We start from the raw sequence: 122,917 nt of genomic DNA, 5'->3' as shown, positions 1-122,917 counted from the left end.
TCATTATTGTGATGTCCTTTTTGAAATCTGTGAATCGTGGTGCTCTGTTTATTTACATTTTATATAGTGCTCCAACTATTTTGAAACTGGGGTTTTATAAATGCATCTGAGGTATATTATATTGCAGTTGGTCATTATTAATATACCAATGTACAGCGATAGACATTATGCGAGAGGAATTCATTTAACTGGCCTTTCATTAACTGAAATGAAATGTAATCATTTCTTTTACAGGGGTTAAATATGAGCCTGGTCTTGATCCACTTTCCCTGACAGGCTCTTGAAGTCTGACTAGGACTTGAAGCAGCCTTAGTCATCATTCTTCTCCCAATCCAGTAATCAACATACAAGGATGACAGTTAGCAGTGATATCCACCTCTGGGGACTCTGTGGCTCTGCTGTGAGCAAGGCTACATCAGCACTTATGAATGACAGGCTGAACCATGTGTTTGCAGAATTGGTCATCAGAGCTGCTGAGACACATTGACCATTCAGGCAGCTGCTTGTGCAGCATGTCTCATCTGGAATCGTTTTAAGTAAATGTCAATAGCTTCAGATCAAAATAACTTTTGCAGAAACTGGCTGACTGGTAGATTTCTTGTGTGTGCGCATACAACAGTGAGTCCTCATTTCTTAGGAAGTCTGCACTGCGGAACTTGCATGTATGTGTGCCTCAACTAATTTCACAAACAGCAGGAGAACAATATCCTGCTGTCCTTTATTTACATGGAAAATGACACCTCAGCTGTAAACATCAGAATAAACCTTCATCCAACATGCAAACACATTTCACAGAGTAGCACATGGCTCTGAGCACATGCTGTCAAATATGCCAAAAAAGCCTCATATACATATCTCCATTATGGGTTAACTATAGTAATGCAAAACCTGGAAAGAGCATGGATGGACAGATGGAGGGAGGGGTGGGATGCAGAAATCTGGGCATATGAATAGATTTCTGTGACTGATAGATGTCATTATGACATACCCCTACATAGCACAGCTCTGCAGGACTTAGTCATAATCTACTGAGTGAATCCCCACTAAGTTTTTTTTTTTTAATTGGGGGGGGGGTGCATTTTTTTTTCCTAAAGAATCACCGCTTTCTGCCAGAGTAACAAATGTGGGGAAACAGCTTGAGATTTAAATTACAAGAAAATGGGATTTACCATTCCACTTGCATTCACACAACACCTTAATATGGAGTCCCATTAGCACTAAATGAGGATGAGTTATTCACTCTGAGAACAGTTACACCCCTCTGTCCTCAGGGTGACAAAAATGATCTCATTTGAGAAGGCTCATCTGGTTATGTAGCACAATAATGACTCTGGATGAGCTACCTTTAGAGACTCCACTTCAAGATACCATTATTGCTTGTTCATTACTGTAGAGGCTTATAGCGATGACAGATGATATATAGCCTCAGTGCTAGAGAATGTGCTGTAGGTGTCTGTCCTGTTAAAAAGTAAGGAGCACCTGCCAAGACCAGAGGCTCTTTAGAGTCAATATGGGAGACACACTACTCCCTGCAGCCAGAACATGCACTGAAAAGTATGTTCTCTCTTTAGACAGAATATGAGACAAAATCAGGTCTGAGAGACAAGAAATATGCATTTTGCCAGCCTTTTCAGACAAAATTAGCACTGTGAAATGGGAGAAAGCGTGTGAATAGGGGCTGGATGGTAAGCCACCTGAGCTGATAATCGTCTATTATTCAGCAGGTGCAGATGTGAATATTCACACCAGAGGACATTTTTCCATTTGTGCACATGCATCCCCATAGCTAATGGAGTCTGCAGAAGAGGCAGCACATTTTGTCAAAAACTGAGGATATGTCACACATTTGAGTTGCCATCTGGAAATTGGCTGCAAAACCGCTCTGCCCAAACCTCCAGGTGACACAAAGGATCTACTCAGCAATGCAAATTAGCAGGGAGAAAATTGGAGGGAATGTCCAACGAGTGTGCTCGGAGGCTGAATACAAAGCCAAGAACATTTCATTTCAATGTTTCAAATGCTCATTTCTTCACAAGATTCGACACACTGAAGCTGCCCCTGGCTGCTCGTGCAAATTGTCAGCATGGAAGTCAAGCTGGTTTTAACATATTCAAAACATCCTTTGAAGACATATTGGTGTTTTAAAAGTACAAAACACACATTTGTAACTGCTCTGCACCTTCTCAGAACACATTTCACCTTCTTATCAACTCAGAGAAACACTTCCACTGAGGATCTCATAATCTTCTAATCTCCCTCCCCAGGCCACATGCCAGGTACATGTAGTTAGATCTATATTGAAGCAGCTAGATTCATCTTGAGATAAACTGGGACAACATGATGAATAGATAATAAAGGCACCTGGGGGACGGAACTATCCGGGTTAACTCCTCCGTGTGAAGATACCATTTGTAATGATGGCTGGAATAGAAGTGAGCAAAGCTAACTGGGCTCCAAAGTGACCAAATCAGTTGTGACTTTGCTGATGCAGCAGATGGGAAGTAGAAACCAATTGTGGCTGTGACAACAACAAGCGGAGTGATGAAGTACCACAGACCAGCCTATCTGGGTCTCACCTGCTTACTGCTATAGGCTACTGAGCCTTAAACAAAATGGTTGAACAATCAGCTCAACTCTACGATGATCACTGAGATAAACTATCATTGATTTAGGACAGCAGTTTGAGTCACAGACCGATTTGGAGATGATAAAATCTTTCCTTATAGAAGCATTTCAAAAAGAGGTCAATCAGACAAGTAAATAGGATGTCCTTTTTCTTAAAAAAATAAAAATAATAACAGTAATTATAAAGAAATCTTAAATCTATTGAAGATTTAAAAATGCACCATTGTTTGTTTATAACCTATATGAAAATACTTTGGCAGGAATTTCAGAAGATTAAACTTAATATCCTTATAAAATGCATCACACAAACTGATAAAATGACACAGCACACACTGTTGAAACAGACACTTATAAAAGGAGGGTGGTGGTGGTGGTGGAGGTAGTCCCCTTGCTATAGAGATTGCTAGTTTAAGCATAAGGCTATGATGCGATTTATCGCATTGTTACACGCAAAATGCCTCTTTCCTTCAAAAGAAGGGCTACTGCTATATAAAGAAAATGCAGTAAATTGTGGTTTACAAACACTTCATCAGGGGTCTCCAACCTGCGACTCTGGAGATGCAAGTGTGTCTCTGGACCTTCCACAATGCTTCTAAATACGTGGCTAAAATCATTTTTTGAGTCTATCTTTCTTGTCATTAGGTTGGAAACCATGGACTTTTTTTTACTTTACATAATTTTCCACAAATATCTACATCCTTTAAAAAAAAGTCTGTCTATCCTCATTTTATAAAGGTTTTTTTTTTTAAACCTAAAAATTTTCTTCAAAAATAACAAATATCCTATAGTGGCTCTTTATTAAAATATATATATTAAGTTGCCTTTTTGAAAAGTTTCGTAACATTTGCAGCTCTAAACGTATTTTATTTAGCTGGCTGAGGGAAAAATGGCTCTTTGGATTGAAAAGGCTGCAGACCCCTGCACTAAACACAAACAGATTTAGCAGCAGTTTTTTCTTTAAATAGCAACAGTTAAAATAAAATATTTCTTCATATATATTTATAAAATCAAATATTTATGACAAAGAAGGACGAAATGTTCAGGATTTACTAACTAAAAGGTAAAAAGTCAGCAGGATGAATTTAAAGCTGTGAAGCTGCTTCCTTCTAAACACAGAAGGAACAATATGTGATGAATATCAGCATCAGGTGAACAGACAGAAAGCAGGATTAGAATCTCACAGCTTCTAGATGGTGAGGAGAGAGAAATATTCACAATATGCACAATAACTTCCATCCATGCACCTTCAGTGTTTCATTATCCAGATTTCTGGCCTATAATTTCTCTAAACTTTCATTTTCAGCCTCCGCTACCAGGAGTTAAGGGGTTAACATCTCGTTCCGGGTGTAACGTCAGGTCTGTAGATGTAACTATAAACATGTGTGATATCCACAGAAAGTCCAGAATCTCAGCTAACAGCTCAGCAAAACCATTTCTATCACCACCCAACACAGTTAAGACAGCAAACAATTTAAAGACCAGGAACACAAAGTCCAAAAAATATGTAAACATAGATGATGTTTACCCATGAACACGAACAAACGACTCCTCTGTTGAAAGCTCACATCTCATAGATTCCACAGCTGGAGGTTTCATCGCTATGACCAAGATTCACCGAACCAGAGGGAGAAGACCTGATTTAGGCTTTACGTTTGTAAAAGTCAGAAAGCATGTCTTACCTTTGTTGTCTTGCATAAATTAAAGCCGCATTTATTTAAAATAAATAAATAAATTTAAAAAAAGTTTCTCATTGTCTTTTGGAAGCAGTTTCCCGTCCAAAACTCACGGGTTTTGACAAAGAGAAACGTCCCTTCATTTTAATAAACCCGCTCTCTCCTGACTACATCAGACGAACCGCTGCAGCAGGGAAGGGAGACAGGGACGCCATGTTTCTGTGGTCAAAAAAAAAAAAAAACATCGCGAGATTTAAAAAATTAGCTGCGTTAATTAATCGTTGCTTTAAAGCGAGATTAACGCTTTAGCGTGCCCACCCCTAATATATATATATATATATATATAAGGTATATATATATATAAGGTATATATAAGGTAATTTCTTTTGCAGTTATACTGTAAAGTAAGGTATTAGTCCGGTGGTGATGAAGATTATAGAGATGTGACGTTCATGAAAAAATCGATTCTTTTGAATGACTCTTTTAAATGAACGATGGGAACCGATTCACAGCTGTGAGCCGTTCGTTTGTGAGCCATTCTTTTTATATACAAATTTTGACACTGCCTTCATCAAATCAAATCAAACTTTATTTATAAAGCACTTTTCATGCCATAGGCAACTCAAATTTCTTTACATGATTAGGAAATTAAGAATAAAAACACTCAATGAAATCTTTCACACAGTCACACACACACACGTATACACACACACGCCAAGCCCAATCCCCTCCACCCCCCCTTCCAGCTAAAAATGACTGAATGAATAAATAAATGAATAAATAAGTAAATAAGAAGTAGTACAGTTGAGTAAAATGAAAATAAAATAAATAACATTTGTGACATCATAGAAGTCTGATGTCCAACACGCTACATTCATGTGAAGCAGCGTTTTGAAAACGATTTAACAGCAGGTTTAGCAACTGGTTGGGTACTGTTAGCCAGCAAAGCAGTTGTAGCTCAGGCTGGCGGTAGGGTTGCCAACCGTCCTGTGAAATACGGATGTGTTCCTTATTTGACAATTAAACATCTCCTCCCGACATTTTATTGGTTCAATAGGGACGGTCCGTCCTCCAATGTGAAAACGCTTCCATCCTTAGCTGGACAGCGTCAGTGGAGATGTTTACAGGACACACACAGGAAACACAAACAGATCTGCTTTAGTTACTGGTGCTACCGCCGCGTGATTGTACAGTATCTCTTTCACTGAGTTAAGTTAATTGTGCAGTAACTAAGTTGTGTGCATATGGTATTTTGTTATATAGTTTCCTCCTGTATGTTAAATAGGGATGCATGTTATTACAGCTTTATGGAGCTTAACTAACAGCACTTTATATGCAATAATGTTGCACAATAGTGTCCTGGAGTGTTTTGAATAAGTTAACATACAATATATTATGACGTAGGGTGTCACATCTACCCAAAAACTTTGTTCATGGCATGAAGGGGTAGCGCCCCCAAAACTTATTCTGCTTAGGGCCCACTGAAGTCTAGAGCCGGCTCTGGCTGCAGGTAAGATACTGATGTGAACTACACACAGCCCAATGCTAAAATAAGAAAATAATAAAACAGAATATCCACTTAACTATTTATGATCATGAAGTTATAGTGCAAGAGTCTGTGGATAGTGCAGAAATTTAATTGTCTTAACTGGCCACACCCGTGAAAGGTGTAGTTCAAAGGAGGTGGGTGCTTTGACCTTTGGTGAGTCTAACATTGATCATTTTTAGGTTAAAGGGTTTGTTTGTTTGTTTGTTTTGTTTTGTTTTTTGTTTTTTTGTTTTGTTTTGTTTTGTTTTGTTTTGTTTTGTTTTGTTTTGTTTTGGTTTGTTTTGTTTTGTTTTTTGACAAACCTTTAGTTGGAAATTTGGTTTGTCAAGTGTAACATGCTAAGCAGGTATCACTGTGTGTTGTGCCCATCACTCAAAATTTAGAAAGTAGCCATTGTTTCTATAACATTTTAAATATCTAAAAATGGTTCCTAAACATTTTGAAGGTGCATTTCCTTAACAAGCTGAAACAAAAAATGAAAAAACTGTTTATACGTGTTCTTTGTCACAAGCATTTCACCTTTGTCTTTCCAATCTGCCTTTCAATTTTGCATCAGGTCATCAGCCTAGCAGATGATGATCATTCATCAGAAGGCATTTATACGCCTGTTTTGCAAAATAGGAAAATCTAATTAAATTTACCTTTTTTTTAATTAATCTGAAATTAATCCATTTTTCCACAACATTTTTACTAAATAAATTTATTAGAATTTTGCACTTGAATACCAGGAATATGAAAATGGATTTATTGATAAAATATATGAGGCTGCAAAACCCAAGTAATGTGAAGCAGAGTTAGAAAAGACAGTGAGCTAATGTACTCGGCTCAAAGCTGAGCCAAGAGTTGAGTAGAGGACTAGTAAAGCTTGTATAGACTGGTCTACTGCACATCAATTATTCTACATTTGGATATCTTAGAAGAAGAAAATCAGATCATGTCAATCATATAATCACCTACCTACTTCCACATGTTAGTGGCTGTTCAGACCCAGTGCAAATGTGGGGGATCAGGTCATTGTGGACTACACAAAACAAATGTTAAGACAGACTGAGGCTGCACACAGAATGTTCTGACTAACAACATTGATGTGTTTTCATGGATTAACCCTTTAACAGCCAGCTCTGCCGTTTGGTAAAGCACATTTTTCAGTGACTTTAATGAATTTTATAACAATTAAACCTGCCTGAGTCATCTCTAACTCTTGGTTTGGGTATGTAATGCCAAAAAGTGTATTGATATCCCATTACTATTTCAAATCTTTACCATTTCACTTTTTCTTAGTGTAAATTTAACGGGTTAAAAATAAAAGCTGCTTCAGTAGTCATGTACGTTATCTAACGAGATAGAAAAGCTAAAAGGTGCAATTGTACAACTTTTTTTTTTTTTTTTTTTTTTGAGAATATTAAATTAAGGTATTTCCATTTACTGTTGTCTGCGTTGCCTTGGTATTGACCCTGAACCATTGCATTTTTTTTTGTTTGTTTTTGTTTTTGTTTTCTTAGATAGTTTAGAAGAATAACCAAACTAAATGAATGAGAAAATTATTGAATGAACAAATATATCCATGACACCAGAAGTCAAGGTTTAATATGAGGCAAAAAAAAAAGCTTGATAGTGTTTTTGTGACATATGTGAAGGCCTAATCTTCAATATGTTGAATAGTTTAAAGTGCTGTGCATTTGTACATGACAGCTGACTATCACAGATTAAACTGTCATAAGTACGAGGCATGGAAAATTGCCCTCTCAAAAAGTAGTAGTGAATGACCAAATCATAGCTTATGAATGCAAAATAAAATGTTTGCAGCATAATGTGTGTAGTTATACACCTTTGTCAAGCAAAGTGTGTATATACATGGTTTAAAACAGTAGTATCCAGTGTAAGAAATAACTGCTGCCTTTTTAGAGTGGAGTTTAGTTATGAATTCATCTCACTTTTTATTAATTTACCCAGCTGCAGCATCAACAATTGTGCCATACATTTTATTAAAAGAACTAATAAGCAGCGCAGTAGAAAGACAGCACAGTAGATGAGTAGAAGCACCTTTGTCAGTTTGAATCGATTGCCTCATTGATGCAAATTGCTATGCCTGTTTGATTAAGGGTTAGGAAGAGTTTAAAGTGTTATCAAGTTGTGCTTTTGACCACAAGTGACAGAGCTCTTAGAAGTTTTATGGCTGATGATTTCTCTGTTCATGCCACCAGGACTTGAAACAATAGAATCTGACAGTCTCTGTTTGAAAAATTAAGATGCCTGACAGGCTACTGATGCCAGCAAGCCATAAATGTTTCATGTGGTGCTGATATGGTAATCACAGGATGCCTACAATGACACCTTGTGAGAGTTGGATAACGATGGCTGTCTTTCAGGCCTGTGTGACTCTGGACACCGTCCAACAGCTGAGGCACAGCCTGAAGAGTGAATCTGTCTGTTAAAAATGCTGCATGGCATCTAATGTGGAGACATGTCTCCATTAAATAAATGAAATACAGTTGCACATATACTCCCGGCGTCATGCAGCTATAGGCATGCTGTCGTGCTGCCACATAAAAACATCCTTCTGACTTAAATATACATTCTGTTTCATGAGGTTTGCAAGAGGGTCCAGGTGCCCAGTGGTGGCACCGGCCCAGCTGGAGGATGTGGCTGACTGGTGCTCAGGCTGGCATACTAACAGAGCCAGGGGTGCTTTCACATTGAGTTGAAAGAGGCTGGCGCTGGTTCCACACACCCAGAGTTCAGAGACACGAACTCCAGCTGCATGTCCACTCACTCGCATAGCTGAAGAAATCGTAAGCTGAAAATCCAAAGTTAACTTTTTTTTTTTTCTTTTTTTTCCATCCACACTCTCAGCAGGGTGTTTTTCGTGACTGGACTGCCGATTTCCTGACATTACACACTGCACCACCACCTTGAGCACATCTCCTTGTCACTGCACACGAGATTCTGCGAGGTTAAATGGCAGCATGAGAAAAGAAATTTTCATACCAGAAGGGATGAAGCAGCAAAAGGCCAACATGTCTAAAAGGGCTTAATGCGTTATTTGTCCAAGGCTTGCGTAAGCCTTTTATTAAAGTGAAACAATCTTGTCAGACACCTGTTGTTCTTGTGGGGGGTATTTATTGTTGGCCTATGTCAGCAGACTGTAATCCCTGGCTGGAACAAGGCTGTATTGCCAGTGTGACCTATTCTTGGTCATCATAATTTCCTGAGAGAGACTGTGAGTGTGTGTTTGAGCCAGCGCGGCAGCGAAAGTGACACTGCTCATGTGTATCAGAGTGTATTTGCGTGTGAGCGCACAATGATTGTGGGCACTTTTTTTTTTTCTTTTTTTTTTCCTGGCACCCAGTGTCATGCAGAACAAATCTCCTATTGCTGACACCAGTGATTTCTTGTCTCTACTGCTGAGAAGTGTGTGTGGAGGCAAAACAGTTGGGTCTTACTGACAGAGAGTTGGACATTTTTGTGATTAAGTAGTAATGGTCCAGGAGGTGACAGGGAAACAGGGGATTTTCATGGTCATAGAGCAGGAAAAGCTGCACAGCTTTGAAGCTCATTTTCTATTTTTAGGGGAGAATATAATCATTTCAAGAGTTTTTTGGCATCAAAACTTATGAAAGCAGCATTTAAGAACTCTGTAGACTAAATAACTAAGCAATGATTGACGTATGCGAGTATCATTAGTGTTTAAAAAGCAAAGGGGACTCTCATCATCTCACCACCTTCACCAGACTGCCTTGAATTCCCTTGTCTGCATGTAGGTTTAACCCACTAATTGTGGCTTAAATTCTTTTGGCATTGTTACATGCCTGTGGTTTAGTTTAAAATCTTAGTTATTTTAAGACCTGGGTATTTTAACATCTGTAATGTAATACATTATTAGATGGGATAATTGGGGATGTGTGCAGTCTGATTTGTGTGTGTGATGCTGGTATGGCTTGGTTAAACAACTGAGTTTCATGAGAGGAAAAATAAAAATATGAGATGAAAATAAACATTAATTAAAAAGTGATGTTTCCATGGGAATGTGAGGCGGTTACATGAGCACTTACAGATCTCTGAGGTGCCTGTTAGAGCTATAAATGGTGTTATAGGGACATCTACTGGCCAAATCTGAAGCATGTGACGGGTGAGTTACATTAATCTGAAATAGGCAGTTTATCTAAATGAGACAGTACTATTACAACAATTTTATTTCTGCATGAAAATATGCAGTGTGAGCTCATTGTGTTCTTGCTAAGTCTGCAGGTCTATCGTGATTTTAGTATAACTACTTTAAAAAGTTAGCTCTTATGAGATGAAATTCAGATTTTTACGAGTTGATATGCAGCTGAAGTTAGTTAATAAGTCAATTTTATTTCTATTACACATTTCATAATCAAAGGTGCACATAAACTACTCTACCTTAACATACAGCAGTGATGCAGGTAATGGGCCAACAAAGAGAAACAGAGCTAAATAAGTTATAAGCTACAAAAATGATAGATGACACAAGTAGGTTTTTAGTGGGCTTTTAAAATGTGGCACTGATCTGAAATGGAGTTTGGTCCAAGGTATGATGAAAGTGTGCCAGTCTCCATCTGCTGGGGGATCATAAACTTCCCGATGGGCCAGACGTTGAGGGAAATCACATTCAGCCCCAGGAAAATCAGCACTGAAATCCTGACACAGAGTTCATCAAAGCTGAAGTTGGCCTCTGATTTAAAGCCTCTCATACCTTCCCCACCCCACCCCTCACCTTCACTCCCATTCCCACCTCCCAGAGCATATTTATTCATTTAAAATGGGTCCAAAACTGAGGAGTAGTGAAACTTGATAAGATCATTTATAAACTTTTACTCACTCTCGATGGCCCACATCTCTAAAAAAACAAAACAAAAAAAAAAACAGTCTGATTAGGCATTTTCAGGAAATAAGTCATTTAATTAACAGTAATAAGCAGCTGATATCCAGGAATAAGTTGTTATGTTATTCCAGGGGCAGCTCTAGTTTTTGATGTGGGTAGCCAGGCAGGGACACAGACTAGAAAAATTATTAACTGATTTTTGCTATTAAAATGGTTATTGAATTAAAAGGAAATCAATATTTGTACAGACAAATGGGACTGTGATATTTTTATATAATTTGTTTTTTTAGAATGATCCTGGATTGTATGACTTTCATCACTGCTGCACAAACACTTGTATTTTACAGATGATGAGAAAAACTTTTATCAGTGTTTCTTCAGCATTATTTTGCCCTTTAACTTTGCACAATCGTCACATCTGGTGGTTTCATTACTTTTACATCTTCATAAATGTAAAAGGTTTGGACAGACAAATAGGACCCATGTTGGCAGTTGACAAGATGATGCTGTATAAATGCTGCATTATGGTCAAGAACATGGTTGTGTTCATGTAGAATAACATACAGAAGAACACATAAAAGTACATTTCATGACAAATTCACTTGACCATCTAAGTTTTACCTTGGTAAAAGTTTACACCAAATATTTGTTAGAATTTGACCTTCTATTCCTGGAGTGACACTTTGGAAACCCTGTCAGATTTTCCCTGTTCTTGCCCTTAAAGGCTTTTTTTTTATTTCTGTTTGGAAACATTTAGATTTTACATCAGCACCAACTCTCTCCACTCGAGGGCGCTAAAGAGCACGTGTTGTAGCGTTGGGAGGATCCAGCTTTCTAAAATCTAACAGTTTCTTATTTCCTTACTGACTGACTCTTTTTTTTTTCTTTTTTTTTTTTTTAGACGTGGTTACGTTTGAAATTCATGGTTTTGTTAGGAATACTTGTATACACTGATAATCAATTACATAACACCAGAGGCCAGAGAGAAGTGAACATCTGTGTCATTCATTACTTTAATTTCTACTGGCAGTTAGGAGCATTACAATGACATACTACCGTCTACAGAGCAAGAACCCCTTTCCTAATGTCACCATAACCACAGGATTCCCTCAGTGTTCCATATTTTGACAGGTCTGAGCTGTCAGAACAACACAAGAAGATAGCAGAGGCTTCAATATAATGTCTGATCAGTGTGTGATTGTAAAAAATCCACCTGTACGCTATCTATACATTGTATACATGCATATACTTTACATATGTAGTGTTACATTGCACTTTTGTCTACCATAGTTTTATTTGGCTTTGTTCTTTGTCTACATTTTTACTTTTCTGCCTGTGTGAAAACAAATGAGACCAGTGAAATTCAAGTCATTTGCTGCTCTTTGCACATTGAACCAGAGCTGGTTTGGCACACGATTCTCCTTTGCCATGAACTTGTAAAATTAAAGTTACATGAAACTTAAACTTCTCAGTTAAAATGAGATATACTACACTAAACAATGGAAAGTTTAAGCCATGACAGTAGACACGCCGGCTTATTTAAAATGAATAAGTATAGGTGTAAGCAAACTTCTGAATGGTTCTGTATGAATTTAGTTCAACAGCTGATCATTGTGAATGTTATTTTATTAAATATATTCAATCTTCTATTTTAGACATGAACTAAAGTTTCATGTTGCTTGTTAAGGCAGAACTGTTTTATTAGCTCTCACTATTTTCTAATGCATTTGTCTTTTATTTTCTATTGCTTTGTACAACGATTAGCATGACTACATTATTAATTTGTAAACATATTTACATTTAAATTGTTTTTGTAGCTACTACGTTTACTAATAACATTGTTCTGAGTCATTACGAGGTCACTACAGAACTACTACAGCTGATTAAAAAATAATGGCGTCTTCATCAGTCAGTCTCTATCACTGCTCCATAACCCTGAAGACATGAATGACATTGCACCCGACCACCCAGCTCGTCATGGAGCCTATTGCAGCCAATCACAATTCAGAATTAAGATGCCACCATTTGATGAACAGCTGGATTAGCCAATCAGAGCATGGCAAAGACCATTTAGACCCACCTCTATTCTGATTGTAACCAATCAGAACGGAGCAGTAATTACTAATTCATTACATTTCAAAGGGGAGTGACGCAGTTATTGTACATCTATAGATACTCCATGCTTTTTTTTCATATGACCTGAAATCACATTTTTTTTTCATCAAACTTTAGCTATAAAATTCCTCAAACACATTAACGGAGAGGAATTCTAATCGTTATCTGGAGGCTGTATGACGGATCTCTACGTCTCTTGAATTTGGATGCCATTCTGGTTGGAGGTTGCGGTAGACCCCGAGGACTGGATGCGATAACCAGGACGAAACATGCCGCAGCCAAAATCACGAAAAATCGCCATCCTCGGGTACAGATCCGTAGGTGAGTTAATAGAAAACGAAGCAAATTGGGGTGTCTCCTCCGTGTCCTCGAATGGGACGGTGAGATTTAAGCGGCCTCTCCAGTGAGTTTTAAGTCCATTATGCGAGCGGTTTACGCCTCCTATAATAGACTTAAATTGTAGGGAGTAGGATCTGTCACGCAACATTTCTGAACGAAAGGAATGAGCGCTACTAGGTGAGATTTGGCCTTGTGGGTTTCGTAGGCCGCGAATAAGCTTTAAGACATTTATTTACCCACTTATTGCTCGTATGGATAGTTTTCCATCAGTGACCCTGACCCTGGAGCCATGTTAGTGCCATGCTCTGTATAGGCCTGACTGTCCAGTGTTCTGACTCATCACTGCGTGGTTTAATGTATCGCATCTGAAATCAAAGAAGTACAATGTGTACGCACTGAAAGGATGTTGAGGATGGCAAGATGGCACTCACAGATAGCGCGATTAAAGAGCAGCGTGCCTGTAGTAAGGACAAACCGCTCATTGAGAGGATGGTTGCAGTTGTATATCTTCCGTGATGGCAGCATTATTATTATTATTATTATTTTTTTTTTTTTTTTTTTGGCACATTTTTCTTTTAGCATGCCTTGTTTTTATCCGGGATTGTTTTTCAGATTTTTTTTTAAATATTTGTATCTCTGCCTTCTTATAACCCTGTCAATCATTACTATTTCTAATTATTATTTGTATTTTACAGGAAAGTCTTCCTTGACAATTCAGTTTGTGGAAGGCCAGTTTGTGGATTCCTATGATCCAACAATAGAAAACAGTAAGTGGGGATTTCATAAACTGTTACACCTTTTCTTTGCAGTACAAGCTGTGTATGCTGGAAACTTTCGCAGAGGTGGTAACCCTCGCCAACCCCCATGTGTTTGAATCCTATGTTATTTCGAGCTTATCATCGCATGTGATTGTTTTTGCTGCAGTTTTCTGTTATCAGTGGTATCTTCATCATCTGTTAATAATGTGCAACATGGTATTTGGCTGTCAGGTTTTATGACTAGTAGTAGTTATCTCAAGTCAGATTTCATATGAAAATTACACATTGTCAGCTGTACATCTTCAATATTTTATATTCTTGTAAAGGACCCGTATGATTATTAATAGTGATTATTCTTAGAGCCTCAACAAAAGAAAACAGAATTTCTTTAATTGGCTCTAGGAGATGTCATCTCTTATAAGTTTCTTCATTTTGAATGAAGTTTGAAATATCTTTAAGAACCAAGAAGAGAAATTCACTCGTCTTCTTTTTCAACACTTTCCATGTGGTTGAGATTCTACACAGACTTATTACGATAAAGTGAATAAATAGACACGTTAATAAATAGTTTAAACCATTTTTAGGCATGAAACATCCTTTTAATGACTGTTTCCTGCAAAAGAAAGGACATAGTTTATATGAAAATGCTGGTTTTCGAAAGACTGGATAATCTACCTGGAGCACTCCAAGAGAAAACAAAATATTTTAGCCATGCCTTTTCTTCATTGTGGCTTAGGTGATTAAATAAAAAAATACATACAATATAAATATGAAGCCCTGAAACCTAAATGACAATCTACACAGAAACTAGAAAAAACAAAACAAGATTAAACTCTATGATGTAACTAAAACCATGACAACTAATAAGAGTTTTTTTTTTCCAGTATTCAGACAAGTGTTATACTGTCTTACAAGAGTGAAAAAATATTTGTCATGCTTTTCCTGATTTGTTACTGAGGTTATTATCTTGTCTGATCAAAGCCTGAACAGAAGAGAAAACCACAGAACATGGTTTTAAAAATTAACAGAAACACTCCAGCATGAGTTCTTGTAGGAAGTGGCACCTATTTTTCCTTTAATAGCAGATGTATTTTATCCACATTCATATTTTATAAACAAGTTTTTCTATCTGAGCAAAACAACCACTTAAAAAAAGGACATAAAAAAAAATTAGATTTCATAGTTTTATAGATTTGAAAAAAGTTATTTTCTATAGCATCACAACACATCCACAAGCCCAAGGAGTGAAGAGATCTCCAGCTCTGAGGCTTAGTTTGATGTTAACACATGAATGAATGTTAACATATATTCATTTTCAATCAAGCTACAATAATGAGTAACAAAATAATCACAAGGACTGATGTAAAAAAAACTCTAAACAACCTCAAAAGAACCCCAAATAAAGAGTAAAGTTTACTTAAAATGACAGAAAGCAAACAGCAAGTTAAAATGATCATTTATGCACATATCAGTGGAAAAAAGTCAGAACACATCCATGTAATAGAAGCAGTCACTTTAGTCTCTGTCCTTCTGGCTGTCTTGCTTCTAGAAGAACCAGGTCTACCAGCCTGTCATAAATCCTCAGCTGACTCCTTGTTTTTATTCCAGGGTTAAATCTGAACTATAACATACTATAAATCCAAAAAACTCCATATTCTTAGTAGAAGTTGACTGATAGTAAATCACAAGATTCTGTTGTTACCCAGCAGGGTGCAATGTTCCCTCTAAAAACAGTGTGTTGAAGCACTCCACCAGCTGATTTCACCAGTTTCCACACTTTCAAACAGAAAAGACAACAGAAAGAAAAAAAACTTGTTTTGAGAAACTTCTCTGGTACACGGCTGGACATCTTACGCTAACAGAGGGGAACTTGCTCGAAGGCACTTTTGACAGCACGTTTTTGCAGGACTTGCAGGAGAACATGCAGTAATTCATCAACCTCCTGAGCACAAATGATCCCAGACACTCCAGAGGCTGGAGTCTAAACTTTACCTGCAGGCTGTTTCTCTTTCCCCTGACATGTTCGCTCACATTTACCACCCTGTGGTTCTTGGCCGTGTGGTCTGTATCTATAAATAATCCCTGGATGTTTAACATAGTTGTGTCAGCATTATCAGCGAGATGCTGCAGGCTGTGGGCCTCCTGCGTCCAGCGAGAGATAACGAGACTCCTCTACAGACAGATATTGACAGTCCTGCGCTGAATGAACTCGATGGTACCAAACTGGATCTATAATTGAGTTATGTTTTGAAATGTCGACAGGACAGAGAGTACAGAAGATGTAGTTGGTAATTGTTATATGTACTTTTCCCCTTTGCATTGAAAGCTCTGCTCTCTAATTTCTGTTTAATTCCTGATCTTTCTTTTCTACTAATTGCAGCATTTACTAAAATGATCACAATAAATGGACAAGAGTACCACCTTCAGCTTGTAGACACAGCAGGACAGGTATGACTCTGTACACTCAGGCTGTGATTGGTTTACTGATTTTCATGTAAATATGTCTTGTAATATTAATGTCTTCTTTTCCAGGATGAGTACTCCATTTTCCCTCAGACTTACTCCATAGATATCAACGGTTACATTCTGGTCTATTCAGTTACATCTAATAAAAGGTACTTGTTCATCTCTGCTGCTTAAAATATATAAGCCCAATATCTCTGCAGTACTGCATGATGAGTTGGACTGCATGCACTTCCTGAATGCTGAAAAGGACATTTTTCTTGTCTCTTCCAGCTTTGAAGTTGTACAGGTTATCCATGAAAAACTGTTGGACATGGTGGGGAAAGTTCAGTGAGTGAAACTTCTCTTTCTGCTGTCCAAGCAAGTCCAAGACATTTTTAAAAATATAAATCAATGACATTTCCTTTCAATGCAGAGTTCCAATTATGCTTGTCGGAAACAAGAATGACCTACATATGGAGCGGTATGTCCTAGTACTCACTAAAATTGGTTTTCATTGGGTTCACGATAGACAGGAGCTGTGCATATATGTCAGAATACTCTATAGTTATGTAATCACTTCTATTCTGCAAACACAAAGCTGAAACACAGATGAGAGTAGATGTCAGCATCAGATGTAATATGCACCATATGAATGAAATGATTCGCCCCAGGCTGATGGAGTTACACAGTTTTTCCTTGAACTTTTGTAGCAAATTCACCATTCACAACACCAAGTCAATGGAATTAATTACCTGTACAGATTTCTTAGTTACTATGGTCACACTCTTTTTTTTCACACCTCAGAGTAATCAGTTGTGAAGAGGGAAAAGCATTAGCTGAATCCTGGAACGCAGCCTTCATGGAGTCCTCAGCTAAAGAGAACCAGGTAATATTTGCATTTTATCATCCTCACAGTTTGATGAAACTGTTTATTTATTTATTTTTAATGCACAGACAACATTGCTCTGTTAGTGATAATAAGGAGAGGTTGTTTAAGTTCTGGAGCTAATGTTGCTAATGTATACAGTGGGAAAAGCAGGTGCAGGACTGCACTGTGACAGGAAAAATACATACACTGCATAAACTGAAGGTTTAGAGAGGAAACAAATAGACTGTAATCATTATATTGGTCTTTTCTGAATTCATATTTTGTTTGGTGTAAAAGAAAAAAAAAATATTCAGTACATCTCTCAGCCTGAACTCCAATCTCTCTGACCCTCTTAAGGAAAAGAAGATACTAGCATTGGATGGATATGTGGGTGGATAGTTATTGAAATGGTTTTTGTTAATCAAATAGAGATTTTGTGAATGGCTAAACAAGAGTTGCCATTGAGGTGCACTATGAGAAGTGTAGAATCCAGAATTTTATGTGGCTTGACACACAAGTTGTGACTAAAGTTAAGTATATTGACCACTTCCAGCTGTCTCTCTGCAAAGTAGTTTTCATTAGTTCATGTGGAATCAGCTTTTTTCAATCTCTGCAAGGCACACCCTTCGGATGTTGCCAGTCAATCACAGGCTGAAACACAGGAGAGACCAACAACCATTCATGCACACACTCACAGCTATGGTCAGTTTAGATTAACCAGTGAAGCTAACATACATGCCTTCAGACTGTGGGAGGAGAAAACCCACAGAGAAACTAGGAGACGAAACTATTGCAAACTCCACACTCATACTGGGAGTATTGTATGCTCCAAACAATAGCTTTCCAAACGCTGCCTTAGCCAGCTTATAACAACTCTTTATGTAACATGCTAAAGTTTGATATATTAAGACTGTGCAGGGATTTTAGCTCAACACAACTTCATGACTGCAGAAGTAATTTAGTCTCCATCTGTTGATGTAGACTAACTATTGATTACTAGTATGTCACATGCTAAGGTTTCGGGATAGTAAAATGACCAGTGCAGGAAATGAGAATGCTGCTATCTCTCTCAGAACTTCACCAATTTCAACATTAATCTGTTTTCACTGAGGTGATTTGACCAAGAGAGGTGCCTAAACGCAGCATGTTGATAGAATAATGTTTAAAAACTGAATAATTCAGCCAGTGATTTTAAATTTAAACATTAATTGTTACGTAGCTGGAGCTTCATAAATCAGGCTATACGGATGTCTTCAAACAACTCGGCTGACATCTAGTTAAACTCAAAACAGTTTTTCCTTCTTCGGTTAGGCACTTAATGTTATGTCAAAATAAAGCACTTCAAAATAAAGCACTGTATTGCCCTTAGAAAGTAAACATATCACATGCATGTCAGAATTATAACAGCAACTAATCATGAAATACAGGCAAATTCATACTCAGCAAACTAAACATATTAAACATCACTATTCACTGAGCATTCTACAACATTAATAGTGTTTTGAAGACATTAAATCAGGTTGCATTGATTCATTAATCAGTGTAAAGTGATTTATTACTTAGCTCATGAGAAGCTGCATTAAATCCCTGAACGCATCAGGACACATATCCTCCAGCTTCTCCTATGAGAAGTGCTACACCAGAGCATGTTCCCATTCAAATAACATTAAGTAGCTGCACTAAACCAATCAATACTACACACATCAAACTGGGTTGTTCTGACTCAGGTGATGCATCAATCCTCCATGTTAGTGCCTTCTTCCCAGTTTTCTTTGGCACAAGTAGCAAGCTGTGCTGTTGAAACAAACTGCTGCAGATGCAGCAGATTTCTTGATAAGAAGCCCTGGTGCATTTGTTGTATCACTGTTGTCGTACATCAGCTGTTTCAGAGCAGTGACTGCACTCGTGACTGACTTGCAGTGAATTTAGCAATCACCACACTCGTCCACTTCAGCAAGCTGTGAGGCACTTTGTGCTGCTGCAGCTACATTAACCACAACAGCAGGTGTGCTTGAAGACGCCTACACAGTCTGTGTTCTGAAGCCCTACTGCTCTGCACTTGTCTGTATTGTGTTTCCTACTTTCAAGTGGACGAAAAGCCAGCAATGCACAACGGTTCAAAAGTTTATCCTCCTTATCACAGCACGTGCTATTCACAGCTCTCTGCGTGTTCATTTTCATCTTGGAAATACTGTCCTGAACAGAACACAGCAGCACTTCGAAAAACACAAGAGCCCCAGAAACACTACTTATTTTAAGAAAATCCATAATCCAACAACAACACAGTGTTTCACAAAACTCAGCCAGTAACTGATGCGCTCTGGTTGTTTTGCATTGACTTTGTTTTGATGTTTTGATTGTTTTATTTACATTTTATTTAGGTAGGCCAGATTAACTAAATTCAGCAGTTGTTTCATTGGCTAAAAAACTTTTGTTTTCATTCAAAGACAGTGTGATGAAGGGCTTAAAAAATAAAAAATTTCAGTTATTTTTGTGGCACATATTTCCTTCATTTATTCACAGGGATCAGCTACTGGAAATTGGCCAAAATATGACTTTTTACTGTCAGTATCAGTCCAGACAAGCTTCCCTTTCAAAGAGAAACAAAATATGTGAGAAAATAACGACATGGAAAAACAGAAAAACTTAAACATCAACAACAAAATAAGAAGCATCAAAACTAATTCACAAAATGCAAAAGACATATAACACTTTTTTTTAAATGAAATGAAAGGTGTGACTTTGTTTTTCTACACGTTTCTAATCTTTTGGCAGTTTTTGTAAAATGTCACTTCATGTTTTTGAGTTTCCTGTTTATGTTTTTCTTTTGTTGTTTCTCTGCTCTGAGATTTTTCAGTTATACTGATATTTTTTGCTTTAGTGTTGTGTTTGCATGCTATACTACTCACCCAAACTTCCATTTTCAGCATTACTAGTATTAATCTACACACAGATATATTCAGCGAGTCAGTTAATAAGCTTTGAGAAAAGCTGGATGCAACAGTGCTAAGCTTATAAACAACATCTCTATTGTGGCGATAGTCCTGGGAGAATCCAGTGGAGGGTGAAAGTTCAAAGTAGTGTGAGTGAAGCTTGTGACATTGTCCTTTGTGTGTGTGTGTGTGTGTGTGTGTGTGTGTTTGTTTGTTGTGTCTCTTTCAGACGGCAGTAGAGGTTTTCCGAAGGATGATCCTGGAGGCAGAAAAGATGGATGGCGGCGTACAGCCGGGAAAAACATCCTGCTCCATGATGTAGAGCCGCCCAATCAACACACAGGACACTGCACTGGGATATCCCGTTACTTGAAGGCTAGCTGCCAGTTCTCCTCCACCTCAGCTGACTCCACCCTCCCTCTCCCCACTCCTACCCCATCCCCGCAGGGTCCTAAATATCCAATACTGTATATTTATGGCTGTGATGGACTGGTGACCTGTCCAGGGTGTAACCTGCCGCTCACCTGCTAAAAGCTGGGTTAGGCTCCAGCTGCCCCGCGACCCTTCATTGGGCGAAGCGGTATAGATAATGGATGGATGGTATATTTATGGCTCTGACTCCACTGTTATTTATCAGTATTTCCTATTTCCTTCTGTCATCCTTGTTTTTCTTTGCGTGTTTGATGGGAATTAAAAAAAAAAGGATGAGTGGTGGTAAAAATGTCTTAAATTTCCCACAATTCACCCCTTCATCCCTGTGCTTAGCACTGATGCAAAACAGAAAAACAGCATATGCGGATGTATCAGAAAAAATGTTTCCTTAGAAGTGGACAACATGTATCTAGGAGCAGAGATACATAAGTAGTGGCTTGATGCATCTTAGCTTCTCATTTTGTAGTTTCCATATGAGCTACAGGCTGTTTAAATACACAAGATAAGAGAGTTGTCATGTTTGCCATGCATACGTTCTTTCTGCAAACACATTTCTTCTGATACATCATGCTGTTTGGGCCCTCCAGTATACAGATCTTTTTCTACTTCATCACCCCGCAAATCCTCTCTGTCCATCAGTTTGTTTCATAGCGGTTACTGTCAGCCAAAACAAAATCTGCATCCATTTTCTAATGTTGAAAATGTTGTACAAATGTTTTTGATTGTAATCATTAAAGCAAAAAGTGGTTATGTAAGCTGGTTTGTGGATTATTCTGACCATATGTTTGTTTACTTTTCTGTAAAAATGTCAAGTGTTTTCCAGATTAGTGACAAAGAGCAAAATTTGTTCTGATCCTCTGTGCTTCTAAACACATGGAGAAAGAGTAGGTAATAATTTAAGTTTGTTTCATCTTTTTGCTGCATGATAAATACTGTTATCTTTATTCAAGGAATGGAAATTATATGCATCATTTGAGAGATAATCAGATGTGTTGCAAATGAAAAGTTCAACAAATTGGAGGCGTGCAACTTGTACAACTGGAGAATAAACACTACAGATTTTAAGACTTGGGAATAACAATGAGTAGACACACATGGTCTTTTATAAACTCTTTTATTCACGAAGAAATAATAGCTCCTTGTGCTCAACATCTGCCTGCAGCAGCAGCATTCTGCTGCAGGAGTCATTGGGGGTTAAGTGCCTTGCTCAGCCTCCACTGTAGAACAAATTTTCTTTGACTGGGAATCTTACAGGGTGTTGCACATGTCTTCGGTGCAGCACTTTATGTCAATGTAGGCGTTCATCTTCAGCATTTGGCAGTCTGACAGAGCCATGCATTTCTGATAATGGCCATCTAAGAGAGTCAAATGAAAAAATGTTTTTTATGCAAGAAGAACCTAGGATGTTGACTTGCTGTGTATTACATGCTCTTTAGAAAATCAGTTAAATTATCTGTTTTTCTTCCTGCACAACTAGATGCAAGTTCCCACTTCAATTACACTGTCATCCCTCCCTGTTTGTGTGTCATGTGGTAGGATACATGTGGTAATGTACAAACTGTTTAATAATTTAGTATTTCTGCAAACTCACATGGTTGTCTGAGGAAACTGGCTGCAGCACAGGCATCCTTCTCCGGATTACAAGTCTCTACACTGAGCTCACACTTGCCTCCGGCCTTTCTTGGGACACAGCGATGGCAGTTTAGAGCCTCACCTAAAAACAGAAAAGATAACATATTTCAGACTGTTATTCTGAATAAATGCGCCGACTGTTCTTTGTCAAAATCTATTGTTAATGTCTTCTGATCATGGAATTAGTCTATTTCTTTGTTCCTTTTTTGTCTCAGATTTTATTCAAACAATCTGCTGTGACATTAAAAAGAAATACATTTAAGCTTCTGGCTAGTTTGCCAAGACTGTGCTTTAAAAGGCTAAAAGAGAAGGTAGATCTCCCCGTTGCACAGCAGCAGAGGTTGTGTTTATATAGTGGAGAATCAGTGACAGACTCACCAGCTGTAAACAGCATGGCGACGGTTAATGCCAAGATCAACAGCTTCATTGTTTCGTTCAGCACTGCACCCTACAGCAGATAACGCACAGATTTGATAACATACACAATGCTTTCCATTTCCAGATTTTATGGCTGGGAATCCATAAAATTAAACTTGATGTGAGTCTGTAAATTCTCAGTATAGGTGATTATCTCTTAATTTTAAAGCATTACGCGGTGTTTACATTTAAATAAAAAATAAATTATTCCTGATTTTATATTGACACTATGAATCTGATTTAAAAAAGAGCCAACGGGGTTAAATACACACAAAAAGATAACTGTATGTACCCAAAAGCAGTGTTTCATATGCACATACCTCACTGATATGTCCACTTCGGTGTCTGCCAAATACTCATGTGTGTTCACTTTCTGTCTTTTTATACTCCCTTATACTTTGTTTTGTCATGGTAACGTCCTCTTAAGTGCCAAGCAGGCGTACCATATCCCTGCTGAGTCTATTTGCTTATTACCTTACTGGCCTTGGGTACACTGTGTTCAGGGGTTATGCTTTCTCAATGAATTATGCAACAACAGTTCACCCTTTGTCCGATGTAAGAATTTTCCAGAAAATAAAATATGCACTGATATCAAACTCAAATAAAGCTTTACATTAGTGTGTTAGGAGGACAAATGCACATTAGTCAAATTGACTGGTTGTTTGCTTTGGGTGGATTATGTCTGACACATAAAAGGTGGCACACCTTTAGCTCTTAAATCAGCATTATCACCGGATATGGGCTGACTGAAACAAACATAAAAGCTGACTTGATATGAGCATGCATGTAATATACTGTATGAGGCAAAATAAGTTTTTAAAGTTCTAACAAGCTTGAAAGTCAATATTTGGTAAACACCTTTATTCCCAAACACAGCTTGAACCCTCAGACAGGCTTTCTTGATATTTCTTTAAGAGGTCTTCAGGAATAGTTCTCTAGTCTTCTTGGAGGACTTTCCAAAGTTCTTATTTGCTGCCTTTTGTTTCATTCTCTTACTTGATTATTCCATACTGCTTCAATAATGTTGAGGTTTGGGGTCTGGGGAGGAGTCATCATTCCATAAGACTTGTTGCCACTGATTTTCAGTTCAGTTCTTGTGTCATTTGGCATACTTTAGCTTTTTTTTTCTCAGTTTTATTCCTTACGAATAACTTCTTGACAGCCACCTTTCCATAGATTTCTGATGAGGCTTCAGTAAATAGCAGATGGAACCGAGGGTCCAGATGTATCTTCAGGTCATGTGTCAGGTCTTTGCTGGATTCTTTTCTTTTTTTCTATTGCTACATCATTTTTATATGCTCTTCATTTGCTGCAGAAAATTCTTTAGGCTTGCTATTTCATCATTTTGTCCACCACTACAGCTGAAATAAGTTTTCAGCTAATGACTCTAAGGGAATCCAATTATTAGTGCAAAAGATAAAATTTTATGTCAGTCAAATTGTATTATGTCAGTTGTATGGTGTATTTTTTGTAGCTGCAGATAACACCACTGGTCTTTTTTTATGCATGAATGATTCACAGGTCAGTGATAAGTGACCTAGTAAAGAAGAGTTAAAAAAGAGACAATTCTCTAAAAATGTTCAGTTCAGGCACTGAACCGAAATTGAGCGAAAAAGCAGCCAATGTCTAAATAAAAACTTTAAAGGCTCTCAGAAAGCCTGGAGAACTATAGTTCAAGACCACTTAATAATATAACCAGACAGTCTGTCTCCTCGGAAGTAACATACAAAGAAATAAGGGGCAACTCAAGACTTTTGCACTACAGTAAGTCTAGTGAAAGAAAGTGCTGTACCATCTAAGTGTGATATATAGGCCATTTCAAATTTTTGTGACTTATCTCTGCTTTTGCAAATAAATAGAGGAGGGTCATACAGCATGCTAACCTAAAAAAAAAAAGAAAAACGGATTTGCTTTGCAACCTGCTCTACCTGCCTCACCCAGGGATCATCTGTAGATTAGTGGCAAGAACAACAACAATTGATTCCTAAAGAGAAACAGGAGGACTGTCAGCTTTCATGTAAGACTGCCCTCTTCACCCTGCTGCCGTTAAACCTCTCTTAGATAAGTAGTCTGACACTGACTTGGACCATACGTCCCTGTTGCTTTCTGCCAGAGAAAAGTTTATTATTTGGGTCATTACTGCCCTTTAACCTCTGTTAAAACTTTCCCTCTCTGTGTTTGTTTTCCCCCTCATCTGGACACAGCCCAAATATTACTCTGCAACCTCTAACAAAACCCAATCAAAGCTAAATCTCTTCCACCCTGTTGTTTCGTCTCCTTTGGAGGCAAACTCCAATATCAGCACTGGCACATGTAAGGGAAACTGTCCATGAAGCAAAATGTCTAAACCCCCCATTGTTGGGCTTTTGTTGCCTCCACCTCGCGATACCACCAGTCTCTCGTTCGGCCATATATATCTGGGAGTCCAAATTTTTCCACTCTTAGACTGTGTGAGTATTTTGGAAGAGTTAAGAGTGGAAAATGTCTCAGTACTCAGGAAAGGTGAGTACCACAACAAGAATGCAGTCACAGTAAACCTTTCCCAGACCTATACAGGCTAATCACGAACAGAAGTTGATCACACACACATCACAAGGAATAATTTGAAGAGTTTTTGATATCCATTATAAATATTTCTGACTATCTGTTAGACAGAAAAGGAAACATGTTTGTAGCATTTTCACTGTGTCTTCACCGTTGTTATGAAAACAGATTGTGTTCTATGAGGGAAAATGTTTTACGGGGAGGAAGCTGGAGATCTGCAGCGACTGCGATAACTTCCAGGATCGTGGCTTCATGAACAGGGTCAACTCTGTGCGTGTGGAGAGCGGTGCCTTCATCTGCTTTGACCACCCAGACTTCAAGGGCCAGCAGTATATTCTGGAGCATGGCGAGTACCCTGAATTCCAGCGCTGGAATGCCCATAATGATCACATGGGCTCCTGCAGACCAATCAGAATGGTAAGAGTGAGAGTATGAGAGAGACCCCAGGGGCAGACAAATGTTTGGTTGGTAGAAGAAAAAAAAGGAAGACTGGCATATGTTTGGCCTCATTTGTTCACATCTGTTTTTCTGAGAAATCAAACTCTGATTAATTAGTAATATGTGGCATGATGTAGAAATCATGTTGCTACAAAGCTGCACTTTTTAATCTAACACTTTTTCATATTACAAGCTGACACCATCAGCTGAAGGGAAGCTTCAGTACTGCTGGATTTCAGAAATAGACTATGACTTATAGATAACATCCTCCGCATTTAACGCTTGCATTTCTATAGGTGTGCACACAATGCAGCCTCGGTCACATAAAGGAGACAGCCTTGGTCGTTGAAGAGAGGTGAAGCTGATCGTTGCTGCTATGACTCATGCCATTTTCCTCCCCAGCACGGAGAGCACTACAGGATGGAGATGTTCGAGGGAGACAACTTTACCGGCCAGTGTGTGGAGCTGTGTGACGACTGTCCATTTCTGCAAGCACGAGGCTTGACCAAGAATTGTATCAACTCCATCAAGGTTTATGGAGACGGAGCGTATGTATCTTTGTGGCCATAAATTATATTTCACTGGTGCACATAACACTTTTAAAACAAGTCTTAAATATAACTCATTGCACTTAAAGAAGCAGATTTTCTCTCTTGCTTCATATTTACATAACCAGCTCAGAAGGCAAAGACTGCTGCAAAAACTGCTCATGTTTCCATAGAATACAGCTGAATCTAAAATCATTCAGCTACAACAAAAAATGGACTTAGCACTCTGGTTTAATTCGCAGATAGTTTTTGTTTAATGTGGAAACAAACTAAAAGTTCAAAACTACAACAAAAGCCAAAATACTTAATGAAATATTAATATTGCACAATTAAAGGATGTAAATAAAATCAGTGCAGTCCAGCCCTCTTCTTATCCTCTGAGAAGTTAATAATACAAAGAATTAAATCAACATTACATTCTCTGTGATATTTGCAGCTCTGGAGCATTGCTATTATTTAAAAGGATATTATGAAGAGAGGGATCTAGGACTTCATATAACATAGAAGTAAAGTTAAACTTTCTGATTTTATGGCCATCATCTTAAACACATCTCTCTTCAGGGAGTCACTGAGCTACACAAGTGAACACTTTAATTCTTTAAAGCCCGAGCCAAGAAAAAATTGGGTAAAAATTCTAATTATTTTAATCTGAATGCTTAATTTGTCCCTTTAAAAAAAAAAGAAATTAAAAAAAGAATCATTAACAATATTATCTTAACATGTGATGTGTTAAAATGATTGTAGTACAAAAGATTTCCACCAGGGGGCAGAAGACATGGCTCAGATTATGAACAGCAGAGTTTTTACCAAAAGTGATGCAAAATGTCTCAGAAACTGTATGTGTCAAATATGAAACATACAGCATTACATGATTAAAGAGTTATCGCGGGGACTGTCTGAAAGTGGTTTCTGCAACAGAAAACTGTTGGCAGTGAAGTTTGTGGAAATCCCAGATGGGGATTTGGTTTTCACTGAAAAACTTACACTACAGTCATTGCTATTACAGATAACATGAATGCATTCACTATAAAAACATAAATAGTAAAAATACACAACATGAATAAATTTAAAGTCAAACTAAACCTTTTGAAGGTGAGGTAAGGTGGTTTCTTTACAGAAACCACCTTAAAAAGCTGAATTTCATGTGGAATTTTCTATGCTTTTAGGCGCACAAACAAAATGAGAAACTCTCAGAGGTGCATAGGCTGTCTGCAGCTTTCAGGCACTGACCATGAACTGCTCTGCCTTTGGCTTTAAGCTAAGCAGAATGCTTTTTATGTGAACCCTTTTGCATCTCTGTCATCTCTCCACTGCTGTCAGAACCTGCTTAAAGGATTAAAACGCCCAAATAACGTTTCAATATTTCTTTTTCTTTAAGAGAGTTCAGACACACTAAAAACTTGGTAAATAAAAATGAATGAAGTCAAATTTTTATATTTTGGGAAATTAAATTTGACTTCCTGTCACTACCTTACATTAGATTTTGCCTATTTTACCACATGCATTTGATTTTATTTCCTCTCTAAACAGCTGGGTGCTGTACGAGGAGCCAAACTACCGTGGCCGCATGTACATCGTGGAGAGGGGAAGCTATTGCACCCACATGGAGTGGCAGGCAGAGAACCCCAACATCCAGTCCGTTCGCAGGGTGGCAAATTATTTTTAAAGCTACCTCACCATTGGTGGCAAAATAATCAACCACTGAGGATAAACATGCCACGCTGTCAAGTAATCTCTCACTGACTCTGTGGAGCTGTATAATAATAAAATATGAAGAAAATGTTTGAAGCTGCTTGCTGTTTTATTTTTGTACTGAATTATTCAAAGGCTGAAATAAAGTAGTGATCTTACAGTATTACCAATATTATTTTCTTTTTTTCCCTCCTTCTTAACCATTATATTTTGTTGTAGAAATGCCTACAGGGCTATTATTCAGGTAATTGCTTTCTATTAGACGCTATAAGTGGAAAACCTTTAAGTGCAGCACTTTTCCTCACACTAATGGATCCATTACCAGGTTATACGAGATATTTTGTACACCACTGAAGTTGATTAATAGATATATGTGGACGTAATTTATTTAAAAACTTTAATTGTTCTAAAGGTTTGAAGAAAATACAGCCCCAATAATCAGCAAAAGAAAATGCCCCAGTTAAGAGCTAAGCTGGTGAATGTTTGGCAATTGGCACAGAACAACAGAAACTGTGTTGTCCCCACATGCAGTGTATAAATCAAGAGTGAAAGATAGATATTGCACAGGTCAACAGTGTAGGTGCACCTGCCCCGGGGAGCTCTGCTACCACCTAGTGTCATTTATCTATTTTACTGTGTTTCTCACCTCAGGGGTCTCAAAGGGGACTTTCAGCATCACTGACAAAAATACACAAACATACAAAATGCCTCATACATGCTTTACAAGCTAGATACTCATTATAAAAGCCCTATAAATTCTACTAAATAACTATACTATTTTCACTCATTTGCATATTTAATCTAATGTTATGAGCAAAATCTAGCAGCCAACATGCTGCTAAATAAGACAACAAAAAGAAGAAGCAAAGAATAACTGAACACTTAGGTCAATACATAGGTACAGAATGCAGGACTGCTGCTGAAAACATAAATGAGAGGACAGTGACTATCGTATGTCTGAAAACTGACCTTACCTCACCTGAAATAATCTCCATACACACGGTCACAAAACAATTATGTTAAAGATGCTTGTGGTGTGAATGTCAGAACATTTTCTACAAGCACATAGTTTGATAGGTGCTTTCAGACTGCAGGAACTTTGACATAGTTCTAATAACCACAGGAAGAACTACCCTAGGAACTACAACTCATCTTAAGTCATGGAATAGCTTATGGGGTTCGTTTTTTGGTCCTGGTAAATCAATGAGAAGGATTTTCTTCTTCTTTCTTGTTGGTCAGCTGTCATTTCGGGGGACAACGCCACCTAATGAGCAGCTGTTGTAAATGTGTGACATGGTGTAGGCGGTTTGGTTAAGTGCATTGTGAAAGCAAAACAAACTAAGGTGCTAAAATGTTCTGAATTCATGGACCCCCTTGAAAACGAGATGGTGCATCTGAAGGAGCTATCCACTAAACAAATTTTAAATTTCAAATGTGAATTGCTCATCCAAACGAACCGAGTCCCCCGGGCTGTCCTGGTGTGAATCCCCTCTAAATTACAAGAAACAGCACCAACACAACCACGAGCAGCCCACTAGACATGCACAAAAGATTTGGTTCTGAGAGCCGATTCTTTGTAGTTAATCAGGAGAGCCAGCTCACATCGAGCTAGAGCTCCGGCTCACAGTTTTTTACTTAGCTCTCACAGTCCTGAGCCCACAGCTTAGATTGCGCCACATTTTTCTGATACTGCCCCCAAGTGGCAGCTAAACATTAACAGACAGGGATGTGCATCTGCAGGAGCTTTAAGACACAATAGGCCTACACATCAGTATGTCTGGACCTAATATACCAGAAATCACATGAGCTGTTTAAATTCTCCAGATACTAAGAAAACAAGCTTTAGTGATTCTTTTATTTGTATATATATATATATATATATATATATATATATATATATATATATATATATATATATATATATATATATATATATATGCATGACACATACTCACCAACATTCAGACATAATAGATTTTCACCATTGTTGAAACCAAATCTATGGCCTGGCTGTATGATTACATGAAACTGCTCTTTTACTTATTAATTATTATTAATAATGAATACATATGCCTAATGAAACATTACTTATTCAGCAAAGATTAACTTGAAACAATATTGTCAGACGCAACAGATAAAGTGTCACAATCGTGGAGTACCTTTTGAGATGTACTTTTTACTCTAAATATATATGATTTTATCTAATTTTATAATTTTCATTTTCTGACTAGTAAACTTTAATAATGTTTTGCATCACTTGTATACTTTTTTTCTACACTGGGCATTTCCTCCAGGAATAAGTTTTTCAACTGGTCTTTATCATGCAGTAATACACAAAACTCAAGCATTATAAGTTATTGCTTGTACAATGCAGTACAAGTGGCATCTAAGTGATATTTGCTTCCTTTACTGGGATTTTGCAACACAGTTGCACCAAGTTTTGTGTTTTATATGTGCCACTACATGAAATTCCCCATTCTCTCATTCTTGTAGAAATGTCACACCCTGGTTGTGGCTGTTAGACCTCTAATGAGCACTCAAGTGCTTTCTCCTCCAACTGTCATGACAACTGAACATCTATCTTTACAAGGTTTCGGTCTTGGCCTCTATTGAGTTACAGGGTCAGTACATGATAGCTTAATGAGGAAATGCTTTGTCTTGAGTTACACTCAATGGCACTAGTTTAAAGACGACTACCTATAGCTAACTCTGTTCCTAGGACATTTGTTGCTTGAATTGGTTGAGTGTCGCCAACATGCCATTAGTCTGTATCAAAGAGGAAAAGGGGAGAGGGACCTGTGAAGCAAAGCTTAATGGTATTTTAACTGTCATCCTTGTCTCTTTGTGAAGATGGGATTTATTATTTTGTTCAAAAGACCTCAACTTTGAAAATCTATTGTGAATGCTATGAAGTAAGCTCCATATCTATACTTATTGTAACAATTCTGACACGCATACTTAAATTATCTGCACTAATGGAGGTGAGCATTCTTTTCTTAATGAGAAAATGATAAGAAGGTCTACCCAAGTCAGAGCAAAAGAACTTTAATCTTTACTCTTTTGAGAGAAATACTTCAAAAAGTGATTTACTGTTGGCTGGGAGACTTGATTAGTGGGTCTGCAATACACTGTGGCACATTCTTGTGTTATATGACAGATTAGTTAGGCATTAATGCAATATACAGACTTAAAACTGGGCACTTCCTGTTTTGTGAGAAGAATATTGTCCCCAGCTACACTGTTTACCATTATCTGATTCTATTTAAGTTGTCGGACATATTAAACATTATGTAGAAGGGAAATGTGGAACTGGAGTAAATGCATTTTAATAAAATTTATTGTATCATGTTACTCTAAAAGTAGGGCATCTATTTAAAGCTCTACCACTTATGCATAAAAGATTATTCAGACAGAAAAAGAAAACAAAACTGAATTTTTCATTTTCAGAACTCTTGGGAATACAAAAGATATTTGTCAAACTGACAGACAAAAAGCTGTAAACCTAAAACATTTATATTTTGAATATAGCATTCCTGTGCTTGTAGTCTACAGGCTGTTTCTCTGAATCAGTGTAATCTCTAATCTCTATATATTATTTCTTTTTAATGAGGGCAGGTTTATTGGATTCTCGTCCACTGTAACGGATATATTAAATATTAATTATTAAACGATATTATTGAAACCCATGGCTATGTGCTAAGAACCGGAAAGTGGAGTGAAATCCCACGCCTGACTATAGAAAGTACAAGTACGTCGTTTGGAAGAAGCGATACAACTACCGGTGTGGGCAAACGTCAATCTCTTCCTAGCACTTTTAACTTCTTTCGCCATGTGTGTAAAATTGCGAAAATGATCGACGGGACCTTACAAAAAAATAATTTCAGGCGTGTGTTTGCGGTGTCGCGTTAAGGTCACTCTCTGGCTGCCTGAATTCCCCTCTTTGTGTTTACACATCCGGGTTTCCCTGTTTGCAGCCCATTCCCCATTTAGAAGCCATTTTGGACACAGATCAGTAACATGCATGTAAACCCCGACCGACCTCCCGACGCAGCGGTGCTACTATTCAACCGAATAACCTCAAAAAAGAGCGCCGAGCTTTCGACTTGGATGTTTTAACGCCTTTTGGACCCACTTCCGATGCGAAATGTCGCATCTTTTAACGGACTAACAGTCCCGGTAGTCAATTAATCGCTCCTGTCTTTTCGCGCAACATTGTTGCAGCGTCGCGGCTATTGACACGCGTTGTGGTGGTGGAGGTGGTGGTTAGGCTGCTGGAGGGACCGGAGGCCTGTGGTCGTTTTGATCCTGGACTGATGTTTTGGCCAACCTGAGTTTTAATGTTCGTGTGGGAACGAGGGGGGAATCTCTGTCCTGTATTTAAAACGGAACATGTCTTTTTCATGGCTGACTTGTTCACTTCTTCTGGGAACTTTATGCGCAGGTAAGCGTGCTTGTGTTCCAATTTGCAACTGTTTTATCGACGCATTTTTATTTATTTATTTTTAATTGTGTAATGTGGGATTGGAAATTCCGACCCGAGCACAAGCTCACGTTTGCTAGTATAGCTTAGTTTAAACTTTGCTGGCAGTGGATACTGTCGTTCAGCCGGGATTTAAATCTCTCAACCATAATCTCCTCTTTTTCCCTCCCTGTTACGCCACTACAGTCAAATACTTCTCTCGATAATTATTTGAGAACTGCTTAATAAAAGCGTTTAAATTAAATTAGTCTTACAGTATTTTTAACTAATGCAATTTTTTAAGTGTATCCAAATTTAAAACTGTTGCGTCCCCTCGCTTTCCTCTTCAACAGTGGCAGGAATAGAAGGCAGCAGCTGCACCAACATCCTGAAACCTTATAGTCTACATCCCAGGTCTGCACTCATGTTTGTGGTAAAGAAGAACCGTAGGGGGAAAAATGCACTTCCTTTGTGAGGATTTTCCTAAATCGATGTCGTTTGATTCGAAGAGACAGCAGCTGAAGCAAAGTCTTTATTTTGAATTGAGGTTACTGTTACAAACAGCTCAGTTTCCAAAGCAGGGCACCACGTGAAATTGAGCGTGGTGGTTGTTTTGTCTTTTGTTTGGCGAGTTTTTTTGTTTATTTGCATCTCCAAATGGGCAATATAACGTTGCCCAAACGTTAAAACACTTCTCCTGATTGGCCATGATTTTTCAATCTGAACAAATATATTTCTCAACTAAATCCACTTTAGTTTTCCCTTTTTAAATTGTGGTAAATCTTTCATTGGGGCACAGCTGTCTCTTGTACGTCAAATAGCGCAGCAGCTAATGCCTTTATGGTTTATAGATTAGGGCATGGAAAGTACAGTAAGCTGCTTCTCCAGAATTCGTGTTGTTGTGGTGTAAAGGCTCAGTAAGTGACAGGGGGAGGGGGTTGGAGAATGATCTTGTAGTAAAAGTCCTCCGGGATCATGTGACCACGAATATCAGAAATGTCATCTCGGCTCAGTGGAGCATTGAGCATTACTGCTGTGAGAGTGTGTGTCGGTGTGCGATCAGTCTCTCTCTGGTCCGTCCTTTTATAATGAGCATGATGTTTGGTTATTTCATGCTTCCCTATATGATATCATGAAGTCTATTGTATGCTGCTGGACAGCTAAACGTGTGAATGTGTGAGTGTACGTGTAAACTGAGTGTGTATGTGTAATTGGGTTGGTGGGGGTAACGCTGGGGGGATGGGCAAGCTCCTATAGGCAGGGATTTAAAGAGACAGGCACTATTTTTCTCCTAACAAAGATAGAGCATAAATGTCGAAGATGTATTTTGAATCATGTGTCCAACATGTTATCTACCTCTTCTGTCTTCTGTGTCTAGTGTGTATCCAACATTAAAAACCAATGAGAACAATGACAAACCTTTAATAGAAATATTTTGAAGCTATTGTTACAGGTCTTCTTAGTTGAAGGAAGTAAAAAAAAAAGAAACAAAGAGAGAGACGCCTTTAAAGAAGACAGTCTTATCTAGCTTTACAGATGTCTCAAGAAGGAATACTTATCTGTAGAAGTAGTGTGCCAATATGTGTATGCTGTGTTTCTATACCACAGCAGGCTGATCATTGTTTTCTAGCTAATTAAATTCTGTAATTTCTCCAACCATTTAGCTTTTTTTCTCTCTGAAAAGATCTTTTAGTCAATGGGATTATGCCAAGCCAGTATTCAGCAACAATTTCTTAGCCCAGGGGAACTCCCTTTTCACTACAGAGAGCTCCCAAAGCTGGCTATGTGCCAGATTGATGATAGTCTCTGCTCCGAAATGTTTCGTCGTGGCACAAAGTGGATCCTACGCCATATGTCTGTGCTTCCACTGTTGGGTTTAAATTCATTATGGTGTGAGCTGACTGAGGCCTTATGTCCATACCAGGGTACAGTCTTGGCGAAGCGGAGACCCGGGAGTGTGTGTACTATAATGATAACTGGCGTACGGAGAGGACCAACCAGAGTGGCTTTGAGCGCTGTGAGGGGGATAAGGACAAGCGCCTGCACTGTTATGCCTCCTGGCTTAACTCCTCAGGAACCATCAAGCTGGTGAAGAAAGGCTGCTGGCTGGACGACTTCAACTGCTATGACAGGTCAGGTCACAGTGCACTTAAATGTATATTTTAGGTATCCAGCTTGCACAGAGCGAACTGGCGGTGAGGGCAGTGGATATATCGGCATCACACCACTCATGTCGTCTAATTTTCCCTCTCTTCCTGCACTTTCAAGAGCACAAATTTAAGATTCGACGATGAAAGAATGATCTCTCTGCATTTGCTGGTTCTTTTATTTCTACATCACAGAAGAATCAATGTGGTTACCTTTTAATCTAATGGTTAGAAAATATTTTCGAGATGCATCTTGAATGTTTAAAGAGAAATTTTCATAGTATTTATGACATTTTGCAGCATTGCATAACCAAAACAAGCAAGTATGTCCTTAAGCTGATACATAACACACACATGAAGGATATATTAGCCATTTTCATGTTGTGTTTTTATAAGATATCATTGATTTTTATTTCTAACATGAATCTTGGCACATTAGCTAATTTGGTAAACCTTCCTTTCACAATTCATCTGAGACTGTTCATGGACACGCTTGTTCATGAGACGTCAAAAGCCTGTTCATACATTTAGGTATGCACATTTTGATTACTTGTGTTGTCTGGTTAGTGATGTAAAACCCTAAAATTATTTAATTCACTGCAACATAAATAAGAAAGTAGCAGAAAAACATGCAGTATACAAGGACGGTAATGTTTAGCAAGTCATTTCCAAATCTGGAAAGTGGTTTTGCTTCTAGTTAGTCTCCCTGCAAATGGCTCGCATTGACAGCGTAGAGTGCAGTTAAGTCCACAGCCTGATGATGGAAGGTAAATGCTGGCACGGAGCCACTCAGGGTGAGTTTAGGAGAGTTGTTTCTTTATTTTCCAAACTACCCCGTATGTGTAACTATATGGTCATGTGGTACAATTAAACATTGTAGTTCCAGAGACAATGTTTAGAGTAGTAAAGTGAAAAGTAGTTGGTGGCAATAATTGGACCAGTCATCTTCAGCGCATGACGGCATTAAACATAAACCAGATTATGCTGAAGTGGTGTGTTTAAAAACAGTTTTGACATCATTTAAATGGAGACTTTTTAATATTATTGAAGAAATATGATTGAATCTTGAAAACTGAATTAGGTGTTTTTCAATAGGACTGATCACGAATGACGTCAAAATGCTATTTTTAGAACAGCGTACTGCGCAGGCGCCGCCGCCATATTGGATTCGGACAAACAACCTGTGGAGCGTGTATACTGTGTTTGTAGGAGCAAAGTTGCATTCCGAATATTTCTTTAACAAAACCATTATGGTAACAACTAAACACTGCTGCTTCGGTGTCTGCCGAAGTTACTCGCGATATAGTGACCGTGAACATATGAAGGGAGTTTTTTTCATTCCATTTTCAAAGCAGCCTGTATTTTCACAAATGGTTTTTGTTGCTGCCTGCTTAGTCAACTTTCAGGAACCACTTGTAACATAACAGGAAAGATGTTGAACGTGAGGTAGCAGTTAAGTTCTTGAATTAATTCATACATGAGCTGTTGAATTAACTACTCTGTCATGAAGTAATTAATTGTAATAGAAATGAAGTTCAAATAAAAACATTTCAGATGCATTTGTTTTTTTTATTGTGACTGATAATGTTCACTGTGATCCTTCAGCATCAATAGTTCAAACTCAGAATCGGAAGGTGTCTAGGAAGTCTCATTTCTACATACTCTGGGCACAGGTAATTACAGTGGAAGTTTCTCAGAACAGGAACCATAGCGTCAAAGAAATCTTTGTCAAACAATATTTTTTTAACTATCATTCCTTTTGGGCTCCAAATAACAAAGTAGGACCACTCTCTCTGTAAAACGCCCATTTGCATCTGCACCTGGTAATACGCATGTTTTTTACTCATGGTTACCTCATCCCCATCTACCTTCAAACAGAAACCTGCCAGCTGTTTCTTGCTCAGTGCTGTGTAGAAGTCTTTTGGATGTGCTTCTTTCAGTGATATGGGGCATTTTATTTCCAACACCCCGTGACTGTCCAAGTCTCTGTCATGCAACAGGCCATCTGGTGAGGCAGCAAGGTAGGGATACTCAGAGTTTACCCACAGTCCAGTCTCTCTAACTGTCATGTTCGGGAATTTCTCCACAAAGCTTTGCCTTGCCTTAGCCTCATTTACATGGCCATACTCCAGACTAACAGCTTTCACAGGTGGTTCCCATAGCTTTCTTTTCACCAGGTTTGCTCTAACACAGTCACTTGAAGCTGTTACTACTGATTTAGCTATAGATGCAGTTACCCTAAGTCTGCGCTCAGCAAACCAAGTCTCATCCCCCTGTACAGAACATAGTTCTGTGATACCACTCACACTGGGCATCAGATTTTGGCAAATTATGCCCACCTTTTGTTGTAACAAGCCTGTTTCATCAATGGAGAGGGTGTAGTTGTCAAAATGCATGGGGATGATGGTCTCCCACATACTACCCTGAGGAGAACTTGCAGTTTGTAGATCTCTCACAAAATTGTTCATCTCCACATGTGTTAGCGATGTCCTCCGCAAAGAAGTAGGCCTAGGGTCAAAGTTTATTACAGCAGACATCTTCCGCTTTCTGTTTGGATACTGAGCATCTGTGATGGACTTTGGGTTTTTGCCCACCTTCCTGCCAACATTCCAGGTGCATGGTTTGCTTGTACAGGATTCATCACTTCTGGAGTTCTTACAGTCATCTATTGCAAAGAGAACTGCAGCCACATGACTACAGCGCCCAAGTGAGGAAGCCTTACACTCACAGGAAGCATTTTGCACAAACCCAGTGTTCGAGGAGAGAACTATCACAACATTGTATGTGATCTTTCGCATGCTTCCAAGAACTTTTGCTTTAACATGATACTGGTTACCTTGATATAAATCCTGCATCATGGTCACATTTTGACTCTCAAACAACTGTCTTCCTCTTCTCAATGGTTTTGTTGTTTGACAGTGTAATCCTTCATCTTCCACATCACTATTTTCTTGCACTGATTCTATGATGTGGTGATAAATATGTCCAGAACTGAAGCAAACCGGTATGCCGCTTTGAGGAAAATCTTTCCAGTTTCCATCCTTTGGTTGAAGATCCTCATTTGCTGGACTTGACCCTCGCTGTGATGCAGCTTTGATGTTATACCATGCACCACCGTCTACAGCTGGATCAATTTTAAATTCTTGATCCACAGCATGCTGGCATCTGTACAAACACAATGCATGGAGTAATGTATTTATCTAATAATCAAACAGAACAATATCTCTGAAAATAAATATATCTTGCCTTTGTATTTATAATTCATAAAGGAGCTATACCTGATATTATTTTAATATGTCTAAGAAGAATGGTTTTTACATAGTATATTATGTGGTATATGGGGTAAGTCCATAAAACCAAATGAGTCATTGATTGCTAAGGATGTAAGGAAACAATCGAAAATTGATTTAAAACCAATTCAAACTGGTTTAAATGGAAATCGATGTAGAAAAAAGGAAAATTGATTTGCATGTAATGCATCAATGAAGATGACGTTCAAAACAAATCATCTTTTGTTCACAAAAAGATTTGTTTTCCATTCCTATCCATTTCCATAATAATTATTTGTTCAGTGTTAAGTTTTGTTAGTACAACAAGCAATAGAAGGCCACAGTTTTAAACAAGGGAGAAAGGGGCAAATATAAGAAAAATGTGAATGAAATGTGAAACACACTAGTTACACTGCATACAACACTAATAACTGAGCGAGAGCTAGCTTAAAAACAGCTTACCTTTCAACTAATAAAGCTTTCTTTCCGCTCACTTTGAGGCCTCTACATGTCAACCAACGTTTAAGTTCAACAACACTGTGTTTACTGATTGAACTGTACTGAAATGAAGCTCCCGGGACGTCTTTTTCTTCCAAAACTACACGTACTCTAGGTGTCGCCATCGTAAACTAACTCTTTGTTTGTCCGAACTCGCGCTGTTGCCGGAGCTCATGAATATTGATGAGTAAATGTGACGTCATTTGAGATCAGTGCTATTGAACTGAAATGAAAATATGATGAAATAGTTAAAGCAAATAAAGAGCTGAGTTATTTTGATGTGTTAGCTAACGTAAGAGTAATACGATGAAATCCCTTTTGGTCTGAAAGACTCCACTTCTTTCACCTCTGCACTTTTCTGGTAATCCTCTGTTTTGTATTCGTGTGTAATTCTGTGACTTAATGATGTCTGTAAAAGAAGAGTTTGTTGACTGGAACATTGACACCACTACCTGTAACCAAAGCCAAGTGACACATCAGTTAAATAGTCTAGACAATAAATTGGACTCGTATTACTTTGTCCTCAGAGAGTTCAAGCACAGCGAATGTAGGACAACAAATACCCATCGACTTTTCCAAGTTAAACATCTAGATCATAAAAAGAAAATAAAGGTTTATGTATGTTTTGTTTGTTCCGAAAGCCCAGTTTCTATCTTGCCTTTGCATTTTGGTTATCAGAAAATGATGCAAGTGTGTCATTTGTTGTTTTAGGCAAGAGTGTGTCTCCATGGAGGAAAACCCTCAGGTGTTCTTCTGCTGCTGCGAGGGTAACTACTGCAACGAGCGGTTCACCCATCTTCCTGATATGATTGGCAGCGGCGACCGAGGTGAGTAAAAGATGCACTCGGCATAAAGTACAAGTAGGACGTTGATGTTATTTTTTTCCTCTAAATTTGGCCATTTTTGAGCTTTTAATTATCTCCAAAAGATTCCCAGATGTTTGGTGATAAATTTAGTTAGTGTACTTCTCACACTGCTGATCTATTACACTTTTAGGTTGTTCTGTAAACTTATCTTAGACTTATAGTATTTTTTTTTTGCTTATTTTAAATGTAGTGTGAAGTTATTCCACATAATAGATGGATACTTGACTTTTTTGAGCCGTGGTAGCTGTGACTTTTCTAAACATCACATGATCACATCCAGGTGTCACTGCTGGTAACTCTAGAGCAGAGATCTGTGACACACTTGGATTAAATGTCATTGTCTAAGGATAACAAGTGATAATTAATGTTGATACATAATGAATTATATTGATTACTATTTTAAAAGTTTAGAAAAACAAACATTTAAAGTATTTGGATAAGCCCTGCTGATAAGTGATAGTCGATCTGTCGTGTCTAAGTATAGGATAAAGTCATGATCATGGTCCTTTCCATTTAGCTTTTTCTTTGCTTTATTAATTTCTTATTACCTTATTATATATAAGAGCCACAGTCGTTTTTTTTAAGTTGATTCTCTTGGATTTCCTCATATCAGATGAGAAATTGTTTGCTCATTTAAAGATGCAGTATTCAATTTGGTAGATTTTGCAATTAGCTGTTTGCTTTATGTAAAAGTACACTGAGGTTACTGGACTTGTGTGTGATGTTGCATCACTGAGTATCTCTACATGCATAGTTCAGCACTGATTATCAGCAGAGCAGGAAGCGACAGAAGTCAGATGTCTTTTAGACTTGCTGCGTTCCTTCTGTCTTACTGCATCCACTCGCATGTCATTCAAGGATCAAGTTTGGATGAGCTCAATAAAAATGTCCTCTATTAAAACCAGGTCCTGCAGTGTGTTGGGGGTGCATGTAATGCTGCTTCTAACTTGCAGGCCATGAAGTCGACACACTGATTTTTTCTGTTCGTCTTTGACAGTGAAAATCCGGCCTCCACCCCGAGTGCCATCCTTGCTCAATGTGCTGGTGTACTCCCTGCTGCCGCTCTGTGTGCTGTCCCTGGCCCTCGTTCTGGCCTTGTGGATGTACCGCCACCGCAAGCCTCCCTATGGCCATGTAGACCTGAGCGAGGTGAAGCGAGTCATTCTCAACTCTGACTTTAATCTAAAGTGATATATTGAGGCAATCCTCATTGTGGTCTGACTTGCTGTAGGACTTGTCACTTTTGCACTTTTTAGCAGTTGTAATAAAAGGGGTACGTTTGATGGATTTAGCAGAGAACTGAGAATTTTTTCTCATGTTTATTCAGGATCCTGGACCAGTTCCCCCATCCCCTTTGGTGGGTCTGAAACCCCTGCAGCTTCTGGAAATCAAAGCAAGGGGGAGATTTGGTTGCGTTTGGAAGGCTCAGTTAATGAGCGAATACGTTGCTGTAAAGATTTTCCCCGTTCAGGTATGTATATACTCAAAGGATGCCACAGTTTTCTATCTTGTTGTTTGCTGTTTTGTTCACCAAACAGGCACATTTCCATGAGATAGAAACCTTTCACTCTGAGAAAAACCCGGAATGTTGCTAATCAACTCTTCCTGTTGTTCTGAAGATTTGCCAGATTCCTGCTGTGACATGTAAAGAAACAACCCCATTCTCTGTTATGAATCACCAAGGCTTGAACAGAAAATCTTTTGGTTTGTGTTTACAGGATAAGCAGTCATGGCAAAATGAGCGGGAGATATTCATAACCCCAGGGATGAGACATGAAAACATCTTGCGTTACATCGCTGCAGAGAAGCACGGCACCAACCTGGAGACAGAGCTGTGGCTAATCACAGAGTTTCACGAGAGGGTGAGAGCCCATCTACACATGTTCAGCATGTACACAGATTCCTGCATAATTTTACAAAGCAAGAACTGCTGGACATTTTCCAGTATTCGGCCGAGCCCTTAAAACAAGTATCGCAGCTTTATTTAAAGAGAGGATTTTATTTCATGCAGTGAAAGCAGTAGAAATGTGATTTTAGGTTTAATCTTGTATATGAAAAATTAAAATTTTTAAACATACAGTTTAATACTCAGAGGATTTTATGTGTTGTCAGTACCACAGATGTGGCTTTAAGTTACTTTTATGACTTTTTGGTAGGACATATTATTCCCACCAGTGACACAAGATATTTAGTCACACTTGTGGTCCCCTTGCCATTACGTAGAAAAATAGATGTGTATGATTTTTTTTGCATTTCTATAAATGTATAAGTTTAGGCAACTAGTTAATTTTCCCGAGGATATTATTTGGTTGGCAATAAGGGGCGTAATCTATCACTGTCTCTTGGTGGATTCAGCAACTGCTCCTTACGTGACGTTATGGTCACAGTGGGCTGACTTTATGGATGCTGAATAATAGCAAAGCTTCTTAGTGATGGATTAAAGATTCTTGCAGAGTTGTTAATCCTTGCTCCTTAACCTTTCATGCGTTTGTGCGTGAGCAGGGCTCATTGACGGACCACCTGAAGGGTAACACTGTGACCTGGTCAGAGCTGTGTCACATAGCAGAGACCATGTCCCGCGGCTTGGCTTACCTCCACGAGGACATTCCCAGCTACAAGGGAGAGGGACCTAAGCCTACTATTGCACACAGGTAGGAAATCATATTAAGCGATACCTGTTCCTATGATACCCTACAGGAATTTTCATTTTTGTGCTTCAATATGTATGTAATGTAAAATTTTTGACATTATTAAGAAAAGCTGGAAGAATGTGAAAGTTATGACGTACGTATATCTACAAAGAAAATTTGAAAACATCCATTATAGCTTGTTTCAATCAACAACCATGCCCAGTTTTAAAGAGGTTTGGAGTTAATGGGTTGCACTTAAATGCATCATGGATTTGTGTATTGCCATAGCAAGTGCTTCCCTTGTTTATCTCCTTTAGCAAAGTATACACTGGAGCACCTTTTTATGAAAGAAAGGAGATCGCTTTGTCCCAAAATTCATTGCAGTTGCATCTTTCAAAGGGATGCTCAGTTAGATTTACTAGGTCATATTTGCTGTGATTTGTGTACAAAACATGAGGACAGAAGGGTGAGTGAGCAGCAGTATCTGTCACTTTTGTACCATTTTCTTTGTTTTTACAATGTCCCAACATGAAATTAAAGCAATGTCTTGTATTATATCTAAATATATTAACATGACACATGGAAGATATAAGTACTGTGTAACAATGTGATAAGATTGTGTGAGGCAAAGTATCTAAAGCACTTTGAAACATATCCCCTGTAATTGTGTTTGTATGTGTTTGGGAGCTGGGAGGAGCTGCAATGACTTTGACTGTTTCACCCAAATTCATCCCTGGGTATCAAAATGTGGCACAGACTAATTTAATGCAAACCTTTTTTGACTTTTGGTCACGGATTAACCTCCTCTGCTGTTTGAATTTGTAGCTTAACCCTGACAGTTTGTTGACTAATTTGTGCAACTGCTGTGGCTGAACACCTGCACACAAAAATGCATTTTAATAAGTATTTGTGGAATTACTTCCCCAGGGACTTCAAGAGTAAGAATGTGATGCTGCGAGATGATTTGACTGCAGTCATCGGAGACTTTGGACTTGCTGTACGGTTTGAACCTGGAAAGCCTCCTGGGGATACACATGGACAGGTATGAGGGAATTTTCATGTATGTGTTGGCTCCGATAGAAGATTTTGTAGCTTCAACCTACTTTTTCTTAAGCATTTTAAGCTTTGTACAGTTGTGCAAATCTTTACACACTGTGTTTTAAGTGGAAGGAGTGTAACGGGATAACGTCTTACAGTAAATGTAATCAATGGGTAATAAGAAAGATATAAACTGTAGTTCAGTTAGACAGTAATATACACAAGTTTGAGCACATCTGTTCTAAAAACCAATCTTGACATTTGTCAGTGTTCAAGTAACAAGTGAGTTTGATAAAAGCTTAAATCACACAAGACATTTTAAACTCATAACAATACAGGTGCATTTGTAATGTGATTTGTGATGGTTTTCCCAATTGAAGTCTTCTACGTAGTTGGCTAAACCTAATAATACATTGTCCGTGTAGGTTGGTACGAGGCGTTACATGGCTCCAGAGGTGCTGGAGGGAGCCATTAATTTTCAGCGAGACTCCTTCCTGAGGATAGACATGTACGCCATGGGCTTGGTGCTGTGGGAGCTGGTGTCCCGCTGCTCAGAGACAGACGGTAAGTCAAACAATGCAGGAATGCTGCTTTGCCCACAGGTGAAAGGTCACTTCTCTTCGAGCAGGCCTAATAAACAAAGGATTAGATTTCTCTTTAGTTTTGACTGCAGTGTTGTCCGATCAGAGGCAAAGTTCTAATGAGGATTTGGTTACTTTTTATATCTAATACTGTTATTAGTTTTACCATCCTTTTTAATAAAAAATACTCCTTATAAGATTTTTTTTTTCTTTATGCTTTATACTGTCCACACTGTTGGCTTACCTCAGGTACAGTTGGTGAGTACATGCTGCCATTTGAGGATGAAATAGGTCAGCATCCCTCCCTGGAGGATCTGCAGGATGTGGTCGTGCACAAGAAGATGCGTCCAGTCATTAAGGACTGCTGGCTCAAACATCCTGTGAGTAATTGTGAAAGAATAGCTGCTACAACTGTAAAAGCAAAACCAGGATGTCTTGCATCCTTTTTTTTTTTTTTTTATTAAAGATTATTTGAGCACACAGTTCCACGAATCTGTTCTGTTTAAATTTGACAGTAATATTCAAAATTTCAAGATGCCAATTATGATAAATAATAAATCTACAAATGTGCTTCTATAACTTCTTGTCTATGACTGCAGGGCCTGAGCCAGATGTGCGAGACCATCGAGGAATGCTGGGACCATGATGCAGAAGCACGGCTGTCAGCCGGCTGTGTGGAGGAGCGCATCAGTCAGATCGCCAGGACGATAGGCGGCACTACCTCAGACAGCCCCGTCTCCATCGTGACGTCTCTCATCAATGAGGACCTACCTCCCAAAGAGTCCAGCACCTGAATGGGTGACGCAATCCCTCACCTGAGCTCCTGACTTTTCCTTGTTCAAATCCAAACTCAGCGGATCTCCGTGAATATTTAACAACATAAAGATCCTAGCAACTTAAACACAGCTGCTATTTTATCCCAATACTGGTATTTTTATTATGTTTGTTTTTTTTTTTTCCAACGTTCAGTGTTTTTCTGTGTCTGAAGTCAGATCTTACTAATACATCCATCTGCTGTAGTTGAAGTAGTAAAAAGCTATGCGATGGGCACATCTGATAACACCTATGTGTCAAATCTTAAATGGTGTCATTACCTCATGTATTCCTTTTTGTGTTTAGTCTCTTTTTATTACCTCATGAGTTGTCGTCTTTGTATTTCCTATTGTGGTCATGATCGTCTGCGGCCAAATGAAATGAACCGTTGCTCCAAACCTCAGACGACGTGCTGCACACCTCGGAGGAACCGTTTTGAGACTGTTAGACAAAATATATTCATCTTCCTCAGGGGTTGAAGCTTCTTGTTTTTTAAACTCGGAGGGTGCTCCCTTATTTTAAACCTGTGAATTCCTCAGAATGGAAAGGAGAAAAAAAAAAAAAACATAAAAAGAAGAAAAAAAATCTGGAGCACAGCTGTTTTATTGTAAGGGAGGGAGCTAAATGAGAGCTGAGCAGTTGTATTGGACGTTTTTGACTTTTTTGAAGATTTTGGACAAATGTCTTGTCCTCAGAACTACCTCTCAGGTATCCAGCAGGCTTCTTTGGAACATTTCTTTAAGTTGAAAGCCAAGCTATCCAGCTAGCTATCATGGACATATTCCTGGATTTTTCTTTTTTTCTTTCGTTTTAATAGATGAAATTCAGAGTTACTCCTTTGCCAGTGCCAGGGGCATTGACGGATGCTGTTTGGAGTTGCAATGTTACACATTCTTAATTTTAACTCTGTGTGTGTGTGTTTGTGTGAAAGTGTAAGAATCTAAAGTGATGCGAGGCAAATAGTGTTTTTAAAGTAAGAACCATTGACAGGTAATTGGAAGTTTATCTTTGCAAGGGCCATACTTGAGCAAGCAACATGTCTGTTTTTTTTTTTTCTTTTCTTTCTCCATGGTCAGTAGACTCATTTGGACACCAGTTACCAGATACCTCAGTCACTGTAGGTCATGCAAGGAGAACTCAAATGGTTGCCTTTGTCTCAAATGCAATGCCATAGCTGTACCATAACATGAATACCATACATTGAATGTCCGTTATGCTGCTGTGACTATTCCAGGATACTCAAGGATTTGTAGATGTACATGTATTCTTTGTTAATATAACACTAACATGTGATAACTATCCATATTATGTGAGGCTAATATTCTGTTTTTTTTGTTTGTTTTTTGTGTTTTTCCTTCATTTTTGACTGGGTAGGCCCTCAGCTGCTTACTCCTCCTGACTGACCTCAGATATTCTGAAAAGTACCTCAGGCTTTTTTCTACATGTATATCAAGTTGTGTTATGCATTTTATTGTGTTTTAGTAGTGGAGATATTTTATTGCAGGTTGGGCCTCTTTGTGGAGATTTTTATTTCTTGGATAACCTGACCAGTTTTCACAGTGTTGATGCTCTACAAACCTTAAAGTAGTTAGTCAGATTCTTGTAAATATACGTGTACACACAGATGTTGAACGCTGATCTTTTTAAATACAAAATCAGGGCATTGCTCTTGCAGTTACAGAAAGGGATTTCTCAGCTCAAAATCCACATATATAAGTTATTTTGTCAACTAGCCCTGAGATTCTCTCTTTTTTTTTTTTTTTTTTTTTTTTAACTTTGAGAACAGTGTTACTGATATTGGTGTATAATGGTATTGGCTCTTTTGGGTTAGAAGCTGTGAGGGTGGCGCTGACATCAGAAAACTTTGTTCTTTATATATAAACACCAATGACAAAAAAAAAAACAAAAAAAAAAACAACAAAATCCATTTGTTATGTTTGGTGCGGGCAGCTTCTGTGATTGGCCACTTGTTTAATCAGTATTGCCTCAATATTAACCTGCTGATGTGATGTTCTGACACGTTTAAGTGATAGTTTAGCCACATTGGACAACACCCAGGCTCATCTGTTGTACTTGATTAGTGGTGTGGAAAAGATAGTGCTTTTTAACAGTGATCTGTAGCTCTTGCTGATGTGCAGTTTTGGTAAAGGACATCTGGAAAAATAACGGGATCACGTCAGTGTTTGGAAACCATCGTTGTGTTTGTATCAACTTGACTGACTGATGCATTGTCAAGGATTCACATGAACAATGGCATGTCCAACGGTCCAGCAATATTTACGATACAGCAATAGTCATTTGAATATTATAGCTTATGTAATTATACTTGGCTGTGACTAAGGAGTTATCTTCTGCAGATCAGCACAGTACATCTCATCACACCTGGATCGGCCTCCTGATGAAAAAAATTAAAGGGTTGAACTTTCTTTGTTCAACCCCCCCCCTCCCCTTCTTTCCTTCCCAAACGTGGCCCAGGTGCTTTCACGAATCGTGCCAGAGAAACAACGGTCACGTGGGAAAATCTGCTGTGATCGGTTGTTCCCTCCAAACACTGTCTTACACCCAGCTCTTCTGAACCGAAAAACCTTGTTACCTCATGCAGTACCTCGTTCAGTAACACTAACATGGAGTCAGTCTCATCTTCAACAAAATAGGGGAAAAAAAAAGAAGAAAAAAAATGATCAATTGTGTATATATTTACTTGATAAATGTAAACAGTTTCTTCCTTTCATGTGTGGATCCTGTGAAAGCAAAATCCTTTTTTTATTTACAGTCAGTATATTATTTCTCATAGTGTGAGTGGATGTTTGAATTGAGTGACTTTCCCTGTTTATGTGAACTGTGTGTGGTTGTTGGTTGGTTTCACTAAATCAGTACGAATGATAACTTTATATGTGCATTGAAATGCTTAGAAATATAAACTAGATGAGAATACATTCATCTTTTTGTATATAAAAAATAAAGACAAATCCTGATTAACCATGTAAAATTAATTCTTTGCATTTTATGCGCTTGTATAGATTTACAAAACTCAAATTACATCATGATAAAAATAGGGAAAAAAAGTCCACATCTATTATTTAAAAATGTTTTGTTCTGTATGTGTACACTAGATGGCAGTAGGGTCGCCGGTTGTTTCTTTTCCCATCAGTTTATTTTGGACATTAATCCCCCTGTTGATGGGTGGGCACCACTAACATCTTTTTCTTTTCTCAGGAGCAAAAGTTCTCTCTCTCTCTCTCTCTCTCTCTCTCTCTCTCTCTCTCTCTCTCTCTCTCTCTCTCTCTCTCTCTCTATATATATATATATATATATATTTGTGTGTGTGTATGTATATATGTGTGTGTGTGTGTTTATTAGAAAAAGTCTCACAATATACCTGGCGCATTCAGAGTTTATCCGTCCAGTTCGACTTCAGTCGATGTTATGCTGGCCTTATAAATACTTAAGGTGAGATAGTAAATTAGAATTACAGATGTTATTATAAGTGCTCCCTGAATGTATTCATTTTGCTATTAATCGGATTTATTGTAAAATTAGGTAGATTAACGCAACACCTTCTGAGCTGTTCGTCTTTTCTTTGTAAACCTTATAAACGTCCGTCAGTACCTGAAGGCGTCGTGGTTTTTTCTTTTTTCTAGGAGTTGTTATCCAATGAAAACGTTGCTGATCTGTCACGTGATAAAGAGAGTACTAAATTACGATTGACTTGAGAGTTGCCGAGAGTCAGCTCCTTGTCGATGTACAGTGAATCTATAAGACCAACTTCTTGCCTTTGATTGGAGTTATTCTGTTTTTAAAAATTTTAAACCCAGCGGAAATTTTCTTTAGATTCCACCGCCTCTGTTAAGAAAAATTTTATTTCGATACTCTGGCCATTATGTCAAACTACCGAACTGGTAAGTTTAAAAAGCGCATTTTGACTGTGCTCGCAAAGCGGCTAATGACACGGGTCGACTTTTTTCATCCAACAGGAGACATCACTTTTCATTGCAAACTGCCCGAAAAATGAAAAACTGATGTGGCGGAGTTTTTGTTAATGTTAATGGAGTTTGATAATATTGTTAAAAGAACTTTCTTTGTATCGTTTATTTTAACGTTTAATGGGTTGGTTCCTATAAAAATGAATGACGTACATACAGTTAATGTTATTTTTTAAATGTAATGTTAGCAATATTAGCTAATAGCAAAAGGTCTGAACGTTAGATATTACCAAGTAAATACAAACTAAAAGCTATTAAGGCAAGTTGGGCATCATATAAAGACATTACACAAAACTTATTTTATAATTACGAATAGAACATCAAAGTTTAATGATATACCTATTAAAAAACATGTAATATGTTATAGTTATATAGTTATAGTTAATACATTAATATAATAGACACAGCTTTTTCTTTGATTTCTTTAAAACAGGTCTTTCAATTGTGGACAGTACATTAGAGTTCTGAAAGTAAATAACTGACTTAAATACAAACATAAAAAAACAACAACAAAAAAAAAAAGCCCACAATGTTAATAGGCATCCTTTTCACATATTATCCTTTGTTTTTCAGCCTTCCAGGGACCAGGGCAGCGTGGTGAGTTCAGGAGCTAGCTGGCCAACTGTACCACCTGTAAAAGGTGGCAGCTGCTCCAACTGCTGGGATGCTACGGAAGAGCAGCAGTAACAGTAGCGCCGGCGGGGCAAAGCACACCCAGGTACCACCAAGGCATCCCTCTAAACCCCGCTCAGAATTTCTATCAGCAGGATCCAACAACACCTGGGCTATGGGCCGCAGCACCAAGAACCCCAACCCTCTGAGCAGCATGGGGCTTTCATCTCGCTTGATGGGGGCTCCAGGAGTGGACCCAGACTATGTAATGCAGCTGGTGAATGATGTTCGGTGGTTTGCTGATGTGTTACTTAAACTCAAGGATGCTTTTCAGCATGAAGGTGAGTTCAGGTGAAACTGGAATGCAGAGTTTTTGTGCTGGGGCGTTGTTGGTCAGGGAACAGTAAAATTCCAGATAAAGAAAGAAAATATAGCCTTGGCTACTCCTGTTACATGCTGTTCCATTAATATTGAATGTTTATTACATCTAAAGTTTATTTGTGATGAAAGTGCTGTATTTAAGAGTTATCTGTCTGCTTCTCCTTCAGATTTAATTTATGAGATCAATAGTCTTGTTAACCACAGAAAATGATGGGAAAATGTGTTGCATTCAGTTAGTGGTGTTTTTATTTTGTTATAAGTTCTTTAATTAAAGTTAGACAACAGCTGCATTATCTTTCACTCTAAGAGGCGCCATCTGTTGAGAACATACAATATTTTTGTTTCTTCTGTGATAGCATTCTTTCTGTGGTGAACCCTTCTGGTAAATTAAATCTAACTTTTTAAACTGAAACTCTAAAACTAGTTGTCTACCGATGATGCTGTTATTTGCTAAACTTCTTTGCCAGAAAGTTGTCTTTGTTTGGCTAAATACCAAAACTTTAACCTTTCTGCAGCAATTTCTTTAACTCATCTACACAAAAGCCAGTTAGTTGTGTTGCTGCTTTGCTTTGTTTTCTGTATCAAAAACTGCAAACATGGTTTAAAATGACTTAGAAGGCACTTTTAAAAAATCCTTTTAGACTACTACAACTAAAAACTAAAGATTGCTAACAAGACAGTGAGCCACAATCGTGTGTGGAGTGTCAATATGTTGTGTGATCACTGCGAGCAAACTGGAACGTTTGCAGAGCTGTTGGTGTCTCAACATTAACTACACTCACCCACACACTACTACATTCACACAAATCCATGAGAGGAACAAACTGGATCAGAGACAGGTAACTTTCTGTTTTTTCCTGACAGAAAGGGTTTAGCTTTTGCTTGCAGACTTGGATAAACATGCCACCTACACAAGTGCACATTAGAACACAGAAGTATAAATACTGACTGTGGGTTGTTGTGACTATAGCTGCAAGACTAATTATTTTTATCGTCAGTAAATGACCTCATTAAAAATTGGTGAGAACAAGCTCCTTAATGCATACGTCATGAAATTGCATATTTTGTATATATGTTGAATAAGAAAAATAAAGGATGTGTGTTTTTATTTTTCAGCTATGTGCTATGGCAGAAGGCTCTGTCTTGTGACCTAATTTATCTTTTTAATGTGTAGAGTAAAAGTGGAGAACCAAAAATACCTCTCTTCCATCGTTTGCTACTAAAAGACAAAGACAGACTAACCCTACAAAGACATGCACACAGGCTTCTACTGTATATCTGGCGAAGGGAGTGAGTTGTTTAGCCATTCCTCTGGCTGGAGGAGTGAGGCCTCCATGAGAAAGAGCCTTAGCTAATTTCGTTTTGAGCGTTTCTCTGAGCCATCTCAGAAACATTTTGGGTATTTGCCTTCTTGTTAACAACAAATTCTATTCAGCAGGTGGGATGAAGTCATACCATCTGACCCCATAATGTCATTTGTATTTGTGGGTTGTTTTTATGGTTCTTTCCTCTGAGACGCTGACATTGGCAAGCTTCTACAACAGTATGGTTGCCTGTCTACTTGAATGCACAGTTTTTTATTGTACAAAACGTGGTAGAAGATGGTCATAGAAAACAAACCTGCTGGTCAGAAGTTGTAACTTCAAATATAATATATGATTTTAGATTCAGATCATCCTTAAAAACAACACATTTTTAAGCTACACTCAGAAAACCTGCTCTCTGAACTCAAATTCAGTGCACTAATCTGTTATATAAAGTCATCCTTAACTTTACTAACATACTTTGTATTGTTAGTAAAGTATGGACTCTCATAGCTGCTAATTAAGCATTTCTTCAAGTTCTCTTCATCTCTTAAAAAAAGACATGTTATCCCTTTTGAAAAGCTTTATTCTAGAGTCAGGTGTCTGGATTCATGTGATCTTCCTGCTCAAAAGTTGTGACACATGACATTATAAACCCTTAATGTTTATGTTTTTGAGGCTTTGCTTCATTCATAGTAAACATGTTTTTAGTCTGAAGTGTTTAATGACGGGGATTTACTAATCTTAACTTGTCTTAGGATGTCAACATATTGTTCATCTTCTTGTGTGTGTGTGCATGTGTTTTCATACCAAACTGATTGGAAGACATGTGGTTTTTCTCTGAGGGGTCAAGAAGGTTTCACAGTCTGGAATAAGTAACAGTTAAAAGTCTGTTTTAAATTGATTTAAAGCAAGTCACAACCATTTTGGTTTAATCACCTTAGATGAACAAGAAAAGTGATGAACGGGACGCAGCTTTAAATGTCTGTTGTTAGTTTTTAGTGGAAACTATTTGATATTTAACATATCATTTCCTATTAATTTATTGAAAGCATTGTGTCTTAATACAGATGAGAAATTCTCCTTTTTGCACACTAATATGGGATTTTTCATGAATTTGGAAAGACTTTATAACAATAATTATCAACCATGTCAGAATTAAAGTGGAATTTTCCAAAAATGCTTTTTTAATCAAATCCAGATAGTTGTATTCATAAAATTCACAAAAATAAACAAATTTAATTTTAGTAATTTTACTGATTGAACTAAGAGATCAGGCAGGACTATAACACTCTCTGTTTCTGTCTATAGCGCCTTTGTTGTGTGATTAGCAGCACTTCCTATGTGTCTTGCTTGAAGAGACAAACAGCCTCTCAGCAGCAGCCCCCCTGTCTGTGGTTGAAAGCTGCGAGAACAAGGCAGCGAGGGAGGTTACTGAAGCACATGTCAGCTCCTCTGTTATTATTTTCATACTTGGAAAGGTCTGTCATTGGAGTACTGTGTGAAACTGATGCAATGTTTTGAGATCTTGAAGGGTATTTTTTGTGTGGCAGCAAGAGAGAGGTTTGAGTCAGTGTACCTCTCACAGCCCTTCTACATCCAGAGTTTAGCTTGGAAGATGCTTGTTTTGCCTCTCAGAGGTCCCACTTGTTTATGCTGAAAGTAACTGAAGACCACAGCATGTTTTGATTTATGGAAACCCACAGAGGAGTAACAGTCAGCAACTGTAAGCTTGACTTAACTACATCCACATTATTTACACCCACAGCTGCACACCAATAGATTAACCTCGATCTGATTGTGGTGTAGGTGTACACTTTCTCTTATGACTAGGCCATCAGTCACAGAACTCACAAGCACTGTCGGAGAATTTAATCACAGAAAAGATTGCATGACTGTATTAGTTTTGACTCAGTAGGTGACTGTTAAACTTGGACTCCTGCTGTCCCAAAATGATCTACGTCCACTCGGAACCACACAGATCAGATTAATGAACCTTACTCTCTTGTCTCTCCATCACAATCAAAATGATGAAGATGGTAATGAGATTGTTGAACCATGATATTTGAGTTAAATTGCCCAAACAAGAGAAATAATGAAGCATTAACTGTTTGCCAGCATTTAGTTCAGCACAATTAATTGCTCTCTTGTAAATAAAGTGGAGACAATAGAGAACCACGGCGTGACTCGAGTGTACACAAATTGTATTGTATACAAAATGAGGGGCAAACACAAACTTGTTTGTTGGAACAAACCACTTGGATGTCTGATTGTTCAATCGAAATATATTTCAGTTGTTTTAAGCCTCAGAGAAATGATAGACTTTTGATTCCCTTGATGCCAATGTTTCAAGCATTTAAAGGTAACTGTACAAAAATGGTAATTTCACAGTCCTGCAGGCTAATATTAAGAGAAGATATTCAGTATAATTGTCTTCATTAAGAAGTTTTTTTTATTTAAATCTATATAAATTTGCAAAAGGCGGCTTTGTTAATGATTTTAATCGGCATGAAAAAGGAGTCCTCTGCACAGAGCTGAACTGCTGTCCCCCTCCCATCCCCCCACTCTCCTGCATACTCTGCATTCCTCTAGAACAAATGTTCACTTGTAGCTATAGTGCCTTCAATAGACTAATGGTAGGTATGAGGCAAAATGACTGTAAAAACTCATAAAAAAAATAGATCTGCTTTATATATGTTTGCAATACAGGTTTAGGGTTTATCTGTTTGTCATTTAAAAATTTAGGTTTTTAAAAAATTGTGAAAAAGTTCCTGTTTTTTAAGAACTATAGACCTTGAAATGGCAAATGGGTCTGCGTATAGTTCTGTGTATGCAGGACAAAACTGTTACTCAGAAGAAGTTTAAGAAAATGAAACTTACCACACAAGCTCATATACTAAGAAGTGGGTCTCATGATTGTCTCACATCTTAGTTTTGCTTTTATTTTTGCCATCTTTAAGAACAAAGAGACTGAAGATTTCTCCTCAAAAGTGTAATTTTCTCCCCCTGAAATGTGTAGAAATGTTCAAACTAGTGGAGTGGTTTGCCTTGAACCTAAAAATTTTAGGAATGTGTTTTGAGAAATGTGCGGTTCTGGTCAGTCTATAGGCCAAAAAAGCTAAACAAGCCAAGTTTGAAATTGTAAAAGGGCTTTTTCATAAGAACAGATATGAAATTCTTTTTCCTTAAAGGCTTCTTTGCTTGAGAGAGTCCACTTTAGTCACTTTATTCTTTTAGCCTCTAGTGTGTCACACCACCACTGACACAGTTCCACTTGCGGGTAGATCAAAGATCTCACAGCTTAGTTGCAAGTCATGGGGTTATAGGCTTATAGTATTTACTCAGTATATGGTCTTCATTGTAGTTTGTTTGGTCACATATAAAGTTATTCACATAATTTAGAGTTGTGCCAGAGAAAGGGTATTGAATGTTGTTTGATGAGGAAGAACATGTCTAGCTGGCTCACAGGTCCTTGTTCCCCTGTCAAAGTGTGGCTTTTTTCTTGTGTTGGTGTCATCACAACACTGATAAGATCTGCAGCTGAGCTGCATTGTTCCGTGTTTCACAGTACCAGGCTGTAACTGTGTTGACCTATGAAGGCAAATGATGAAAATATGAAAGTATTTAGTTAGATCGTACAAGGACTTACTCCTGGCTGTAACAGTGTTGTTTATTTAGTGGCCTGTTTTTCTTCCTGCTCAAACATTTACAGTGCAGTAACTTTACTAACTGAAAGGAATGCATTAAAAAAAGTCAATGCAATTAAAAAACAAACAAAAAAAACCTTATTAATCCCAGATGGAAATTGCAGTTTTCTTAAAAAATCAAGCAGACTTAATTACATTTATGTTCTATTATTGTATAACAGGATTTTGTTAGTTTTTAAACTTCTTACGGAAATTAAATCTCTTACAAATGTCTCCCTCTGCCACATATGTGCCCCCGTACCATTTTAGAGGCCACTTGCAGGTGGTACCTTTGATTATTTGAAAAGCCGAAATCTAGCGTATAATGTTTTAATGGCCAACTGCTCTTAGAGAAAGAAAGAAAGAATGAAAGAAGAGATTTGTTGGGCAGTAACTTTCCCCTGTGATGTTGAAGGATGTTTTTGTGCAAGCTTGTGGTTGGGGTGTGTTTCCTGGGGTGGGATTTATGGTTATGTGTTCTGGATGTTTGTGCAGGACATTGGTCAGGGTGATGGGTGTGTTAGAGCTCCCACTCACAGAGGATGTTATTGCTGCTTATTAGGGGTGTGAAATATCATACCATTTATGATAATACCAATATATGTATATATACAGGAGTCAGAGTGGTAGGGATGGGAGGGGCAATGTTGGAGCAGACAAAACTGCCTGTTTAGCGGTAAATGTTTTGCTACAGCAGAGTCCCGTGTCTGCTTCACCACCGCTGGGTAAAGTGAAGGGAGTTAATCCTGAAGCTAGCTGCAGCTTCACCCAGGAGTAATCACCTCTCCTCTGCATTCTGACCTCAGTGTGGAGGCAGAAGGTTTACCATCTGTTTCTGTTGTTTTCACCGTAGTGGAGGCTACAGACCAAAGCAGCATGGTTACCAAACCTTCAGAAATATTGCTTCAGGAGCAAAAAGACCAGACAGAAAGACTAGGAAAATAATGTAGCTTATTAGTCGCCCCAAAGATGCAGCCAACCAGGTTTGATTCCGTCCATGGTGTTTCCAGATCTTGTGTCTTTATTTGCAATAAACAATTGCCTCATGGATAAGAAGGTTTTTTGTTCCAGCATGCTGCATGGTGAGCACGCATTTCACACTTTACACACTCCAAAACTGGCAGAATACCTTTGTGTCACCTCCCACCTGAGGTCAGAACCAGCCCTCCAATGCACTCTCTTTGTCCACTCCTCAGACCACATGACCTTCTTCCATTGCTCCAGAGTCTGATCTTTTTCCTCTCTAGCAAAGTAGAGCCTTTTTCTCTGATTAACCTCACTGATTAGTGGTTTTCTTATGGCTACACAGCTGTTCAATCTGTGGAGTCCATTTCGAATTATGCATGCTCTTACTTTCACTATTAAACTGCCCCTGAGTTCTACTGTTGTTTTTCTTTGATTTGATTTACCAAATGTTTAAGTGATCTCTGATCACCATCATTTAGAATTTTTTTCCGACCACATTTCTTCCTGAAAGACGATGGTTTCCCACTCTCCTTCTAGTTTTTAAAAATGTGTTGGACAGTTCTTAACCCAGTTTTAGTAGTTTCTGCAATCTCCTTAGATGTTTTTTCTTTTTTCCCACATGTTTTTTTTAAGAATAGAGATGCTACTCATTGCATCAGTTGGGGTTAAATAATTTGCTGCCAGCTGAAAGATAATCGCCTATGCAGTAATTATCCAATAGGAGGCTTGTACTGATTTGCTTAGTTAAATCCAGGTGGGGACTTTTTCTTTTGCTCGGCCAGGCATGTGTGTGGCTTTATTTTGCTGTTCACCTTATGACAAGTCAGACAAGCGTTGGAAGGATAATACGAGGCTGTGACTTATTGTGTGGGCAAAGACATAAATATTGTCTGTGATATTTGTATCAACATACTTTAAGAAAATATGGTGATATATTTTTTGGCAATATTGCTTATCCCTACTGCTGATTTGGTAGAACTATTGTACTTAACAGTTGTGAGATTCATTCATTAAATTTCTTGAGGTGAAGTCATCTTCCTGCATGCATGTCTGGGCACAAACAACTTTCTTTATGGCTTGTAATATGACATCATTCTTTAGAGTTAGAACTATGTATTGATTAATCAATATGAGCCATTTCTCCGGCCATAAAAAAGTCAAGCATTGTTTGGTTCCTCCATCTGAAATTTGGAACACTTGTGTTCTTTTTTCTTGTTTTTGTGACTAGTATTTAAACTAAGAATTGTGACATATAAGCCAGGGGTGTGAGATGGTTTGTTACAAAGAGTTATCTGGAATGTCTTCTGTAGAAATCCTTTAAAAAATGTTCTGCAGGTAACTTAATTGATCTTTAGCCAGCCAAGTTAATGACACGCTAGAAGCAGATAGTAGTCAATTGTAATCTCTGTCATCACAACTAAAACTCTTTTTTTTGTAGGATTTGTTCTTTTTGATTGAATTTTCCAAAAATACGTTATGTAACGACCATAAGTGACTGTCCAGCTGCTTCTTCAAGTAACCAACATTCTTTGCATAGATCTTAGTATACCTGACACTGTAACTGGCATAGACTGTCTTAGTCTTAGCATTTCTTCCTAATATGCCAGTCTAAAATCCCCCCAAACATGTAGTGAAGTGTCAAGCACTTAGCCAGACTGTGAAGCCCAGACCTCACAGAGAGTAGCTCACTAATTGTCTGAGAGCATCTAGCTGTTAAAGAGACTGTTGTTTACTGTCTTTGGGATGACTGACTCCCTCTGTTGCCAAACAAGGTATGGGATAGATGGAGAGGCACCCAGCAGTACAGCATTTGTTTGGACAGAGAGGGAAGTTAGTGTTGGGAGATGGAATCCTGACCAAACAATTCCACCTGTTGCATATCAGGTTTCCAGGCAGCCCAGTAATACAAGCAGAATCTGTTAGGTTGATGTTTTCTGGCCTTGTGGATGACGATCAGGTGTGAAGAAGTTTATGGAAAAATGTCTTGGATCCATGAAAAGTTTAGCCTTTGAGTTTATATATAAAAAGGCCAGTAAGTGTTAGTTTGGGTTATTTGGGGTGATAATTTGAGTTACAAGAGAGCAAGCTGCTGAACTGGAATGTAGCAAACGGATACATGTCAAAAAAAATAAATACAAAAATCCTGGAATAAGCTGCTTCTGGGGGTGTAAATGCGTCATCCTCCCTCCCTCTTGATTAGAAGATGAGGAGGTAGGATGCTGAAGTGCAAATGTGGCCTCCTTGGTCTTTCAGTAAAGCCCTGCAGCAGTTTCCCAAGCAGCTCTGTGTCACTAAACCTACCGAGGCTTGTTCCATGTTGAGCAGATTGCGTGTCCAGACAGGCCAGTTGATTGCCTGTTATCAGTGGTGGGAGCAGAGGCGGTAACCCCTGTCAGGCCACCTGAAGATTGGGATTAGATTGGTCTTTCTCTACTCTAAACTCACAATGAGCTTTGTTAGACACAATGGGACCCCTACAAGCGCAGCAATTTAAGAGGCAACATTAATTTAAAAGCCAAATGTTTGAGATGATGCATTGCAGTAAAGTTCTGTCACCAAGTAAACTATTGACTATGTAGCAATGAAGTGCTGTGACATGGGTGTTTGGAAGATTTGAAGCAGAGGAAAATTATTATTTTAGATAAATGGTTTGCAAAGTTTGCAGTCTTTCATTTCCCATTCACACTGTTAAATTAGTGTTGCTGAATTTTTAAGCTTTAACATTACAGCATTTCTTTGAAATTGTCCTTTCATTTATTGACCTACTGAGCTGCAGAAAAGGAAAGATTGAACTCAGGCAGCTCAAGCTGTGAGATGACACATTCTAATCATTGATTTTTCATTAATGTTAATCATGAAAAATGAAAACATCATCAAGCCCAGAAAAAATGTGACACTGTGAAAGCCTAGAGAACTTTTAAATTCCAATGTAAGTTAACAAAACATTTAGACATAAACACGTAACTTGATTTTACTTTTGACTCAGCTATCAGGAGTTCGGTCATAAAAAAGGCTGCAGGCATGACTGTCCTGACTTTCTGTTCCATATGATGGATTTGCTGCAGCACCTTAAATTCTTTCGTAGTACTGAAGCAATTAATTGATTCATTTATCCTTAAAAAAAACTGTTAGCAACTTTTTTTCTTTATTAGGTAAATCTTTAAGTTACTGTTTAAGAAAGGGTGCCCTAGATGCATCTAAGTATTTGTTTTGTTTTTCTTTGTCTTTCCTCATTTTGCATTAAAAAAATTCTCTAAATAGATGTTTCAGTCTCATGGAAAATGAGAGAAGCAGACCAAGCATAAAGCATGGCTGTGACACACAAGCTCGTCCTACTGCTGTAAACAAAGAGCAGGCAAATTCGAACTGCACTGGCGCTGGCAGGGGTCTTCCCTTTAACAATACCTCAGTGCTGTTATCACTGCCATAACAATGGCCTGGCTCCACACTCACCAGCAAATTTCCACTCTGCTTTTTGATGACGTTGTGGCAGAAGCACTCCAAACTATTTAAAATTTACCAGCTTTTTCCCACCTGTCTGATGCTGCTGTATGTACAGACACATTTACACACAGTAAACAACAATAGTTGGCATTAGTCTTATCTGTCACAAAAAAATGAGAATCTTTTTAATTCTATGTAGGATTTTTCAGGGGAAATCTTTAAAAAACATTTAATCGATGCTTAAGGGTAAATAATTAAGAGGGATTTAAAATGGCCTGGCACAGGCAATTCATTTAATTTTTATACTAATTCATTTATATTTTTCTTTATATTCTGTCAGCTAAATCTGGAAGCCATCTCAGGTCTGCTGCAACGTTTTGCTCTAATTAGTGTGGACATGTTCTCTGCTGAAGGCCGCTAACAGTATGTTTATAATTAATTGAAATTGCTGGCTGTTATTTGTTTGTGCCACTTTAGCACAGTGGTTAACTCCTCACAGTGCTGGGCTAGTAAGAACTAGAAGGGGGTGACAGTAAACAAAGGAGGAAAAAAATGCCTGGCTCAGGTCATTTGTCTTTGTTACCACAACATCTTAGCCTTATTATTTCCTTGCAAACTGTGCCTTTTTTTGCTTCTTTAAAGAATAGATTGGTCTAATTAAATTCTTTTCAAGCGAAAAGGAAGCGGGTAATCCAAACCAACTTTACTGCTGTGATTCTGTAGCGGCACTTTCATGCTCCCCTTGTGTCATGCTAAATGCTAATTCTCAGGTGTGCATCTAATTAGGACAGACTGTTATATGCTAACACCCAACCCACACACATCTTTGTTGGGAAAATCTTCAAAAGCAAGTGAGCTTGGCATGAAACCCTGTTGACAAAATTTGAGAGAGAGGATTTAAAAAGGAGAAGGAGGGGACCTAATGAAGATCCATTATCAGTGTCGATAGAGTCAGACTTCAAAGCACATGTTGCAGTGTGAGGGAACTCTCACCTGGGGCCAAGTGAGCAGGTGAGCCAACCCACTGCAAATCACACATTTTCTTTAAATCTGGATGTGAAAACTGAGGGCTGTTGCCCATGTGACTGTTTTTAGGATGATTATTAATGGATATTATTCAAAATAAACCTTTCATCTGATTATTGGCGTCTCTATTTTTGTCAGGTTTTTCATTCATAAAGAAGTTCCACAAATGGACATTGTGCACGTCTTTGTTGCAGATTTAGATTCTTTTATGTGTTACACCAGGCTGTTTAATTAGCGCTTACATATGAATAAGAAAGGATAAAAAAGGATAACTCACTCACACACACAAGATCTCCTTTTAACTCCCTCTGAAACTCCTTTTAATAGCCCAATAAACTCAGTCTCTTGCCTCACCCTACTGCTTGGTGGGTTAACTTTGATGGAAAACAGATGACTTGTCTGTCTCTAGCCAGTGCCCCAGCTTATTCCAAAACAGTGAGCTGACATGAACTCACCTATTGTTTGGTGCCAGCTTGCAGAGCCTCTGCTGATAAGCCTGAATAGGAGCAGGAGACAAACTCTTCCTCTCTTGTTGCTGCTTTCTTGTTGGCAGATGTTCATGGCTTCAGTATTACTAGTATTGCTGCTTTACATTCTGTTTTAAATTTTTCCAGGTGTTTTTCAAACATGCTTATTCTGCTTTTGAAAGTTCTTTTGGAGTTATAATTAAGTTATAATCAAAACAAAACAATAGAAAGCAGCTCTAGCCACGCTATGTTGCTTTGTCTGGTGGTTCTACAGGGAAGAGATGCCTTTCATAGCAGAGTGCCTGACAGAATGTGATATGGTTAAAAATACAGAGCAAAGAGTAATCTGAATGCATTTGAACATTCTTTTGCTCCTCTGTCATCTTGTGTAACCTCACTGGTGACGTCTTCCGAGATCCTCTAATTTTTGTGCAGCTCACACTGTCTGTCATTTGTTACAGGAAACATGAATACATGATCATTGCCATTAGTCATGTCAGTCATTTTTTTCTTATTCTTTTTTACTATGAGAGCCTTTTGAATTCATCCTTTTTTTGTTGTTTTTGTTTTGTTTTGTTTTTTAGACAAGGGACAATTTTCTGACTCTCTAGTTTGACTCTGCTTCACTTGTGACCACAAAAGCATGCTATAAATCCATCATTCATCTCTTTTATTAGTCTGTGAATCTTATTACTTTGGCTGACACTGTTTCACTCATTATGATACACACCTTTTCCGTTGCTCATGTTGTCACTGTCTGGAGGAAGCAGAACAGTTGCATAACGTTGGTTTCGTACAACTGAGTTTGTCACTGTTTCTCAACCACAGCCTTCTCTTTCTGCTATTTCTCGATTGGACACACTAGAACACATAATTTATCATTTACCCTAGGAGTTGTGTATTGGAGAAAAGACAGTAAAGCTTCATAGTTTCTAAATGATTGTGAAATTGTATGTGACAGTGACAAAAGGAATGCACTGGTCCTATTGTGACTAATAGATGAAAATGTGTGATTGTGTTAGTTGGGTTTAGAGTTTTATTAAGCTTTGATTCTTATATGACTCCGCCTGGCTAATGTGCCTCTTTTTTTATGTTTAGAAAACCAAGCTGGTCTTCAGGAGGTGGTGCAAGAGCGTTTAGCTGAGTTACTCCGGGTCCTCAAGGCTGTTATTGGCAAACATCAGACCCTCAACTCAGTAGACATTCTTGGATCTGCTGGCACTGTCATTGCCAAAGTCAAAGGTGAGTAGTCAGTCTAGTATACACAGGTGCACACAAACAGGTGAAAACACACACAGACACCCTGATTATTCTCAAATGTCTTAACATTTTACAGTTGCATTGGCGTTTAAGGGTACACGTCAGTTTTTCAGTCCGGTGTGAGAATTACCCTGAAGGCTTTTCATTACTCAAGAGTTGTTTTAGAAATATGCATCTGAAGCATCACGGTGGGATACGTTTATTCCTAAAGCAACACACGCACTATCACGTCTCCTGAATGAACACAAAGAGAATCTCAACTCACAAGCTCATCTGTTAGTAATGTGATCCACAGCAAGGGGAATTCTTCACATGACTTGCACAGGACAACAATAGAGACTACATGCCTGTGATTTGTTTTCCATATCTAATCATCTTTAAAGACTTTTTCAGTCAGGTACATTCATTTTCCTTCATTCATTTCCTTCGTGTTGTAAGGTGTCTGTTGATCTGATCACCTGCACTGTCTCTGGGCTGTGACTTACTCCCTGAGAAAGCATGTCTGCACATTGTAACCTGTTAAGTGGTGTGCTGACAATGTTTAGAATGCAAAAAGAAAACAAAAATGATCTAGATTAGTCAAAAGAACTATTGTCATGGTCGAGACTGGTGAGTCACAGAATAGATGGAAGAATTTGGTGACATTATTACTTGTCAGAACAGAATGTTGCCAGAGTATTACTTAAGTATACTAAAACTGGACAAAGGTATGCATGCACCATTCTGACACTGTCAGAAGGGTTGCATAACAATACATGGCTGTCCTGTGTGATTTGTCTCATGAGGAAAGCTGTCAGTTGGTGTAGCAATAAATGCAGTTGATTCTTCGCAGCTTATTTAAGGGTTTGCTTGTCCACAAGAGGGTGCTTTTCATCAACTGAATCCCTGGACGGATTGTCTCTAATGGCCAGTAGATAACACAGTTCTGACTCAGACTGAGCTTGAGGAGGACTGGAAATGAGAGGCTGTCTGAGAGATGAAACAGTGAGACATCAGAGATGAAGACTCACACGTTTGGATGATAACAGACTTGTGCGTCTCGCTGTGTTCAGTGTGTCGTCGCCTCACTCGTGTTCCTCTTTGAAGCTTGGTCATGACACCTGGGGCGTTGGTACAGCTGCCAAAATTACTGGAAAAAATGCTCCTCCCTCTCCAAACACATGGTAGTTTAACCAGTTTCAAATGAGATATTATCCTACCAAACTATTGTTTTGTCATTTTTTTTTCTTTAGACACTATTAAAATTGGTATAACATTGAAAATGTCAGGAACCATTTAAATTCCACTTTGCTGTGCACAGGTTTTCATTCTAGAAGAAGCCAGCTGTTTTTGTCTCTACTCTGTTTGTGTGTCATCTGGCCTAAAAATGAGAGTTGCTGTTCTCCTCCCCCTTCTGCTAAACTGCAGGGCATTGCAATAAAACTGCTAACTTCCTCAACTTATTGACATTATTTCCTTGCTTTGTATCCTCCTTTGCTTAGAGAGTGTGCTTACAGCTGACATACTACAGCCTTGTAGATGTAACCTGTTGTAGATTTATTCAAATCAATTAATTCAGTTCAAATTTGTTAATTTGTTGTATTTGTTGCATTTATGTTCAGTTTAGTTTTTTTTCTTCCTAGATTTGCCTAACATGTTCACCTTATTTTGCCTCTCTGTACTTTATTCTATAACAAGAGCTGCTGTAACAAGTGAATTTCTCCACTGTGAGATAATAAAGTCTAATCTAATCTAATCTAATCTAATCTAACAAATTGGGTTAAAACAAACAAACAAAAAAACCCCCCAAAAAAAAAAGATGGAATTTTTTCCATCAGAGGTCAAGTTAGATCCAGACAGAATGATCCACACTTTCATTTTTCACAAGCTAATCATCCCACTTACAGCTCAACTGTGAGAAAACAGTGGATCCTGTACTTGAATGATGCAGTTTCCATATTTCAGGCATGACAAGGGGGCAGAGCTCTGGAATCATTGTTAGAGACCCACAGGATGTCCTGAGGAAGAAGTCAGTGCAGAGTTGTATGCTAGCATTTAAAGCTAGGGAGGTGCACTGCAGGGAGGCTCGCACCGTGCCTCCTCTTTTTGGTGTCCTCAAGAGTCTCCCTGGAATGTGCTGCCTCTCTAACCCAGGATGCCATGACCTATCTGTGCTTATTCATCGGCTGGGGATTTATAATTATCCATCTGCCACTGACTTGGACTGATTGTTTTTTCTCATCAAGAGGAAATGAAAGCACAAAAGCTAAACAGCGCTGTGGGAACTTGGATTGTTTAGGTCGCAGCTTTTCATTCACACAGCTGGGGTTTTTGGGTGCCATTTGTGAGTTAATGCCAGGTGGTGAACAGAAGGTAAGTGTGTTCGTGGTTGTCTTGAGTTTTTCATGTTACAGAATTCAAACTGTGTGAGTGTTTCCTGTTGCGGGGACGACAGGAAGCAGTGTGCTCAGTCGGATTTCGCTGACTGCGTCTTTGGTTCCTCCAGTTTCTTTCTGCAAATGTCTTCTTACAAAGAAAGCTCCTTGCACATGGTCATGAAGATTGTCATGTTTGGATGGCTTCCTAAAATCACTGGTTGACATTTGGTCAGTGGATTTCAAAGCAAATTTGCCTCTTCTGTGCATGATCAGTATGGATAATGGGCCAGAGGATTGTATCATTTTTAAAGGAGGGAAAGTCTGCGATTATTTCTGGATATTCATTGAATACTCCTCCTTGAAGACCTTTGAAGCCTTTCCAGGAGGAGTGTAAAAGTGGGTAAAAGAAGTAAAGACAAGTACAAGTCATTGCCTTTGACTGCTTCTGCTTCTGTTCTGTTTTGTTAAGACATCATCGTATAACCACATAAAGTGTTGAATGAGTGAGTACATGCAAAGGTTGATTTGTAATTTCATTACTTTTGGCTGAAGTTTGGCTGTATGTTATCACTGTCCACAGGCATTAACTTCAAGGAAGTGAACCCAGAAAACGAACAAGCTGTATTCAGCGAGATACACACATCCATTGACACTTTAGCATTCACATTTGGCAATGTGTGAGTAAAAATGCTTGTTTACCTTTTCAACACTTCTATTTTTTTTCTCTTTTTTGAGCTACAACCAAAAAGTCTTGAGCTGATTTTAGACTTGAAGACAGGAAGTTATTGGTCTGGTCAAACCTGTCATTACCTCTGTCCCATATCAGCATTTTAAATAGTAGTTAAAAGTCAGTATGTTTTAAAATAGAGAACACTTTTGATCATGTCAAGCTATTTCTGTCTGCTTCAATGGAACCTGTCACATGTTGACATTTAAATCTTTACCCCCAGAGTTTCTGACTTCCTTATGGGAGATGTGGACAGCAGCTCAGGGTTGGGGGTCCCCCAGACCAGGAGAAGCAGGGTAAAACACCATCTTTCTTTTCCCTGCTTTTAAACCACGTTATTCGAGGCCTTGTTTTGCAATATGGCAGTCATCTAAAGGGTGCACTAATTGCAGCCATTTAACCATGCCTCCATTAAAAACAGCTTCAAAAGACTTGCTTTCCGTACTTAATTGGGGTGTTGAAAACCTAGCTGCTTCTGATGTGTGACTTTGATTATGTGTTTTCCCTTCTTTTTCATCTTAAATGTCTTTTTCACAGTCTTTTGACAACCTCTCTGTGGATCCTAAGCAATATGTTCCAGAGAAAAGTGATCTTGTGGGTAAGTGTACCTCACATTCAGTCATTTATCTCTGAGCTATATGTGTGTAAAATAACTTGATAGCTATTAAAAGCTTTTTTATATATATATAAAGGATTTAATGGTTGCTTTGCAGCCCAGGGCAGCCCGAAATGTCAGTCTGAGTTAGCTGAGTGATTTAGGATTTGGACTCTTGAATGCCTGAGGTAGACGCGCCTTAAACCATTTCTTCAACCCCTGTTATTTCTGCAGTTTTGTTTTTTTTTTTTTTGCTAGCTGCTCGTTTTCCCCTGTCTGTCCACATGTCTAACATTCCTTGCCTGGTGAAGAGTAGTTCAGTGTGGGATGGAGCACACATGGGGTTTATGTTGAATCACATGGTGGGTGACAAGGAGAGGTTACACAGTGTAAAGGAATATAATGCTGTTTTTTTTACTATTTTAAAAGACGCCTGGCAGTTTTATATCCTCCCACACCGGCTACTTCACTGACCTCATTCTGTTTTTCGACTTTACCTCCCACGCGTGTGCTGTGATAGTGGAAGTGAGATTCATGAATCCAACTTCAGAACTTTGTGGTCATACTATATGCGTGTCTCCTCTGCTGATTTCATAGGCCCAGAGGTGCCACTGTCACGAGAGGAAGAGGTCGACTTGACCCTGCAGAAGAATGACAGCGGGGTGGAATCTGCTCTGCTCTATGCGAAGGCCTGGTCCAAGTACATCAAAGACCTTCTTTCCTGGATGGAAAAGCGACTGGCCATGGGTAAGACAGTTAAACTTCTTGTTATATAATATATATATATATATATACACAGAAGATTCAGTTTAGCCGGACTGGAAAAAAAGACTTAAGTACTTTAGTTTATATGTATCTGAAGGGGCATTTAATTGGAAAAAGCCATTTTCTTCAGATATGTTCCAGTATGGTCAAGAATGTCTTCATGTCACAGAAAATTATCTGGTCATACCTTAGTGTGAGTTCTGCTTGTTAGTCTTCTGCTATTAGACAAAATCATGTGCTTTGAAACAACTGTAGCTAATTAACCTTAAATAATTTCAAATTCTGTTTCAGATATTGAGTATGCTAAAGGCTATGCTAAAATGGCTGAGTCTGCAAAGACGCTGGCCAGTCAACAGGTAACCAAAAACTTCACTCGTGTGTCATGTAGAATTGTTATTCCATCCACATAATTCCAAAGTTAATATAAAAAACATCTGTGAACACCATTTTCCTCATATTTGTTCAAGGTCTACATGCCATTCAGTGATATCTACATTTCCACATTCAAGAAGGACATTGATTATAACCAGCTGATTATTCAGACTACAATGACTCTTCAAACCAATAAATTCATACAGGTAAGTGTGAAAAGAGGTACACTCCAGCTATCATGAGCTACTCAGCTTTGTTCCTTTATTATGCTCAAAACATAACCTTAAGACACCTTTTGTTTAATTCACTTAAAAATATTTTTATATTTTTAACAAAATTATTGTTTTCTCAATAAGAAAGATCTTTGTGAAAGCAGGTATTAATTATTATTCTTCATCCCAGTTTGCCCTTTTGAGAATCAGATGAGCCTGTATTTGTTCTATGAAAGGCTCTAGTAGGGATGTCATGATTATTTAGTATTTAATGCTAGAATTAATTAATCGTAACGCTCCCTCAGTATCGTCACTTTAAATAAAATATTACATATGAACCATAACAGCAGATCAGTGCAACTTCCTCATGGAACGAAAACAAAGTTACTCCACATCCGTGTGTTTCCGCTTGTGTTGCTTTGTTTTGGTTCCGTGAGGGTGAGTGGGACACTATGGTAGAGGAAGAGTTTTTCCCTCCAAACAAACGGATTAAGACATCCGTGCCGTTTTTTCTTTTTTTTTTTTTTTTTTTTTTTTTGTCATTGTGGAGAATGGCTCACCGGCCAAAAGCTGGACAAAAAAAGTTGCAGAGAAAGGAGGAAATGCATCCAAAAAGTTTCACCAACTGTAGGATACCAGTAGATTTTTATGCTACAGTAAAGGTAAATGCACAGTAGTTTTGTTAAATAACGCTAATGTTTATCGAACGTAAAATTAAAATTAAATGTTATCGTGTTGTTTGCTATTTTTAAATTAAGTACAACTTGGGTTGGTCTTACAGCGCAATGTGACTCGTTCAATGAACGTTACATTAAACAGATGAGGAGAAAAAAACAAGTTCAACAAAACAAAAAAACAAACTTAATACATATTTTGTGACCGTTTGTTTTGCTGCTTAAACATAATTGAGGTCCATGGCTTTTAGACGTCGGCGTGAAATAGTCAAATTATGTAGAAGAAACAGCATTTAATTCCAAATATACGGTCTTATTTATCGTCACTATTGTGGTTTTAATTATATCCCAAACAAATAGCAGCTATTCTGCTAAAAGACAGCTGGAAGTCAAAGCTAGCTGGTTTTCCTGGGTTTCTAAACTCTCTACTCAGGTTGAAAAGCCTTTTCATCTGTTTTCTTCCAGAGAAATCCAGAGTTAATATGTAGGGTTTATTCATTCTTTACACAGCAGTTGTTCTATTATTTTGTTATGTTGGCATGAAAATATAGAAATAAATAAATCTTAAAGACCTGGAAGGAGTGTACATGTGATTTTACACATAGTTTTGGGAATTTATGCATAATAATAGTGATCATTTTAAAATCATGATCATTTCTTTGACAATAATTGTACCAAGAAAATCTGTAATCGTGACATCCCTAGCCTCTAGACACAAATATTTTCTGTATGAGTACCAGCTGATACAGACACTACCCGATTGTTCTCAACTCTCTTTTATGTAAAGCTTTTTAGATTAAACTTTGTGTAAAAAAAAAAGAGAAAAGAAACTAAAAGAAGGTTGTTTTGAAAAACCTCAGTGTAATTGTTGACTCTGTTCTCAGCCTCTTCTGGCTCGCAAGAATGAACTGGACAAGTTGAGAAAAGAAATCAAGGAACAGTGGCAGAGAGAACAAAAGAAAATGGTTTGTAAAGAGTCTTTGTATATCTTTATAACATAATTATCATTTATTCTGTTAGTAATGATGCCAGTTTTTCCTTTTTTGCATTTTTAACCAGTCAGTGTTGCACAACCACCAGGCAACTATCAGATACATAACAAATGAAGCATATTGTAGTGAGCAACAATACAATCACTCCAAACAATCTTACACAAGCACAGACAAGATTCACTTGCATGATCAGTTATATGTTGTGTAAGAATCAGGGTTTTTTTTTTATTCTAATAAATTATACCAGAATTTTCTGCTTGGCATAATTTTTTCAGAGCCTTGTTAGTATTGATATACTAATGTCACAATTTCACATTGTTATAGTCTGACAAACTTAACTGTAACTCTTCTCATGCAAGGTTGATCATTTAAGAAGGCATATTTGATTGTACCCATGGCAACAGTTGCACACATTGTCACATTTAATTGTGTGTGTTATATGGCCAATCTGTGTGGTTTTGGCAGCAAGAGGCAGATGCAACTTTGAGGAAGGCAAGAGCGCTGAAGGCCCAGAGGAGGGAGGAGTACCAGAAAGCCCACTCATCCACAAACCGCTCCCAGGAGGAGCAGTCTAATGCTGGAAACAAGCAGCTGGATAAGAAGAGGAAGATTGAGGAGGAGGCTCTGCAGAAGGTGGGCAAGAAAAACAAAGCAAAAAGGAGACAACAAAGGTATTACTATGAACAACTTCTACACGCTTACACTGTTCTCTGTGCATTATGTTGGGCAGGCTGAGGAGGCTCAGGACCAGTACCAGAGCTGCATGGCTGACGCAGGCGTCAGAAGAATGGATCTGGCCAATGCAAAGAGCACCATCCTCACACAGATACGGGAGATGATCTTCCAGTGTGACCTCACACTCAAAGCTGTGAGAGGCAGTATTTCATTTTTAACAGTCAACAACTTGTTTTTATAACTTAGTGCATACATAGTCAGAGACAAGATTAAAACAACCTGCCTAATATCGTACTCACCCTGCACAGTATGGGATGGCTTAGCACAGCTTGACATAAATAGTAGACCTTTAATTTTTCCCCTGCAGGTAGAATCGCCTCGACAAAGGTGGGATATTTTATTGATTGTTATAGTGGTTGTCTTTTGTCTGCATCCAAACTGAGAAGTTTGTACTTCCTGGACTGATCTTGGTGTGAATATGTGAGCTGCCATTGTTGTTGAAAGACATGTCCTTAGAGCAAAGAAATTGCTGCTGTTTTGTTTTTATTTTACAAATGTTCTTAATTAGGTCCTGGCTCCTATTCTGTGACAATTTCTGTGGCTATTCTTTATATAATCTGTAGTCTACAGAGTTTTTAACCTCACTGTTCAATATTGGTTCAACTCACTTGGAATCTCAACCGAAGTGATTTTGTTTTGGTCCCCCCTCGTGCTGCCAAAACAGTTCTGACCTATTAGAACGTGCACAACTCTTGTGGTGCCAGACAACAGGCAGCAGGCCTTGGTGTACTCTGGTTTGCAGGTTGTGAGCCTCTGGTGAGAAACCACAGGCACTTTATCAGACTGGGGGAGTTTTTGAGTCTGGGTTAGCTTTTTTATTGTGTTGCTAGAGCATTGTGGGTCCATGACAGTAGCTGCGTTTCAATTACATTATTCCGCTAAATAAAAGTGATTTCTAACATTTCGATAAAGTGCAATTGCGATTTGCAGGTGTTTCCTCTGAATGGTGTTTAGCGCATTAGCCGTTATTCTCGTAAAATCTCGTCCCGCTAGACTCCACTTTGAGGAGAATAGATATTTCTAAATCTTTGTGAAACTCTGCATTTCGCCGCTGTTTGCTATCAAGGATGATGATTACATTTTTTTCCTTAATTATTTGTAAAAAGATTTCCGTCTCCTCCTGCATCTACTCATATTGCGCCATCTTTATTTGAAATGAACTGGTCACGTGACCCGCTACGTCACATCTGGTCAAGGGTAATTGTGAGAAAATGTTTTCATTACATTCTTGTGATATACTTCTATATCAACACGTCTGAAAAACCACCTCATGAGAGCGTAAAAACTTTTTAGCCACATTTGAGAGTTTTTTCGTAATGTAGGTGTTTCCATTACAGGTTTTTTACTGCGATATCTAGCTTTTGCGCAATTTTAGGGGTAATGGAAACACACCTAGTGAGGGTGTGCTTGTCCTGCAACAATTTTGTATCAAAATAAGCTACACATGAATGGCTGGACTCATGGTTTCCCAGCAAAATGTTGCCTTGTAACAAGACGATCAGCACAAGCTCAAGAGATACATTTGTTAGCACATCAGTAGCTCCACACACACACAGTTATAACAGAAGATTATTGTCCACTGCTTTTAGTTTAATTTAAAGAGCTTTTCACTTAGCTGGTGGGTCATTTGCTGACTTGCTCACTCATTCTGGTTTTTTTCTTAGGTGACGGTGAACTGGTTTCAGATGCAGCAGTCACAAAGTGCGTCGCTCCCTGCCCACTACCAAGCTCTGACTGAGAGTGCCAAGTTGTATGAACCAGGACAATGCTATGCTGAATTTGTCCGGAACCTGCCCAAAAATCTGCCAAAGGAGCGTCTTCACTCTGACTCCATCTCTGACAGTTCCAGGTAACAAGGACACCATAGAGTTCTCAGATTTTAAAAACATGAGCTGAATTTATGTTCAGCTCAGAGAGGCACTCATCAATGACTTTACATTTTGTGAAACAGGAAGGTTGCAGATTCAAAATTATTACGTAAAATTTTGTTGCACAGGCTTCAATTTGATGAGACCGTGTGTGTCTGTGTGCCAGTCTGGACTGAATATAGCTGCTACTTATTATTGTGTTCGTGCAGCAGTTTAGTAATTTTGAGGTTATTTTGGTTTTAGAAATATTTTGAAATGTCTTTAAGTCTTTCCTATCCATTTTTAGGTTTCTTAGGTCTTCTTTGAGCAAAGGTAACAATGAGTCAGTAAGAGGAAAGAGTCAGAGGAGAGACAGAGCGCATGTTGAATTTCTTGCCCTTCCTCAGGAAATATCTGTGGCGCAGGCTGAATGCAGCTGGGGAGATTACAAGCGTGAGAGTTTGGCTCTGGTTTGGAGCTGCCCGCTCATATTCAACTTAGGTTGTCAACGCTATGAACCAGTTTCCACACATATTTACTGTTTTACTACATGAAAAGAAGCAATATTAACCTGTATTTGATAATACTGGATAGTATGGTAATGTTATTAGAGTTATTGTAGTAATTTTAGAAGCAGTAAGAATTAGACAATAATGTAAAAAGATGGATTTTTTTTTTTTTACTTTTAATGTATTTGTTTTAGTGGTTTGCTGACGGGACTTATTTCGGTTTCTAATCAAACTCTGTTCTTTCAGTTCTGGTTAATGGCACACAAAAAATGTAGTAAGCTAATGGAAAGAATACTTTTCATGAGATAATAATAATAATAATACAGTTTATTTATAGCTGTAGATTTGTGAAAACCCTGAAAGATTTCTACTAGACAGAGAGCATTTTTTTGCCTCCTCTATATTTATGATGCATAGCCTTAAATGCTTTAATTGTTTTTATCAGGTTTGTGTTCAGTAAAAGGTCAGTGGGCAGCACTCACTCCTCCCATGGCAACCTGTCTCAGACATCCATTGCCTCTGGTGACGTGTTAAGTGGAGATGAAATGGATAACCCTCTAGTCCGACCTGCAAAGATCAGTGAGCGAAGGTCCAACAGCAGCACAGACATACCAGGTATTTCTTCCAACACACATGTGAGTTTCAGCTTATATTATTTCAGTAAGAATCTAAGATTGTTGATGAAGTTTCTAAAGCTCATGGCGATATGTGAATTTGACCAGCCTGCACACATGCCTGCATCTTTATGAGCCCTTCGGAGACTTAACACTGTGTTGTGAGTCATGGGAATCTTTTTAGGACTAAAGCAGTGGTTGTGTGTTGCTTACTTATAAGAATGGAATATGTGTGTGACTGCTTGTTTCTGTAAATAACGTAGAATATTACTTAATAAATTACTTTTGTTTAGCTGTATTATTCTGTTTGTGACTGGTGGTCTGCATGTATTTTCGCAGCATTAAAGGTTCAGGTCCCACTTAGAACCTGGGCTTCCAGTAGTCAGGGTGGGATGTGCAGTGACTCAGAGAGTGCTGGAGGCAGCAGTGAATCCAGGTCCATGGACTCCCCCACTGCCAGCCCAGGTATGAAGATTTTACTTTAAACCTTGTAGATGTAGAAGATATTTTACATATAAAAATAAATAAATTCTTGAGCTAGGAAAAATGAAACATCTGTGAAGAAAAGAGCAAGAAGTTAAATGGGACAAACTTTCCTAAACTTTTGCTAGAGACAGTGAGAAGATAGAAACAGAAAACAGCTCAATGTTGATATTTCAGAGAGCAGCTTATATATTGTTGTCTGACTTCCTGATTGTATATGAGAAATTCACACACACACACAAACACACACACACACACATCAGATCTAAGAAGACGTCCTTCTTCAGCTGAAACTCCTTGCCACTCTTTTCTAAGTTAAGGTAATTCCAACACTACAGGTACACAGGTAGAGCATGTCTTTTGTCCTATTCTTATCCCAGCCTGAAAGCGTTGTCCATTTTTATTTAGTCTCTGAACAATGTTAATTTATGTGCACAGGTGACTTTAAGCGACGGCTTCCCAGAACTCCTTCCACTGGGACCATGTCTTCCGCCGATGATCTGGATGAGAGGGAGCCTTCCCCTTCAGAAAATGGTGAGATGTGTGTTTATGAATGCGTTCTTTGTGTGCACACAGGCCGATGACTCATCATGTGTTTGCCAATTTTGACCTGTTGTCTTCCATATCGAAGGTTTTCATTGTATCCATTTTTTATGAAGGGAAGCTGATGTAAGGACCAAGTGGGAGCATTGCATAATTCTCTATAATGTGCAATACAAAGGACTGTTGTACTGGTCAGAACCTGTGGTAGATTTTTTGATGTATCAAATGCTTTTACACTCAGGGGAGCAGTGTGGATTCAGGTCATGTTAGTTTTAGCTTATGGTTTCAGTATACACTTCCTGTATCTTTGCAGATCTCTTTCAGTCAGTGTGTTTTTTTCCATGTGAATTGAAGCACCTTATCAGCTCTCTTCTTTACCCTATTTTCCTCTGAACTGAACCCCAAAAATCCCAAAACCAAAGAAAATATTATACTATTTTGATCCCTTTTAATTATGACTCTTCTCACATCTGTTCTGAATTGGGTTGTGAATATAAAACATAATAAAAGGAAAGAGAAACTAGTTAAAGTTTAAGTTCAAGTAGAGATGAAAGTCTTTTACCTTTTGTAACTATCAGTAGGGTTCAGTTTTTTTGCTGTTGTGAAACAATATCCTACTGAAATAACACATAATGTTTCCTGTCTTGTTAGTCACCTTTCTCATAAGCTACTCTGATTTTCAGATCTGGCAGAGATGGTGACGGAGACAGCGAGTTCTCCCGGTCCATTCCGAAATGCTCAGATGTCCAAAGCTGCTCAAACTCACAAGCTAAGAAAACTGCGAGCCCCATCTAAGTGCAGAGAGTGTGACAGTCTGGTTGTTTTCCATGGTGCTGAATGTGAAGAGGTACGGACCACCATGTGCTTGTCACTAACATTAGAAATGCTAATGAAAGCATAGGGCCAATGTGTACAGCATAAAAGATTAATTTTACACTTCTTCATTTCTGCTTTCCTTTGCCAGTGCTACTTGGCCTGCCATAAGAAGTGCCTGGAGACGCTTGCTATCCAGTGTGGTCACAAGAAGCTACAGGGCAGGCTACAGCTATTTGGTATTGACTTTGCCCAAGCAGCAAAGAACAGCTCAGACGGTATCCCCTTTATAATCAAAAAGTGCACATCTGAGATTGAGAGTCGAGCTCTTAACATCAAGGTAAGTAGATGCATCTTCCTTCTGTTTACTGTGATCATGTGATACCTTGTTTGGCAATGATCCAATACTTTAGTTTCAATTAAGTGTCCAAACCTTCCTGTTACTGTGTATTTTCTAAAAGTGTGCTGGTCTAAGTTCCTGTTTTACTCTCATAGGGCATTTATCGTGTGAACGGTGCCAAGTCGCGTGTTGAGAAGCTCTGTCAGGCGTTTGAAAATGGGAAGGATTTGGTTGAGCTGTCTGAACTCTCACCCCATGACATCAGCAATGTCCTCAAACTCTACCTGAGACAGGTGGGTCTCAGGTTTTAACTGACTGGTCAGAAGGTTATTGAAAATGAATGTGTCACTTCAGTTAAGGTTTATATTAAGTAGATGTTGTCATATGTCAGTAGTTTATGTTCAGTTCAGTCTTTTAGCTCTGTTATTTACTTGAACAGCTACCAGAGCCATTGATCCTGTATCGATTCTACAATGACTTCATCGGCTTGGCCAAAGAGTGCCAGAGGGTTATAGTGGAGGAGGCTGATAAACCTCAGAGCACCCAGCCCAAAGAGAAAAGTGGACCAAGTGTTCAGCTGAACAGAGTCCTTTTCAAGATCAGAGACCTACTCCGTCAGCTGCCCACAGCCAACTACAAGACTCTACGTTACCTTATCACACATTTACACAGGTAAGCCTGTAAATAAAAACCCAGGGCTATGCCTTCATTTAAAACCTATACATGTTCCTGCTTTTGTTTTACAAATAAACTGATAAAGAAAGCTTCCTTAGAACACTCAAAGGGAAAAGACTTCCTTTAAGCACAGGAGAAGTCATATTTGACAGTACGACACATAAAACCTGTGCTTTTTATAGTCTCACTGATTCCATTTTAAACATGTTTTTTTTAAACAGTCTGTTTTTAGGTCCTTAATATTCAGTTGTCACAATTTCCAACCCTGGAAATTTCAAGCCTTTGGTGCTCATGATCATTTTTGCAGTTTTACATCATCACATGATTGAAAATGCTCTCTACTGTGGGTAGATTACTAAAGTAGAATTCTAAATTTTACAGTCTTGCCAGTAGAAACTTGCTCAGTAACCGGTTACCTTTTCTTACCTCAGTGTTTCTCAGAACCCAGAGAAAAATACTGAAAACAACACCTGATTTTTTATTTTTGTCATTTAACTCTGTCACTCTACTTACCTCAGAGTCGCTGAACAGGCTGAGGAAAACAAGATGACGGCGAGTAACCTGGGCATTATCTTTGGCCCCACGCTGGTGAAGCCACGGCAGATTGACGCAGAAGTGTCCTTGTCCTCCCTGGTGGACTACCCTTACCAGGCTCTGATGGTGGAGCTGCTTGTGCGACACTTCCAGACCATCTTTGACGTGTCCTTCCTGTCTCATTCTGAAAGTGCCACGGCTGGTCAGGCATCACCCAAGTTGACCCAGCAAGAGAAGGTGCGACGACTTAGCAGATACTCAGCCTCCCTGATGGACATAAAAGAGGTGAGGAGGAATTAAAGCTTGAGCATAAATCTGTGTTTAAAATGATACTGTTTAAAGACACTATAATCAGATTTAAAGTTGATGTGGAGACCACCTGACTGTCACAATGTGAGGAACTATATAAACCAGTGCCAAAATGGCTTCAAAACTACTTTTACCAGCATTTAAGTGTGAAAAAATCCAGCAAAGTTAATTCTTCTAATAGAAAATATGCCGAATACCCTATATATTTGATTTTAATCTCCATTAACTTGTTGTAGAAACCCTACAACTATGTTCTGATTATTGTTGGTCACATGTGAATACAGTTTAAAATTATTAATACTCAGATGTTAATCTAATTTTCAATTTTGCTCCATCAGAGTGCCAAAGTGTACAAAAGGTACTCATCAGTAATTCCATCTTCCCACATCCTGGATGAAGTTCAGAAGGTCCAGCCAGGAAAAGACAGAACGGAGGTCTCAGCATTGGACCGACTCAATGGGATCCAGACCTACAGTGGGGGAGAGGTCCAGAGGACAGCCCCGGCATGTGCCAGTCCCAGCACAACCTTCTCCTCCACAGTTTCAACGGCACCAAAGGTCCAGCTACGCACCCAGCGTATCAGGCATGTGTCCCGACCTATCAGCATGCCTCTGGAACGCTTGCCTGCCCCGGCTCAGATCAGCGATAAGAATAATAGAAACAATTCATATAGCGTTGATGGAGGCTCTGGCACCACCACTGAAACAATACAGGAGATGCCAGAGCCTGACAAAGTTCGCCAAAGCGGTTCGTCCAGGGTGAGCACCTATTACATAACTCCTTTTATAGATACACAGACTATGCAAAGGAAAACCTGGGACAGAAAGTATAAGCATTATGATGTAACTCCCAGAACTGCTATGATAGTTGCCAACCTACCGCCTGCCAGTTCTGGACTGCAGCCCTTGAAGGCAGTGGTGCCCATCACTGCCAGCCCAACAGCAACCACTTCCTCTGTGGTCCCTGCTACAACTAGCGTGAGCACCGTACTCTCCAGAAACTCTCACACAGTGTCAGTCAAGCCTGTTTGGACTTTTAAAAGGGAAACATACACAGAAAATGTAGCCAGTGAGTCAAGCAGCTCACCAAACTTTCCACTTACACTCAGGGCACCAAGAACTCTTCAGCCTCCTCCTGAAACATTCTACCAACCCCCAATTTCCATTAACAGCAGAGCTAGGACACTTCCAAACTGGACTACCACTGTAACAACCATCACCACCACCTCCACCACCTCATCACTTGCCAACCCAGCCCAAATAGTCACCTTATCCCTGTCTCCCGCCCTGACAAGCCCCACAAAGACAGGGCTCCAGACACAGGACTCCACAGACAGTGCCATTGACCCTGGAGTCTCTTCCTCCACTACCCTTTCACCTCCCCAGTCTCCACCCCCCAGCAGTCCAGACGACCTCAGCCCCAGTGAAAATAAACCCATTTACCAAAGACTGCGACCTCGGAGGTTGCAAGAGCTCGAACACAGAGAAGCTCATTTTGTCTGAAACCAAATCAAGATATTGTATCTGTAAATATAAATATATATGTGCATATGTTTTTATCAGCAAACAGAGAATGGGAGAAGACGTGTCTGTGAAAATAAACCATAAAAGTGTTAAACATACTAATATATTCTATTTTACATATTAAAGGCAGTGCCAGTGGTTGGTCCAAGCATGTAGCCAATGTGAAATGACTTTATTGTCATGTTTTTGAACAGTTTGATGACTTTTTTGATGGTATATCAGAAAGGAAATGGATTTTTGTCAGTTAAAAACTGTGAGCTGACCATTTTTCCTGTTCAGTGTTTAAATTGGCTACGAAATTATATTGTAAACGATGCACTTAAAGGAGGTTTAAATTGTGATGCTCCCTTTTATTCACAAAATTAATGATGTATTGTGTTACACTAGGACAATGTGGAAGTGTTCTTAACACAACGTTCTTAATGATAAAGATTTTATTTTTTTGTTTGTTAAATGTATCCACTTTTAAGATTGGTACATATTTTCTCAGTATGTAAGCCTTCCAGTATGTATCTGTTTACGTTTTATATTTATTCATACATACTCAATGTTTGTCACAGTAATTTTGGCTCACTGCAGAATTGTGACTTTACAGGAGGTCAAATGAAATGCAACAGATCTTGATGCAAATTAAAAGCATTTAAACTATCATTTCTGTTCTTTTTTTAGTGATCTTTTATATGTATTTATTTATATTAACTGTGTATACTATAAATGTGCTTTAAATGACTAAATTACATAATAAATATTTTCATATTTCAAAGGAAAATCTGTAAAACAATTGCTAAAAAGAAAAAAGATGTATGAAATTTATTTACATAAATCATTTATCTGTAGTCTTCTTGCATAACTGCATTTCAGTGTTGTGGTTAAATTGTTCTTTTGTTGTATTTGGCAAAAATGGAAAAGGTACCATGAGAGCCAGTCCTATTACAGACTATTTCAGGACTTGACAGCTATTTGTCTTGTAGTCCTTTAGTTTGTTGAGGGCAGAATATAACAATTTCCCCAAGGCCAAAGCTTTTTATTTCTATACAGCAGCATAGCTTTTCAATTGAAAGTAACAAAACAGAAAAAATAAAAAAAAATATTCATGCTTATTCACTTATCACAGTTTATATGTTTATATTTTTATGATTTAGACCCATATAGGTGATTTATGTTGCTTATATTCATGTTTAGGTGTATATTTCTTACTATCTATGAGACATGAATCCTGTTTTACTTTACAGTCATGGATCCTGTGAGGTTATTTTCTCTTTGTTTTATTTGTTATGTTACATTTTGTACAGTTAAACCCTGAATTGGTTTCAGTTTTCAGAGTAAGCTGTGTGTGCTGCGGGCTCAGGTGCTTTTAATGTGCTACTATCGAGTCTTCACATACTCTTCACCTAATTGCCCGTGTCACCTGCGCCACCTCACTGAGCTCCTCAGAGGAGGGAGACGTCTTAGGCATATGCAACACAAAATCTGAAACAATCCTCTTCATCTCTGAGTGCTTACAGCTCCTGCATCTCTGAGTCCAAATTCTGATTTAATTCATAGGTGCCTCGCTGAGAGACTTGCCTCCAGAGTGACGCACAGTCAGTGACAGTGCAGGTAAATCTCGCTCTCGCATGTTTTGACAAACACATTTGGCTGCTGCCGTGATGAGCCCACCTCCAGTTTTTCTCTCCACCAGGATTCCACCTTTCTTCATCGGCAAATATCCGCCTAATTCAGCCTCAAAATGGATGACTGTTGTCTTTTTTCTGCCTGCCCATGTTGAGCTGGGAGATTAAAGCAATCAGATTAGGAGTGCTGCTGACCTGCAGGGAGAGAAAGAGAGGGAGAGAGAAAGAGTGGGCAGCTGAAGTCATCTGAAGCTCTTCCCTTCCCTGCTTAATGTTCCCCATTACTTCAGCTTGTTTATCAACCTGTTTCTCTAGATGTTCAACTTTTTAACCGTTTGGTAAAAGGTAAGCTTGAGAATTAACAGCTTTTTTTTCTCTTAACAGGTAATAAGCTAATTGTCATGGTCTGCAAAGTGTCATGACAGATTCTAGGAGAAGCTTTTGAAAGGTTTTTATTGATACAGTTTGTATAGGTTATATATTTTAATCTAATCTTCCATAATGCACCATGTTTACCACAAAATTACTACATTAATTCTGCCAAGCTTTCACAAGGACATCCGGTGGTGTGAATTTAATGTTTGAGTAAGAAAGAAAGCAGACTTAATGATAGCCTTTACTCTCCTGTTTTAGTCCTAAAGTTGCTCTTTTGTTTTTTTCCGACAAGTGTTTGTGTCCCTGCATCCTCATTCTAGCAGTCTGTAGTAATCCATTGGGCATGTCACTAAAAACAAATTACTTTTCATATCCGGCATTCACTGATGTTCCATCTGCACGTAACTTGTACATGTTATCGACTTTTTCCCTTTCTATATCTCCAAAATTAATTTGTCTTTTGGGATGAACCTTTATGACAGAGCAGCTACAAATTGTGTTTGCCCATCATGTATTAAGGGTCATGTGCATGTACTTGATGTACTACTTAAAGATAAACATTTGTTGTTGGTAACACATTTAGTAGTTCTTAATAATATTATAACTTGATATTCCTATTAGAGTTCTGCCTCTTTATAGGCCCACACAATGAAGTAGTTGGGGTTTTTATGTATTGCTCAGGAACTCATTAACAGGATGGATACGTCACTAAAAGTGGTCTGAAGGATGGTCGTTCAAAAGATGGACTCAAAACTACTGCAAACAAAATCTTAGATTGTATCAAAATCCTGTTTGGTCAAAATTAAGTCAAACTCAAACCCACAGAAGTTCAAAGTCAGTATAAAACACGTGAACGTGCCTACACGCTTTTATTCTTCTGTTTTGAGGAAATTATTAACTGGAATTACTTGTGTTGACAATACAGAACAATAAGTTTTGGCTGAACTATGTTATTTAGCAAATGTGTGACTGATGGGTTTCAGAGATACTTTGTGTCTATACTGTTAAACCTGGTTACTTACAGCCTAACCTTTTTCAAATACCCATATAATCTAAAATCAATCACATTTCGTATATCATGATCTCCTTTAGCCCTTTGAAATGGTGCTAATAGTCTTTCTAATACTATCGTTGCACATAGTTAGCACTGATTCTTTTAGTTGGCTTTTAAATGGTAGAAAAGGGTTTAAGAACAAAATAAGTATTGTTTTTATTAAGTATAATGACTTAAGTATGGTGCATTATTATTCTTTAAAGTATCCAGTATGATGTAGGAATGAAAAGCTCTTGCTTTGTGTTGATAATACTTGTCTCCTATTCTTTCTTTGCTTTGGACAATTTTTTACAGTGCAACAGTGATTACACAGGTGTGCTCATCACCTGCAGAGTTCTGGCATTAAAAAGAAGCATTCATATTTATTTTTTAAACGACATTACATCTAACAGAATAGAACATGGAGAAAATAAAGCTGAAGTTACAGAAAATGCAATGAAACAGGTAAAGGTATAGCAGTGATGTTTGGTGTGTATTCAATGTTGTGATAATGTGTATATAAACTCCATTTAACTATAAGCAAGGAAAAGAAAACAAAATGGGGTAAAGGCACAAGTAAATAAGTGCAACAAACTACCATGATGATAAGCTTGTAATCAGCTGGTTACTAATCCATCTTTCAAGCTCTGTTTCAGACACACACGTGCATGAAAGGAAACGACAAAGCTGTTTAATAAAGATGGTCTAGAAAAAGAGAAGTTAGTAGGGAGAGGATGGAAATGACCAGATTTGTGGAAGTGTAGGATTAAATAAGACACTGATGGAGTCACATGTTGTTAAAAGAAAGGTTTTGCCAGCTGGGAGTGCAGATTGGCTCTTGTAATGGGCTGTCAAGTGTAGATATTTAAAAACCTTGACCCTTGTTTCACTATTCAGAGGTAAGAGAGGAAAAAGGATTTGTGCAAATTCCTGATGTGATAATGTTCAGGTCGAGAACAATTTAATTTTCAGCTTCCTTCTCTCTGCTGTGGCTTTACTGTTCTCTCTTTGAGTATTGCAGCTCATGAGCAATCTATGCTGCAGCTCTGGGAGAAAAGTTCCACCAAAATATTTTGAAAACACATCAGCCAGTGAGAGAACTGCAACGCTACAAGCTGAGCAGTCTCTCCATTTAATCACTCAGTCACTGATGTTTGTGTTTGTATGAGCTGGCTGGTTTCTCCACACAAAACCAACCAGTGTTGGATATTATAAGATTAGTCTCCACAATAGTCTAATAAGGCAAGTCCAGATCCCAGTAGTACTGAGTCTGTCAAATCAGCAGTAATGGACAGCTGATGGGTTAATGTCAGGAGGTATAATTGACCCAAAGTGGTGAGGTTTACAATAAGGCAATCTGTTTAGTCTGATGTTGATTTGACAAACAGATTTTAATAGAGTTGTGCATCTGCAGGTTTATCAGAGTCTGATGACCCCTTCCAGGGGTTGAGCTGCAGAGCAATGAAGACAGGCTCTCAAATCCGCCTGTTACTATGGAAGAACTGGACTCTTCGTAAAAGACAGAAGGTAAAAATATCTTTGTAAACTGGGTTGGATCAAAGGTCCAAGATGCTACATTATAACAACACAAACTGCAACCTTAGAAATCAAAATCCAATACCACATATGAATCTGTTTGACACAACCGTCTTAAAATAGACTGGATGTATTCATGCTCAGACCAGAAACATAATTACATGCCTGTAATACAGTGCTCATCTTCCTCTTTCTGTCCTCCTTTCCTGTATGACTTTTTCTCACCTGGTTCTGTCAAGATCCGCTTCCTGGTGGAGATCTTCTGGCCGGTGTTGTTATTCATCGGTCTGGTGTGGCTGAGAAAGGCCAATCCTCTGTACCAACAACATGAATGTAAGAAGATATTCCTGATAGCTGTGAAGGCATAAACAGCTTCATTCAGCTAGAGTTCCCTTTATGGAAAAAAATAACATGTTAACCTTTGTGGGAAGTCTTTTACAGTCAGGTTGTAAGCCCTCACATGCCCTCTAATATCAAGTATGTTTGTTCAGGTCACTTCCCCAACAAGGCCATGCCCTCTGCAGGGATTCTCCCTTGGATCCAGGGTGTCTTTTGCAATGCAAACAACCCCTGCTTCCGATATCCAACCCCAGGAGAGTCACCCGGTGTTGTCTCCAACTATAACAACTCAGTGTAAGCATAGCCACAGTCCTCTTAAACATGCAAAATTCAGGAATAGAATTAAAACCATCCTTTAACATTTTCAGACTGGCACGGTTTTATATGGATGCCCAGGAGCTTCTGCTCAATGAGACGGAGGTCCAGCAGCTTAGCCGGCTTTGGCGTGAAATGACATCTTTCTCAACCTTTATGGATACTTTACGCAACAACCCTTCTGCAGTCTCAGGTAAAAGAGAAATGTGAGAACGTATGACTGGCTCAGATGGTAAGATTTCTCTTGTGAAAACAGGTTAATAAAGATTTCTGTTATCTGAATGGAAAAAGATTGCTGAGACTAACCAGCTTTCAGAAAAGATGCTGTGATTGGTGCTTATCTTAGTGTGACACGTTAAATGTTTCTTTCAAACTGGTGGATGGAAAATGTTTAAATAGAATATTGTTTATTTTGCCATCCATCCATCTGATAAGAAGCATGCAATAGATACATAGAGATCATAGAGAGAGAGAAAGGACAGTGTTGTATAATCTCGCCTTTCCTTTCTCCATTGTTCCATTTGACCTCTTATTCCTGCACAATGTTCACAATATTGTGGTTGTTCACATGCAGAGGATTTTTTCATGACCAGGCCTGAAGGCACACATAAAAAATGTTGTTCTCAGTATTACCTCCAACTATATTAACTTTAGCTTTTGGCAGGGATATTTGTGTAAACACTGCTTTTTTCCTGCCAATCTGTTTTGTTGTGAATCATTTCCTCTGAGCAGTCCAATACTGCCCAGGTTAATATTGTTCTGTGTGGCTCTGACCTTTTGCTATCGGTGTGTACAATTTTCTGTCTAGGCCGTGGGCTGAAGGTAGACGATATTCTTAAGGATGATGAGGTTTTCACGGCCTTCTTGTTAAGAGATGCCGGCCTTTCCGATTCTGTCGTTTACCAGCTCGTCAATGCAAGGATACGACTGGAGCAGGTGAAGCTGCAGTCTAAATTGAGTCATAGTGGCATGTTCACAGAGGTTAAGATTAGTTTTTGTTGTGGATCTACCTGAGAGAGCACTAACACAATGTTTTTCTCTGAACCTTTTTTTTTTTTGCTAATCATGTTTAGTTCGCATTTGGTATCCCGGACCTGCAGCTAAAAGACATAGCATGCAGCCAGGCCCTGCTGGAACGCTTCATCATCTTCCCCAGTCGTATGGGACTCCACGGCGTCCGCAACGCCATGTGTGCCCTCAGCCAGCAGAGGCTGCAGAGGGTAGAGGATGTTCTCTATGCAAATCTGGACTTTTTCAAGATCTTCCAACTGGTTAGTATCTGTCTGGAAAGTGTTTTATTAGAATTGCTCAACAGTACGCTATCATTTATCATTCATTAGCTTCCTGCTATGCTCATGTAGAAGCCATTTAGAGCTTCAGCCTTTTTTTTGTGTTGGTTTAATTTGTTTACAAATTCTGGATGGATCTTTTAATTTCTCTCAACTGAAATTTTAATGAAATTCACAAAGCTTTTCTGTCTACCACTCTGGAGTCCAATCTCATGCCAGCTGAGACAAATGTGGCTTCACATTAGGGTCAGCAAAGCTTAATTTCTGATTCATACCAGAGGGAAACTGCATTGTGGTTGTATTTTTTTATGTACTTTCTGTTACGTTGTGAAGTTATCATTGGAGGTTTGTTGTTTATGCTAACACTGCATATGCAGCCTAGAAGCTGACTCTGGCTTAAGGGTGACTCTGCTACATCTGTTCAGGTTGTTGTTAGCTCTAAGTACACATGCTTTATCACAAGTCATTTATATTAAAAAAGGGGGAGGAAAAACAAAGGATATGTGCTCACCTTCACTCATCTTTTTGATGACTACAAAATGATCATTTAGTGATTTACTTGAATATATTTCCAAAGCCATCATTTCTAAGAAGCAGCTACGCTGAAAAAATATCCTGAAGAAAAAATTAGCTATAAAACAAAAATAGAGAGCAGATAGAATTGTGCTTTATTCTTTTATCCTCTTTGACACCTTCTAGTTTTTTTTTTACTTTATGTATGTGTTGAGGTTCAGGCTGGGTGAGTCAGCTGACTGGCTCAGGGAATACATATGGCATTATCCGTCTTGGCCTGTTTTCTCTAATGGGCTTAACCGAGGCCTGCCTACAGCCTGTGAGGTAGTCTATGAGAGAGAATGCTGCGCCTCATACAGTCACTACCTACATGTGCTAGTCTGAGGAGTGCAGTTAGCATACAGTAGCTTCTGGCTACGAGAAAGCCTACCTTTAGGACTGAGTGCAATTAGCTGGCTGCTCTTAATTACTTTCTTTGTTGAAGACAAATACAATAATTTTAAGGAATCTGGTGTAAATGGTTTGTAAATGAGGCCTATAAATGAATAGATTGGGGGCATGTAGCTATACAAATTTAAGAAACAATATGTAGATTAAAGCTTGTGTGTTGAATTTGTATTTGCTAGTTACATTTACTCAGTTCATGACATAGTTATCTCAATATACTTTTATAAATATAGCCCAATTCACTCTAATTCATTGTAGTCCAATCATGATCAAATTAAATGAAATGCATTATATAATTTGCATTAGTCCAGTTTATAATAACTGTGTTTATATAAGCCAGTTCACGAAAAGATAATTGCCTAGCTAACTACCTATTTTTAATTTATTTACTTTGTAGTATATTAGCATATTTTATTCCCGTTGTGCAGCTCATGTACTGATTTGTTCAGGCTCTTACTGAGAATGAAATATCTTATCTTCCACTGGTTGAACTATAATGTCCTTTGGCACAGACCTTGTTCCCAGAGGGCAAATCCTAATGATTTTTGAGATCTTGTGACTTTCCTGAGCATCACCATGAGGCTGAAATGTCTAAATAACTTTTTTGTAAACTGACACAAAATGTAATATTCATGCCTTCCCAATTTAATTAAATAAATCTAAATATTAATACTAATATAATATATATATAATATATAATATAATATATATATACTAATATATATATAAAATATTAATACTGAAATAATTTGAACATTACCCAAATTTCCCTGAGGGCTCTCCGAAGGGATTAATAAAGTATTTCTATTCTATTCTATTATATTTGATTTCATTAGAAATTAGAGATTCATTAGAGATTAAAATCTTCTATTTCATTTTTTTTTCTGTACTTTGCATCTTGTTGAGAACACTCAGCCCTTCTTAGCATGGGGATACCCATGTTGTTCAGATTTCTGGAGAAATATTCTATTACTCTACAAGTTTTTTCAGCTGCTCTTGAAGGTGTGGCGTGTCTCTGCCTTTCCTTTTAAAATTCCCAGAGGTAGTCTAATTCAAGTCAGACAACATGCTTGGCCAGCTCCTAGCTTTTACTTTTCTCTTCTTAAGAATCTATAAACTCATTTGGATTATGTTGTAATACTCCTCCATTGCCAAGCTGTTGGAGGCCACGAGTTGATTTGTCAGCCTGTATTTTATATCTAGAGTTATTCATGATGTCATCTATAAACGTACTACTTCCACTACTTACACAGATGCAGCCCTTCATCATCACTCTCACCTCTGCATTGGGACTGCTTTCACTGTGGAGGTCCTGGCCACATTCATTACAGCTGAACACCATCTGAGTTAATCAAATTGATCGGCTTACCTGAGCAAATAATCCATCCATCCATTTTCTGTACTTGCTTATTCCAATCCAGGGTTGTTGGAGGGCTAGAGCCTATCGAGAAGCAAGGTACACCATGGGCAGTCTAACCAAATCTACCAATCTAACCAAAGAGTGTGCTTTAATATTCATTAGCCTTCCTTTTGTTTGTTTATTTATTTAAAGAGAAGTTTAATCATCCTGTTTTGAGCTGAAGAGAAAGTTTCCCTTCCCTGGACTCTGTCTGCAGGGTTTGATGCTAAGGCAGTGTCCTTTAAATTATCTGAGCTGTCAAAGAAACTTGGACTTCCACTGATAACCCCTGTGCAGAGACTGGAGTACAGGATCTTGTGGTTATGGACAGTGTACTGTCTCTCTTTTATAATTCATATCATCCTTTTTTTTAAATATTTGGTATCCAGATGCTTTTTAATTGACATTTTCAATTAGACAGTTTATTGACAAGTTTATTATATTAACAAGAACAGGAACATCTTAGTTCTCATCAGTTAACAAATTAAATTCAAAGCCCATTACTGGACTGACCTTTGCCTTAACAACTTTTCTCCCCTCTGTATGCTCTTGACTCCCTTCTCTTCTCAACACCGTTCCCTTCCTCATCAGACTGCCTCCCTCCTTCCTTCGTTCATTGAAATGCAGGCATGAGGAATGCAAGAGGAAGGATATCTCATGCATGTGTTTGTCTTGGCACTCAGCATTTCCTTAACCTCAGCACTTTGCCCTGACCACCAGTTTTCTAACACCTTCTGTTAATGGTTTCCCAAGAAGATAAAGTCACTTTTGGAGTTTTACGATGATCTCAAGTTTGAGACAGGTTCAACAAAGTGCACAAGAATTTTTTTAAATTTCTTATAATAACATTGAATCTAAAGTGCATCAAAAATGGACTGGATAGATGGCATTACCCAGTTGAATGTTAATTATAATTCCCCTGAAGTCTTTGTAAGAATGTTAGCAAAAAAAAAAAAAATCCTTCCTTAGTAACAAACACCTTAGTAACAAACACTTCATGGAAATTTTCAGCACTTAATGGTTGTTGTTTAACTGGTTTCTTGCTACACATGATTGTGTTGATCTTTGTAAGCTTATCATGGGACAGGACTTATAAAGTTCACAGATGAGTTTGACACAAAGGAACAAAAGAAGACTTGTTTTTAAATCTCTCATTTCTTATCTTTATTCATCTCATTTAATTCTGTATGAACATCTTCCTCCAATGCATCTTGTGACTGTTTCCACAGATGCCTCAGGTTCTGGACAGCAGATCCCAGGGGATTGACCTGCATTTCTGGGGTCGAGTTCTAAAGGCTACATCGGAGAAGATCCAAAGTGTAAGTGCTCCCAAAGCCATCAATCCTCTCCACTCCTGCTCCTCCACTTTCCTCATCGCCTTCTCAGTCCTGCAGGATCAGAGGCACTCGTATTTTTAGTCATCCAGGAAACTCGCCTTTTCCGCTTCTCCCTGTTTGAGAACTGGTCACAGAGGAGGCTGAGTAATGGTCTTAACAATGCAGGAGTTACACATGTGTGTGTTACTTATCTACGTGTGTTCTACATGAGTCCTGGTATGTTGTTGTCATTTCAGATATATAAGGGATTGTGTATGTGAGCGTGTGCAGTACATGTAGAGTGATGCATCTACATGCATTATTGAAAAATACATGTTAACTAGAAATAACAGCGGAACAAGATAATAATGTAATGCAACTGAAGAGATTGTAATAGTAACAGAATAGAATACTACTGTATGGAGTAAAATCAAATAGATAATATTTGTATAATTATATAAAATAGACAATATTTCTATCTCACTAAATGAAATAGGATAGAATAAAACAAATATGATGTAACAGTTAACAGACCATCAGAATAGAATAGAATATGTACAATGAATAAATGAAAACTCACATAAGAAATCTGTTCAAGATTAGTTCAAAAAGATCAACAACAATAAAAAAAGACCCAACAATGTCGATGCAGCCGTCTGTCACCTGCCTATCAGCGTGCTGCATGCCGTGAAATTAAATTAGCTGCAACAGGAACCTCGGGCAGAAAATAATTTTCCTCTGTGTCACCTGTTCTGATGGTTCATTTACCTACAAAATCCACCAACAGCTAAAAACAAATTTAGACATTAAGGGTACTGGAACATTTTGTTTGCAGCTCATCTGTTCAAGAGAAGAACATCAACATTAAACCTGGAACATTGTTGCTCCTGAATTCAACTCCAGGTCTGTTCCTATGCTTGGTTGATAATGACTTTTGGATAAGTTTTGCTGTGAAGGCAGTTGTCAGAGCTGAAATAACTTTACTACCATATCAGGCTTTACAACGTCTTCAGGGATGTCACATTGGTACCTATGTTTGAAGAATTCCATCTTTCTGAAGGAACCTGTGATTGGCCAGATTCCACCATCAGATTTTTTTAAGCTTATAAGCCAAGCAAAGAATTCCAGATGTTGCTCAGATCACTTAAATTCGAATCCACTTGGAGGTTTTTCTGCCCCAGCTTTAATGCATGTGTTTATGGATTCACGTACACACTTGCACACACAAATGGCTGTGACAAGATGTGTGTTTCGGCACGTTCACTGCACGTCCCAGGGGAGTGTATCCCATCATCACCTTTGTCAGGGATAATAACAGAGAAAGAGAGGGTTGGGAGGCACACAGAGATAGAAGAAGGAGAGGAAAAATGGACATTCTTTTGAGGTGACACATCCTGTAGGTGGGACTTTTGTGTCACCGTGGTGACAGAAAGGCGAGCCAAATATTCTCATTACCCACCTCTACTTCCTCCCAGTGTGTGTGTGCTTGTGAGGAGTAATAAATAAGAAACATGAAGGAAGAGGGAGTGAACTAGGCAGAAATTGCACTTGCGTTGTTGCATGTGTGTTTGTTTTGTAAAGCAAGAAATATGAGAGGAATGAGTCATTTATATGAGTGCAAAAATTTGGTTTAATTATGAGTGCTGAACTTCGCTAATAAAAACAATTATTCCTGGAAGAATGTAACCCCACCTAATATCATTTCCTGAATTAGATCATTCAAAACATTTCAATTCACCTTAATTTGATTTAATTTCTTCAGTTATATCTGGAGCAATGCCTTTTTCTTCCCCCCTTCATATTCTTTAAAAGAGGAAATTATACACACTTAGGAAAGCTGCACTATTTTTATCCTGTCAATAGGAGGATATTTAGTCCACCCTGCTACTATCCTTATCATGTGAGGAGAGACGTCTGTCCAACATGTTTGCTTATCTTTCAAACTATTGTTTTCATGTGATCGTTTATATTATGAAATTCGCAGGGTATGAATGAATATGATGGATGTAAATATCCCTGCCCTGTATGCAATTACCAGTTGAAGGTCAAATAGCTCAAAACTAATTGTTTAGACTCTAGGGCAGCACCTAATATTTATTTATCCTGTTGGAACTATACTGTAGGCCAAATGATATTTGGTCTTAGTTGGCAGCAAGCGTGGCTGAATGTGCTTAAAGAGTATTTAAGTTAGGTTGACACAACAGTGAATCTAAATAGACGATAAAAAATATATTAAATTCAAGTTTAAGTAAAGGTGGTTTGATACTTGATGTAATTTATGAATTATTTAAAATAGTTTTTTAAGAGTTGCTATAAATCTAAGATAGACGTCAAAGGATATTCTGATCCTCCCAAGATATTTTCTGTAGGTTATTGTTGTGCATGAAGTGATGCAGGTTGATTGATTGGAAAAGTTTATTTATATTAATGAGTAGACATGTTCATTGGAAAAGTGACTGCATAAGGATATTTTCTGTGTTTTGCACAGCTGATGGAGCGGGAGAGTTCTCAAGAACTCCTGAAGGCAGTTTCCTCTCTGTTCCAAGCTGGAGGTCCCTCCTCCTTTACTGAGTTGATGTCCAGTGTGTCAAGCCTCTTCTGTGGATATCCAGAGGGAGGGGGATCCAGGGTCCTGTCCTTCAACTGGTATGAAGACAACAACTATAAGGTGTTTCTGGGGGTCAATGGCAGCAAGAGTCGTAACTATGTCTACGATGACACTGCTAGTAAGTATGTCATGAAAAATAGAAGTCCCAACATTATCAACATCTACTGACTGATTTAATAGCAGTATCAGCTCACAGCTACTACAAGAAATTGGGATATTTTTAAACTCTTACTCAACAAGAGTCCATACAGAGACACTGTTTTGTCAAGACAAGATGTGAGCGATGATAGCACATGATATTCAAATGATTCAGTTTGCCCACGTGTTATGTTGCTAGAAATGTTCCCTTTTCAGGATTTCAAGCATGTCTCTCATTTTGACATAAACTTTTGAAAGTGAAAATACATTAATGGAAACCACAGTTACAGGTCCAAGCTGTTTTTAGTAGGAAGCTTAATGAGCCATCATGCCAAAATAGTGATGAAAGGAGAGGTCAGCTATTAGGTTTGACTAAAAAAGAAAACAAATGACTCTTTTGTTTCTTTATTAAACTGAATTATTTTACTGTTTTTGACAAATTCATGTGCGAGAAGTCTTCGGTTATGTTTATATTCGTCTTTTCATTTGTCAAAACCTAATGAGTTTATATTATTTGAGGAAAATAGCTCCAATGGCTGAGTCCCCCTCCTTGTTAACTTACAAACTTATGAGTCATCATGAGCAAAATCATCCATCAAGGTGGAGAACTCTGCTTTAAATCTGCAGATCACAATGTAATGCCTTACAAACATGAGGTCAGACACCCTAATGTTCCATGGAGGACAAAAACTGGAGGAACGAATCCACACTAGCAGAGTACAGCTAATCCACATGCAAAGTGAGGAACTGGTGAAGTGAGAAGCTAGAAACAGCTATGAGAAGTTAGCCAATCCTTCGAAGGAGGTACTATCAGCCACAGTTCCAACAGAAGTGGAAGTATTAAAAAAGTACTTACACTTTCATTTTTATTGCCCTTAGTAATATTTAAAAAAGATTAGAAATGGACCACATGGCTAGATGAGGGCGCGGGCAGCTGTCTTGGCTCAGGTCAAGCAGCTGTAGCTGGCTTGAGTTGGTCTAGCTTAACAAAGCAGCCAGTCCAGCCGGCCGAGCAGCTTTGCCGCCCAGCTCAGCCACCAGCATATTCATAAAATTTCATGCTCTGTGTGAGGCAAAGGTGTAAAGTCATACCTCAAGCTATTTTAAGGCCATACTCATACTTAAAAATGTACAATTTTAAGGGGAAAATGACTTTTTGAAAGCGTAATCATTATAAAGTAGGGCTTTAAATAGGAAGTTTCCAGATGGTTGTTAGATTGTATGCTTGGAATATGTTCCTAATAATGTAATCAATCTAATTTAATCTATATCATCTGAATAGCTGTTGAGTACTTTTGTATTTTCTACCCATAGCTCCCTTCTGCAACGCTCTGATGCAAACCCTGGAGTCCAACCCTGTCACAAAAATTGTGTGGAATTCAGTCAAGCCCCTGCTGATGGGAAAGATTCTGTACACTCCCGACTCCCCTGCCGTCCGCAAGATATTAAAGAGTGTAAGACAGTCTACCTCCAATTTGACCCTTCACCTCTCACTTTTTCTCTTCTCACTCTTTCTCTCTTTTTCTGCCTTTCAACATACTCAGTAACTTTGCATACACAGCCAACCCTCCACCCTTCTGTGGAATGAGCTGACTGCAGACGAAAAGGAGAGCAGAGGGGTGGGGTGGGGGGTGGAGGGTCTGTAGAGGGAAGAGAAGAGGAGGCGAGGATTAAACAATAAACTGAATGTGAGGGTGCAGCAGTTGAAGGACAAAGAGATCTGTCACGGCTCTCTCACAGAACAAATTTCACTTTAGGGGGTAAATCTTGTAATGAAATTGGGTTAAATTGTGTTTCCCTAGATCTCATCTATACCATCTGACACTATGCTCATGAAGTAATAAGCTCTTATGAACAGGGCCAGAGTGGGACCAGAGTTTCATGTCTAAAACAAGCCCTCTTCTTTTTATTAGGGGGGAAGGATAAATGAAAGAAGAGATCCATAGTTTTAAGTCTTTATTGCTGACATGTTTCCAAAGCAGCAGTAAAGTGTTAAAAAGGGCCTACTCTTTCATCTCAGCTGAAACTAAATTGAATTACTGTTGCATTGTTAGTGAACATGATGATTTCTTTTTGAAATTCCCAAACTGGGGGTCCTGAACCCCATGTGTGTGTATCTGATACATTTATCAAATAAATTTGGGATTTTTATTGGTGCTGTCAAAATGAGTACATTAATGCAAAATGATTACTCTGTGTAATTAATGCCTTTTTTTAACACATTAATGCATAAAAAACAAAGTTATTACTCATGCCATATTAAAAATCCCTATTTGGCATTATCTTAGTGAGAGAAGCTGATTTTTGGTATATGGGTGCTTTGTCCCAGCTTTTAACATAATCCACTACAGACCACTTTATCCTCCTTATTCATGAAGATTCTGACAATTTTCAAGCCTTATATTTAGAGGATGGGGTTTGCCAACACTAGAGTGGGAACCACTGGTCTAGAGGCATGAAGCTTCACAAAAAGTCACCAACTTAAGTGTCAAGAAGCTTTTCCCATATTTTACTGTACACACAGCTCCTGCTTGAATATATTTCAAAATATTTTCTCTTGAAATAGCACTGGAAAAAAATTCCTTAGTTAATGATTTGATATTTTGACTGGCATCATAGCTGACAGCACGACAGTAATTACCACTCATTATCATCTCTCTCATTACCTTGTACTCTTGTTAAATATTTCTTGGTTCCAAGCATTTCTATACCTTCCAATTCATTAATTTGTCTATTTATTAATTTATTTATTAGTTCATTTTTGGAAAGAATGAACAGAACAATTTAGAAGTCAGAGTAAATCTCAACCACTGTTGACAGTTCATAGGAGGTAAATTCCATCAGGTTGTAACATCCATCCGATATGTTGCAGTCCTGAAACAGAGTAGTCATTGATATAGAAACTTAAACAATTCTAGCCAAAGTAGCCTTTTGTTCCCCAATATGATACCAGCCAAATGGATGGATTACTGTTAGCACAGGATAACTGCACTCTTTCTTAAATATCGTTGCCGTCGGGCAAAAACTTCCTATGTCCAAAATTTGTGATTTTTGTTTTCCTTAATAAATCAGTACTATTGCTCGACCTTTATGTCTGTCTGTTGTTTTACAAATAACCAAAGATATATGATGTAAAACACAATACCAAGTTTAATGACATTATGTCCAATTATTACAAAACCATAGAGTTTTTTTCATTTTTTGAAAAATGGCAGTTTTGGAGATAGGACAGCAGCGATATGTTTCTTCTTTTCTGTTGTACAACCTTGGAAATATGTGTCAACTTTATTATCACATGTTTATTTATCTGTCCAGGCTAACACTACCTTTGAGGAACTAGAGAGACTCCAGAACATGGCCAAGGCCTGGGAGGAGGTGGGGCCTCAGCTCTGGGCTTTTTTCCACAACAGCGTCCAGATGAACATGATAAGGGTATAAATACTGTGCACAATTTTCTGACTAATTGTACACTTATTTTGTCCACAACATGCACCCAATACTAAATGTTTCATATTTCCTACAAATAACATGGAAAATGACAGAAATATGTAAGAAAACCTTAGTTTTAAAAATTTGTTTCATGAAAACTTTATTCAGTCTTCCTGTGACATACTATTATCTTGGAGTTGACTTTTTTCTAGATCCTTTTGGATCCTAATGTGGTTTTCTTTTTGGAAGAGATAACAATTTTTACTTCCAGGTGAATTTATTTTGACACAGTAACACATATCTTGATTCTAAGACTTCTTTAGGAATTACACAGCTCAGCTTTCTTTTGAGAAGATTATACATAGAGCACCTGTGTTTGTTAAAAAACAAAACAAAACAAACAAAAATAACCTTCAAAAGCCAGGCTTTTGACTGACATGTCAAATCTGGGGAATTTTACATTCATATCAGTATATTTTACAGTCAGTTTGAAGGCACTCCTTGTATATCTGAACAGTGTTTATTTATGCTATGCTTCAGGACACCCTGAGGAACCCGACAGTGATGCACTTCATGGACAACAGTCTGGTGGAAACAGACTTTACAACCAGAGATATTCTTAACTTTCTGCACAGTGGGCCGGAGGAGGAGAGGGAGGCAGGAATGCAAAACTTTGACTGGAGAAACATTTTTAACACCACTGACCAGATTGTACGCATGCTCAACCAGTATGGTGAGGTAAGGAGCCTTTTTTTTACTGATGCTGTGACTCACTATCTTAACTTTTATTTTCCTAATTTTTCACACTCCCAGGACCTTTTTTTTCTTTTACTTTAATTTAAATATTCACAATTAATTCTACCGACACGTATATTATTCTACTGGTGAACTTCCTGCAGATTACAGCCAGGCCTTATTGAGACAAACCAAACCACTTAGCACAACTCTACAGCTGCCCTCCTGCCATTCAAGCTGAAAGGTGGAGAGAACAAGCATACTGTCACCTGCTTCCCTTGGTTCCTTTGTAGAGTCAGTGATAAAGTAGCGAGTAGATGGGAGCGAGTTACCCCCCTCATGAGCTCAGCGCTGCTTTAGTGTACAGCTCGTTATAGAAACAGACCCTTGCACCTCTTTAAAAAAGCAGGCAAATCCCTCTATCCATCCTTCACGCCTTCTCTCTCTCCCCTCTCTTCTAATTTAAAGGAAACTGAGGGTTGTGATTTTAGAAAGAACCCTATCATTGCAGGAATCTCAATCTGTCTTTTGTTTCAAGGTTCAGTGCCAAGACCCTTTAGATCCCCACAACAACAACAACAACAAAAAGCCTTGAGCAATTTAGCTATTTAGATATAGTTGTCAGCTAGCATTGGGTTGTTGAATAGCTGCTGCTGTTAGCACCAAATCCTCTCAACCTGAAGGGGAGGGGGTGTTTCTCACACTACAGTCCCATTTAGAACATGTGTATCAGTGTGGCTCTGTCTCCTCAGTCCATCTTTGAGTGAGTGTTATTGTGTTGTGAATGTATGGCCCCCTAAAGATGAATGGGAAGTGGTCTCTTGTATTTCTTTGAGGGCTCTCAGGGTATTGTACAGTAACATGAATGGAGACATTAGACATGGTGCATATGAGGGGTCTGTGAGGAGCAGTGCAAATATGTGTGCAGGGGGAGATTTTTGTAGGGCACTTATGTATGTTTTGTAAGTTTTTTGAGGAAATTACATTATGTGAGAGTTGCACTGATGTGTATTTAGACGTATGTGTGCGTTCCATGCATTTTGAACGAGTTAATGAGCATGAATGAAAACAGTGGCTCAGATTTCACTAGTCAATAACACTTGAGTTGAAATACACAATAATGCCGGGGAAGATGTTTTCTTCAGATTTTTTTTGTGCCAAAACAACAACTGAATTTATTTTGCAGTAAAAAATCTAACAAGGAAATGTAACAAGAAAAACAAAACATCCATAAAGAATTGTAATCTTAAATTATCCATGAATGTCTGACTCTGTTTGTAAAATAGCTGGTCAAATTATTTAAAGCTGATAGTTCTGATGTGTTAACAGGCTTGTGAGGGTAACATGTTCCTTAGCTTCTTTTGTTCAATGCTAAATATTTGTTGTCACAGCTCATTAATTCAGACACATAACTTTGCTTTTCATTTGTGCTAACAAAGATAAACACCTTCCGCATAGTTTCTTTATTTTCACAGGCTGATAAGCAGTTTCATGACCAAATGTGGGCTGTTTTTTTCTATATGTTCCGATAAAGTGATAAGATTACATTTCTGGAGGTCATAATGTGTGGTCCAAATGTAATTTGGCATGAGGAATGTCATTATGTTGAAATGACTAAACAGAGAGAGCATAAATTTCAGGGGTGACCATGTCAATAAACTAGTACATTCTTAAAACAAAGAAAGAAAACACATACAAAACTCTCATAATTATTTCCTTGAAGAGGAAAAACCTCTTCAAAACACGCTGCCAAGTTGAGAACTCTCTCAAGCAGGCAGGTGGATGCTTGTGAAAGAAGATCTCATGAATTTAAATACGGAGGATTTTCCTCAAAAACTGAAAAAATGGGGTGAGACTTTGCAAAACAACATAAAAAAAACACGCTCAATAGTGGAGCAAGATTCTTTGGAGAAATTATCCTGAGAGTGTTTGGAGGAGAAAAACACGTAGGAGCCGGGGAATGCTGATGATTGAAAGCAAGCCACATCATCTGTCAAATATGGTGGAGGCAGAGTCTGACTGCCACTGAGACTACTGATGAGGTGACTGCTGAGAGAAGCAGGATGAACTCTCAAATGCATGTCAAATACTGTAGAACTGATAGGATGGAGGTGGTGATTATCCATAAATTCCAGACTGTCTTTAACTTTAAGAAATATATATCCAAGTGAAATTAAAAAAGAAAGCACATCTTGTATTGATAAATAGTGTATGTTATCTTGTTAAGTTTGCATGTTCAGCACTATTTGGGATGAAACATTTCTGATTATCTTCAGTGTCCAGAGCATGGTTTGTTTCTGACTGTGAACAGACCTACTTGAATACCAATGTTTTTACCCACTTTGGAGGAAGTATGTCAAACAATGGTTGTTATTCCCTGGTCAAAACAATATGTTTGTTAACTGCCTTAACCTAAAGCTTAAAGTCTCCTTAACTGCCATATTTCAAGATAATTGTGATGGTTTACAGAGATGCGTTAGAAAAATTATGACCTGTGGACCTAACAGGCAATGGCTTCATATCACAGGCCCAATCCCAGTTACTCTCCTTGGCTGTATCTCTGCATTAATCATGCTTGCGATTGGAGTAGGTGCCACTTTTGTTTTGGAGATCAAGGAGTGAAGGCAATGTAACCATCTAAATTTCCCATAATGCCCAGCAAGGGCTACATGGCCACTATTCCTTGATATCTAGAAGAAAAGGGGCACCTTATTTTAGCCTGTGCAAAATGAAGAAGTAGGGCCCCTAATTTCAGCCTAATTTCACTGCTTAACAGGCATAAAAATCCCAAAACATCTTTATATTTGTCATCTGATTACTCCATCTTCTGAATTTAGGTCTCTTCTGAAAGTCAAACTATCCAACCTATGTCTCTCTTTCCTCTACATCTCTGTTTATAGTGTATTAGTCTGGATAAGTTTGTGGCCTACACGGATGAGTCCCAGATGATCCATCAGGCCTTGTATTTGCTGAAGGACAATAAGTTTTGGGCTGGTGTGGTCTTCATGGACATGTATCCCTGGACTGTTAGTGTTCCCCCGCACGTCAAGTACAAGATCCGCATGGACATTGATGCAGTGGAGCGCACCAACAAGATCAAAGACAGGTCAGTGAGCTCTTTGTGGAAATCTGAAGCTGTTTGTGGTTTGCAATTTGAGCTAAATGCCTACTTTTAATACCCTGGGACGGCACATACCTCAGATTTAGTTCCTCCATAAAGGTTTTTACTCCCTAATTTGTTTGATAAACTGTAACTATAATTGCTTTTTACAGCAAACTTCAAGACTAATGAAACCATCTCATATAGCTGCATACTTTTTATTTCTCTGCTGTGTTCTTGTAGAAAAAAGAAAAGGGTACTCTCAAATGCTTTGTATTTCAATAGATTGGCTTATATGTACACTGAAAAATTATTAGATTTCAGCCATTGTCATTTAAAGCACCCAATAACCTCGGCAGCCTCCCTTTTCTGTGTTTTTATGTTATTACCACCACATTAATCTGTATGAATTCCTCAGAAGAGGAAAATCCTCTCCAGCTGGCTTCATTGTGCCTTCCAAATTTTATTGGTGATTCCCCATTAACTCATTACCTGCCCTTTAATCCTCCCATGTGCAGCACTTACATGCATTTTCCTTTCTCTTTGATCTCCCATTCATAAGCAGACAGTATGTCAATAGTCCCTGGTGAGCACAATCACTTTTAGCTGTTTACAGCACACCACCAGGCTGTAATGGACCCAGAGGGAGTCCTGCCTCAATACAATTGAATAATCAGATTGTAACAGAGCTCTGACTTATCCGCTTAGGCAAAGGCAATGTACATGTGGTGTGTGTGGCTTAAGAGACTATGGCTTTGGGATGTTTTATTGTTACAAGAAAATAAATTGAGACCATGGTTGGGATTATTTCACACAATAACTACAACCAAACAGCTTAAATTTAACTGCCTGTACAACTTCTTATGTGATGAATAATAAGAATATAATTTCTGTTGTTCTCTTCATGTGTTTTCTTTCAGGTACTGGGATCCTGGGCCCAGAGCAGATCCCATGGAGGACCAGAAGTACATCTGGGGAGGTTTTGCTTACCTGCAAGACATGATTGAACATGGGATCATCAAGCTTCACACAGGGAATGACTGGCCACTTGGAGTCTATGTCCAGCAGATGCCATATCCTTGTTATGTTGATGACCTGTGAGTTCAGCTGCAATTGGCACAAAATTAAAGTTTTCTCAAATGTTAGCAATGGTATTACTAATAAATACATGCAATGATTCCCAGGGCTGAGAATTATAAACTAATCTACTAAAACTGATCAATTTAGCTGAATTATACATTGATTGTCAGATAAAAAGTGAAGCCGTTTCTTTTTTTTGTCTTTCATTTTGCGAGTCTATGTATACCGCTGTGTTTTTTAAGGCAAAATGTGGTCCTGGAAACACCTACTGAAGCTTAAACTGCTAAAAAAAGGCATTTCTGAGTGCTTCGGCAGATGTTTACACTGCTGTCAGTAGACAGAATTTATCAAATTGTCTGTGGATAGTATTTGCGATAAAAAAAAGTACATTGTGTATTGTCACAAAACTTCATAAATGAGTTGTTCAGATCAAAGTTGTAACTGAATCTGTTTGTAATATACTCCACAATCTATGTGCTCCAAGAACTTTTGGTGTTTTACCTGGTTTGGTTCTACTACATGACAATCTGCAGTTGACTGTGGATAATTTAAAGTTTAAGCTTCACAGTACGTCCCCCCAAAGTAAAGTTAGATGAGTGCATCTTCATGGAAATAAAATGAGAATAATAAGGGTTCACATGCTAATGTCAATCCTTAAAATTACTCCTTTGGATTAAAAAATAATCTCAGTAAAGAAATGTTACTACATTGTATATTTGTAGTAAAAGGCTACAACCATAAGAGTCTCAGTCTTTCTCTCTCTCCACCCCTTTCTTCACCTCTCATGCAGCTTTATGATCACCCTCAACCGCTGTTTCCCGATGTTCATGGTTCTGGCCTGGATCTACTCTGTGTCTATGACTGTGAAGAGCATTGTGCTGGAAAAGGAGCTACGCCTCAAAGAGACCCTCAAAGCCATGGGGGTTAACAACGGAGTCATTTGGTACACATGGTTCATCGACAGCTTCATTATGATGACTGCCAGTACGGCCCTGCTGACCACCATCATCATGGTGAGTAAACAGAAGAAAATTAAAGGAAGACAGTAAGAGAAGAAGTCCATGTTGAGAGTGAAATTTTAATAGGGTGCAATGCTGCCCTCTTGTGGATAATAGAAAGATAGATCCTGGAGGTTCTAGTTTCAGTGTGAGTGAAAAATCACTTAGCAAAATCACTTCTGGCTTTATCACACCCTCCTTGTAAACTCTTGATTCTCTCAGGGTGGGAAGGTGCTGAATTACAGCAACCCGATGCTCGTCTTCTTCTTCCTGCTGACTTTCACTGTGGCCACCATCATGCAATGTTTCTTGATGAGCGTGTTCTTCAACAAGGCCAATCTAGCAGCTGCTTGCAGTGGTATCATCTACTTCACCCTCTACCTGCCTCACATCCTCTGTTTTGCCTGGCAGGATCGCATCACTACAAGCATGAAACTTGCTGTGGTATGTTTACTTATTTATTGAATCCTACTGAATCAAACATGCAGTTGTTACTCTGTGAGCCCTGCATGTGTAGTAGATATATGAACCAATTTTTCACATATTCAAGAGAGATTATGCATACCAAGATAAAAAACAATGTATTTGAATTTGAACTGGATTGAGCATCATTTGAATAAAACTAACTGAGCATCCTCCGTGCATCCTTTTGCTACTCCAGAGCTTGTTGTCTCCTGTTGCTTTTGGTTTTGGAACCGAGTACCTGTCGCGGTATGAGGAACAGGGTTTGGGTCTGCAGTGGAACAACATCCAGACCAGCCCGTTAGAGAAGGACACATACTCCTTCCTTACCTCCATTCTCATGATGATATTTGATGCTGTCCTCTACGCCTTCCTTGCTTGGTATCTGGACAATGTGTTCCCAGGTTAGGCGTCTAATATATTCTGTATAATCTATATTTTGTTTGTATTTTGTAAAATTTTCATTTAATTTATTTTTTCTTTATAGCACTGAACATAAAAGTAAATTCTCTTCCTTACAGGACAGTATGGGATTGGTCGGCCATTCTACTTCCCACTCCAGCCCTCATACTGGCGAAGTTCGACACCCTCACACACAGAGATGACAAATCATGGTTAGTCCACAGAGGTTATGAATGGAGGCTTGACAACATAAAGAAGCCCTTTACTTTGTTTTTAAAAGCACTGGAACTAAAAAGGTATCATAGTGTCAGTAGTAGACTCTTGTTGCACCACAGAGGTCAGTTTAAGTTGAGTTGTATCATGGAAACAGCTTTTCTTTTGCCACTCATGCATGTCTGAATCAATTGTGGATAAAAGACAGCACCAGATCCTCTTCTTATGTAATGGTTTTTCTAACTGAACTGATAGTTATTCTAGCCAGCGCTGTGTTTTAATAAAGAACAGATCAAGTCCCTCTGGAGCTAGCTTGCTCAAGACCTTTGATAAAAATGGAAATTTTATCCTATCAACAGTGCTTCATATTTGTAGCAAGGGCTATATGCACAAATATACACGTAAGCTGTATGCCTGGTATGACTCCATGCTGTTAATTGTAGTTCAAAAATTTCCAAACTATGCAAGCTGACTGCTGATATTTTACAGTAGTGACTTCTAACAAGACTCTTTATTCCAGAAGCCCATAAAACAGATAATCCTTTGTCAAAATCAATGTGTCTCACCTAGCTCCTGAGAAACCTGAACCAGAGAATCAAGAGAAGGATATTGAGAGCAGAGGCACGCCAGAGACTTACACCTGTAACGGCTCAGCCAGCAAGAAAATATGCAAGCACCAAAGTAAGAGAGAACGGCTGGAAAGAGAAAGAGAGCTTCTGAAACAACCAGAAGAAGCTCAAAACCAGGAAGAGGAGCATCAGGACTGTGGGAATGAAGGTGAGGAAAGAAACAGAAAGAGTCCAGACTGCATGTAAGGAAGACTCTGGGGACATCTGGTGGACAGACAGAGAAATACAGCACACTTACTTAGTAATGGCGTTGGGAAATATATAAGAATTAAAACCCCAACCTTAAACAGTTATTAAATATACATATAGTATAGTTATTGTATGCTTATGATAATACCTTTGTTCCACTCCAGGCTTCCATCTGAAAAACTGAATGCAGGAATCCCCCCAAAAAGGTTTTTATTGCAATATTGAGAAAAAAAGTTTCTTCATCAATTGCCAGTAACAATATTTAGGTTGACAAAGACTGAAAAGACATCAAAACATAGTTTGCATGCAATCTTTAAATAACTGAAGCCTCCTGCTTTGTGTAATCTGAAACTGAATCTCAGATTATCTCAACACACCTATTATACTTAAAAATGTTGGGTGCTATCAGCCTCTAAGCCTGTCTGAGAGAAAAGATGAACTATAATGCAAGAAATGAAGAACTGAACATTTCTCTGCATGCATGTGATGCACGTTCTCTCTTTCTCTGGAGATAGTAGCTTTAACTTTGTGTATTAGAACCATGGTTTGGGCTACATCTACTGCCACTGGCCTCATGCACTGGCTCCCATACACAAGTTGCATTAAAACATTTTTGAATAACAGCTTAAGGAAAAGCTCCAACACTCAACTAAATGAGCAGTTATGCAAGTTTGTCTCTCAGTCAGCAGGATTAAATCATACAGAGCTGGCCCTGCCATGAGGTCCACCTAAAAAGTGTGAAACATATTTACATAAACATTTTAATGCAAAACACAAGACAAATGGGTGTTTCATGATTTATTTAGTCATTATGTCCTTTCCTTAGCTGGATGAACTATACCTCAGTTGAGTTGAATAAAGGAAAAGAAAGGAATATGTACAGATGTGTGATTTTTTTAATTAAAAAAGGCAAACATCCATCTTACTGAGATAAAGTTTTGTTTTCTTGCTTTTTAATCTCAGGCCAGTTGTTCTTTGAGCCCGACCCTGTGGACCTGGTTTTGGGGGTGCAGATTCAGGATCTGGTGAAGGTGTTTGATGGAAGCTCCCGTCCAGCTGTCAACTGCCTCAACATCAATTTCTATGAAGGACAGATTACATCTTTCTTAGGACACAATGGGGCAGGAAAAACTACAACAATGTGAGCAGGAACAGGATTTAATAGATAATAAATCATTTATGTTTGTAAAAACTGGCTGAAAGAGTTGGAAAAGTTGCAAAGTTTTTGTCAATTCTGTTTTTTTTTTTCCCTCACATGATGCAATTTTTGCTAACTGCACAGCATTTATCTAAGCCTCGAGATATTTCAAGAGATCCTGGCAAAGATTTTCCACTTAAATAGGACATCAGATGTTATTACCCTCTTCATAAACTGCAGTTGTCTTCACCTCAGATGGATTTTCATTAGCTGCTGTATGACACTGATGCTCTGTCTGTTTTCTGTTTTCAGGTCCATCCTGACGGGTCTCTATCCTCCTACATCTGGCACAGCCTACATCAATGGAAGAGACATTAGAACTGACATAGACATCATTCGGACTTCTATGGGGATGTGTCCTCAATACAACATCCTCTTCAATCAGTGAGCTGCTTGAACCTATTATGTTTCAATGAAAGAATTACCTCAGATGCTTTAAAACAAAGGAAAAAATAATTAATCAGGAAGAGAAACTTTGTAATAGGAAAACAAAAATTACTTATTGATTCCATGTTTGTTTAATATTTGTTTACAGAAATGTACAGTGGTGTATTTTTTTAATGAAGTTTTACAGCAGACATTGTTAGAAATCAATGTGTTTCCTTTTAATACTACACTCAGCAGCTTTAGAAGAATTTGTTCTGTCAAAAACCATCAAAACATCATTCTCACCATCCTCTTTTGTAAACATCATTATTTATGCTTCTGTTTTTCTGTTGCAGTCTAACAGTGGAGGAGCACATCCTGTTCTACTCACTGCTGAAGGGTCGAACTCGAGAGGAGGCAAGGAGGGAGGTGGAGGACATGCTGGTGGACCTTGGACTGCCTCACAAGAGAGACGATGAGGCTCAGAACCTCTCAGGTCAACCACTTTCGTCTTTCTGTGTATAAAAGAGGATGCAGGGTAATTTGATTGGGTGTCATTCCAACATAGATCTTATTCATATTGCAGGCGGTATGCAGAGGAAGCTATCAGTTGCCATGGCATTTGTTGGAGGGTCGAAAGTAGTGATTCTGGATGAGCCAACCTCAGGAGTGGACCCCTATTCCAGAAGATCCATTTGGGACCTCCTTCTTAAGTACAGAACTGGTAAAAAAAATGCTTCAAAGTCACAATTAACACATTTGAATCCAAATTTACCTCTAGAGATTATTACTTTCAGACTTTAATGCTGTGTTCTAGCAGTCAGAGGTGCAGATCTTCCTCTTGCACTGTTAAGAATAAAACTGAAACCTTTGCTCCCATGGCACTTGAACTAAGCACTGAGCAGTTCAAATGGAAAACTTCAACAGCACAGCTACAGTGAAAGAGAAAAAGAGGCAGTCCCAAATCTAATGTCATCTGTTCCTGAAAGTATTGGAAAGCTGTGATCACTTCTGCTCCTTTGTTCACGAAGAATGCGCTGAAACATTTTAATTAAAAGGCTGCTTCTCATGCAGGCCGTACTGTAATTCTGTCCACTCATCACATGGACGAGGCCGACCTGCTGAGCGACCGCATCGCCATCATCTCCAAAGGACAGCAATACTGCTGCGGGTCCCCCCTTTTCCTCAAAAACTGCTTCGGAGTTGGTTTCTATCTTACGCTTGTGCGCCGCATGAAGGATCTAAAGAAACGAGAGGTGAGCTACAGCTTGTGCTGAATTAACAAGCTGCAACTCTTCTCATTTCTGCCTGTTAGCTGCAGTGGACATAAGTAGATCCTAGAATAGAGACAGAGGAAAATACTTGATTTTCTCTTTTTTTTCTGTCAATAAAGTTTTTTTTTTGCATTTTTAAAAGTGTTCCTGTCTTTTGCATATTTTCTCAGAATGAATGCGACTGTGCCTCAGACTGTTCCTGTGCCTGCTCCATCTGCACCAGATACAAAGATCAATCTCAGAATCAGTTCCAGCAGCTGGACAGAGTTCTGGATGGTAAGTGTACACTTTATTTCATTTCATTTGCATGTTCACCAGCAAAGTCTCCTATAAATCCTGTGTTTTCTCTTGTATTTTTCTTTTGTTTTCTCTTGTATCATGGCTGTTGACTTTAGATCAACAGTAGATTAGAGTTACACTTTAAAAGGCCTTTTGGCTTTTCTTTATTTCTTTGTTGAAAGAATTAGATTTTCTAGTTAAGTTTGATTTCAGTTATAGGTCATAGAAATATCTGTATCGCTTGATGTTGATAAAGAAAAGTAAATTAGAATCAGGCTTAGAGTTGCTTTGGTATATTGAAAAGAAAGGAAATAATCCAAGTAGAATTCAGAAAACAAAACAGTAATCTGGTTAGATGACAAATAAAGACAATTTAAAACTTATTGGCACATAAAAATATTAATATTACTGTAGTTTGGATTAGCAGGATGGCTGCTGTGCTCTGATTGGTTATTAAATCTTTAAATGGTAAATGGTCCATACCTATACAGCACTTTTACCCAAAGCGCTTTACATAAACATCACATTCACCCATTCACACACACATTCACTCACACATTCATATTGTCTGCTGAAGTATCTCAGCAGCTACTAGGCCAGAGGCAGTATTTTAGGTCAGGACTCTTAAAAGTCCATTAAAATTCAGTCTACCCTGGAGGACCCTGGACATCCTCTTTTTTGGGGGGGATTTCTTGTTTGTCTGTTTGCAGAAACATATTCCTATGTGGGACTAATCGGTGGAAAAACTTTTGTCCAAAATGCCATCAGCCTCTTGAACAGCTCAGGGTGATATTTGCTGTAGATATTTCTTGTCCTGTGATTTATTTTATTCATGTGAGATGGTTTGTTCTCTATTGCTAGCTGTGCAACCAATAGCCCTTGAGAATAATAAAGATACATTAGACCTTTGACTAGTTGTCTGATAATGAAACAATCTATCACAGTGGAGTGGAACATCAATGCGTCTGATCCAGTTTAGCACCAGTCTCGTTCTGTAACATCCTCCTTTTTTCAGATGAGCTCCACCCGTTAACAACTAATGAGAGCAAAGAAAACGGCTCAAGCAAATGAAGTGAATCGTGAAACAACGTGGACTTTTTAAGTCTTATTGTATCTCAGGATGGAAATTCTTCCTCATCCATTGGACAGAGGGGGTCTGGTGTTTTATTGCTGTTATTATAAACACTCTATGAAGACATTTATAGCTTTTCCTTTAACTTGTCACCTGTCAGAACACCTGTGAGCGCACATGCACTTGTTAGAATTAACGTTGTGGGCCCACTTTTTCAAACTGCATTACAGACTTAAAGAAATTACATTGTTTTTCTGGCATTAATAAAGCTGTGAGATGGACTCATGAGGTTTTCCCTCAAGATCTGCCTGAGGGCACATTATTTAAGATGCAGCACCACAAAGTTGTTCCAGCAAAAATTTGCTAATGCGTTTTAGTGCTTGAATAATGTTGTTTGTTTTTGTACTTTGTTTTTGCATTTTAAGCAATTTCTCTTCTTTTGTTCTTGCTTTAGAGTTTGCTATTTTGGGAGCATTTTGTTCTTCAGTAGCTTCTAAATGTGTGATGTTCTGTCTTTTCCTCAGGGGATATAGACAGCATCACGAGTCTTATCCATCACCACGTCCCTGAGGCCAAGCTGATTGAGACCATTGGACAGGAGTTGACCTATCTGCTCCCCAATAAAGGGTTCAAACACAGAGCCTATGCTAGCCTGTTCAGGGAGCTGGAGGAGACACTTGCTGATATGGGGCTGAGCAGCTTTGGCATCTCTGATACATCACTAGAGGAGGTGAGGGCATCACCAGCTGAGGTTTAATGACATTACCACCTTTAACCGCTGTGGGTTTTGATGTTGCTGCAAAATGCTGTAAAAATTTGAACTTATTAACAAAGCCCAGTTTACTTTAGTTTTGTGAATTATTTTAAAATGAAGCAATTTTCACTGCTGTCAAAGAACATCAACTAGAATGTCTCTTCAATAAACCACAACAATATAAAACACTCATTAATTTTTATTCATTCATTTTCCTATGTACTTAAAGTTTTACTTCTTTAAAAATTTTAAAAATTATTCTGCTATTACATTTCAGCCTTTTCCTTTGTTAGAGGAATTCAACGAGGAATCAAACTGTAACACTTCAGGGATGTTTCTTGCTTCGCTCCCTCCTCCACATTTCCTTTCATCTCTCTGTTGTTGCTGTAAATGTGAATTATTTGCTATTATGCTCAGAGTAGCAAGCAAATCACAAATAAACGGAAAAAAAGCTTGATTAATCTCAGGAGGAATTTATAAAAACATATTAGAAAATATAGAAAAAGCATATTAGATAAACACAAATATTGTATTCTGCATTTTAAGCAAGATTAGTGTATTACTTTTGCTTTATTTAATTTTTTAGGGGGAAAAAGTAAAGAAGTATAATGTAGAAATTTTGGCACCCCAAGAAATTTGACCTCTTTAATCATCATCTCTGGCCATGATTGGTTAGGAATATGAGCATTGTGACTATCTTCAGAATAACTGATTTCCACAAAGCAGAAGACAATAAAAAAAGAAGAAATAGCTTTCAGGAAGTCTTTACTCAAAGTATAACTCAGAAATGGACGTTAACAGGAGCAGAGGGGGTTCGTGTTGAGGTCTGGAAGATAAAGAAACTGTCAGACAACTGTTTGTAGGATTACTAGAAAAGCAAATCAAAGCCTATGTTTGACAGGAAAAGATGTTCCGGAGGATTTAACAGACTCTGGAGTGATGGTGCACTGTTCTGATGTGCAGTTATACCTGCGAAAATTTAGAGAGAGAGAAAAAAAACCCATTCACACCACAAAATTCAGCATCAGAGGTGAAGAATGAGTTAAAATTGAACTCTTTAGTTACCACAAGCAAAGCTATATCTGGAGGACAAAAGGTGATGAAGAGAACACCTCTATGTGGGGGTGGATTGATCATGTTTTGGGCTCAAGTTGCTGCCAGTGACACAGAGATTTACTCAGTTAAACAGCTGCAAATTATGGAAAGAAACTTGGAAATGAAAGAGGATAGCTTATACATAAAGATTATTATCCTCATCACACCTCAGTCCAGAATGAAACATGTACAGGCTGGAGATTTTCCCATGACTTTTACAGCCCCTGACCTAAACATAATATAAACAAACAAACAAACCAACAAAAAAACATATCTGTAGTCAGATTTCATTATTTAGGCAGGCTAGACAGCTTCAAAATATCCCAGAAATAGTTGTTTTTAGCAGGAAGAATGAGCAAAAACCCACTAAATATAAACTGAAAGACTCCCACAAGCTGCCCCACCATAATTTTCCAACTGGGATCCTTTTTTTTCTTCTTTTGTTTTTTTAAAACTTTATAAAAAATTTTAAAACTTTTTTTTAAATCAGCTCTTACATAAGTTTTCATAGTAATGGATGTTTTACCCAAACCTTTGCACACCACTGCAGATAGAAGATGGAAACCTATATATATATAAAATTTTATATTAAATGCATTAAAAGTTCTAAAAGTTTAAAGAGGATCTTTTTTTTTTCAGATATTCATAAAGGTCACTGCAGATGGAGAAGCAGCGAATAACTCCGCCACTGCTGGTAAATGCCACCACTGATATTCTATTCAGCATTTCTCCTGGAATTGGATTCCTGACCTGCTGGCCTGTCTCTATAACATGTTTTTAATCCATTTGCCCAACATCTGTATTTATAATGTTTCCCAAACTTGTGATTCCCATTCCCATTGAATCATACCTGTGACTAGAACAGTATCCATCTGTGGATTGTACATGTGGTGTGGTCTTAACTCTAGTCTGTGTGTGTGTTTTTCCCACCTCTAGAAGAGTGGATGATACAGGGAAGAAAAAATGGCAGAGTTGGTGTAGGAGGAAGTGAAGGTCAAGACCCACTGGACAGAAATCTGCAAAAAAAAATGCTTTTGCTGTTGGATCTACTACACTTGGGTCATTTACAATAAATCTGGTCATTAATGAAGCTTATCGTGAGGGCTTGAGGGCATTTTTTTTATTATAACAAGTGCTTTAAACCTAATTGATTAAAGTTCACAGTCCAAGCGACCCAGGTGTAGAAGGTTCAGTTGGTATAATTAAGAAAACAAATGCAGTCAGAATATAATATTTAGTAATGCAACTTGCATGCCCTTTAGCAAAGCATCTGCTTCATATATTTACTCCTATGCCCACTAGTGTAGTGCTCTGACAAGAAAATCTAAATTTAGGCATCTTGCTCTTTGGATCTCAGCAGTAGAAATGATCAGAAGACAACAAATAATTCCTGTTTGGTTCTTACAGTGACAGTTTTAGTATAGTAATCACTGTGTTTTCCTGTTGACCATAGAACATAACGGTATAGACGGCACACACCATGCATCTGACAGCAGTGCAGGAAAAGGCTCCAGGCAGGTGAAAGGTTGCACTCTGGTCCTGAAGCAGTTCCATGCTCTGCTGGTGAAGAGATTCCACCACGCCATGAGAAGCCAGAAAGACTTCCTGGCACAGGTACAATTTGATTAATGTAAGCAATTCTGTTTTATTACACATTTCTATTTCAGACCAATGACTAACTTCAATTTCAGATTGTTCTTCCCGCCACGTTTGTCCTCATATCTCTGATCTTCACCATGATTGTCCCTCCATTTGGAGAATATCCCAGTCTGACCCTGAGCCCCTGGATGTATGGACACCAATTCACCTTCATCAGGTCAGACCTCAATGCACATGCTTTGAAATGTTTTAAATGAGCAACACCATTCACAGACTCACATTTAAGAGATTCATTTGGATGATTTTGCTTTGTATCATCAACACGACTTTTTTCTTGTATTTTCTCTACCATCTGTAGCAATGAGCGGCCATTTGACCCCAAAATGAAACACTTTACAGACAGATTCTTAACCCGACCGGGTCTTGGCACACGTTGCATGCAGGGAGAACCACTAGGGTGAGTATTAAATCACAGCTCTGAGTAAAACTATAACTGTTACATGTTTGACAGACTTTGACTCTTGTATCATTCTTCATGCCTTACCTTGAAAACATGTAGTTAACAACTAATACATAGCTTCACTCTGTTTCTATGTGCATTCAGAACTCATTTAATCCTTATGATTAATGTAGAATAGTCTGGCAAAAACAAGTAAATTATTTTGTACATATTTCCTCTGCATCCTGAAAAATTTGTTCTTCTCTCTCTCCAGGATGCCCTGCAGTAACAGCACGCCAGCATGGGAGCAGCCTGACACCTCCGCTGTGGTCATGAACATCTTGCAGAGTCCTGAATGGAATCAGCAAAACCCATCACCTTCTTGCCAGTGCAGCTCCAGTAAGAAGCTGACCATGATGCCCATCTGTCCCATCGGAGCTGGAGGCCTTCCCCCTCGCCAACGATTAGAGGTCACAGGAGACACCATGCTGGATCTGACAGACAGGAACATCTCTGACTACCTGGTCAAAACTTACCCCACTCTCATCAGAGCCAGGTAGGTCTGAATAGACTTTGCATGATGAACGCCTATGGAGATAATGAAGCTGCAAAGAAAGTACACATTAAGTTTCTTGCTTTGTAATAAAACTGATTTTATTTCACAGTTTGAAGAGCAAATACTGGGTGAATGAACAAAGGTAATTTCCATCTGAACCTGTGAGTCTCAGTTTCCTTCTTGGGATCATCATGTGGGATAGTGAGTGTGGATCTTTTCTATCATCAGATATGGGGGCCTGTCAGTTGGAGGGCAGCTTCCCATCCTGGACGTAAACCCGACAGACATCCAGAATGTTTTCCATCACCTGGGACGAATGCTCAACATAACTGGGGTAACTCTTTAGCTTTTTCTTTGTTGCAAACACAAAAGTAGCCTAAAAATCCACCCAGTCCATTTATAATCAGCATTTTTGTTCACAGGGTGACTATTGCAGACTTGCACTGAGGGACTTTGGGACTTTCTTACGATACATGGAGAGTGAATTTAATGTAAAGGTGAGGTTTTCCATTCGTTTAAAAGATTAGCTTTTCTCTTAGAAGATTGACAGAGGTTTGAATGATAAACACAAGAATGGTAGTTATTGAGTGTGGCAGCTGTGGGATGTGTTTAATGTCTTAACTCCTCTGTTAGGTATGGTATAATAACAAAGGCTGGCATGCCATGGTCGCCTTCATGAATGTGGCCAATAATGCCATTCTGCGAGCTTTCCTTCCCCCATCTGCCAAACCCGTTGAGTTTGGCATCACCGCCATCAACCACCCTCTGAACCTCACCAAAGAGCAGCTTTCCGAAGTCACTGTGTAAGTTAATCCATTTAGTTACGTTTTACTTCAAGAATTTGTTTATTGGTTAACACTGGCTGCCTGACAATTTTACAGTAAATTTTAAGATTTTACTGTTTTTAAATCGTTAAATGGTTTGGCAACAACTTAAATATCAGACCTGCTCGAACTAAACACTCCATCAAGGGCACTGAGGTCTGTAGATCAGATCCTCCCAGTGTTTTCAAAATCCAGACTTAAAACCAGAGGTGATTGAGCTTCTTCAACACTGGGACCCAAACTGTGGAATAATCTTCCCTCCCAGATTAAACTGGCCCCCACTCTGAAAACTTTTAAATCATATCTTAAAACACCTTTTTTACTCTTTGGCTTTCAGCACAGCATGATAACTGTGTGGTCTCTGTTTGTCTTTTGATGTATTTTAGTCTTTAAAATGTGCTATTTGTATAAAGTGGATTAGATTGGTTAAGGTCTAAAACACAGACAACAGTTATTGGATATCAGACCAAAAACATATCCAGGAAGTAGCTACTTCTTCTGGCTACAGACTTGGATACAGGATGAGTCTGTCATGCTGTCAGAGGATAATACTGGTGTTACTTTTAACACCAGCATTATCCGCATGGCAAGACAGGTGTTTGGAGAGTTTAGGCTCATCCAGGAACTGCAGCTGTACGGTGACTGCTTCCAGGTCTACTTCAGGGTAAAAAGAGAGCAATTTTACAGCATATTAGGGAGAGTCGCACAGAGAGTCACAAAAGTGAGAACCAACTTTAGGCAACTGTCATTCTATACACCGTATAGAATGACAGTTGGTCTGAGATGGGGGATTTGTTGAGATCAGCCAGATTTAGTCAAACTGAATGGGTCATCATCGCTGCACTCAAGCTGAAATTATTTTCAAGTTCTTGTATTGTTGGCCATATTAACCTTAAGGGGTTTTAGGTGCTGTGAGCATCGTGCTTTAGTGTTGTTATCTGTGGAATGTCACATTATTTAACTTGAGCTCTACACTGGTTACCTCATCTAGATAATTGCAAAGATTAAACCAGCTGTCCAAACAAATTTAATTTTAGATCATCAGGTTATTTATTTGAAGGATTAACATTTTTAATCATTTCAGTCTTAATGATTTACATTGAATCAAAAAGAGTCACACTAATATTTTGTTGGACCGTTTTTAACTTATATTCTGGCTCACACTTGCTGATAAGCTTTGCAACATTCCAACATTTATTTTTATCCCAAGTATTAATAGGGGAGTAGAACTGTTATGTCTTCTTCAGATGTTTAATACTCTCTAGCAATTAAACTTCTATGAATCCTGGTATTGACATATTGAAATATGCCTGTGCCTCCAGAGGAGGTAATGTATTGATGGAGAAAAACCTCCTGACCAACTGAAGTAACACCAGATCATAGCACTGCCCCCACAGACTTGCACAGGAAGTTGGTGTGGTAACATGCATGTGGTTCACCTTTATCCATCCATCCAGTTTTAGTAATAGATGCATGGTTTGTTTTAGTAGTTTCAGGAATCTTCCTCAGATATTTTCTTTGCTTTATACAGGCCAATCATTTGACTGTTCTGAAACAAAGACATCTTTTCTACAGGATTGTGTCTTTTGACATGGTTGCTTAAGACACAAAGAGATATTCTCTGCATGAGACATTAATTACAACAGAACATTTTTTTCAGTAGGAGACTCAAGCCTGTTTGCTTATTTAAATCTATGTGGTGACACTTTTTGGCCAAGCAGTGTCAGGTGTAGCACATAGCACTTTGTCTTGTTAAAGTGTTTTTCCTGTGGTAATAATAAACTTTGTTCCTATGATAATTCCATACAAGTATGATATTTCTTGACTATAATGTTGCATTATACTGAAAATATGGCAAGATGTCCAGTCTTCTGATATTAAAAAAAAAAAGTGCAAATTACCGACTTTGTCTGTTTTTTCCTTCAGGCTGACCACATCTGTGGATGCTGTAGTGGCAATCTGTGTCATCTTTGCCATGTCCTTCATCCCTGCCAGCTTTGTCCTCTACCTCATTCAGGAGCGAGTAACCAAAGCCAAACACCTACAGTTTGTCAGTGGGGTCAGTCCGTTAGTTTACTGGGTGACCAACTTCTTCTGGGACATGGTAAGTGAGGAGAGCTTAGGATCAGTAGAAAATACACAAAAACAAACAGCTTTCTTTTATCCTTTCATTCATTTTCTGAACTGCTTAGTCCATTAAGGGTCATGGGTAAGCTGGTGCCTATCCCAGCATTAACAGGTGACAGGCAGGGTACATCCTGGACAGGTCACCAGTCCATCGCAGGGCCAACACATAGGGGACAAACAACCATTCACACACACTCCTAGGGAGAATTAGGGTACCCAGAGAGAACCCAAACATGCAAGTTCCACACAGAAAGGCCACCGCCCTCAGATCCTCCCCCCAGCCGAAATTCAAACCAGCAACCTTCTTGCTGTGAGGCTGCGGTGCTAACCACCACACCGCCATGCAGTCCTCCTTTTATCCCATTTTAATAAAACATTTCCAGGTTTGCAATGACAAAGGTAGATATTTTAAGACTAAAGCAGTGTCTTGTGGGTTGTTATATGAACTGCTTTTTTCCTTTAAATATTAAACCTTTAAGTCACTTGTTTGTTGGAGTTGTAAATATTGTTTCATTGTATTTGCTCACTCTGGATATTTGCCCCCCCTCCCAGTTGAACTACTCCATCAGCACTGCAATGGTGGTTGGCATTTTCATGGCTTTTGACAAAAAGTGCTACACATCAGAAACCAATCTGCCAGCACTGATAGGGCTGCTTCTATTATATGGGTAAGCTGTTGTTTTTATTTATTTAGTTTAAGGTACATTAGAAAATAATAAGATTAAAGTAATATTTATAAAAAGAAAGAAGATAAGCAATAAATGCAAATTGTGCCTTTGGGATAGTTTGACTGTGAGAGAGCCTAAACAGCAAGATGTTTCACAAAACAAATTTATCATTAATATGACAGTAAGAGGAAAAACAGCAATTCCCCAACAACAGATATCAGAAAGAAAATAAAGATGTGTACAAGTGATGACAGGGAGGGAAATAAGCTCAATTCACAGAATAAATTCCTATTGTATTTAAAAATAAATTTTTTCTGCCTTTAGGTGGTCAGTGACACCGATGATGTATCCCATGTCCTACATATTCAGCATCCCCAGCACTGCATACGTGTCTCTGTCCTGCATCAACCTGTTTATTGGCATCAACAGCAGCGCTATCACCTTCATCCTGGAGCTTTTTGAAAACAACCGGGTAAGAACATGTTGACAAGGTCACAGACAAGGATCCTTATGTTGTTCTGTTGAACCTAAATGTTTCTTTTGGTATAAATTCTGATTATCTAAAATAGATCTTATTACTGTATTAATCAATTTGGTACAGCCCTGGCAATTATGTTAAAAATGTCATTTTTAATATATGTTATTTCCTTGTGCTGCTTCCTTTGTTGATTAACACAAATGGGAAGCAAACAAAGTGCATCAACAAATACATTTTTATTAGAGTTTTTATAGTTAACATTACAATCAGCAGTAACAGTCATGTTGTCACCTTCTGAAGTCATTCGAATGAATTGCATCTAGTATTTTATTTCAATTTATGCAAATGTTTGCATACATATGGCCATGAAGAAATCTACAAATGAATGCTATTGTGGAAAAGGTTTGCTTTTCAAAACATACAGAGTTTTATTAAATATTTGTCTGCACTAAAGCTGTCCAAATTATAAAAAATAAATATATTTAAGACTGATTTAGATGCTAGAAGGCAGATTGTGTAGTAAATTAAATAAAACAAACCAAAAAAAAGTAATAAGAATGTAACCACAAGGAGATAAAAATTGTATTTGCATTGAATTTTATTGTAGTAAGTGAAGTGGAAGACGCTACAGCCTTTTTAATAAAAAGTAGGAGAAATTCACGACATCTGGAGCCAGACACTGAAGGAGCTGGATGAATTTCATCATTGTTGTTTACAGGTGTGACTACTGTGACCAAATACACAGCAAACACCATATGTTGTGTATATCACATACACACAGACTGTTTAATAATGTGATCTGAAGAGAAAATGAATCACAGAAACACAGAGTTGGTGGGAGGATAATACACAAACATGGAAGCTGGTTGTGAGGAAACATTAAATCTGAACAATGGAGACAAACACGGCAACTGTTAAAATGATCTGTCAAGTGTTTTTAAAGAAAAAGAGAAGTGAGATAAAAAAAGGTGCAGACGCTGCTCTCGTGATGACCTGATCAAAGCATGGAGACGTTTCTCAACCAGATGGTTGTCTTTGCTGCACAGCTGTTCCCCACTTCTCCCACAACAGATGAATCATGACAGAAGCACTGGAGGTGGATTGAGCCATAGTTTTAATGTGCTGAGATTTCTAAGACAGTAAATTAGTTTCTCTGAGGGTTATAATAATAATAATAATAATAATAATAATAAATCTTAAATTAAATGCTCATTATCAAGTGACGTTTGATATTTACACAAGTTTACATGTTGTTGTATCAGTAAATGTGACATGGATGTGCTCTTGTGCTTCTAGTCTTTACTGATGTTTAATGAGTGGCTAAAGAAAGGCCTGCTGGTGTTCCCTCACTTCTGCCTGGGACGAGGACTGATAGACATGGCCATGAATCAGGCTGTAACTGATGTTTATGCTAGGTTTGGTAAGTACTAAGTCCTATCTTATTGTTCATTGTTGCACACATTTTCATTGCAACCAGCCAGATGATATCAACTTTTGACATGACAAATGACTCAGTTTAGTGTAAACAGTCCTCACTGTCAGGGGAAATTATGTTTGTTCAACTTGTGAAGCGTACTCTGTAAAATCTCATTTCATTGTCTGAAAAAACTGTTTCATTTTCATTTTCCAGGTGAAGAGTACACCATGGATCCTTTCCGGTGGGACTTTGTTGGAAAAAACATGGCTTTTATGACAGTGGAAGGCTTTGTGTACTTTATCTTCAATCTTCTGATCCAGTACCGGTTCTTCTTGGACCACTGGTAAGGGCCTTATGAAGAATGTAAACCTTTACATTCAGATCAGAAAAATAACCACAAAGTTTTTTCACACATGATCAAAAAGGTGATACCAGAAAAAGCCTATCTGTGTTATAAAGAAACCCCCCTCACATATTTTCTTTACAACTCAGGTTATCAGATCATAAACCGACTCCAGTACAAGATGAGGACGATGATGTGGCAGCAGAGAGGGAGAGGATTTATGATGGAGGGAGCAAGACAGACATCCTGCATATCCGTGATCTGTCCAAGGTAAAAATCACTGACTCAACCATGTCTTTGACCTCATCAAGATATTTATTTAGTAACATCCACTCAAACTTTGCTGCACATAGCAACACTCCCTGAAGGCTGCAGCCGCCACCGGCAGGTCAATGCTTCACAGTCTTGCTGAGGATTAACTAGAGGAACATGACCTCAAACTTCCTAAATTGCTATTTGATCATGCACCAGTAGGATGCAAAACAACTTCACAGATGCCCCGTCTCATAGCCCACAGAACCCAAAAGATGTACGGCATAAATCCAGTTACTGACGAAACAATACGTCCTCAAAGGCAGCATCACATGGATAAACAATTTTAACCAGGTTGTGTTGGTATTGTCCTGGATAAGTGTATGTTTCCAGGTTTTCTCCAGGCCACCCTGGAATAAAAATGAACTATTTGTCAATTTGAAATTCAGCTTCAGTTTCATCCATCATTTTGTGCATATTCATATTGATCTAAATGAAACATAAAAATGGGTTGAAGAGCTTTATATGCAGCTTATTTATTGAACTACTTTTGACTTTGTTTTATATGTCAGGAGGGGAATCAAAAGAAGATATAAATAACTGAGTGTGGAACACATATGTATATATTTTATTATTTTTATTGATTTATTTTTTAGGAATGAAATAAACCTTAACTTTTTTCTCACTTTAATCATTTTAGACATTTCCTAACAGCAGATTATTACTGTTTCCTTACCTTCTCTGCACAGACGTATGTGGGCAGAAAGAGGGCAGCTGTGGACCGGATTTGTGTGGGAGTCCCTGCAGGAGAGGTAAAGTCACTGAGTTCATTTACACTGTTATCTACTTCTCTCTTTTCTCTTTGCCACAAGCTCTGTCTTTTTGTCCTTCCTTGAGTAAACATATATACTAGTTTAGCCTCCAGCTACAGAATAAAATAGAGATACAGTAAAACTTGCTGTGCTGTATTTTTCTCTTGTCTTGTTTTATCTTGGAGACTTTGTTCCATTTCTGTTTTAATGTTTCCATATTTCTTACATGAGTATGTGCACATGGATATTTTTAGTCAGTCTTGTAAGGCAAGATCAGATACTGAAGTTTCACATTAATATTGTATTTTTTTTTCCTGTAATTGTAGTGCATCTTCAGTTTTGGAGTTTTTTGTGTCCTTGTATTGAAAGCATGGTTGCCTTTTTTCTTGTTAGTGTTTTGGTCTCTTGGGAGTTAACGGGGCTGGAAAGACGACAACCTTCAAAATGCTGACCGGTGACACTGATGCCTCTTCTGGAGAGGCTACTGTGGCTGGTTACAGGTACATAGAGCCATGGTCCAAAAACAATGACAAGAAAAAAACAAAAGAAAACAAAAAAACACAAAACAAACCTGTCCCTAGATGATGACACACTCTGTTGAGGAATGTATTTATAAAAAAAACACTTTGCTCCTGGCTCATCCTAGTCACAGTTCTAGATGGGTGACTACTGTAATAGTTAAGTTAGTCAGACAGGTTGAACACAGAAAGGTCAGTCTGACATAATCTATGTGATAATATAATCTGACTACGACACAAACAATCCATCACTAAATAGAAAATATACAAGCAAATAGGACTTGAGTGTGAAATAGTTTTGTGAAGTCTAAAGTTTTATTTTGTTTTAGGAAACCTTAATGGCAACAACAACTTTTTCCCTGTAAATATCCCTGAAAAATATTGCCAGAGACTTATTCTTGATGATATATTGGATTAAATGCCATTATAATAGTGTTGAAAGGGGATTTCCATCCTCACAGCTCTGCTTAGATGGCATTAAGCTGTAATGCCATTCAGAGATATTCTATATTTTCCATTTCCTGCTGTGTTCTATGCTCGTCATATCACTGCACTGCATTTTGTGTCTCTTTTTATAGCATCCTGACAGAGATCCTCGACGTTCACCAGAACATGGGATACTGCCCCCAGTTTGATGCCATCGATGAGCTTCTTACTGGCAGGGAGCATCTCTACCTTTACGCTCGTCTCAGAGGGGTACCTGAGTCAGAGATCCCCAGAGTGAGTTGGAATCCAGCTGCTTCACAAATTGATCTGTCTGAGGAGGTTTTACTCTGCAAGACGAATGACAAGATCTCACTTTTTAGTTAATGTTGTTTTGTTCACCCTCCTCCCTCTCAGTCTCTGTTATCTAATGCTTGTTTTGCCCTTTTAATTTTGTTTTAACACATTTTTTAATGAAGATCTTAGTTGGATTACATTCAAGTGGCCTCTAAACACAGCTCCTCATCTTGCTGCAGGTGGCAGAGTGGGGCATCCAGAAACTGGGCCTGACAGAATACGCTGGCTGCTGTGCAGGAACTTACAGTGGAGGCAACAAGCGCAAACTCTCCACAGCTATCGCCATGATTGGCTGCCCAGCACTAGTGCTGCTGGTGAGTTAGCCAATGATGACAAGCTCCTGAGCCCATTGTTTGGTTTTTGGGTTTTATGCAGGGATTTATCAACGAAATGGTCTAAGGATCCAGATGGGAAGCCATATGGGTTCAGTCAAGCTTGGCCTCAAATGTTTTATATGTTGGCAAGAAACTGTGCAGTTCAATTCAGACTGGCATAAATCTGTGATTTCTGCCATATGCTGATAGCGATAAGGATTCGTGTGGTGGAATTATGTGCTCAGAGAGTCACGTTTGCTGTTTGTTTTGTGGCTTTGTGTTTAGGATGAACCCACTACAGGGATGGACCCCCACTCTCGGCGTTTCCTGTGGAATGCCATCATGAGCGTCATTCAAGACGGCAGGGCTGTGGTGCTAACATCACACAGGTTCAGCATTTAATAATGAGAGTAATCCATCAACAACTGTTGATGAAATCAGGAATTGTGAATACTGTACTTAGTACTTTGGTTGATTTGACCACAAATGTTGCTGAAATTATGATTTATTGCTCATAGACATGGAATAGCAGCAGTAAAAATTAAGATGGATTACTTTTGCTTTCTACCAGTATGGAGGAGTGTGAGGCTTTGTGCACTCGACTGGCCATCATGGTCAATGGGACCTTCAAGTGTCTGGGTACTATCCAGCATCTCAAATACAAGTAAGAGTTTGTCTTTATGAGTCTTGTAAACATACTGTATACTAGATACCGAACGTTATTACTATTCTCCCTGTGGCTGTTTCAAGTTTTGGAAACATTTATCTTCATGTGTTATGTTTTATTGTTTCAGATTTGGTGATGGGTACGTAGTAACCATGAAAATCAAGGCAGCTAAAGCAGGCTTGTCCCCAGAGCTTGAGCCTGCAGAGAGCTTTATGGAAAGCTCCTTCCCCGGCTGTGTTCAGAGGGAGAAGCACTACAACACGCTGCAGTATGAGATTGCCTCATCCTCCCTAGCCAGGATATTTCAGCTGGTAGTTGCCAATAAAGAGAGGCTCAGCATAGAAGACTACTCTGTTTCCCAGACAACACTGGACCAGGTGAGGATGATATACAAAGAAAACATTTAACACAACGTCACTGTGTTTAGGAAACATAAGGAATTGTGTGCCTAAACAAGTTGGATAGTAATTTACCTCTCTGAGATGTGTTTAAACAAACATTTAAGTTCAGTCATTTATCATTTAGAAGTAGTTAACAAACATTAAATGGCTTCCATGTAACATAACACAATGTGGATGTGTCATGTTTAGTATTTTCAACAAATATGATGTTTGACAGGTGTGAATCCCTGATAGTTTTTTTTAATATGTATGCATGAATAAGGTATAAAACATCCTGAGATCTTCACATCTAAAAATTAGATCCAATTGGAATCCAATTAAACAAATAAAACAAACATACCTCTGGGGATCCTGTTTAATTAGAAGAACAAGATCTATCACAAGTCCCCATACTTAATGAATGAACAAAAGAGAACTCCAGAAAAAGGCTGATAATCCTCATCAGATCAGAAAATAATATAAATCTATCTGTTAAGAGTTTGGACTCTATCAGTCTACAATCATATAGATTGGGTACAAATTGAGGAAAATCACAATTTCTTCCCTGGAAGTGTTTAGCCAGAAGACAATCACAGCCAAAGAAAAATGTGAAATGGTCTTTTACATCATGAAGAAACTCAGAGTTTTCAGAAAACTCTCACACACTGGCTAATGTAAACATTTGAATCCACCATTAGGGTAACACGGAATAATAATGTTGTACATGGTAAGAAAACTAAAAACCCCCAAACAATGACACCAAGGAAAACACTGCCTTCCTGTTAAAAAGCCTTATCCTAGCTGTAAAACCTAGTAATGGCAGTATCTGTGTTTGGGCTTTTTTCTTTCTTTTGGACCACACTGACAGAACAATGTGTTGTAAATGATACCAGTTCAAATATAACAGTTTTAAGCTTTGTCTTTTAGAATATTTTTTTACTACATTTATTATCTGCTCTCATCACGTCCCAGATAAGTTCCTTCACAGGAAGAGTGACAGTTGTTTACATTTACATTAGTCTGTTTGCGATCTTGATATTTCAGTCTAACTCATATATGCAAATGCAAATAAATGATGATAGTTAATCCTTGGCATTAAGAAAAACCTTTTTATCACATCTTGAATTGAATTTTTATGATTTCAGGTGTTCGTCAACTTTGCCAAGCAACAGACAGGAGAGGACGAGGACGTCACATTAAACAAGAGAACGGTGTGTTCAAAAAAAGACATCAAGGTAGCGCCAGTGAAGAGGAAAAAATGAAGTCACCTGTAAACATTTGAAGAAATATTACTCTGTTAGACATAAAAAAATAAGCAGCTATTTTTAATATTTTACTAGCCAAGTTGCTTCTAAGAAAGCGAGGCTCTCACATGATGATGATTTTTACAGCTACAGCCAAACTTGACAAGCCTCCAGCTGCAGATGGAGGTTATTTTCATATAATATAATAAAAACACAAGCTGACTGTACTTCCACTTCAGACAATGTTACTCTGACCAGCAGAGACTGATGTAAACACAGCAAGATATTTCTGCTTAGACTGACTGGGTTGTATAAATATGTACATATTGTATGTGAAATGAATACCTAAGCACTCTAGAGGCTGTATATTGTCTATATGTTTGTTTATCTATTTTTATCTCAATTATTGCACACATTTCAAATTTATCTTCTGTGTTTAAATGAAACATTTTAACACTGAGTTTCAGACTGAATACAAACCATGTTTACCACTACTTCTGTTCTTTTCAGTCACATTAAAACATTTCTTTGCTGTGTTTCATATTTTCAGTGTCATGTCTTGCGGCGTGAGCACAAAATAGTACATTTTCCTCTTGAGGAATTACACCGTGAGGAAATTATTGCAGCATAAAAATAGCTGCGGTTGAAGAGAAAATCCATTTTCTATCTGACATTTGTTGAACATATTTTACACGTGCTGTGCAGTCCAGTCCACGATTTAACCATCCTAATTGTACAATGCATATGTAAAGCTCTGCATTTCTTATTTAATACTTCAACCGCCCCTTTGTGTTTCTTGAAGCCGCTCTGTGGTTTGGCAGAGAAAGGTTGAAAGGTTGCAGATCAGTGCAGTGGCAAAGAGACAGCTTTGCATTGGGGGCTACAGCGGCACTGCGCTGAGTAGCTTGTCACAACCTGGGCTTATCTGACACACCAGTCCAATTACTCTTCTACCGCTGCAAGAGCTGGTGTCATTGCCTGAGGCCGCCCACAAGCCTGAATTTCATTGGCCATCTAAAAAAAAAAAAAAAAAATAGAGGGATGTTGGCACTGTTCAATTGAAAGCTGCTAGTGAATTCTCTGGAGAGAATCTCATGCTGCTCTCTGCCCATATGGTCATCTGAATGAAGCTGATGAGCTTGAATGATGCCGCTGTAGGGGAGCAAACGAGTCATGCAGTTACTGGCTGTGCAACGTGTTTGTATAGCGCTGACTACTTAAAAAGACTAATATTTAGCATATCTAGACAAAAGTGAACAAATAAACAAATGCCACCTTATTACTGGATTATAACCAAAAATCTGTTTAATTCAGTGCAAGAGTTCTGCTCAGTCTTGACATTAAAGGGGTCATTAGCTTCTCTGAATCAATGAACAACAGAACAAGAGACTCTAATGATAAAAGATAGGGCGAGGTGATTCATCCCTCTTACTCTGTATTTCCCAAATTGTTTCCTCTTTCCCATTCACAAGCACCCTGAGCGGTTCATGTTAATTTTTTTTTTTTTTTTTAAAGTAATTGTGGTACTTGGATGTTATTTAAGCAGCGTATTCTGCCTTTAAAGGAAATGTTTGGAGTCTAAACCTGATGAGGTCTTTTGATATGGACCTAAAATGTTATGGAAGTGTTCTGGATAGTCTTCATGTTGAAAACCTGATAATATTCTGAAACATTTGGTCTAGACTTGCAGAGGTTATTCCTCATCATTAAGCCAGCATTAAGATGTGTAATGCATAATTTTGTCATTGTGTCCTGCCTTTTCGCACAAATCAATATTATCAGCCTCTCAGATGGAAACATTTCTGCTGAAGCCTCTGATTGAGGGACCAAATAATATATAACTCAGGATTGCCCAGAAATTTATGAGTTCTTGAGATACAATATTTAGGAGAAATTACTGGTACTTCAAGAAAATATATAGACTTGATACAATAAAAGCAAACTACTTTCAATACAAACATGCAGCTTTATTTAGCCTTTTTCATAACTAGCACCAATAAAACTAGCTAAAACCTGGATTTTTAAGTCATAAATTACATAAAGTATAGCAATCAAATTAACCTGAATGATCAAACGTTTAGCTTACCCTCCCAACTCCCTAAAAGTGTCACTGTGGACATAATTTGCAGCATAAATAAGCTGTGGAGTTACAGATGGTGTCATTAAGTCAGTTTGAAATCTAAATACAAACACATCTGAGAGTTTTATGTCCCATCAGTAAATGTCAGTAAACAAAATATATACACATTTTTTATACAGGACTGAAGCACCAGATAAAACGTAAACAAAAAACAAGACTTGTACAAGGATATTTGGTGCTGGTCCTAATGCACATTTACACAAGTTTCTCTTTTGGAACTACCTCTTCTGCATTATGTCTAATAACTAAATACCTAAAAT

General features: G+C 38.3%; 6 protein-coding genes across 7 annotated transcripts; 5 read left to right on the top strand and 1 right to left on the bottom strand.

Moving 5' to 3' along the window:
- Nucleotides 1–12,817: 12,817 nt before the first annotated feature.
- Nucleotides 12,818–21,333, top strand: rheb (Ras homolog, mTORC1 binding). Its single transcript, XM_041992725.1, has 8 exons — nt 12,818–13,129; nt 13,843–13,914; nt 16,286–16,353; nt 16,438–16,520; nt 16,642–16,698; nt 16,784–16,831; nt 17,155–17,236; nt 20,381–21,333. The coding sequence occupies exons 1-8, from the start codon at nt 13,078–13,080 to the stop codon at nt 20,471–20,473; spliced, it is 555 nt and encodes a 184-aa protein (XP_041848659.1). The 5' UTR covers nt 12,818–13,077; the 3' UTR covers nt 20,474–21,333.
- Nucleotides 21,334–21,702: 369 nt separating this feature from the next.
- Nucleotides 21,703–23,040, bottom strand: ly97.3 (lymphocyte antigen 97, tandem duplicate 3). Its single transcript, XM_041992726.1, has 4 exons — nt 22,953–23,040; nt 22,594–22,663; nt 22,175–22,297; nt 21,703–21,938 (listed from the first exon to the last, which is right to left on the bottom strand). The coding sequence occupies exons 2-4, from the start codon at nt 22,640–22,642 to the stop codon at nt 21,832–21,834; spliced, it is 279 nt and encodes a 92-aa protein (XP_041848660.1). The 5' UTR covers nt 22,643–22,663; nt 22,953–23,040; the 3' UTR covers nt 21,703–21,831.
- A 1,596-nt stretch (nt 23,041–24,636) lies between these two features.
- Nucleotides 24,637–27,937, top strand: LOC121644460 (gamma-crystallin N-A). Its single transcript, XM_041992387.1, has 4 exons — nt 24,637–25,134; nt 25,345–25,593; nt 26,017–26,162; nt 27,693–27,937. Exons 1-4 carry the CDS (start codon nt 25,114–25,116, stop codon nt 27,826–27,828), a joined length of 552 nt encoding a protein of 183 aa, XP_041848321.1. The 5' UTR covers nt 24,637–25,113; the 3' UTR covers nt 27,829–27,937.
- A 3,810-nt stretch (nt 27,938–31,747) lies between these two features.
- LOC121644459 (activin receptor type-2B-like) lies at nt 31,748–47,134 on the top strand. Its single transcript, XM_041992386.1, has 11 exons — nt 31,748–32,295; nt 34,238–34,445; nt 38,939–39,054; nt 40,091–40,242; nt 40,421–40,564; nt 40,812–40,955; nt 41,596–41,744; nt 42,651–42,765; nt 43,187–43,325; nt 43,592–43,722; nt 43,942–47,134. The coding sequence occupies exons 1-11, from the start codon at nt 32,244–32,246 to the stop codon at nt 44,134–44,136; spliced, it is 1,545 nt and encodes a 514-aa protein (XP_041848320.1). The 5' UTR covers nt 31,748–32,243; the 3' UTR covers nt 44,137–47,134.
- Nucleotides 47,135–47,890: 756 nt separating this feature from the next.
- Nucleotides 47,891–77,554, top strand: LOC121644859 (rho GTPase-activating protein 29-like). Of its 2 annotated transcripts, XM_041993101.1 has the most exons (22): nt 47,891–48,054; nt 48,712–49,091; nt 61,123–61,266; nt 64,222–64,318; nt 64,592–64,664; nt 64,906–64,966; nt 65,561–65,710; nt 66,020–66,084; nt 66,196–66,306; nt 67,871–67,951; nt 68,444–68,611; nt 68,709–68,846; nt 70,378–70,562; nt 71,515–71,684; nt 72,023–72,148; nt 72,605–72,700; nt 73,393–73,556; nt 73,674–73,862; nt 74,018–74,155; nt 74,302–74,534; nt 75,056–75,356; nt 75,719–77,554. In XM_041993101.1, the coding sequence occupies exons 2-22, from the start codon at nt 48,803–48,805 to the stop codon at nt 76,880–76,882; spliced, it is 4,143 nt and encodes a 1,380-aa protein (XP_041849035.1). In that variant the 5' UTR covers nt 47,891–48,054; nt 48,712–48,802; the 3' UTR covers nt 76,883–77,554. The 2 variants fall into 2 exon arrangements, with proteins under 2 accessions (XP_041849035.1, XP_041849036.1); XM_041993102.1 differs by lacking the exons at nt 47,891–48,054; nt 48,712–49,091; nt 61,123–61,266 and adding an exon at nt 63,738–64,037.
- Nucleotides 77,555–81,385: 3,831 nt separating this feature from the next.
- Nucleotides 81,386–121,040, top strand: LOC121645049 (retinal-specific phospholipid-transporting ATPase ABCA4-like). Its single transcript, XM_041993343.1, has 49 exons — nt 81,386–81,451; nt 81,700–81,793; nt 81,952–82,093; nt 82,168–82,307; nt 82,923–83,050; nt 83,188–83,385; nt 86,992–87,081; nt 89,567–89,804; nt 91,139–91,278; nt 93,140–93,256; nt 93,794–93,991; nt 96,889–97,094; nt 98,009–98,185; nt 98,959–99,181; nt 99,389–99,610; nt 99,828–100,032; nt 100,150–100,242; nt 100,814–101,020; nt 102,025–102,202; nt 102,512–102,643; nt 102,982–103,121; nt 103,212–103,349; nt 103,700–103,881; nt 104,070–104,175; nt 105,775–105,980; nt 107,739–107,793; nt 108,036–108,092; nt 108,553–108,713; nt 108,791–108,915; nt 109,057–109,155; nt 109,412–109,693; nt 109,803–109,835; nt 109,922–110,027; nt 110,116–110,190; nt 110,327–110,496; nt 112,444–112,621; nt 113,197–113,312; nt 113,637–113,784; nt 115,087–115,210; nt 115,421–115,550; nt 115,700–115,820; nt 116,552–116,614; nt 117,008–117,114; nt 117,711–117,852; nt 118,092–118,226; nt 118,512–118,615; nt 118,798–118,890; nt 119,021–119,270; nt 120,419–121,040. Exons 1-49 carry the CDS (start codon nt 81,386–81,388, stop codon nt 120,533–120,535), a joined length of 6,957 nt encoding a protein of 2,318 aa, XP_041849277.1. The 3' UTR covers nt 120,536–121,040.
- Nucleotides 121,041–122,917: the final 1,877 nt, after the last annotated feature.

Source organism: Melanotaenia boesemani, chromosome 8 (assembly GCF_017639745.1).
Source record: "Melanotaenia boesemani isolate fMelBoe1 chromosome 8, fMelBoe1.pri, whole genome shotgun sequence".
Classification (NCBI taxonomy): domain Eukaryota; kingdom Metazoa; phylum Chordata; class Actinopteri; order Atheriniformes; family Melanotaeniidae; genus Melanotaenia; species Melanotaenia boesemani.
The sequence above is the reverse complement of the archived record's forward strand: the minus strand, read 5'-3'. Positions and strand labels throughout refer to the sequence as shown.

Excerpts from the sequence above, each read along its gene's own strand:
- LOC121644859 (XM_041993101.1), top strand. The coding sequence starts at position 48,803 with ATGCTACGGAAGAGCAGCAGTAACAGTAGCGCCGGCGGGGCAAAGCAC. Across the intron at positions 68,612-68,708 it reads AGGAGGAGGCTCTGCAGAAG|GCTGAGGAGGCTCAGGACCA; the intron begins GTGGGCAAGAAA and ends TATGTTGGGCAG. Across the intron at positions 72,701-73,392 it reads GCCTTCCCCTTCAGAAAATG|ATCTGGCAGAGATGGTGACG; the intron begins GTGAGATGTGTG and ends TCTGATTTTCAG.
- LOC121644460 (XM_041992387.1), top strand. The coding sequence starts at position 25,114 with ATGTCTCAGTACTCAGGAAAG. Across the intron at positions 25,135-25,344 it reads TGTCTCAGTACTCAGGAAAG|ATTGTGTTCTATGAGGGAAA; the intron begins GTGAGTACCACA and ends TTATGAAAACAG. Across the intron at positions 26,163-27,692 it reads AAGGTTTATGGAGACGGAGC|CTGGGTGCTGTACGAGGAGC; the intron begins GTATGTATCTTT and ends CTCTCTAAACAG.
- LOC121645049 (XM_041993343.1), top strand. The coding sequence starts at position 81,386 with ATGAAGACAGGCTCTCAAATCCGCCTGTTACTATGGAAGAACTGGACT. Across the intron at positions 102,644-102,981 it reads TACAACATCCTCTTCAATCA|TCTAACAGTGGAGGAGCACA; the intron begins GTGAGCTGCTTG and ends TTTCTGTTGCAG. Across the intron at positions 104,176-105,774 it reads GCTGGACAGAGTTCTGGATG|GGGATATAGACAGCATCACG; the intron begins GTAAGTGTACAC and ends TCTTTTCCTCAG.
- rheb (XM_041992725.1), top strand. The coding sequence starts at position 13,078 with ATGCCGCAGCCAAAATCACGAAAAATCGCCATCCTCGGGTACAGATCC. Across the intron at positions 16,354-16,437 it reads TTGTAGACACAGCAGGACAG|GATGAGTACTCCATTTTCCC; the intron begins GTATGACTCTGT and ends CTTCTTTTCCAG. Across the intron at positions 16,832-17,154 it reads AATGACCTACATATGGAGCG|AGTAATCAGTTGTGAAGAGG; the intron begins GTATGTCCTAGT and ends TTCACACCTCAG.
- LOC121644459 (XM_041992386.1), top strand. The coding sequence starts at position 32,244 with ATGTCTTTTTCATGGCTGACTTGTTCACTTCTTCTGGGAACTTTATGC. Across the intron at positions 34,446-38,938 it reads GACTTCAACTGCTATGACAG|GCAAGAGTGTGTCTCCATGG; the intron begins GTCAGGTCACAG and ends TTGTTGTTTTAG. Across the intron at positions 40,956-41,595 it reads TCACAGAGTTTCACGAGAGG|GGCTCATTGACGGACCACCT; the intron begins GTGAGAGCCCAT and ends GTGCGTGAGCAG.
- ly97.3 (XM_041992726.1), bottom strand. The coding sequence starts at position 22,642 with ATGAAGCTGTTGATCTTGGCATTAACCGTCGCCATGCTGTTTACAGCT. Across the intron at positions 22,298-22,593 it reads CGCCATGCTGTTTACAGCTG|GTGAGGCTCTAAACTGCCAT; the intron begins GTGAGTCTGTCA and ends TTCTGTTTTTAG. Across the intron at positions 21,939-22,174 it reads CAGTTTCCTCAGACAACCAT|ATGGCCATTATCAGAAATGC; the intron begins GTGAGTTTGCAG and ends TGACTCTCTTAG.